Below are 116,624 nucleotides of genomic sequence, written 5' to 3' on the forward strand. Positions count from 1 at the left end.
AACGTGCTGATCGCGGCTGAAGGAGCTGTTCTCCCAGTGGGTGCTGATCCGTGCTGGACAGAGACATCTGACCAGGGCATGCTGATCCGACTGGATTCCAAGTTGATCCTACAGAGGTTGCGGATTGAACTTTCAGTTCAGTACTGAACTTTCAGGACACAGTACAGACTACGCAGGCTGGACAGAGGTACTGATGGGCATTGGGTGATAACCCTGAGGCTATGTTCATTCAATTGGAAAAACTGTTTCTTGAGCACCAACTATGTGATTGGCACTGTTCAGGAGACTGACATATTCTGACTTTCTGACTTGAAATGGAGCTGCGTGGGGAGAGCGATGGTTGAAATCCATCTGGAGGAGTTAGATTAGATCAGGGTCAGCAGGCACGGGGGTGGGAGAGGGCATATCAGTGTCGTGAGTACAGTTGATAAAGTCGGGTTGGAAGGGCAGATTAGGGGGGCATTGTGGAGAAGATTTGGCTAAAGAAGGAAGCTGGATTTTCAACAAGAGTGCAATGAAACTATCCTTAAACTACCCCCCGATGGAAATTATGTGCCCTGAAATTTCCTACTTCTGTGGAAAATTATATCTGTGCGAAAGATGAAGCTTGATTAATGCCTGGAAACCACATGGCAGAAGAAGCTCATGCATGTTGGGAAGGACAACATCATTCTTTTCTTTGCGATAGAAGGGCTATAGCCAAGGTCAGATTGTGCCCTATTTTGTGCCCTAACCACAGTTTACATTTGTCTCAATTACAGTATTTTTCTAAGAATGGTACTTAATAGTTTATGTTATCCTCGCTAATGAATGAGAGCTGCAAGATAGCAGATACACTGTCTTAACTCTCTTTGTACCTCCAAGCCAGTTGGATCCTAGAACACAGCAGGTACCCAGCAAATATGTGAATGAAGAAACAAATGAATGAGAGGACTTAATGACTTTACCAGGTCTGGAGCATTAAATCCTTGTCATGCTGTCTTTTCAATTTTAGGAGCACTAAGAACAGTCCCCATTTCTGAGTTTCAGGGACTCTGGGCATACTAAAAACTCCCTGACCCCCCCATACTAAAAACCCCCACAAAAATCCAGATCACTCTCTAGAATTCACAGAGAGTTTCTACCCCCACTTCCCAGATTTCCTTTCAATCCTGTCTTGTCGTCACACTGGCTAACTTGGACATCCACATAAATGACCCATCCAACACCCTGGTAAGTCAATTCCTTGACTTCTGACCAGCCAACAGTCTTTGACTGTTTCAATTCTAGTGACCTCTCCCACAAAAAGTGTCAGGATTTACCTCTGCCTGGAACTGCACCAACTTTGAATGAAGCCTTATATTTCTAAATCCCACCTCAAGTTATCATTCCCACAATCCTCTTCAAGACTCTTCCCTTCTTTTCCTCCCACTTACCAGATTATTTGCCTCCAGATTCCAGGAGTATAAATGTCATGAGGTCAGGGTTTCCATGCCCAGTTTTACCTCTGAAGTCTTCTGTCTGTCCCCAGAATACAAATGGAAGGTCATAAGCCTTAGGGTCTGAGAGATTGTGGTACCAATCTTTATCTTGTGATCGATTTTGTGAACACAGGCAATTTACTCAATCCTATGGATCCCAGTTTCTTCAACTGTACACTGATGCTATGAGGATCACATGAGATAATGCATGTAAAGCTCCAGGCATGGGCTTTAGCTCCTCATCATGGTCATTCAATGTTCCTCCTCCCCATGCTCCTCGCACTAGGACCCGTTTGCTCCCAAGCTCTCAGGACTCTGCTCTTCTCAACTCAGGGATACATTGATGAAATGGCACAATCTGTGGAAGGGGTTTATGATCCTTACATGTCCCACATTTCATCAAATTTACATGTGTTACCTCACGTGATTCTCATAGATCTCCAGGGACCTGACCAACCCTTCCTTGAAGTTCTCCCCTCCCTCAGCTTGTGGGCCCTTTGCACTATTATTGGTTTTCCTCTTGACTTCCTCATGACCTATTGTCACTGTCCTTCCAGACTTCTTTTCCTTCCCTTAAACAACTCCAGCACTTTAATAATTTGGTTTTCTCTAAAGTCCACTAATGGCATGGGCAGCTAGTACAAAACACAAAACTGACTGGACTTCTATGGGAAAACTGAAATAGCAACAGAGCTTCCGTTTCAGCAATCCCAGTCACAGATCAATTCTAAACAGTCAGAGGACATTTTCTGACAATCTTCTCATATATCAGAATATAAGTAAATGCGGGGTGTTGGGGGAGCTCAGTCAGTTGAACATCTGAGTCTTGGTTTCAGCTCAGGTCATGGACCTCGGGGTTATGGAACTGGAGCCCCATGTCAGGCTCCATGCTCAGCACAGAGTCTGCTTGAGTTTTTCTCTCTCTCTCCCTCTGCCTCTCACTCATGTGTGTGTGCTCTCTCTCTCAAACAAATAAATAAATCTTTTTTTAAAAAAGAAAGAAAATAAATAAATATATACTAATCTTTTATTCTATTCAGCGTAGAAGTCACACAAAAAAGTAAAATGCCAATGGCTAAAACTATATATAATGATGATGAAAAGCTTAAAAGCCATACTTATTAGGAATGGTGTCATAACCAATAACTTCACCACCTCCTCAATTTTGATTTTAAGCATCCAGTTCTCTAACACCACCTCCTGTTTTTCCTGCTTTATTACTGTGTCACCATGACACCCACAATTCCTTGACCTAATAGGAAACCTGTTCCAACTACTTTTGCTATGTAGAAGATTACCACAAAGTTTATTGGATTAAGACAATCATTTTACTCTGCTTACAGTTTCCTGATCATAAATTTGGGATTTAAAAGTCTTTGACTGGGGCTTCTTGCATGGTGTGGTTACAGTCAGAAATCGGCTAGCCTGGATGTTCAAGAGAGCTCACTCACAAAGCCGGCAGCAGATGGTGACTGTTGACGGAGAGCTCAGCTAGAGCTGTCAACCAGCATCTACACATGGTAGTCTCAGGGTGGTGGGACTCGTTACAAGATGGCTGGCTTCCTCCAGAGTGAGTATCCTAGGAGGGCCAGGCAGAAACTGCATGGCTTTTCTGATATAGCTTTGAAAGTCATATGGCATCCATTTTGCTATGCCTACTGGTCAAAGCAGTCCCAATCCTAAGTAGATCAGCTACTTGTACTTGAACCTTTGTCCCACCACTATTTTTAAAAGAATCTGAACTCGGGCACCATCCTACTTAGGACACCCCTGTTAAACTTAACAAAGCCTGAAGTGAATTGCTGTTTCTACCCTCTTCCTGAACAATATAAAGAACCTGGAACACTCTAACTGGATTGAGTCCTGTCCCAATTTAAATTCTATTATGCATTTTAATTTTCCTTTTAAGGACACATAAGGCATTGTTATTTTTTGCTTTAAACACTGTTTACTTAGATTCATCCAAATGTTAACCTCTTCCTATGTCTTCATTCTTCCTATTTCAGACCTTCCTGTGATACCACTTCGCTTTTGTCTGAAGTACATTCTTTTTTTAATGTTAAAGGGAGCTCTTTATTTTTTTTATTTTATTTTATTTTTTGGAGGGAGAGCAAGCACAAGCAGGAATAGTAGCAGGGAGAGGGAGAAGTTGGCTCCCTGCTGAGCAAGGAGACAGATGTGGGACTTGATCCAGGGACCCTGGATCCATGACCTGAGCTGAAGGCAGCCACTTAACATCCTGAACCCCCGCCCCCCACCAGTGACCCTGAAGTATATACTTTAGCATTTTCTTTTTGAGAGCTCTAGGAGATAAACTCTCTATTTGTCTAAGAATGTCTTTATTTTGCCCAACTCCTGAAAGATATTTTTACTGGATATAGAATTCTAGGTCAGATAATTAGTTGCCGTCATCAACGCAAAGGTGTCACTCTTCTGTCTTCTCCTGAATTGCCTTGTTGCCATGAGAAGTCACCTTCAGTCTGCCATTCCCTTGAAAGTCATTTATCTTTATTCTCCAGCTGCATTCAGGACTCTTTCCTTTGTCTTTGGTCTTCTTTATTTTTTTTTTTAAGATTTTATTTATTTATTTGACAGAGAGAAATCACAAGTAGATGGAGAGGCAGGCAGAGAGAGAGAGAGGAGGAAGCAGGCTCCCTGCTGAGCAGAGAGCCCGATGCGGGACTCGATCCCAGGACCCCGAGATCATGACCTGAGCCGAAGGCAGCGGCTTAGCCCACTGAGCCACCCAGGCGCCTTTTTTTTTTTTTAAAGATTTTATTTATTTATTTGACAGAGAGAAATCACAAGTAGATGGAGAGGCAGGCAGAGAGAGAGAGAGGGATGTCTTTGGTCTTCTGAAGTTTCAATACAGTGTATCTAGGTTCACGGGTTTTTCTTTTTCTTTTCTTTTCTGCCCGAGGTTTACTGAGTTTGTCAACTGTGCAGATTTCTCTGTATTGTTTCATCAGTTTGGAAATTTCAGTATCTCCTGGAACACTGCCTCCCCTGCTCCCTCTCTTCTCCCTCTGGGATGCCACTCAGACCCTCATGGACCTCCTCGTTCCAGCCTCCATAGCTCTTAGCATCTTTTTCATGCTCTCCATCTCTACATCTTTCCAGGCAATATTCAGGATAGTTTATTCACACTTTACTTCATAAATTCTCTCTTCAGCTGTTTATTATCTGCTGCTAAAGCTGAGCACAGAGTTTTAAATTTAGTTGAAATTAAAATTCAAGTGACACTCAATTAAATTAAAACTTTCATTTTAGAACTTCTGTCTGGAGCTTCTTTCCAAAATGTTTGATTATTCTTCATAGTTTCATAGTTTCTACACATATTTTCAACCTTGCCTTTTATTACTTAAATTATATTGAACATAAGCCTTTTATAATGCATTTGATAATTCTATTACCTGAAATGTCCTGTCTATGACTACTGTTGGTTTGGCTCGTGATTCCTCATTATCTTGCTGCTTAATTCTTGTGTGTGTTTGTTTTTTTTTTGTTTTTTTTTTTTTACCTTAGAATGCTCATTAGCTCTGGGATTGTATTTATGGGAAACTCTGTGGTCTAGGAAAAAGGTAGGTATCAGAGACAATTTGTGTTTTCTTCTACCAGGCTCCTATGAGAATTACCAAGACCATTCTACATTCAGTGTCCCATTGAAGGTTTCTTGGACCACCCTGACCATATGAATTGGAACTGCCAACTTATATGAGGCCAGCTTCTTATTTTAAATTTTCAGCCTCTGGCTCTGTTTCTATCTCTATCTCTGATTCTCTTTCTCTCTCTCTCTCTCTCTCTCTCACACACACACACACACACACACCCATACACACACACACTCCATTTTGCCCCAAATTTAAAACAACTTTCTTTGCTGTCCCCAAAGGACAGAGTATATCTTTCATTCACACTTATAGTTTAACTCTTTGAAGTACAAGCTTTGTAGAGGTTTGGTTTCTTATTAAGTTCTCCTCCTTGAGCAGGCTCTTTGACTTGTCTCTGTCTTCTACATCTCAAAGGGTACATATTTGTTTCCTAGGGCTACCATTAAGAAGTAGCACAAAATTAGTGCCTTCTCTCACATTTCTGAAGGCTAAAAGCCCCAAATTACCATGTTAGCAGGACCACGCTCTCTCCAAAGGCTCTAGGAGAAGACTCCCCCTTGCCTCTTCCTAGCTTCTGGTGGTTGCCTCCTCCTGGTTCATAGATGCATCACTCCAGTCTCTGCTTATATGGTCACATGATCTTCTCCCCTAGGTTTTGGTGTCTTATTTCCCTCTTATTATTATAAAGGTACCAGTCATCAAATTAGGACCCAGTCTAATCCAGTGTGATTTTATCTTAACTGGTTTTATCTGCGAAGACCCTATTTCTAAATAAGTTAACTTTTTTTTAAAGGTAGGCTACATGCCCAACATAGGGCTTGAACTCACAATCCCAAGATCAAGAGATGCATGCTCGGGTGCCTGGGTGGCTCAGTGGGCTGAAGCCTCTGCCTTCGGCTCAGGTCATGGTCCCCGGGTCCTGGGATCGAGCCCCGAATCGGGCTCTCTACTCAGCGGGGAACCTGCTTCCTCCTCTCTCTCTCTGCCTGCCTCTCTGCCTACTTGTGATCTCTGTCTGTCAAATAAATAAATAAAATCTTTAAAAAAAAAGAAAGTTACATGCTCTGTGGACTGAGCCAGCCAGACGCCCCAATAAGGTCACATGCTGAGGTTCTGGGTGGATATGAATTAGGGAGGGGGAGACGCTATTTAACTATTTATTTACAGCATAGACTATTAAACCCCAAATTCAAGTTCTGTCAGTTGACCAAATGCCTCTGATCAAAAGCACAGTGCTCCCCTTATCCCTCTGACCTCCTATCTTACCTAGTCCCTTATTGTCTTACTAGATTATCAATGATTTTAGAAAACACTTTTTAAGAAAATAGTTTGTCCAGGGATGCCTGGGTGGCTCAGTTGGTTAAGCATCTGCCTTCAGCTCAGGTCATGATCCCAGGGTCCTTGAGCCTGCTTCTCCCTCTGCCTGCTTCTCCCCCTTGCTTTCTCTCAACTCTCTTTCTCTCCCTCTGACAAATAAATAAAATCTTAAAAAAAAAAAGAAAAAGAAAATAGTTTGTCCTACATTTTTTTTAATCAAAGTGTCATTGATGCGCACCGTGTTGCGTTAGTTCCGGGTGTGCAGCCCAGGGATGGACGAGTCTGTATGCGGCACCCATCACTGTCCCCGCACAGCCCATCACAAGCGCAGCCGCCCCTGTCCCCGCACAGCACGACCGAGCGCCACCGACTGCACTCCCGGCGCTGTACCCCTCAGACCCGTGACTGACGTCTCCCACGACTGACACCGGCTTCTCCCTCTTCTCCTCACTCGCGCGGCCCTCCCCTCCCCACCCCTCCGGCAACCCGCAGACTGTTCTGTGGATTTATGATCTGGTTTTGCCTTTTGTTTTGTCAGTGAAATCATATGGTATTTGTCTGTCTCTGACTGACTGCACTTAGCATAACCCCTCTAGGTCCATCTATGTTGACTCAAATGGCAAGATCTCATTCTTTTTTATGGCTGAATCATAGTCCATTTTATATATATTTATATACATATAGTTTCTTCTTTATCTATTCATCTATCAATGGACCTTTAGGTTGCTTCCATATCTCAGCTATTCTAAATAATATCCTTTTGAATTAGTGTTTTTGTTTCCTTTGGGTAAATACCCAGTAATGGAATCACTGAATCATATGATATTTCTATTTTCAATTTTTTGAGGAAACTCCGTACTGTCTTCACAGTGGCTGTACCATTTCACATTCTCACCAACACCACCTGAGGGTTCCTTTTTCTCCACATTCTTGCCAACACTTTTTAATTCTTTGTTTACACTTGATTTTAAAACATTTTCATCAGGAAGTTCGCTTAGGAATCTAGTTTGCCATATTACATCTCCATTTATCTTATGAAACCCTCCAACATGTAAGAGTAGCTCAAGAAAATTCATGAATTGTGTGTCTATTTCACTTATAAGCATATATACAAAAGACTCAATAAAATACTAGATAATGAAATTCAACAGTTTATATTTGTAAATGCATTCTAATCACATAGGGTTTAATCCAAAAATCCAAGGATGGCTCAACATCCCACTTTCACTTCCAATAATAATCCAACACATTCATGGACTAAGAGAAAATTTGCATGATCATCTCAATATTAATGTTAATTTTAATACACTCAACAATTATTCATGATTTTTTTAAAGACTTTATTTATTTGACAGAGAGCGATCACAAGCAGGCAGAGAGGCAGGCGGGGGGGCGGGGAAGCAGGCACCCTGCTGAGCAGAGAGCCCGATGTGGGGTTCGATCGCAGGACCCCAAGATCATGACCTAAGCCGAAGGCAGAACCACCCAGGCGTCCCATTCATGATTTTTAAAATGGCTTCCAGTCATTACTGGAATAACAGCTAATGGACTTGCGTTCCTTCCAAAGGGAGTGGGGAGGAAACCCAAGAAAATTGAACAAAATACAAAATATAGGAAGCAACTATTTTCTTTTTTTTTAATAGTTGGCCAATTTATTTAGGGAGCAACTATTTTCAAACATTGGACAAAGGACAGCACAGGATTGTGGTCCCTAAAATAAAGGAAATCAATGACATAAAGTCTACAATTTCCCTGGTTTTCCATACAGAGGAAATTCTTGACTGCAAGGAAGAGGATCCAATCAGAATGTGACAGTCCTGATGAGTTTAGAAGACAGAGTCAGGGTTGGGAGAGCCAAGGCATTTAGAATTTTCAGATGGGGGGGGCAGTACTAGAAAGAAAAGATCTACTCAGAGTTCCAGAAATCTACAGTTATTCTACACAAGCAGTGCCCTCTGCATATGTGAACATGAAGCTTAACAAAGAACATCCCAGAGGACAGAGCCAGGGGCTATCAGAACAAGGAACTTCCTTTTCTTCCAAGGTAAGGGTCTTCATTATTCAAGCTTAAAGGATTTGGAATTTACCTTGGACCATAGGCTGTTACGTGTTTCCCATGTTGCCATTTATAAGTAGAGGTTTTGTTTTGTTTTGTTTTGTTTTTAAAGATTCTATTTATTTATTTATTTGTCAGAGAGAGAGAGAAGGCACAAGAAGGCAGAGTGGCAGTCAGAGGCAAAGAGAAAAACAGGCTCCCTTATGAGAAAGGAGCCCGATGTGGGACTCGATCCCAGGACCCTGGGATCATGACCTGAGCTGAAGGCAGTAGCTTAACCAACTGAGCCACCCAGGCATCCCTATAAGTAGAGGTTTTATTGTTTTATCCTAGTCTTACCCTCTCATTGTGTTTTTGGGACCCATAAAACATTTTTCAGTTTATAAATCACTGAATTTATAAACTGTCGTACATTGATTGTGTTGGGAGGACAAATAACAGATTTCATTTTTATTTTTTCATATAATTTCATTTATTTATTTATTTATTTGACAGACAGAGATCACAAGTAGGCAGAGAGGCAGGCAGAGAGTGAGGGGGGAGCAGGCTTCCCTGCTGAGCAGAGAGCCCGATGCAGGACTCGATCCCAGGACCCTGGGATCATGACCTGAGCCGAAGGCAAAGGCTTAACCACTGAGCCACCCAGGCGCCCCATATCATTTCATTTTTAAATCACGGGACCACAAGAATCTACATCAGACCTTTTGAAACAAACTACACGTAACTCAGAGAACCTAAACTGTGAGCTGAACTCTGCAGCTGGCTGGAAGTCTCACAGAGGCTCTCCCTTCGGGGTCCAGCGTGTTTGTTCCCGACACAGCAGAGTGCAGAGATATATGTGAACAGCCATGAGAGTGGACTACAGCAGAAACGGCCACTGTCCTCCAGTATCCGCTCTCCCAGTCCTCTGTGACTGTAGAATCCCTGACTTTTAGTCAGATGTTTAGCCCTCCAACATCATATGGTTTCTGGGCTTCCTTGCTGCTAGGGGCCTGTGGCAGCTTCCAGGTACTTCCCTGAAGAGACTTTTGGCCTGAGGCATCTGTGCCCATCCTTATCCCCGCCGGCCAAAAACTAGAAGCACTTGTTGGAGCAGCCACCTTGGATCATGAAAGAAGCTTGGGAATGGAGGACATAAAGGCAGAACAAGATAAAAGAAACTTGGATCCTTACAGGTTCATGGAAAAGAGCCACCATTCAAGCCCAGGGCTGGCTACCTCTACACCTTTGCATGAGATAAATGAAATTATCTTTTGTAAACTGCGCAAAACTGTCCAAGTCCTGTAACTGTAATTCCAGGGACCCCACTTAGTGTATTGTATGTGTTCAACCACACACAGCCGCACTAAAATTTCCCTGTTATTCTGGGTCTTTGTGATTCAGGGCCAAATAGTATCCTAATTGCTACAGAGCATAAATTGGAATAACCAGTTTGGGGAGAAGTTTAGCAATACTTCGTAACTGACATATGCATATCCTATCATCCCTATAATAAACTATTATAGTGGTTCTCAAAACATGTTCCTTGGACTCTGGAGTCTCTGAAGGTCAGCAAGGTCAGATTTATTTGTGTGACACTGTAACGTGACTTGCCTTTCCACTGTGTTGACATCTGCATTTATGGTGTAACAGCGATGGCTAGGCAGCACGCTCTACGCAGTCATACCAAACTGTAACAGTACTCAGCAAACTCTTCACTGCCACGTGCGGGGAGGTTGAGGGGAGGAAAAAGCAGTGTCACTTAAGAATTTCATTGCTTGGGGACACCTGGGTGGCTCAGTGGGTTAAAGCCTCTGCCTTTGGCTCAGGTCATGATCCCAGGGTCCCGGGATCAAGCCCCGCATCGGGCTCTCTGCTCAGCAGGGAGCCTGCTTCCTCCTCTCTCTCTGCCTGCCTCTCTGCCTACTTGTGATCTCTCTCTGTCAAATAAATAAATAAAATCTTTAAAAAAAAAAAAAGAATTTCATTGCTTGGACGCCTGAGTGGCTCAGCAGGTTAAGCCTCTGCCTTCGACTGGGGTCATGGTCTCAGGGTCCTGGGATCGAGCCCTGCATCGGGCTCTCTGCTCAGCGGGGAGCCTGCTTCTCCTTCTCTCTCTGCCTGCCTCTCTGCCTGCTTGTGACCTCTCTCTCTCTCTCTGTCAAATAAATAAATAAAATCTTTAAAAAAAAAGTTTCATTGATTGAGCAATAAAAGAACTATTTGTTGTATTGTCTTGACACTTAACAGTTCCTAATATTCAGGGTCACGGCATGAAGGACACGGCGGAAGTACAACATCCATCCGTAGCTACTTACACAACCATTCATCTGGGCAGCTGCACTTGCCACTTTTTCATGAAACACTTTTTTTACTTAAAAGAAAACTGACAAACTATGTTTATTCTGACTTGCATATCCTTGAGACACTTTCTTGAAAATGAATAAAGTCAACATGTGATTTCAAAAAAAAGAGCGATAGTATTTGCTGTCAACGATAAAATTTGAGCTTTTAAGCAAAACCTACAATTTTTGAAAACTTGTGTCTACCACCATGAGCTTAAAGCTTCCTGATGCTTAAATATTTTTGATATTATATAACAAAATGTGTCAAAATTTGGAAGATTTACTTAACTCAGTGAACCAGTATTTTTCAAATGACCAATGAAGGCATGATGTTTCAAAATTATACATAAGTAAAAGATCAATTCAGCGTGAACATACCGTACCTCTTCTAGTATGCAGACAAAGAAATGAAACCACGTCCAAAGGAGAAAAATTAGGCAAGGGCTCAACTTTCCAGCGGCAGCGCCCAGGACTGGAGCACCATGGAGGGAGGAGCTGGAAGCTCAAGGGGGGAAAGAACTGTGCCGAGTCTGGACTTCTCTTGTCCTCGGCTGGCATTTCACGGGTTACCCACCCTTTCGTTCCTTGGAGGTTCCGAGCCCTTGGTTGCCTTGCCCTTGACAGGCTGAGGCTGATGAGCATGGCTTCCCACGGAAGCGACTAGACCGGCCCAGGTAAACCCTCACAAACTCACCACAAAATCATCAAACTCTGGATGGCCCCTGAGAAGCAGCAAGCCTGAATCTCCTCACGGTCGTCCTCAACTGTCCCCTCCTGCTTTGTCTGCCGGTTCCCAGCACGAGGACTGAGTGACCTAATGGCACTTTCGGACTGTGTCCCATCATGGAAGCGTGCCCTTCCTGGGAACCAGGGGCCAGATCCAGCCGAGTTTAATGTTACAGAGACCGAATGTGCAAACCCTAGGGGTGGGTCGCTGAGAGTACTGGTGAGGGATACCCCAAGCCCTGGGTTCTTAGGGCGCTTAGTGTTGTTCCTGGAGCCACATGCTGGATCTACTGGGGCACAGCACAATATACTGAGCTTTCACTTGGTGTTTATAGCCCAACTCCTCAGGCTACTGTCCCATAGCTGGGACATTTGCTAAGTCTCTAAGAGGTCACTCCATCTTTGTATTAGATGGGCTGCTTATGGATAATTCAGGATGTTAGAGAACAGTGGCTTCCATGGCAATTCATACATTGTTGCATTTCTTGCATTGTAGAGTGAGTTCCTTGATCCAAAGTAATGTCATACATGATACCATGTTGGTAAATCAGGGTTTTCTAAGGCTCTGGATAGTGATATTACTGTGATGCATGGTGCATATGTGGATCTGAGAAAGCAAACCCGTATCCAGAGCAGGTGTCGATTCCAGTAAGGGTGAATCGATGCCCTCTCCCAGGTGGAAAGGATCTGCCGGAACTGACTTGTCACTGAGTCATCTAGGGATGGAGCCGTATCAGACCTCAGCACTGATCTTGGCTCTAAGAGGTCAGAAATTCAGCCACAGTAACAGACAAGTCTGATGAGAGAGAGCCCGTGTTAGTGGACACAACCAGCACTTCTGCACCATGGCAATTCCCTTCATGGGCCTGCCAGACGAGCACAAGGGTAGCCAAGGACAGAAGCTGGCTGACATCTGGCCATCCACTTTGCCATTCAGTGACCCCTGACATGAGGCACAAAGATGCGCACGTTTGTGAGGTCTTCTACAGGATCGTCTTCTTTTTCAGACTGCCCTGTCTCCAGTATTGCCCTCTAGCTCTTTCCAAGTCCTGGGCCAGCCCCAAGACATCTGTCACCACACAGAAATTCATGACCTACCTGTGAACCAGATCTGAATTTTTCTTCCTGTCTCCTGAGAGAGAGGCATCAGTGGAACAAGGGAGGAGACATGAGGGCCACAGCCACCTCCTCCTGTAAATGGCAGGAAGCTCTCTCTGGACAAGCTTGCATCCAATTCTTCTTCACTGTGCAGGGAGTTCCTACTGAGCCTGCCTAACCTACTGACGTCACGGGTCCGTCAGCATTGAGCTCGGGACAGGCCAACGTGGTTATGTGGTGGTGTGGTGCCCCACAAGCAGGAACTAAGCCTCTACCTGGATCCAGCAGTGTGCCAGAAGCCACATGGTTTTGCTTTAAAACCCACAGAGTGTGCACTGCAAAACCACGGAAGCATGTCGAAGGTGTCCTATAGAATCCCTACTTACCACAAATAAGTCCAACCTTACCCCTCATTCTGCTTAGTGGCACGGGAACCCATCCTCCAATCTGGGTCTACAGAGGCTTCCTTTCTTCTGGGCTCCACTCAAAACTGGTGGTCTCCCAAGTCATTCAACAAATGGGCCAGAACAGTGTTCCCAAGGATGCGGACTACAACATCCAGAGGTGCATCAAGAGTTATGCCTCCCTTCTACGTGATCCAGACGCAAGATGCAACAACTTATCATCATCTTGGAAGCAATGCCCTGTCTTGCCCTACAGCACACTCCGAGAACTTCACTGATGGCAGGCTCCACGACTACGGAGGGTCTCTCTCCCATCCTCAGATCTGCATTGTCTCATCAAGGACAGAGCCCTTGTCACTTCCTTTTTCACCACGTCCAATCAGCATGATGTTATCAGTGTTACGTGAAAGTCCAGGGTAGATTAAATTGAGGAAGAAAGCAGGAAAGTTAAAACCATCTCCCTTGAAGGGAGATAATATGTTTGGCTGTTCTTCCCATAAAATGTGAACTGCTGGGGCGCCTGGGTGGCTCAGTCAGTTAAGCATCTGCCTTCTGCTCAGGTCATGATCGGCAGGTCCTGGGATCAAGTCCCACATTGGGCTCCTTGCTTGGTGGGAAACCTGCTTCCCCTCTCCCTCTGGCTGTCACTCTGGTACTTATGACCTATCTCTCTCTCTGTCAAATAAAGAAAATCTCCAAAAAAAAATCTTTTTTTAATGTGAACTGCTTTTAGAAATTTACTCTCTGCTACTGGAAGTTGAAAACAATGTTCCCAAATCACTAACTGCATTATCTGGTGCCAGAGGCGCATTGATAGGTTCCAGCAAAAACAGCTCAACTGACACACTACTGTGACTGGGGATACCACTTGGCTACATTGGTGGTGGTTCACCACCCTTTACTGAGCCCATCTGGATTTTGCAGGAGCCATTCAGGCGAACTGAAGATGCCACGGGGAGCAGCACCTGTCTTTGAGAGCAACGCACTCTGCAGTCGGGTCGGACTGCACCGTTGCTTCTGACTTACTCCCCTTGCAGGGAGGGGGAGGTTTCAGGGGCTCCCACTGTGCTCTTTCTGCCACGAGTCTTATTCCACAGATCGGGGGTCAGGATCTGCTCACTGCTAGGTACCATCATCCCAAGTATGCACTGGGACCAAAAACAGAACCACAGGACTTGGGCCAGGACCCCATTCATCAGCTGGCTCGCAGACCCTCCGCTAACCAGGGCTCCTGATGGTTCAGGTGTCTCGGCACAAGTATCTCAGATCCTGTCTCCAAAAGCCTGAGCGAGGTCTGCATCGTCCCTCCGCCAAAGTCAGTTACTTGTTAAGCAGCTCTAGGTCCCTCGGGGGAAGGCCTGGAGGACCCTTGAAGGGCCGAGCCTCCCTTTCAAACCGTGGGCTCCGGGGCTCAGAACAGGCTCAGATTCTAAGAGTGAGGGATGGTGGGAGGTAACCACTGCAGCGACTGACTTGTGCCTTCTGTCCGCAAACTCTTCACTTCTTTCCGCTTGTTCGCATCAAACCCCACCCCAGTCCGCTGCCCCTCGATCGCACCCACGGTCGCCGCGGGGCAACAAGCAGGGCCACAGCTCCCTGCGGCTCCAGCCTCCCGGGCGGCCCCTCCGGCCTCCCGCGGAAGCAGACACGCGGTTGTGCGCCGCGGCTGGGGCTCCGTCGGGCGGGGGAGGGTCTGATGGGCGCCGAGGAGGCGTCCCCACCCCGCGCGTCTGCTCCAAGCCGAGCCTCCTCCTGGGTTTCGCCGCCGGGCTAGATCTGGGGGCTCGAGGGGGAGCGGCGCGGGCGCGGAGCCGCCAGCCGCGAGCAGGGCGCAAGGGCTTCCCCCCTAACGAGGGAGCCTCGGCGGTGACTACGGCCTCGGGGCACCTGGCGTCCTCGAACTGTCCCCCGGGCCCCACGCTCCCACTCACTCCTCAGCAAACGTGCACCGGGCGCCTGCGCCGCAGTCCCTGCTCCCGGGCGGCCAGTCGCACGCCGCCGCCGCCTCCGGGCGGGACCCCCGGCTCAGCGGCTCTTCCCGCGCCCGACCGCCCCCGGGACTGGGCGGGGTTTGCGCGCGTCTGTCCAGCGAGGGGCCGCCGCCTCCGCTGCGCCGTGCGCTCCCCGAGCCCCGCGACGGCCCTTCGGCCCTCCCTGGCACCGGCCCGAGGACACCCGCCCTCGAGCACCGCGGCTCGCGGACTGCCGGCGGGCGCGCCGCCCCGCCCACGTGACCGGCCCTCGAGACACGCCCCAGGGCCGTGCGCCCCGGGCGCCCCGCTCTCGACGCTTCTGGTTGGCCCCCGTGGGCCCCTCCCAGCTGCCTGTCTTTGGAGCGGCCCCGCCCAGAGAGACCCCTCATTGGTGTTCGCTCAGAGTAGGGGCGGGCACGGCGGAGACGCGCAGAGCTTGGCCTTCGGAAAGGGGACCCGACCGGGATGACGGAGAGAGGCGAGCGGCACCGCAAAAGGCCGAAAAGAGCCGGAGAGACCCGAGTATGACGAGAGCAGGGCAGGCTGGCCGGAAGCAGACCCGAGCGCAGCCGGAAGGAGCCGAGTTCGCCCGAAGGGGCCTGAGCGCGGCTGGACGTTGGGGCTTCGCCCAGCCGGCGCCATGGCTGCCGAGGGGACAGCTGTGGCCGGAGGCGGGGCTGTTGGCGACCGGCTGGCCAAGGACAGCTTGCCGCAGTCTCAGTGCCCGGACGCGGCCCCGAACCGGCGGCGCGGCTCGTCGCTGTCGCGTGACGCCGAGCGCCGAGCCTACCAGTGCTGCCGGGAGTACTTGGGCGGGGCCTGGCGCCGAGTGCGGCCGGAGGAGCTGAGGGTTGACCCTGTGAGGTGGGAGGCCAGGGGTCAGCTCTCCGGAGCCAGCGCCGGGGTCAGGGGTCGAGTCGGCCCCGGGAACCCCGCGTTGCTGCGGCTCGGGCGCGTGCGGGGCGGGGGGCGGACGCGGGGGGCGATCCGGGGCGCGCGGGGGCAGGTGCCGCCGGCCGCCGGCTGAGCGCGCGCCGCTGTGGGTCTGCAGCGGAGGCCTCAGTAACCTGCTCTTCCGCTGCTCGCTGCCGGACCGGCTGCCCAGCGTGGGCAGGGAGCCCCGGGAGGTGCTGCTGCGGCTGTACGGGGCCATCCTGCAGGTGAGGCTCCGGCGCGTGGCGGGTGGCCGTCGCCCCATCGCGCCGCCGAGGGCGCGGAGGCCCGGGGGCTCAGGAGCTTGTCGGTTCCGCGGGAGCCTGGCGCGGGCGTCTCCGGGCGGTGGAGCAAGCGGGGCGGTGCCGGGAGGTCAGAGCAGACGCCCCCGTGTTGGCCTCCGGCCCCTCGTGACTCGGCCCCCGTGGTTGTCCATCTTCCTTCAGGGCGTGGATTCCTTGGTCCTCGAAAGTGTGATGTTCGCCATCCTGGCCGAGCGGTCGCTCGGGCCCCAGCTCTATGGAGTCTTCCCAGAGGGCCGGCTGGAACAGTACATCCCAGTAGGAGCCCAGCCCGGCCCGGCCCTGACCTCCCCGAGGCTCCTCCTGCCCCCAGACCCTATCCCCCTTTCCAGTGTCGGCCCTCATGTCCCTTACCCCAGGTAGGGCGTTTTCCCCAAGACCCTGACATCCCCCCCACCTCCGTTCCCCACCCCTTCCCCCTCCTGCCCCAGCCCCCTCACCACCCTGATAGGTTCCTGGGTGCAGAGCCGGCCACTGAAAACCTGTGAGCTCCGGGAGCCAGTGCTGTCAGCAGAAATCGCCACGAAGATGGCCCGGTTCCATGGCATGGAGATGCCGTTCACGAAGGAGCCCCACTGGCTGTTTGGGACCATGGAACGGTGAGTCCGGAGCCGCCTCAGGGCCCTTGCACACCTGTTCTGAACCCCGATCCTGCCAGTTACTACACTGGGCTGCAGCTGAATGGGTCCGTGACTGTCCCGCTGAGTGGATCAGGCGTCCCAGTGTCTAGCGTGGGACTCTCACACAGAACAGGCGTCCGAGGAAGGCAGACAGGTCTGTCGGAACAGTGTTCCAGAGAAGCCCTCCAGTGATAGGAAAACGGGTAGGACAGCCCGGCCCGGCGAAATAGGAGAGGAGGTAGGAAGGGATAACAGAGGGAGCATGTCTTATTCTTTGGACTTCAGGTACCTAAAGCAGATCCAGGACCTGCCCCCGACTGGCCTCCCCCAGATGAACCTCCTGGAGACATACAGCCTGAAGGATGAGATGGGCAACCTCAGGTGAGGGGCGGCAGGGTGGGAGAACAGAACAGCACGGCTCAGGAACCAGTGCTAGGCACCTACTGGGGAACCTCCCCAGTATTCACTGAGGGCGGGCTCAGGGCCTGGCCCACGGGGTGCCTGACCTTCCTCTGGTCACTCCTGCTCAGGACCCATGCCCCCTGTTCTCCTACAGGAAATTGTTAGACTCCACCCCATCACCCGTGGTTTTCTGCCACAATGATGTCCAGGAAGGTAGGAGAAAGCACCGGCATCTCCTAAGGTGAGGGGGGCCAGAGGGCCCTGGAGTAACTGGAACCCGTCCCCGTTTTCCCAGGGAACATCTTGTTGCTCTCGGAGCCAGGAACCCCTGACAGACTCATGCTGGTCGACTTTGAGTACAGTAGTTACAACTACAGGTGAGGGCTAGAGGACGGCCTCCGTGGGTCTGTTCCCACAACAGCCTGGAAAACAGACTAGGCCTTCCTCTCTGCATCCCAGCTGCCCGGGGTGTCTGGGGACTGAGGGTCCACCTTCTTCCCCCAGGGGCTTTGACATTGGGAACCATTTCTGTGAGTGGGTTTATGATTATACTCACGAGGAGTGGCCTTTCTACAAAGCGCAGCCTGCAGACTACCCCAGCCGGGGGCAGCAGGTATGTGGACCGGAGGCTGGGGAGCAGGACCTGGCCTGTGAGGGAGGAGGAAGGTGAGGTCTGGAAAGAATGGTGGGAGGTGGGAAAGGGTGTTCCCTGGGAGATGTCCCGCAGTGTCCCCATTGTCTGACTCTGTCTGTCTACCTCAGCTCCATTTCATTCGCCATTACCTGGCAGAGGTCAAGAAAGGTGAGACCATCTCCCAAGAGGACCAGAGGAAACTGGAAGAAGATTTGCTGGTAGAGGCTAATCGGTGAGGAGAGACGGGGCAGAGCGGAGTGCCAGGGAAGAGGGGCTGAGGAGGAGGCTGGCAGGCCGGCTGCTGGGACCGCAGGTGGGGGCAGAGCGGAAGCGTCCGCACGGTGTCGGCGTTAAGGCAGTGGGCGAGAAGTTTGAGCTTTGGGGCTTGACCAGCCTGAGGGATGAGATCCAGGTGATGCCAAGTGTGCTCTGAACCCCTATTTGTCCTGCCCTCCTTAGATATGCTCTGGCATCCCATTTCTTTTGGGGCCTCTGGTCTATCCTCCAGGCATCTATGTCCACCATCGAATTCGGTTACTTGGTAAGTGACCCAGATGGGTGAGTCAGGTGGGAGGAGGGGAACAGCAGGGCCTCATGTTCCCGGGGAATCCGTGGACAGACTTGGGGGGAGGGGAGGCGGGTGCTGGTCTCAAGCCTTCTCACAGGTCTTCTGGGGGGTTTCCTTCCCTAGGAGTATGCCCAGTCTCGCTTCCAGTTCTACTTCCGGCAGAAAGGACAGCTGAGCGGCTTCCCCTCATCCTGACTCTCCAGCCCCCAACTCCGATTGCTCCGGGAGCCTCCAGGGCAGGACCTTGGAGGGAGGCTCTGGGGACTGGGCTGAGCCCTGGAGCGAGCCTGGGCCTGAGGATAGCTGGCCTGTCTCCACAGCAGGCAGGTGGTGGGACAGAGCCCCGGCTGTGTACCTGAGACAATAAACGAGCATCTTCCTTCACACCTAGTCCTAGCCCTGCTGCAGAAAGTACCAGCCAGGGGTGCACACAGACTGCCAGGAGGGATCGCTGCTGTGAGCCTCGTTTTCTCTGAGAAGGATGGCTCTTGGGTGCTCTGGGCTTGAGAGGCGTTAAGGGTCCACTGTGCCAGCGGGAGCCCCCTACCCTCCCCCTCGCTGGCCCCAGCTTAGAAGTGACACACACTAGAAACACTAGAACGATTTGGGTGGCGGGCTAGGAGGTAATGAGGGGACAAAGAGGGCACTGGGGTGGGGCTGCCCAACCCTGAGCACTGGAGACCAGGGGACAGGCAGCACAGCTGACACTCCGATGACCTTTTCCCTACATTCAGCTATTTTTAGCTCCAATGCTGCCATCCTCACGTGAGACCCTTTGGGCCCCCCCAGGTTCCCAGACCTCTGAGCAATCTCAGCTTGCAGACACCCGGCCCGCCCCCACTCCGGATTCCCACCACAGAGAGGAGGGGATTCTGGTTGCCGCCCCACATCTGTTTTCTCAACCCAAATTTGGGAGTGGGTGTCAGGTTCCCGGTGAGGGCGGGGCAGGGATGGCCAGGCCTGAAGGACGTGGGGACACGGGCCAGAGCGACTGGCCCCACACGCGGACAGGAGCGAACCCAAGCTGTGAGTGGAGTGGGGGGCAACACGGGGCCACCGGTGGGGCTCAGAAGCCTAGACCAGAGCAGGGGGCGAGAACGGCGCGGGGTCCCTTGCAGCTGGGCTGTCTGCCTCGCTCCCGATCAACTCTGCTTTCAGGGGCGCGTCTCGCCCCAACCCGGAGGCAGCCCTTCACTGTCCTCGGGGCTTCTGAAGATTTCCTGGCTCGGCCCTCTTCCCGACCGCTGCCCCACCGTGGCGGACGGAGCACGCCCGGAACGCGGGCGCGAGGGTTCCGCGGCCGTTGGTCGCGCTACGGAGCCGCGGCCGGGACCGAAGCCGGGGCCGGGGCCGGGGCCGGGGCGGGGCCCGAAGGGGGCGGCGGGTCTGGGGCGGCCGCTGGTGTATCGCGGCCGGGGGCGGGGGCGCGGCCGGGGCTCGGGGGCCCTCGAGGCAGAGGGCGGCTGGGGGCGGGGCCAGCCGAAGTCCGCCCGCGCACCCTCCTGCCCTGCCCCCTCCCAGGTGAAGGCCAACCTCCGGGATGGCGGAAGCGCACCAGGCCGTGGCCTTCCAGTTCACTGTGACCCCAGATGGGGTCGACTTCCGGCTCAGTCGGGAGGCCCTAAAACACATCTACCTGTCCGGGATCAACTCCTGGAAGAAACGCCTGATTCGCATCAAGGTGGGCGCGGGTGGTTCTGGCTTCTTCCAGCCGCTGCAGGACCGAGTTTTCCCGAAGGCAGAGGCCAGGTGTCAGCTGCTGCCCCATTGTCAAGACCTTCCACCCCCACCTTGGCTGGCAGTTTGGCTGGGTGGCAGGCTGTAGCAGTGCAGAAACCAGAGGGGTGCTCAAGGTGTGGAGGGGAGATGGGCGTGCAAGGGTTAGCAGTGGGACCCAGTGAGTGAGGGAGCGCTGCAGGTACAGGAGTGTGGAGGAGGGGAAGACCAGACATGAAGGAGGGACAGGAGCACAGCAGGTGAGGGAGGGAGGTGGCCTCCCAGGCAAAGACCAGGACCTCACAGGGGCCCGCCGTCATTTCTGCTGTAAGTGTGCCTGTTTCTGCCCCACAGAATGGCATCCTTAGGGGTGTGTACCCTGGCAGCCCCACCAGCTGGCTGGTTGTCGTCATGGCAACAGTGGGTTCTTCCTACTGCAAGGTGGACATCTCCATGGGGCTGGTCTGCTATATCCAGAGGTGCCTCCCTGAGGGGTAAGAAGAAGGGTGACAAGAGAGGGCTGGGCAGCCTCCAAGGCCAGGGTTCTTGAGCTGGGCACATTCAGGATACTAGCCACTGGAGGTCCTAGGGGCAGCCCTCCCTGGGGGCCACCATCATCTGTGTCCAACATTTTGGAAGTTGGTAATATAATGCATTCAGACAGGAGTGTGCTGGAGAATGGTCATCCATGCCTTCTCCAAGCTGGTTCACAACCATCAAAACTGAAGTCAGAATTTTCCTAAGGCTGACCTCAAGTGGATTCCCTGCAGCCCTATCCCTTCTCTGACAGATGTGGCCCCTACCAGACCCCACAGACCCGGGCACTTCTCAGCATGGTCGTCTTCTCCACGGGCGTCTGGATGACGGGCATCTTCTTCTTCCGCCAAACCCTGAAACTGCTTCTTTCTTACCATGGCTGGATGTTCGAGATGCATGGCCAGACCAGCTACTTCACCAAAGTCTGGGCTGTGAGCAGAAGCCAGTGGATGGGTTCAGGCAACTGGTTTGAGACTCTAGGGGCCTCATTTGGGGTTCTAAGCTGGAGGGAAGAGGCAGGCAGGGCACTGGTGCCTGGTGCATAGGTTTGTCCTGGTTCTGAGGGTCGGGGGCCCAGCTCCTCAAGGGTTTGTGATTTGTTTCCTTTACTTCCCCTGGTTTTCACCAGAAACATTCTCTGCTCCGTATGCCCAGATCTGTGTCCGTCTTCTGTCCAGCCGGCGGCCCATGCTCTACAGCTTCCAGACATCCCTGCCCAAGCTTCCCGTGCCCAGCGTGCCGGCCACAATTCAGCGGGTAAGGGCCTGAATCAAACATCCCCGTTGGGCAGGCCAGGCTGGACTCAGAGGACTTCTCCAAACTAAGGGACTATCCCTTGCAAAGAGCAGGGTTGAGAGAAATGGGGCTGGGTTGGCAGAGAGTCAGGACAGAAGTAGTCATTGCCGTTTGGCCCCCGCACTGACAATGACGTGGCTGGACAGTACCTGGAATCTGTGCGGCCCTTGTTGGATGATGCGGAATACTACCGAATGGAGACGCTGGCCAAGGACTTTCAGGAGAAGACTGCCCCCAGGCTGCAGAAGTACCTGGTCCTCAAGTCATGGTGGGCAACTAACTATGTGAGTCCCCTCCTTGGCTTGTCCTCCCCCCTTGTGTCAGGGGCATCTGTCCCCGCCCTCTGCCCCAGCACTAACTCTTCCCTTCCTCTTGCAGGTTAGTGACTGGTGGGAAGAGTACGTGTACCTGAGGAGCAGGGCGCCCCTCGTGGTGAACAGCAACTACTACGTCATGGTGCGGGTGGGCCTGGGGGCAGGGAGGATGGGGGAGATCCGGAACAGTCGGGAAGCAGTTTCAGGGCAGCAAGAGTCCTGAGGATCTGGGGAGTCCAATAGACCCACAGCCTGAACTATCACTGTCAGAGTCCCTCAGGCTCACTGCCCTGACCAGCCCAGGCTCTCTCCCTTCCTGCCTTGGTTTTCCCACCGGCCTCCCAGCCACAGGTTCCCAGCTGTCCTGACACCATCACTGGGAACTTCCTGCGTGGCGCCTCCCTGTTATGTTACTGTGTGGATCCCGAGCTGCTTCTCTTAGAGCTCACGAGGCCACAGTCTTCCCCTGACACACATGACCAGCCCTTCTGCTCCCAGCACAGGCCTCAGCACAGCCACCGGTCTGCACAGCGGGCCCCCTCCTCTCCCACTGCCCAAAACACATTCCGAGTCACGCGCCGAAGTCCCCTCCTGCACAGAGCTGTCGTCCCAACCACTTAGTACAGCTTGCCCGTGACCGAGGTTTAAACTGGTTTTCAGTGGTAGAAACTCTGTGCTCAATGCAAAATAAACAAAACACGACCAAAGAAAATAGGCTAGGAGAAAGCAGCTCCAAAGATTCAAGCTGGGCAGAGAGATGGCGTGACCAGCGATGCATCTCACCTCTGGAGTGCGCCCTGACCACGTGTGCAGGACGGACTGCGGAAAGGGGTCAGGGCCCCTCAGGTCCTTAGGCGGGGAGACCCAGTGACACCAGGACAGAGAGGTGCTGCTGCGCATCTCTGTCACACCCCGTGCAGGCTCTGCTCTCTCTCTGCAGGACTTCGTGTTCATCCAGAACACAAACATACAGGCAGCCCGCCTGGGCAACATCGTCCATGCTATGATCATGTATCGCCGTAAACTGGACCGGGAAGAGATCAAGCCTGTGAGTTATGTAGGGTTGAGGGCACAGCAGGGAGAGAGGCTTGAGTCTGAGCCGTGCCGGGCCTTCCTCCCAGGTGATGGCGCAGGGCATTGTACCCATGTGCTCCTCCCAGATGGAGAGGATGTTCAACACTACTCGGATCCCGGGCAAGGAGTCAGGTACTGGCCACTGCCAGGGGCCCGTGGTGGGGCTGTCGGGACAGAGGCCCCTCCCTCCCAGGTCTGCGCCTCACGTGGCTGACCCTTCTATCTGTGCGCCCATCACCAAGCGTCCCGGGCATCTCAGGGTCACGGAACTGGAAAAAATACTTGATTTGTGACCAGCAGGGCCCAGAACAGAGCCCCTGCTCCCCAGGACCTTCCAGGGCAGGGGTAGGTGGTCTGAAGAAGGGGTCGCGGGAGGAGCGGAGCTTCCCAGGAGCCCTTCACAGCCAGTGGAGTAGGAGAGGCTGCTTGCCGAGGGCCTGCTTCCTGACACGGGGACAGTGCGTGTACTTCCTGGAGCGTCGGCTTCCTCTTCTGTGAAGTGCTTTATGGGACTGTTGGCATTAAGCAAGAGAGAGGGGAGCGCCCAGCACAGGGCCGGGCTTGGTGCCAGCACTTCCACTGCTGGGAGAGGAAAGCCCAGACGGAGGCCTGCGGGGGGCCTGGGGGGCAGTGGGAGCCGGGAGGTGTGCCCTGCCTCAGCCTTCCTGCCGCTTCTGTCCCAGACCTGCTGCAGCACCTCTCGGACAGCAGGCACGTGGCTGTCTACCACAAGGGCCGCTTCTTCAAGGTGTGGCTCTACGAGGGCTCCCAGCTGCTCAAGCCGTGCGACCTAGAGATGCAGTTCCAGAGGGTCCTGGACGACCCCTCCCCACCTCAGCCTGGGGAGGAAAAGCTGGCAGCCCTCACTGCAGGGGGAAGGTACCAGAGCCCCTTGAGAAGAGGAGCTCGTTCCTGCATGCCACCCTGGCACTTGGGGCCGCGGGCATGACTGAGGGAGGCACGTGCTGGCAGGGTGCCCTCTGCCCAAGCCAGGCCCCTCCGTAGTGAGGAGGAGGGTGGGCAACGGCAGACGGCACCTCTAGCCACAGGCGCCCGGGCAGGGGCCTGGTGGGAGCGCGTGGAGGACAGGGACATCTGCCAGGACAGCCGGGAGCCCCAGTCCTGGGCCCCGCCGCGTCCTGAGAGGTGTCCTTCGCCGCCGCCCAGTGGCCCCACACTCACCCTACCCTTGTGCCCCCAGAGCGGAGTGGGCACAGGCACGCCAGGCCTTCTTCAGCTCTGGCAAGAACAAGGCCGCTCTGGATGCTATCGAGCGTGCTGCTTTCTTCGTGGCCCTGGACGAGGAGTCTCCCCGCTATGACCCCGAAGATGAGGCGAGCCTCAGCCTCTACGGCAAGGCCCTGCTACATGGCAACTGCTACAACAGGTGTGGCACCCCAGCCCCGCAGAAGGCCCCCGCCCCATCCCCCTGTCTTGGCGCTGCCCCCCACCGCCCCGCATCTCCGGCCTCCTTTCCTGCAGGTGGTTTGACAAGTCTTTCACTATCATCGCCTTCAAGAACGGCCAGCTGGGCCTCAACACGGAACACGCGTGGGCAGACGCACCTATCATTGGGCACCTCTGGGAGGTAATGGGCCCTCAGAGGGGTCCTGCAGGGCAGGCTGGGTGCTGGGTGTGAGGGTGGCTTCTCAGCCTGACCTTCTCCCTGCAGTTTGTCCTGGGCACTGACACCTTCCACCTGGGCTACACAGAGACTGGGCACTGCCTGGGCAAGCCGAACCCCATGCTTATGGCTCCCCAGCGGCTGCAGTGGGACATTCCTGAGCAGGTGTGCAGGCCAAGAGGGGACAGGGATGGGCATGTGAGAGTGGCAAGTACCTGGGACGCTCTCAGGGGGATGGGACAGGAGCTTCTCAGAGTGCAGACTGGCCACGCAGAGAACAGCGATCCTGGGACCATCGGGTAGTGAAAGACGTGAGGCGAGAGACTCGTCCATGGAGCACCCGTTTGTGCCTCCCTCTTCCCACAAAGCCCAGCGTGGCCTCTGGGGATGGAGGCCCCTCAGGTTGCCCTCTGTGTCTGAAGATGCTGAAGGCTCTCTGAAACCCGCCCAGCCTCGCTGCTTGGTGAGCTCTGCCCGCCGCTGACCCTTCCGTATCTTGGCAGTGCCGGGCCATCATCGAGAACTCCTACCAGGTGGCCAAGGCACTGGCAGACGACGTGGAGCTGTACTGCTTCCAGTTCCTGCCGTTTGGCAAAGGCCTCATCAAGAAGTGTCGCACCAGCCCGGACGCCTTCGTGCAGATTGCCTTGCAGCTGGCCCACTTCCGGGTAGGAGCCCCGCCGGGCTGCTGAGGGGCCGGGCGGCACCAGCCTCACCTGCCAGATTCACGCCTCTGTGCTCCTCAGGACAGGGGCAAGTTCTGCCTAACCTATGAAGCCTCCATGACCAGGATGTTCCGGGAGGGACGGACGGAGACCGTGCGTTCCTGTACCAGCGAGTCCACGGCCTTTGTTCAGGCCATGGTGGAGGGGTCCCACATGGTGAGCCCCCCGAAACCCTCCACCCCCTGCCCACCTTGAGGGGCAGGGCTACTCTTCACTGTTCCGCTTCTGCTCCCCAGAAAGCAGACCTCCAAGATCTCTTCCGGAAGGCTTCAAAGAAACACCAGAACATGTACCGCCTGGCCATGACAGGGTGTGGGATAGACAGGCACCTCTTCTGCCTTTACCTGGTCTCCAAGTACCTGGGGGTCAGCTCCCCTTTCCTGGCTGAGGTCAGCATTGTTGACGGGTGTGTCCCCTCTCCCCATGGCCTCTGCTGAGGGGGCACGGCCTATCCTCTACCCGGATCCCCAGAAATTTCCCTTGAGGGCTGGAGCCAGCTTTCCTGCTCCACACCCCTTCCAGGCCTGTGGTCCTATTTCTCAGTAGGTGGCTCTCATGAGGGTGGACATACATCTATGGTGGCGCTCAGGTGGTGACAGCACTTTGGGAAAAGCAAAGAGGCTGCAGGATGAGGCTGGGCAGAGGGAACCTCCAGGGCCCAGATACTGCGGCAGGGGCATGGGTGGACAAAGAGCAGCAGCAGGAGGGGAGGGAGCAGAGCTGAGGGAGGGACAGGCCAGTAGGAGAGGAGGCCTGGGGGACAGTTAGGTCACGTGGGCCGCAAGGGTTTTGTGCAAATGCTGTCATGGTGAGAACAGACGAGGGAGGGAGTGGGAGGGGGGACCTGTAGAGGCAGACGGTGGTCAGGAAGTTTGGGCTCATGCGGGTGCTCAGGCATCACGGGTCAGCAGGTGGAGTGCTGAGTGCGCGGCATTTCGCGCATGGCGCCTCACTGCTGTGATCCCCCCGGTTACAGGTGCTCTCCGAACCCTGGCGCCTCTCCACCAGCCAGACCGCTCAATTCCAGATCCGTATGTTTGACCCGGACAAGTACCCCAAACACCTGGGTGCCGGTGGTGGCTTTGGCCCTGTAAGTGCCCTTGAAAGGAGGTAGATGAGCAGGACTGGGCCCCAGGGGTCTCAGTGGAGAGTACAGAGCCCTGAAGTCAGGCCACGGGCAGGAGCATAGCCCTGGGCTTGCCCTGAGTAGAAAGAGAATGGGTAGCTATGGACCCAGGAACTGAAGACACTCCCTGGAGAGAGGCAGTGAGCTTGACCCTCCTGAGAGAAACACAATATCCTGGACCCTGGCAGTGTCTGGACCTGCAGTAGGCGGAGCTGCTCGCTTTTCACACTGTTGCCCAGAAATGTTCCTGACCTCAGGGGAAATGCAGCATGTGGGGTGGGGCCCCTTCCTGGGCATCTTGTGGGGACAGCAAGCATGACCTCAGCTTTTGGATCTGCAAGGTTTGGTTTATTTCTTTACTCCGCGTGCTGCCCTCAGGTGGCAGATGATGGCTATGGGGTTTCCTACATGATTGCGGGCGAGAACACCATCTTCTTCCACGTCTCCAGCAAGTTCTCAAGCTCAGAGACAGTGAGTCTCTCCCGCTCCTGCTCAGGCCTGAGGAGGGGTACCACCTGGGGCCCTTTCTGGCTGGGGAAGAGTCCTTGGTTGTGGGGACAGAGGGACAGGGCCTCACCTGAAGGGTTGGTCTGAGCTCTTGGCTCCCACAGAATGCCCAGCGCTTTGGGAACCACATCCGCCAAGCTCTGCTGGACATCGCTGATCTTTTCCAAGTTCACAAGGCTGACAGCTGAGGGCTGGAGAAATGCCAGCTGCCCTTTCATCCCTACACTGTGGAAGAAGGGGCCTGTGGTGGGCTCGCAGGCCTAAGGGGTGGCCATGCACATGTCCAGAGTCCAAGGACAGCTCTGGCAGCAGGCCCTCCCGAAACAGACGCTGCTCCCTGAGGCCCAGGTGGTAGAAGTGGGGTTGGAGCAGGGAGGGAATTTTGACTTTTTTTTTTTTCTTGCTAGACACTAATAAAGATAAGCCTCTGTAATTCTCTCTTAGCTCTTAGGTACCTTTGTTTTACTTGGGAACTAGGAGGCCCTCCCCTGCCCAAGCTCAGGCCAGAGAGGTAGCAGGGGGAGGAGATGGGGCTGGGAGACTGAGAGGCTTGTGACCTACTTCGCAATGCAGGTTTCTCCTGAGGTCACCACCGTCCACACCCACTTGGACTAAACTCTTGTTTCACAACCTTCACCTGTTCCCTGGGGCCACTTCTGTTTGCCAGAGAGTGGGGCCCAGCTGCCATGAACGGTCATGCCCTCTGCACACCTCTGGGCTGGGGCACAGCCCTGTGGAGGCCCATGGCCACCTCCTGGCCATAGGGAAGGGCTAGAATCCCAGGCCCTCAGTCCACACACCAAGTGGTCGTGTCTGTGAGAAGGCACACAGTATAATCCGGAGCAACACATGCTCCTTCCCTCAGGTTGACTTTTTACATTAAAATAACATTAAAAGTAAACACAAATTTTTTCCTGGAAAGTATAAGAAGGCACTTAATTCCTACTGCCGCATGCGAGAGGGAATCCGGGTCTCAGCACTCTGCTTGTTGCCAAGAACCCGGGAACGAATTCATACAGTCCCGGGCCTTCTCTTCTGAACTACTATTGATTGTGCACCCACCCCCTACTCGGCGCTGTGCCGGGGATTCGGTGCTGAGCAAGGCACCTGCCGTGTGGAATTCACTATTAGGTCAAACAGGCATGGATTAGGGGATGGAGAGACTGGCATGGGAACCAGCACCCTTTTGGAATAATTCACTTAGTAGTTATTTAGTGCTATAATCGGCTAGGCACTGGCATACAGCAGTGAATAAAACTGGCCAAAACAGTCCCTCCCCCTGGGGCTTAGAGTCTAGTGGGAAGACAGGCATTAAGCAAGAAGAATGAGTAAATTATATGGTAAGGCAGATGGTAATAAGTGCTAAGGAGAAAAGTAACAGGCGGGAGCAATGGAGGGGGGGGTGGCAACCTCAGACGGGGTTGGGAAGGCAGACTTCCTGAGCGGGGCTATCTGACTGACCGGAAGGGAGGGAGGGTTCAGAGTGGACAGCCAGGGCCAGAGCTTCCAGGGGGGAGGTGCCGGCTGCAGCGCAGGAACAGAACCAGAGGGGCTGTGCCTGGTGTGGAGGTAGTGGAGGGAGAGCAGGAGGGGGCAGGAGGATCGGGGCCTCCAGCGCCTCAGATGCCAGGCTCTGGCTTATATGAATGATGGGAGAAGCCACTGAGGTGAGAACAGAGGGTGATCTAATCTGCCCTAAATCTTCATGGGATCATTCTGGCCAACCAGAATGACATTAGACCAACGTAGGGGGCAGAGAAGACCGACTGGGCAGGGTGGGTGGGGGCGGGGGGGGGGCAGGTTGGGATAAATGACGGGACTTGCACTCCCGAAAGGAGACTCAGGACACAAGATCGTCAGGGTAGGTCCGAAAACCCGACAGGCGTGGGAGATAATTCACGTTTTCTACTTTGGGTGCTTGAGTGATTAGATGAGATTCTTAAATGTTGAGTTTGGTGTGCCTGGTAGTCCTGAAACTGGCTCCAAGTCCTCAAAATGCAAAGTGAAAACCAAGAAGATGTGGCTCCTGAGAGGAGTCCCAGGGCAGAGGCTCCTAACGGCCGCTCAATCTCGGTGCGAAGCTTAGAGTCTCGGCTCACGGGATGCTCCGCTCCGCACCAGAACTTTCTCGGAATCCCAAGAATCTCGTCACAGACCGGGCCACAGAGGGTACACCTGTGTCACCTGCCCCGGGGCACTGTGTGGGTTTTGGTTCTGGGCACACCAGCCCACCCAGCCTTGGGAGAGCAGTGAGCAGCGTCTTCCAAAAAGCTGGCTTTCCATTAATGCTGGATTCAAGTTTTTCTTTCTTTTTTTTTTTTTTAATCGGATTTTTTCTTGGTTAAAAAAGGTAAGAAGGGAAACCATAATGCCAGCCCAAGGCAAAACCTCAGCGACAACCCACTGAGCCATACATAAGCTACTCGCAGCCCGGGGTGGCGGGTCGGCACTAGTCGGGGCTGCGGCGGTAACAGACACGGCGACACGGCGACACGGCGACACCCGCGCGGCTCAGCCCGGCAGAAGTCGCGCCCGCGCGCACTCGGCTGAGAGGGGAGACTCTGCTCCGCACCGACTCCGCGGCTGACGAAAGGCCTGCCCGCCTCAGGCTGGTCCCAGGCTGCCCCGCAGGTACGCGGGGAAGAGGGCAGGTGTCCGGCCCGGCGGGGACACAGAGCGTCCGCACCACAGCCGCCGGCCAGGGCTCCCAGCGCGGGGGAGGACACAGTCTGGCTCGGAAACGCCGGGGGAGTAACGGCTCACGGGGAGGCCGGGCTGACACCCCCGCGCGTCCCGGGGCCCGTCCCTCCCGGCCTGGGCTCTGCGGGCGCGTCGGCAGCTCACCCGCGAGGCCGCGCACCCGAGGCCGAGCCGCCGTGCGGGCCGCCTCCGCCCCCGGAAGAGCCCGTCCATCCCCGGAAGGAAGCTTGGCCGCGCGCTCGCCTTCGGCCTCACGGAACCTCCGCTCATCCCGGCGCACGAGTCTTTCCTGACGCCGCCCGCGTCGCCCGCGAGCGCGCCTCCCGGTGCGCGGTTCTCCGCGGGGCGGCAGGAAGCAGCTCCCGGCAGCCCACGCCGACGGACGCGCCCCGAACGCTCGGGCGCAACCGTGTCGGCTCCTCTGCAAGCGGGCGGCGACGGAGCGGACCCCGGAGAGGAAACGAGTCCTCCTCCGGGACGGCCTTCCCGCCCCGCGTCCCCCGCCCCGCGTCCCCCGCCCCGCGTCCCCCGCCCCGCGTCCCCCGCCCCGCGTCCCCCGCCCCGCGTCCCCCGCCCCGGCACCGCCCTCGGGCCCAACCCCGCCCCTTCCTCCCTCCCCTCCCCCAAAACCAAGCTCAAGTCCACCTTCCGGACCGCTCTGAGCTGGGGAACGTCCCTGCCCTGCGACCCCCGCACCTCGGCCGTCATTCGCCCGAGCAGCCTGCGCCCCTCTCGCTCCAGCAGCCGGCAGCCCGGGAGACCCCGTCCCCGAGCCGCTCCTCCGCTTCCGGCCCCTCCAGGCCGCCGGTGGCCCCAGACTGCGCCCCTCGCACCGGCCCGCGGAGGCCGTCTCTCCGGTCTCCTCCGGAGCGCCGCGGCGGGCGCAGCCGCTCTCGGCGCCGAGCGGCGGTCTGGCCCGCCCCGCCCCGGGGACCGCCAGGGCTCCCTCCTCCCGGCCGCAGGTCCCTGGGGGCGGACAGCTGCCACGACGTCCGCAGGCGCGGTCGTCGCCCAGACGGAGAACGTCTGGGCCTGAACGAACGCTTACTGGCACCTGCCGGGCCAAGTCCCCGGACACTGGGGACGCGGTGGTCAGGAGGACCGGGCCCTGCGTGCAAGGCCTTGCTCTGGCGCACCGCGAGAGCACAACCATCAGGTCCCCGAGAGGACCCTCCCTTCAGTTCCGCTCTCCCTCCGCCTCAGCCACCCCTAGTTCGGGCAAGAGCCCCCGGGGCGACCCCGCCCCTTCCGCTCTGGAGACCAGCCAATGAGACCTCGAGGCCGAGACTTGGGACCAGCCAGAGAGGGGCACACTCACGTGTTTGCGGCCCAGCCCCTTCCGCATCGGGACACTGGCCAATGAGGGCGAGAAATCATCTCCAGAGGGCGGGTCTGCTAACGGAAAGGGGCGGGGTTCCATGGCCAGCTCGGGCCGCGTGCTCCCCACCACACAAGTGGGTCGCGGACCACCACGCGAGGAGCGCAGGCGGTGCTTGAGGTGAGCGAGGCCCGCCCAGCCACGGGTCCCTGGCCCTCCCTGCGCCTCCTGCCCCCCGAGCTGTGCCCGCCGCCTCACCCGGTATCCCGCTCTCACCCGTCCCTCGCCACGGGCCACTCGCCGCCCCCCACACCCCTGTCACCCCAGCCCCTGCCCCCCACACCCCGTTCTTACCCCGTCTCCTCGCCCCCCAAAACCCCTCAGCCCAGTGTCCTCCTCCTCTACCCGTCACCCCAGTATTCTTGCCCCCTCACCCCAGTCTCTTCGCTCCCCCCCACATCCCCTCACCCATCTCCTCTCCCCTCACACCCCTCCTCACGCCAGGCCCCAGCCAAAACACCCCACCCTCACCCACCACACCGACCCTTGCCCCAGTCTCTACACCCCCTCCCCCAGCCCCCTCCCCCACCCCCACCCCCGTCTCCTCGCCTCCCACACCCCTCCTCACTCTAGTCTCCTTGCCCCCCATACCCACCCCCACACACCCTCACCCCCCCTCAGGCCTCCTCACCCCATCTCCTCACCTCCCAAACCCCGCTTCGCCCCAGTTCCCTCACCCCACATCTCCAGACGTCTTCCACTGCAAGTTCCGGACTGAACTCTCCCATGCGACCTGGCCCTCCCACACCTGGAACACGGGCACCCCGCACACCCCACACCCCACACACCACACACCACACACTGCGTCTCCTCCGACCGCAGGACTCCCACCAGCCATGCACATGCCATTCCTGTGCTGCTCACACGCACGGGCCCCTCGCAAAGAATCTCTGACCCGAGAGCCCCCCTTGTCCTTTCCCAGTTCTCATTTCCAGGGGGATCCCAGCCTCTGCCAAACGCTTCAGACCAGGTAAGACCCTGAGACTACAACCAGGACTCCAGGCCGTGAGCTCTGCACACCTCTGGAGTCTCCACTCCCCAGGACCCCTGTGACCTCCAGCCCTTCACACCCCAAGTGATTCTTAAGCCTGTCCTCTCCTGCTCCCACACTCCCTCTGCTCTCCTAACCCCGCTCGTTTGCTGTTCCTCTCATTCCCTGGGCTCTGGCACGGACTAACCCTCCTTTCCATCCTGGTCTTGCTCACCGGCAGCGGCCTTGTCAGGAAGGAAATCCGTGGACTCCTCGCCCATGGTCTTCCTCCGACAGCCTTCCTCCACCCCAGCTCATCCCCTCCCCCTGGATCTGCTCATCCCACCTCTGAAATCCAACATCTCTCTGGTCACAACCTCCATCCCCAGTCCACCTGCCCCCCAACTCCATGGCCTCCGTGCTTCTGCTTTGTCCCCACCCATCATCTTCACTCCTCTGAATCCACTCTCTTCCCCGTGCCCTCGCTTTGCCCATCCACCACACTCATTTCAAAATCCCAAGCCAGCTACACTCCGTCCCTTTTCTCTGTGCTACCCTAGAGTCCTGAGGGTCCTGTGCAGCCATGTGTCCCCAGCCACACAACCACTGCTTCTCTGCTGCATATCCAAGTGCCTCTCGTGAGGTGCTCAGCTTTGCCAAACCCGTATCATTCTCCTGAAACAAGAATGTCTGGGAGGAGAAGAACCTTTTCATTGCCATTTGTGGGTGAGCTAGAGACCTCAGGTCTGAACCTGGACCACCTGGACCCTTACCTACCCTTTAAGGGTAAAGTGACCTTTTTCCTGTCTGAAACCAGCCCATGCACCATCACCATGTACCCTTTCTTCTGTGTTCAGCCTTCTCTGTTCAACTAAGTTCTTTCACATAAACCTAAAGACAGGCAAGTCTCTGCCTTTGTAGATTAAAAAAGAGAAATCCTTCCCTCTGTCATCCTGTCATTTATCTCCCGTTTCTCCTACCTGTCTCAACTGAAGCTGCATGCCTTATCTGTTTTGCCTAATGCTCTGTTAATTCTTTATTCTTGGAATTCTTGTTATCATTGTTACTGTTATTCAGTTACTCACTGAGACCTGACACCCAAATAAAAGGTCTTAAATTCACTGGGCCTCTTGTAATATTTGACACGGGTGTAACTTCTTTTTTTGTTAAAAACAAAAGATACCTGTAACTCCACATTACATTCCAGCTACTGGCCCTTTCTTTGCTTCTCTTTGAACCAGAACACACAAGTTTTACTTACTTCTCTTCCCTTCTCTGTAGCCATATTGCGGTCAGGCTTTTGCCCCTGCTGCCCCATGAATACAGCTTCTGTCAAGTTTGCCAGTGACCTTCAGATTGTCGAATCCACGGTCACTTTTTTCCTTATGCTACTTTATGTAAGACATAATTGATCACTCTTTGTTTACTTTCTTCACTTGACTTCCAAGACCTGCTGCTGCTTTTCAGTCTCCTTTGCTGGTTCCTCTTCTTCCCAAATTCCCAAATTGGAGAGCTCCAATCTCCTTTCCATCCACCCTCACTGTCCAGGAGACCTCAGCTAGTCCCATGGCCTTAAGTGTCATCTGGACCCCAGTGACTCAATTCAGATATTCAGCCAGGCTTTTCACAACACTACAGATACATATTTCTACTTGGATGTCAGCACATACTGTTGGCTCCATGTTTCCAGCACATTCAGAATCCGGTCACTTCCCACTACTGCCACTTCTAACACTCTAGTCCAAGCCCTGTCATCCCTTACCTGGAGTTCTGCCACAGCCTCCTCTGCTTCACCGTCCCCCTCCCGATCTGCTCTCAGCATTGCAGCCAGAGTGATCGTTTGACATATTTGTTTGTTTTAGAGAGAGACGGTGAGCACGTGTGCATAAGCAGGGCTGGTGGGCACAGGAAGAGAGAATCATAAGTAGGCCCACACCCAGCGTGGACCCAGGGCTTGACCCCACACACGACCCTGAGATCATGACCTGAGCTGAAACCAAGAGTCAGACGCTCCCAGAGAAATCCTTTTAGTTCATAATTCAAATCGTGTCACTCCCTCAAATTTCTCTAATATCTCCTCTGCTCACTCAGAATTAAAGTCAAAGTCTTGTATAAACTGCAGTATCCTCCCCAGCTTCTCATCCTCATCTCCTAACATCCTGCCCTCCTTCGTTCCTTTCCAGCACTTCTAGCCTTCTTGTTCTTCTCAAGCACAGTTAGCCTGAAGGCTTTTTCATCCGTTGCCTCTGCATAGAATTCTTCCCTGAGATACCCGCAGGGCTCACATGCTCACTTTCTTGAGTCTATTTGAAGACTCGCTTTCTCAAAGGGGATTTCCATAGTTCACCATAGATGGAGTAGTTCTTGCCACTCCATTATTTTGTAACCTGCCTTGTTTTATTTTCTATCACCACCTCATATTTTCTATATTTATGTGTTCATTGCCTATCTCCCTTGACTAGAATGTGAACTCTACACGGGCAAATAGTATCTTTTGTTCGCTAGTACACTCCTAGCACCCAAAACAGTGCCTGATGTTCAATAAATATTTGTTGACTAAATGAATTAACTGGCCCCTCCCTCCTTTCTTCTGTTGGTCTCAACTACATGCTCCCCAATTCTCTACTTTCTTTTTATCAGTGTCTTTTATGGGCTCATTTTCTTCTGCTTTTAATGGCTGATATTTAAGAGCTTCTTCCAAGTCCATTTTCTCTTCTTTTACACAGTCACTGTGAATGATTTCATCTTTTCCCGTAATTTAAACACCGTCAAATCTCTATTTTCAGTTTACCCTCTCTCTAGGGCTCTAATCCTGTATTTCAGCTGTTGGATAGCTTTGCCTGGACGGGCACCACATACTCAAGCTGCCCCAAACTGAGCTCTGTTAGCCTCTTCATTCCATTCCTCTACCCCCATTCTTTGTCCTTTGTTCCATCCCTCCGGACAGTCAAGCTCAAAGCCAACCACTGTATTGTCTGAGGCAGCCGTGAGAAAATGGCGTGCTAACGAGCTCTGCCTCTACAATCAGGACTGTGCTCCAGCCTGGCTCTGCGCCTGCTTGGCTGTGTGACTTCGCTTAGATCCTTCCACAATCCTCAGTTTCCCTATCTGCACAACAGGGAGAGTAATAGCACTTACTTTGTTCCATGGTGTGAAATCAGCCGGTGCTCATTGAGAATTTACACGCTTCCTGACACATACTAAGCATGAAATACATGTTAGCTTTTATATTATTCACGTCACATCTCTTTCTCACCTCCTTAACATAAAATATTTTCTGAGCAACTACTCTACCTGGTGTTACACATGGAGTCATGCCAACTGTTTCATTTGGTGAATGTGGGTGTCTGCTATCCCCACAGCTGTGTGTGTCTTCACAGTCACCTGCAAAGGAGCTGTTATTTCCATTTTACAGAAGAGGAAGCTGAGACTTAAGGAGATAGGGGACCTTGCCAGCCTTTCACAGCCTTCTAGATGTGAGGCTTGAGCTGAGTCTTTAAAAACAAGAGAGCGTGAGGGAGGGGTATTTCAGGCAGTAGAATAATATGTGTACACACATGGAGGTAAGAGAGAACATGGTGTTTGCAGAGTTCTCAATGACTTGGCTATAGGGGCCATTTTATATTTGAAGGCTTTGATTTGGAACCGAGCAAGGACATCTGGACAAATGGCTATTGCTCTTCAGAGAACCCTGCTTTCCAACAGGTTTCTTTTTGCCAGACTTATTTCTTTGTTTACAGCACTGAGTACCTGTTTATTTTTTAATCCCTTTTTTCTGTAGTCCTTAGTTGGCATATGGTAGATACCCCAATTTACCAAATACTGGTTATGACTGAAGCTTAGAGTAAATATGAGGACATGGCTAGATATTGATAAATATGAGCTCCGGTAACTTTAAAGGCATTATTTAGACAGAGGAAAGAGTATTTGATTGTTTACTTTGGTTTTAAAAAGTAATGTTATTTTAGTAACATAAGTAATATTAAAAATCCAGTTTTTCTTGAGCATTTAAGTTTATGCTCTAAATTACTAGATTTAGGTTATTAGATTATTATTAGTTTATTAGATTATTGGATTATTTATTCTAAATAATTATCTCATTCCAAACTTTTTTTTTTCAAGATTTTTTTGATTTATTTGACAGGGAGATCACAAGTAGGCTGAGAGGCAGATAGAGAGAGTGGGGGAAGCAGGCTCCCCGCCAAGCAGAGAGCCCGATGCGGGGCTCGATCCCAGGACCCTGAGATCATGACCTGAGCTGAAGGCAGAGGCTTAACCCACTGAGCCACACAGGCACCCTCATTCTAAACTCAATCTTATTCTAGGTCTAGCAAATTTAAATAGTAATAACGTTATGTTTTTGTTCCATTTACAAACTTAAACTCCTGTGTGTGTGTGTGTGTTTGGTTTAACAAAAGTTTAATTCCCATTCTCATAAGGTCCATCACAGGTCTGAGAGACTCCAGAAAAGGAGCTCTCCATGTAGGGGCTTAGAATTGCAGACTACTTTGACCTTGTGGCCCTGATTTCTGTGTGGACAATCCATCATTGAGGCAGGAAGAGCCCTACAGAGTCTTGCAAGTACCCTCAGCTGTCTTAACAACAAACCTTCCCACTTAAATAATTCTTATAAGTATCATAAGTGAAACTTATAAATATGGTGAACTTCAGGTTCTCCTAAATGTTCTAAACCTCTTTGTAAAGTTAAACAGATTTTGACTTAAAATTGTAACCCATAATCAGGGGCACCTTGGTAGTCCAGTCAGTTGAGCACCTGTCTTCAGCTTGGGTCATGATCTCAGGGTCCTGGAATTGTGCCCATGTTGGGCTCCCTGCTCAGCGGGGAGTATCCTTCTCCCTCTGCTCTAACCCCCCACCCCCCAAGTTGTGTGCTCTCTCTTTCTCAAATAAATAAAAGCTTTAAAAATATATAAAATTATAACCCATAATCAATTTCACATTTTAAACCAGAACAACAGAACTGACCTATTGACTCTAACAAGCCAAATTCTTTTAAACATAGAAATGCATAAACTACCAAATATTCACAGGAATTTTACTTTTTAAAGATCTTTATTTACCTGAGAGAGAGGACAAGTAGAGAGGAGGAGGAGAAGCAGACTCCCTGCTGAGCAGGGAGCCTGATGCGGGCTCAATCCCCAGACCCTGGGATCATGACCTGAGCTGAAGGCAGACATTTAACTGACTGAGCCACCAGGCACCCTAGAAATTCTTTTTTTTTTTTTTAAGACTTTATTTATTTATTTGACAGAGAGAGATCACAAGTAGGCAGAGAGGCAGGCAGAGAAAGAGGAAGGGAAGCAGGCCCCCCGCTGAGCAGAGAGCCCGATGCGGGACTCGATTCCAGGACCCTGAGATCATGACCTGAGCTGAAGGCAGAGGCTTAACCCACTGAGCCACCCAGGCGCCACAGAAATTCTTTTTTATGCTCTTCAACATGTCCTATCTTAATTCCTTACCTTCTCAGCATTATAAGCTATTCACCCACTAACGAAACACCTATTTTATCCCATACAGTTTTTGGGGTTCCTTTCTTTTGTACTCTCTAGAGTTGTCTTCTCAGCTTGTTGAGATGTTATGTCATCAGAGGACATTAGGTAGGGTCCAGTGACTCTCTGAGAGTCTGGACTTGACTTAGGAGTCCAGACTTGCTTCCCTTCTACCTCTCTGGCCCCTCTTCCTTAGTCTCCTTGGCTGGTTCCTTCGCATCTCCCCAAACTTGATGGACCCCTCTCCGTTTGTATTATCTCCCTTGATCTCACCCAGCCTCATGTCAGATAGCATCTGTATGCTGATGACTCCTAAATTTCTGTCTTTAGCTTACTCTGTCCTGAATTCATTTATCCAGTTGCCTACTCAGCATCCCCACTTGGATGCCTCATAGATATCTTTTTCTTTTTATTATATTCGGTTAGCCACTGTATAATACTTAACTAGTTTTTGATATACTGTTTCAGTATTCATTAATTAAGTATAACACCCAGTGCTCATCACAGCACATGCCCTCCTCAATACCCATCACCCATCTTAACATGTTCAAAACTGAATTCTTTCTTTCCCACACAACGCAGTGTCTTCTCGTTTTCCCTCATTTCAGTTAACGGTATCTCCATTTCTGGTTGTCCAGCCAAAAACCTTCGTGTCGTCTCTAACTCCACTTTGACTAAGCAAATCTTGTTGGCCCTGCCCTCAAAACGTACCCTGAATTATCCTCTTTCATACTGCTTACATCATTTCTGTGCGAATCCACGCGGTTATTATCTCTCACCTGCATTATTCTAGTGGGCTTCTAGTCTCCCTGCTTCCACCCGGGTCCAGAGAAGCTACTCTCGACCTAGTGATTTATTAAAATGTAAATCAGATCATCACCCCCCCCCCCAGACTCCCATCTCACCCAAAGAAAAAGAGTCTCTTTGGTGGCCTCAGGGTCCACCATACTTCTACTCCCCCACATTTTTACTTCATTTTCTGCTACTCTCCCCTTCCCTCTCTCTGAACCAACTACAGCTTTCGCTGCTCTTCCTCCAGCTCATCCAGCTAACTCCAAGCTCAGGGGCTTTGTTCTTACTCTTTCCTCTGCGTGGGATACACTTTTCCCAGGTATCTATATGGCCCATTCTCTCACTTCCTGCAAGTCTCTGGTCAAAATCACTTCAGTGCACACTTACTTATTTATTTCTAAGTTTTTCTTTAAATTCCATTTAGTTAACATACAGTATAATGTTAGTTTCAGATGTGCAATATAGTGATTCAACACTTTTTAATCAAGACTCAGCGCTCATAACAAGTGCACTCCTTGATATCACCCATTCAACCCCTCCCCTCACCCACCTCCCTCTGGCAACTGTCAGTTTGTTCTCTAAGAGTCTGTTTCTTGGTTTGCCTCTCTCTTTCTTTTTTCTCCAACTCTTTGCTCCTTTCTTTTTTTTTTTAAGTTTTTATTTAAATTCTAGTAGTTGACATATAGCATAATGTTAGTTTCAGGTGTATAATATAGTGATTCAACACTTCCATTCAACACCCTGTGCTCATCGTAACAAGGCCGTACACTTATTTAAATTACAGCCACCCCCTTCACACACACTGTTCCACCCTCCATCTCTGGTTGACTTTTTTCCTTGGTACCTGTCCCCTCCTTATATTTATTTCACTTATTAATCTTGTTCATATTCTTCTCTCACCACTAGCATATAAATTCCATGAAATCAGGAATTTTAACCTGTTTTGTTCACTGCTGTATTCTCAGAGTCTAAAATAGTGCTCAATAAATACGTGTTGAATGTGTGGGTAAAAGAATGTAACAGGTAGCATATAAATTAATGAATGGAGCAAGTGGCCACACAACTTAGATATGAAGTGTGTCATTATCTACTTTGCTTTTGCACAGATTTTGTAACCATCTACATGATAGAATGATTTTAATCCATTTTGAATTTCTTTAGCTCTTTTATAAGAAAACTGTAAATTTTTTTAACTTTACAGAGTTTTATGTTTTTTCATGGATCTTTTCTAATCATGTCTCATGGAAATACACAACTCTTACAGATTTTAATTTGAGATCTCTTAAGGCTTTCTTCAGTTACTTGGTCACAACCCAGAACTGGATGAGATGGGAAGAGTCAGGAGCTAGGTTATTAAGGATCTTATATATGTAGTAAGAGATTATGGTTTATCCTGAAAGAAAATGCAAGCTATTGAAGGGTTGTTAACAGAGTGACATGGTTGGATTTGCATGTTATGTAAGGTCATTCAGGAGGTGAACTGGAAAACGGATTTGACAAGATGAAGCCAGAAGCAGGAAGTTAGGAGTTTATGAAAATTGTCCAAGTGAAAGGTGAAGAGAACATGCACCATTAGTTCCAAACTTTGTATTTTTAGCTCCAACCTTTCTCCTGAATTGCAGACCTATATATTCATCTGGCTATTTGAATCTCTACTCACAGGTCTAAAAGGCATCTCTCATTAACATACTTAAAATAGAGAATTTTGGGGGGCACCTGGCTGGCTCAGTCGGTGGAGCTTGTGACTCTTACTCTCAGGGTTGTGAGTTCAAGCCCCATATTGCGTAGAGACTACTTATATAAATAAAACTTTTTAAAAAAATAGAGCATTTCGTTTCCCTTCTAATCTGTTCTCTTAGTCTTCCCCACTTCAGTTAATAACACCACCATGTAGTAAGTTGTTCTCATCAAAATTAGGAGTCATTTTGATTTTTCTCTTCCCACCACTTACCCTTGCAAACATAGACATATCAGATCTTTCCAAATTCTTTTGGCTCATCTTCTAAAATACAGCCTGAACCCTTCCACTTTTCACCATTGATATCATTACTTACCAGCCTAACCCAAAGCTACTTCCACCTCTAGACCGTTCTAGTGCCCTCTTAACTAACTGGTTCTCCCACTCTTACCTCCTCTCAGCCTTCTATAGGACTCCCATCTTCCAAATGGCAGCTGAAGTCATTCTCTTAAAGCATGGTATCCTGCTCCCAATTTCCAGTAGCTTTTCCTCATACTCAAAACCAAAATTCTTGCCTACTGAACTGATCTCACCTTATACCACTTTGCTCCTTAACTCCATGCTGTACTTTCTTTCCATGCTTTGAAACCATGAAGACCAGTCCCAGCTGTTCTCCACCCATTCTTTCTGTCTTCCCTTAGCTCTTTTTATGATTCAAGTGTCAGGGGCACTGGGTGGCTCAGTTAGTTGAGCATCTGCCTTCAGTTCAAATGATGATCTCAGGGTCCTGAATTGAGCCCCACATTAAGCCCCCTGCTCAGTGGGGAGTCTGCTTGTCCCTCTGCCTCTGCCCCTTTCTCTGCTCATGCTCTCTCTCAAATAAGTAAAATGAAATAAAATCTTTAAAATGCTTACCACTGAAGTGTCAGTTCAAATACTGCTTCATTAGAAAGGACTAGGCTGACTTGACAAGCTAAAGCACCCCTCCCCGTGAAAGGTCCTCTTTATTAAACCACGCTGTTTTGTTTTCTTTGTGCAGTGACCACAAACTGAAGGTATCTTTCCCATTCTGTTGTTTATTATTTTTGTCTCCCCCTGGAATGGAAGTTCAGTGAGAGCATGGGTCTTATCTGTCTGGACCCACAAATATACCACAGTATCTACACAGCTGTAGTAGATGTCTGGCACATAGTCGATGCTCAGTCAATCTATTCAATGGTGGATAAAAGAATGAACCTCAAGTAAAGTTGCAGCCTTGGAGAGAGGGAAGATAAAGTCTTTAAAGAGCTGGGCAAGACTATGAGTTCCACAAAGGTAGCGTTCACTGACTACTCCCAAGCATTGGGCCTTCTTGACCCATAGATGAGTAAATATTCCATGAACAAATAAAATGGGTGAGTTTCAGTGACCCCTTATGTCAGGAAAATAAGACAAGGAGAAACTAAAGATGACCTCAGATTTCTGGTTTGGCCTATCCAGGTGTGAGAAATAGAGCTGGAACCGAAACCCTGACCTCTCTCTCACTGCGTCGTCTTTCTGTGCACCGCCCAGATGGCTGATTCTGACCCTGGAGAAAGAAACTATGACAACATGCTGAAAATGCTGTCAGACCTGAATAAAGACTTGGAAAAGCTACTGGAAGAGATGGAGAAAATCTCAGGTAGGTTGTTTCCCCCTTATTTCCAGTAGGTCAAATTCTTCCTACACTTCTGAGCTCAAATCAGCTGCCTTAACGCGGTCTTCCCCGACCAGCGCTCAGCTTCTACGCCACGTGACCCCTCTCCCGCGGTCGGGCCTACCACCAAAGATCGCCTCGCTGTGTCTTCTCATTGCTTTGTGTGTCTGTACCCTGCCTCTGCGACTGGACTCTCCTGAGGGCAGAAACGGTGATTTCTTTTTTGTAACTGGGCACAGTACTAGACCCAAGCTCAAATACTTAGCAAATGACAAACAATATAACACCTGTGCACAGAATTAGAACTTACTTTCTATGAGTTGTTTAAACACAGAACTCAGAGTAATAGTGCTAAGACAGATGAGGTGCGGAAATGGGAGGTTCACTTCGTTCCGTGGAATAAAGCAGCAGTGGAGTTGAACAAATTTCTCCGTTTTGGGAAAAGAATGTTAGTCTGTTATTCAACATGTTTCCGTTAAGTGATAAACAGCCATGGTAGTGATACCATTATAATTACTTTTTCAAAGATTATTTTTAAGTAATCTTACAACCAATGTGAGGCTTCAACTCGTAACCCCGAGATCAAGTCATATGTTCCACAAACTGAGCCAGCCACCCCCATTATAGTCTCTTTATTTCGTTCTAATCCAGAATATGTATAATTCTCTAATTTGTAAGCCTAAGTTATATTAAAGAAAATACTAATATAAAACAAATTTTAGAAAGTATGCATACTCTACTCAAATGAGAAACAACCTGTTTTTAAGGACATTATTAGTTTGCAAATAATCTCCATTTATTACAATGGGCCTTAGAAAGTTTCTACTTAAAAATGTTTGCATTTTTCGGGCTATGTACTTGAAAGCTTTTTATATTTTTAAAATACCTTTTTAGAAAGTTCTATAATCCAGAGCACCTGGGGGGCTCGGTTGGTTAAGTGGCTATCTTTGGTTTGGGTCGTGATCCCGGGGGTCCTGGGATCAAGCCCTGCATCAGACTCCCTGCAATGGGGAGTCTGCTTCTCCTGCTCCCTCCGCCCCTCCCCTGCTTATGCTCTCTCTCTCAAATAAATAAATAAAATCATAAATAAATAAGTAAATAAAGTTGAATAGAGATGCTCCTTCATTAGAATAAGTAGCTAGGGGGCTGGAAACAGACATCAAGATGATTAATTATAATTTAAATATGTAAATTAAAACACATTTCAATTTTATATTAAAACTATAATCTGGAAGATGCTGATAATGGTATATACCAAGCGCTACAGAGGGAACAAAAAAAGAGAGGCTGACTGGGGAGGCAAGTGAGGCTTTGAACAGAGCATTAGGGAAGGACTTGAGATTGGACAGATGAGTCAGGGGTGTTGGAGGCAGACAGGAGAAGGAAGCCTATAGAAGAGATAGCCTAGGCTGTGCGCCAGTGCAGGAAAGCCAGGTGTAGTCAAGGAATGAGATTGGTGCATGGGACTCTCAAGATCGCAGACCAAAGAAGGAAGAGGCCGTAAAGGTAAGAAGGGTCTCCGTGCCAAGCTAAAGAGTTTGGCCTTTCTTATTTAGGTAATAGGAAGCCATTTGGGATCTCAAGGAAGAAACTTGTGTTTTGGAAAGACATCCCTGGGGGTGCCTGGGTGGTGCAGCTAAAGCTTCTGCCTCTCGGTGTCAGCTCAGGTCTGATCTCGGGGTTGTGAGGTTGAGCCCCATGTTGGTGTCCTCGCTCAGTGAGGGGTCTGCTTGAGTGTCCCGCTCTCCTTCTGCCCCTCCCCTTGCTCACTCTCTCTCCTCTCTCTCAGATAAGTAAATAAATCTTAAAAAAAAAAAAGAAAGAAAGAAAAGAAAAGAAAGAAAGATACCTCTGGTAACCCAAGAAGAATGGTTTGGAGAAGGAAGACTAGAGGAAAGATCATTCAGGAAGTTTGCAAAACTAAAAGCTAAAATGGGGGCCACCTGGGTGGTTCAGTCAGTCAAGCAACCGACTCTTGATTTTGGCTCAGGTCATGATCCCAGGGTCATGTGAGATAAATCCCCACATCACATGGAACCTGCTTAAGATTCTCTCTCTCTCTCAAAAATAAATAAAAGCTGAAACAATAGAAAAAATCAACAAAACTCAGTCACCCAGAATTAACTATTAATGTTGGTGAACCTTATGGCAAGTCTCTGTCTGTGCAAAAATAGAATGATGGATCAATGGATTGATGCATGGCGGAATCTTTTTTTTTAAAAGATATGCTTTCATTAAAATAGAATCATACTATATAAACTACTTTTAAAATAGGGTATTCACCTTAATTTTACTTAAGAATTTAAATTGAAGTGAAACTGAAGAAATTCTTCACTTTTTTAAAAAGTATTTATTTATTGGAGAGAGAGTACAAGCAGGTAGGAGGGGCAGAGGGAGAAGCAGGGAGCCCTACACGGAGCTCGATCTCAGGACCCTGGGACTGTGACCTGAGCCGAAGGCGGAGGGGCTTTAACCCACTGAGCCATCCAAGCGCCCCGAAATTCTTCATTCTAAACAAATAATTTTTTTTCAATGTAAGCAAATATCTTTATGTCAGAGAAAGATTTCTTAAAAAGTACACAAAACACACTAATAATATAAGGAAAAGATTAGTAATTTAATGACATTAAAAATAAGAACTTTTAGGGGCACCTGGGTGGCTCAGTGGTTTAAGCCTCTGCCTTCAGCTCAGGTCATGATCTCAGGGTCCTGGGATGGAGCCCCACATCGGGCTCTCTGCTCAGCGGGGAGCCTGCTCCCCCCCCCACCGCCTGCCTTCTGCCTACTTGTGATCTCTCTCTGTCTATCAAATAAATAGATAAAAATCTTTAAAAAAAAAAGAACTTTTAAAAACATGTCCCAATTTGTAAGTACATCAAGTCATCACATTGAACACCTTAAATATATACATATTTTTTAGCTTTTTAGTATTTTTATTTTCTTTTTTAATTAACATATAATGTACTATTTGCCCCAGGGGTACAGGCCTGTGAATCATCAGGCTTATACATTTCACAGCGCTCACCATAGCCCACACCCTCCCCAATGACCACATCCCCACCACCCTCTCCACACACTCCCTCCCCCCAGCAACCCCAGTTTGTTTCTCTTAGGCTTTGTCACCCTCCTGATCCCATCTTTAAACACCATAAAAAATACATTCGCTTCTGTAAGATTGTTCCAAAATTAAGAAGGTTTGTGGGAAAACATTAAGGAAACTCATGTTATTTCTTCAGGTATTTCATTTATCCTTGTTCAGGATCTAATAATACTAATAAGCAACATTTATTCAGTATTTATTAAATGCTAGATGCTGTTCTAAGCACTTTACGTGAAATAGTTCATTTAATCCTCACAACAGTTTTATGAGCTATAGGGACTCTTACTATCCCTATTTTATGGGTGAAGAAACTGAGGCAAAACTGTCATTCATTATACTGTATTTGTTCATTAACAACTACAAATAACATATTAGTAATAATATTTACAACATTTACATTCTGTTCACATAAACCCTACAGTTGTTGAGATTTGCACATCCTGTATTCCATAGTTCAAATATTTAACCTAGAAACTATAGCTATGGATATGTTCCTTGAATTTATAAAAGTGGGGGCATCTGACTGGCTCAGTTGAGAGAGTGTGTGATTCTTGATCTTGGGGTTGTAGGTTCAAGCCCCATGTTGGGTGTGAGATTACTTAAAAATAAAATTCAAGGGGCACCTGAGTAGCTCAAATGGTTGGGCACCTGCTGTTGGCTCAGGTCATGATTTACAGGTCCTAGGATGGAGCCCCATGTCGGGCTCCCAGCTCACCGGGGAGTCTGCTTCTCCCTCTCCCTCTGCCTCTCCGCCTTCATGTGCCCTCTCTGTTTCTCTCTCTCTCTCTCTCCCTCTCTCTCTCCAATGAATGAATAAAATCTTTTAAAAAATTAAAAAATATGTCTACATTTATAACTGGATGGTAATTTGGCTAGGTGATTATTTTCTTTACAACTTAAAAGATGTTTTTATCATTTAGTGGCTCTGTGTGAGCCCTGCCCATGTGTCTCCTCTTGAAAGTGACTTACTTTTTCTGCCTCTAAGATTCTTTATTCTGGAAGTTCTATACTTCACTAACATGAGATTGGTGTTAATATTCTCTAACACTTTTTGTGGGATACATTAGACCTCGAGAGCAGTAGACTTCTGCTATTATTTTTTTTTAAGAGAGAGAGAGAACATGCACACACAAGTGGGGATAGGGGGCAGAGGGAGAGGGAGAGAGAGAACCATAAGCTTGCTCCATGCCCAGTGCAGAACCGGATGCCGGGCTAGATTTCACCACCCTGAGAACATGACCTGAGCTGAAATCAAGAGCTGGACACTTACCTGACTGAGCCACTCAGGTGCCCCTTTAGTATTTTTTTAAAGAAACATGACAAAGTATACTTTGTATACTATTTCTTTGGTTTACTTCTTCAGAAATTCCAATTATCCATTGTACATCTCGTTTTGTGTTAATCTTCTTTATCATCTCTATAATCTCTCGTATTACTTTGTTATTTTCCATTTTGTTTTCTGTTGGTTCCTTGAGTCTGTTCCTCTAGTCCCTGATGGTGCTGTTGTAGAAAAATTGTTCATTTTCGATCTCAGATGTAGAAAATTGATTTTATCATACCCTCAGTTCATGATACATTGTGATAATTGGCCCATGAAGGACGCTCTAGTTTATTTTTTTTTAAAGATTTTATTTATTTATTTGTCATAGAGACAGAAGCGAGAGCAAGCACAGGCAGACAGAGTGGCAGGCAAAGGCAGAGGGAGAAGCAGGCTCCCTGCCAAACAAGGAGCCCGATGTGGGACTCGATCCCAGGACGCTGGGATCATGACCTGAGCCGAAGGCAGCCGCTTAACCAACTGAGCCACCCAGGTGTCCCTCTAGTTTATTTTTTATTGCCTTATTCCCACTGCCATTCTCTTGCCTCTCTCCCATAGACATATATTTTGTGTGTGTGTGTTCTTATGAAATATATGTTGCTATTTTATAAATTTATTTTAAATTTCTGTAAATAGTATTGTGTTATATGTCTCGTGCTGTTTGTTTTGTTTTGTTTTTTCATTCAGAACTATGTATGTCAGCTCTTTCCAAGATGCTATGTATACATCCAATCTATCGCTATTAAATGCTGGAAAGTTTGCATATGCAGTAGTGTACATCGTTCATAGCCAGGGTTGCCTAAGCCACATGGGTGGATAGCATGGAAGGTAAAGCTCATCCCTGTGGATGAAGACAAATTCTCAGAAAAGGGCATTTGGGCCAGGAAAGCATCTCAATATGTATTTATTTCTCCATATGTGAGCCTAATTGGGTTTCTGGGCTCTTTCCTTCTGTCTTCCCTAATATTCTGATTATTGTTTTATTAAACCTTTACATGGAATGCTTTGTTCATTCACTTTTATTCCTTTTTAAGTCATGAAAACATCTGGGGCTGTGGATTTATCTTTAGATATTTTTATACAACCCATAAGGATTGATAAATTGTGTTCTTGTTATTTTTAAGTCACCTTTATTTAGGTATAACTTACAAACAATAAAATAAGCATATTTTAAGTATGCAGTTTGCTGAGTTTTGCCAAATGTATACACCAGTGTAACCAACACAACTATCAAAATACAAAATATTTCTATCACTCTAGAAGTTTTTCTTCTGCCCTTCCCCAGTCAATTCCCACTCCTCCTTCCCCAGCACCAGGCAATCACTGATAAAATCGCCTAGAGTTTCATATAAATGGACTCACGCAGTATATATTCTCGTGTTTGGCCTCTTTTGCTCAGTGGGTCCAGTCAGCTTAATAGTATCAGTGTAATGGACCAGCCTGATGTCCTGGGGAAAGAACAGCATTGAAAGTCCCTGCCCACTCCATTATGGCATCAAGCTGGAGAGTTAGTACACCTGAGTTAGGGTAGTGAAGATGTGTTGTTGACCTTGTCCGCAGAAAACCAACGCTTCTGGCAGTCTTTACTGATAAGTACAGAGAAGAAGCATTCGTCAGATCAAGAGCTGTGTATCAGATTTCAGGGGATGCATTAGTTTGCTCAGGCAACAAAACCTCATCTAGAAAGCAGCTGAAGTAGACCCACCATCTGACCGAGTGTACAGTAATCCACTGTTGTTCTCTAAGGTCTGTCTTCTATACAGGCCAAATCAGCAAATCAAATGGGAATGTGGAAAGATTGACCCCCTGCGATTTTCAAATCCTTACTGGTGGCACCAATCCGGCCAGGAATGCAGTGTTGCTTTTGCTTTCCGGCTTTCATAGGTAGAGGCAGTTCTAGTGGTTTCCACTTGGTCTTCCTACCATAATAGGCCTCACTCCATGGATCAGGGAATAAACATAGGGATTCTCCCAGTTGCCGAGTGATCTATTTCAATTAGGCGTATTGGAAATGGGAAAATTTCACAAAGTGTGTTCAGAGACCCTTTGAGCCCACTGTAAGACAGACCCAGGCTAGAACTCCGTTGACAACATGACCTCCTTAAGCCGCTATTCTGAGTGGTAGATCACTGTACTGACTGTAGTGAGATGTTCTGGGTCTCCAGGAATTAGTATCAATTCAGAGCCAGCGTCTAGTAATCCCCAAAAGGTCCGATTATTTCCCTCTTCCCATTGTACAGCCCTGCAGCAGTATTGTTATGAGGTCCCTGTTCCTAAAGTTGATGGTCACGGAAGGAAGAAAAATAACTAAAAAGTAATTACTTTGGAGGCACCTGGGTGGCTCAGTGGGTTAAGCCTCTGCCTTCGGCTCAGGTCATGATCTCAGGGTCCTGGGATCGAGCCCTGCATGGGGCTCTCTGCTCAGCAGGGAGCCCACTTCCCCCCTCTCTCTGCCTGCCTCTCTGCCTACTTGTGATCTCTGCCTGATAAATAAATAAAATCTTTGAAAAAAATAAATTTCAACTACTGAAGAATAAACTACAAGTGAAAGTGGTAGAGAATAAATCTCAGTCAGTCATTTGGGGTCAGATCATGAAAGACTTTGTGTACCACACTAAGCAGTCATTCTTTAGTCGACGGGGGAATACTGGAGAAAGCTAAGCAGGGGAGTGACATGAAGAGATACATGTTTTGAGAGACCATATAGCAGTGTGCAGGAGACTGGGAGCTACTTCAGCAATGACCACACAGATAAATATTACCAAATACAGTGTTGGTAGTATAGCCATGAGCATAGCTGCCTTCCAAATATGTGAAATGATGAGCCGCTGTGAGTGAACGTCCACAGAAACAAGAGCCAGCATATTTAGATCTGCACGGTCTGTAGACGGTGTCAGATGCAGAGTAAAATAGCTACGTATAAAAGGGCTGAAGAGGTAACAGATGCCAAGTACTAAGGTGATCATGAAAGAAATTCAAGAATAGACAGATTGAGGGGTGCCTGGGTGGCTCAGTGGGTTAAAGCCTCTGCCTTCAGCTCAGGTCATGATCTCAGGGTCCTGGGATCGAGCCCCGCGTCGGGCTCTCTGCTCAGCGGGGAGCCTGCTTCCTCCTCGCTCTCTGCCTGCCTCTCTGCCTACTTGTGATCTCTGTCTGTCAAATAAATAAATAAAATCTTAAAAAAAAAAAGAATAGACAGATTGAAAAAACAAACGGAGCCTCTCAAAAGGAAAAGTAAAGTTGTAAGATAAAAAAGAAATCAACAAGAGTTGAAGAGATAATCAATTGGAGAATAATGCATCAAAAAGGGATAAAGAAAGTAAAAGTATGAAGAGATGAAGAGACTTATGATATAGCTGAAGAAGGTCTAACATGTATCTACTTGAAATCTTGGGGAAAAAAGACATTAGAGACAATGGAACAATAACAATAGTTAATAATATAAGGTCTTTGAATTTTCCAGAAAGGATGAATAATGAAATCACAGATCCAAAAAAAAACCACATCAGAAACAAAATAGAATGACATCTATATCTAGACACGTAATTGCAAAACTTCAAAACACCAAAAACAGAGAAAAACTACAAGAAAGCAGAGAGAAAGAAAACGAAAAGGAATGACAACTGGAGTGGACTTTTCATCAATAATTATGAAAACCACAAGTTAGTGGAATAATATCTAAATGTCATAAAAACACTATTGATCCAGAATTATGCATCTAGCAATATTCTCTTTCAATAATGAGGGGGAAATAGGGTTACTACTGTAGTCAAGTTGGAGGCTGGCAACCACATTTACGGAGAGCATCTGAAGCATACATTATTGGAAATAATAAAGCTTAGCAAGGTAGCTGCAGATAAATCAGTATACAAAAGTTAATTGCATTTTCACATACCAAAAACAAAGAATGAGAGCACATTTTTTAAAAGATTTTATTTCTTTATTTGACAGAGAGAGATCACAAGTAGGCAGAGAGAGAGGAGGAAGCAGGCTCCCCCTGAGCAGGAGCCCAACTTGAAGCTCAATCCCAGGACCCTGAGATCATGACCGGAGCCAAAGGCAGATGCTCAACCCACTGAACCATCCAGGCACCCCACATTTTTTTAAAGGAATTTATAACAGTAACACACACACACACACAGGCATGTGCACACACACATCTATGAATTCCCCTGGAAGAAATTTAAGAAGAAATGTACAAGGCCTTTATGCAGAAAATGATCAAACTTGACTAACAGATACTAAAGATCAAATAAATGGAGCTTTAGCAACATTCGTGAGCAGAACGATTTAAAGCAATCAATGTGACTGTTCTCCCCCGATTTCACCCTAGACTTTAAAGTAGTTTTAGTGAAAATCCTTCTAGAGTTTTTCATGGAACTTGACAAGTTTATTCTAAAACATTTATGAGAGACTTACAAGCCAAAAAAAGCTAAGATATTTCTGAGGAAGAGAAGGATGGGATTTATCCTACCATTAGCAAGATTTATTATAAAAGTATATAGTTAAGGGACCCCTGGGTGGTTCAGTCGGTTAGCCATCTGCCTTTGGCTCAGATCATCATGATCTCAGAGTCATGGGATCAAACCCCGAGTCGGGCTCCCCACTCAGCGGGAAGTCTGCTTCTTCCTTGCCCCTTCTTTGTGGTCGCTCTCTCTCTCTGTCAGTCTCAAATAAAAAAATAAAATCTTTAAAAATTTATATTATATCATATATATTTTTATATATATATACACACACACACATACGTATGTATTAAAACTGTATAGTTAAGACAGTGTCATTTTGACTTAGGAATAGACAAGTTGAGTAACAGAATACAACAGAGAGCCCAGAAACAGACACACACACACACAGAGTCACACATACACACAGACGTACACACACATAACACACATACATACACAAATTCACACACACACAAGAATTTCATTTATTTTATTTTATTTGTTTGACAGAGTGCAAGCAGCAGAGGGAGAGGGAGAAGCAGACCCCCTGCTGAGCAAAGAGCCCGATGGCAGGACTCGATCTCATGACCTGAGCCGAAGGCAGACGCTTAACCAACTGAGCCACCCAGGTGCCCAAGAATTTTCATATATAACAGAGGTGAAATGGCAGATCAGTGGAGGAAAAGAAGGAACTATTTAATAATTAAGCTGGGGAAATTGGTTATCCATAAAGAATAAAAATTTTAAAAGGATCCCTACCCACATATACACATAATAACTTCAGCATGATGAGAACTTAAGTGTCAAAAATAAGTATAAAACTTGGGAAGAAAATAGGGGAGAGTATCTTGTGACTTGGGAGTGGGGTAGAATTTCCTAAACAAGAGGCAAAATGCTAAACACAGAATAAAAGATTGATAAATTGAGCTATATTAACATCAAGAACTTCATCCAAAGGTAATTTAATTGTCACTTTCTCAATGAAGTGTTTCCTGAGTGCCTTTCTTAAAATTACAAATCATTTTTTCCTACCACTCTCAACCCTCCTTCACTGATTCATGTTTCTTCTTAGTATTTATTTCCTTTTTAACATACTATATAAGTTTACTTAGTGTTGTTTATTAGGTAATGATCATGAGGACAAGACCTTTGACAGGTCTTCTCATTGGTCTGTCCCCAAAACTTAAACAGGTGCTGACCCATGCCAGGGGCTTAATAGATACTTTTCTAATTTTTCTTAGCTCCTTAACTTTTTAATGCGTTTTTTTAAAGATTTTATTTATTTATTTCTCAGAGAGGGAGCCAGAGCACAGGCAGGTAACGACAGGCAGAGGGAAAAGCAAAACCATTGAGCAAGGAGCCCAGTGGGGACTCAGTCCCAGGATCCTGGGATCATGACCTGAGCCAAAAGCAGATGCTTAACTGACTAAGCCACCCAGGCACCCCGACTTTTTATGCATTTTAAGAAAGCTTGTATCTTAAGCTTCTTGACATCTTCCTTGCTAACAGTGAAGTAGGTATTGGAATGTGATTGTTTCCCTTGGTACCTCCTTGCATGGCACAGGGAGGAAAAAATTTTTTCAGTTCGTGATTGATAGTCATCCCCTCTCTATCATAGTGGATCCTTCATTTGTTGTTTTTTAATGATTCTGGTTTTGTTGATTTGTTTTTCTTAATGGTTCTCTGGCAGGGAGTTTGGCTCACTTCGAAGTTCACAATGTGTCATCATCACTGCTCCATAGAACAATCTTCACTTATTTCTTTTTACATTCTTTTATTTCCATTTCTTTTTGTTTTTTTGCTTATTCCCTTTCTGTGTATTTTTGTAAATTTTGTAATTTTGTTTTTATGCATGTATTTTAAGTTGTGTAAACTATATTGCATTATATCTCCAACCTGTACCTTCTTTTTTAAACTCAACTGTATTATGAAGATCTATTTGAGTAGAGTTCCAGACTTTCTTCATATGGTCGTTAGTCTTTTGGATTTCTTCTTATGGACCATAAGAAGCAGTATACTGTAGGTAGTTAAACATATGGACACTGGAGGGGTTCCTGGCTGGCTCAGTTAGTAGAGCAAATGACTCTTGATTGGGGAGTCATGAGTTCAAGCCCCATATTGTGCATAGAGCTTACTTAAAAATAAGGGCTTAGGGCGCCTGGGTGGCTCAGTGGGTTAAGCCGCTGCCTTCGGCTCAGGTCATGATCTCAGGGTCCTGGGATCGAGCCCCGCATCGGGCTCTCTGCTCAGCGGGGAGCCTGCTTCCTCCTCTCTCTGCCTGCCTCTCTGCCTACTTGTGATCTCTCTCTGTCAAATAAATAAATAAAATCTTTTAAAAAAAAAATAAGGGCTTACTTAAAAATCAGGGACGGCTGAGGCGCTCAGTCAGCTAAGCATCTGCCTTCAACTCAGGTCTTGATCTCAGGGTCCTGGGATTAAGCCCCAAGTCGGGCTCCTGCTCAGTGGGGTGCCTGCTTCCCCCTCTCTCTCTGCCTGCCTCTCTGCCTACTTGTGATCTCTGTCTGTCAAATAAATAAATAAAATCTTTAAATAAATAAATAACCAACTAGGGCTCCCAGGTGGCTCAGTCAGTTAAGTGTCCAGCTCTTGGCTCAGGTCATGGTCTCACAGTCATGGGACTGAGCCCCACGTCGCACTCAGCAGGGAGTCTGCTTCAAATTCTTTCTCCCTCTTCCTCCCACTCTCTCTCTCAAATAAATAAATAAACTCTTAAATAAATAAATAAACAAAGAACTAACTAACCTGAATGTGCAAAGTTATTGGAATAAAATGTAAAAGAATAATTCTAAAAAAAGAGAAATCACGGACACTGGCGCTTGGTTACTTGGGTAAAATCCTGCCTGTGCCACTTTTTACCTGTGTGACTTTAGCAGCTACTTAACCTCTCTGCCTCTCTGTTTCTACTTCTGAAAAATAAAGATAATCACAGTACCTACATCTTAATAAATTTAAAAATTTAGGTGAAATTCATACACCATGTAATTTACCATTTTTAAGTATATCTTTAGGGGCATTTAACACATTCACAATGTCCTATAGCCACCAACTCTATCTAGTTCAAAATATGTGCATCATTCAGAAAAGACACTCTGTACCCCTAGGCAGTCATCCCCAGAGTCAACCCCTCGCAACCAGCAATCTGTTTCCGGTCTCTCTGGATTTATCCATTCTGGATATTTTATATAAATAAATCATATAATATGTAAATACAATTTGTGTCTGGCTTCTTTAACTTAGCATAGTATTTTCAAGGTTCATCCATACTATAGAATATATTAGTATTTTATTCCTTCCTATGGCTGAATAATAATCTCACTGTACAGATATATCATATTTTATTTATTCATTCATCATTTGATTGATATTTGTTGTGTCCACCTTTTAGCTATTGTGAATAGTGCTACTATTAACATGTGCATACAGGTTATTTGTTTGAGAACCTGCTCTCCATTGTCTGGAATATTACCTAGAAGTGGAATTGCTAGGTCATATGGTAATTCTTTGCCTGGCTTCCTAAGGGGGACATCAGACTGTTTTACACATGACACGCCACCTTACACGCCACCAGCAGCTCACAAGGGCCCCAGTTTCTCCACATCCTCACCAACACTTGCTGTTTTCCAGGGTTTTTTTTTAAGTATTGGATTTTCTGTCTTATTAATTAGAAATGTTTCTTGTGTATTATAGATATTAACCCATTATCATCCTTAAGGATTATAAATTTCTTCTATCATTTTTTGAAAACTTTTCCATGTTGTCCTTAGTTGAAAAAATTTTTGACAGAAAGACTCACCAATATTTTGCCTTATGGTTTGGAGGTTTTAAGAAGTCCCAAGATCACAGAAGTTCTGCTAAATTTTGATTCATGGATGTTATTTTAATTTTTATATTTATATCTTTTTTTAAAGATTTTATTTACTCATTCGACAGAGAAAGAGATCACAAGTAGGCAGAGAGGCAGGCAGAGAGAGAGAAGCAGGCTCCCCACTGAGCAGAGAGCCCGATGTGGGGCTCCATTTCAGGACCCTGAGATCACGACCTGAGCTGAAGGCAGAGGCTTAACCCACTGAGCCACCCAGGGGCCCCTGTATGTGTATCTTTAATTCACCTGTAATAACTGTCTCTCCTTCATTGATTTTTGGTTTTACTTTTATCATTCTACTAAATTTGCGTATATACTTAGATCTATCTCTGAACTTACTATTTTTCTTCCTTTGGTCTCTTTGCACTATTTTTTTTTAAGATTTTATTTATTTATTTGACAGAGAGCACAAACAGGCAGTGGGCAGCAGGCAGTGCGAGAGGGAGAAGCAGGCCCCCCACTGAGCAGAAAGCCTGATGTGAGCCTCAATCCCAGGATCATGACCTGAGCCAAAGGTAGATACTTAATGATGAGCTACCCAGGTGCCCCTATACCCCACTATTTTAAAAACATAACCTTAAAGTCATGGGTGGCTCTTGGGTGGCTCAGTGAGTTAAGCATCTGCCTTCAGCTCAGGCCACGATCTCAGGGTCCTGGGATCGAGTTCTGCTTTGGGAATCCCTGCTCAGTGTTGAGTCTGCTTCTCCCTCTCTCTCTGCCCCCTCCCTGCTTGTGTAGGCTCTTTCTCTCTCAAATAAATAAAATTGTGTGTGTGATACACACACACACATATATGACTTTATAGGATATCTTGATATCTGATAAGGCATATTCCCTTCTTTCATTTTTTAAGATTGACTTAGCTATTGGATCTTTTATTTGCTCACATACATTTTTATAATTCACAAATACTGATAGTTTGGTTTTTGTTTGTTTTGAGAGTGCACAAGTGGGGGGGCAGAGGGAGCGAGAATCTCAAACTGACTCCCCACTGAGAGTTGATCCCTTTGTCTTCATCATGGGGCCCCATCTCACAACCCTGAAATCATGAGCTGAAATCAAGAGTCAGTTGCTTAACTGACTAAGCCTCCCAGGCGCCCCCAGATAACTGATACTTTTATCTCTTACCATCCAATTCTTACACCTCTTGATTCTTTCCAAATTCTTTATTCCATTTGCCAGCATCTCCTATACCAGTAACATTGTCAGAGGTATCCTTGTTTGATCCCAATTTTAAAGGGAGTATATACAGAGTTTCTGCATTAAGTATATCGTTCATTGTAGGTTTTGGTATATCACTTTTAGTAAATTAAGGTTGTCTCATTCTATTTCCAATTTGTTAGGATTTGGGTTTTTTTAAATCATAAATAGGTATTAAACTTTGTTAAGTGCTTTTTTTGGCTTTAATTGAGATATTCCCTTGATTCCCCCTTTTTATTAAAGTGCTTAATTACACTGATTGGTTTTCTGATACTCAGTCATCCTTGAATTTCTTTTACAAACTCTACTTGATCATAAATACTATTTTAACTCACTGTTAGATTTGATTAGCCTATATTTAGAGTTTTATATCTATATTGATGTGAAATAGACCTATAATTTTTTCATATGATCTTTGATTTTAGAACAAACCACCTTAGGGAAATTGTGTTTTTATTTTTGCCTATCTCTTTTCTCAAATTTCCTGTAAGTAGGAAGCTTCTATACCCATACAATGAGATTATCAGTCTTCTTTTCCTAATTTCTGGACTCACTTGTATTATGTAAGAATTAACTCTTCTGGGATTCCTGGGTGGCTCAGTCAGTTAAGCATCTGCCCTCTGCTCAGGTTGTGATCCCAAGGTCCGGGATTGAGTCCCGCATTGGGCTCCCTGCTCAGTGGGGAGCCTGCTTCCTCCTCTGCCTGCTGTGTGCACGCTCTCTCATACACAAGTAAATAAATACAATCTTAAAAAAAAAAAAAGAATTAACTCTTCTTTCAAAGTTTGGTAGAATTCATCCATAAGACCATCTGGGGCCTGAGACTGGGAAGCAGAATGTCACCATTTACATTTAAAATGTTGATTGGTCTGGCTGTAAAATCCAGGCCCATCTCCGTCCCTTCATCACAGGGCTTCGCTGGCCCTCTTGTCATCTTTCCTTTACTCCCTGTCCTCCATTTCTACCTTCCGGGCCCACACAGCAGATTCACCTACGAGAGCCCTAAGTGATGTCCGCCCCTCCCCTACAGCAGGTGTTTGGGGCGCTCCGTCTACATCCTTTACTGAACCCTGCATCTACGTGTACATCTTCACCATTTCTCCTTAATATCCCTGCGAGGGCTTTAACCCTACCCAGAAGGTTATCCGTGTTTGGGGTGAGCCCCATTGGGCTTCTTAGAGTACCTGTTGTTCAGGCTTTTCCAGAGATGATGACCTTAGTTTTACTACTGCGCAGACCTTACCAAAATCTCAGAGAGAGCACCTGCCCTTATCACCTGCTCTAAAGTCAGATTCCTCCTGCCCCGTTTCTCTGCCACAACACATGCAGCTTGCTGCCTTCACAGCCTGTAGTTTGTCTTGTGTGTTTTTTCTGTCCCCTCCCACAGTGGCTGGGGTATTTAAAGTAGGGATGCCATCAGGGCACCTGGGTGACTCAGGCGGTCAGGCAGCCGAGTCTGATTTTGGATCTCAGGGTCCTGGGAGCCTGAGCTCCCAAATTGGGCTCTGAACTCAGTATAGAGTCTGCTTGAGATTCTCTCTCTCTCTCTTCCTCTGCCCCTCCCCCCTCTCTAAAAATAAATAATCTCTTAAAAAATAAAATATATTACAATAAAATAAATAAAATCTTTTAAAAAATAAAATATATTACATACTTCTCAAAAAATAACCTATCAGAAAATTTTTCATAGGATAAAAGTGTCTTAATGGGTTTGTTTTTATTTTTGGCCAGAGTCTTAAACCTGAATATGTTTCCTCTACTTTGGTCTTAGGAAACTGAGAGCTAGAATTCCAACTGCCATGTGGAACTACATGAGACTTGTTTCTGCAAGCTCTTTTTTTCTCCTGAAGTTTTATTTCTTTTTTTTTTTAAATATTTTATTTATTCATTTGACAGAGAGAGACCACAAGTAGGCAGAGCAACAGACAGAGAGAGGGGGAAGCAGGCTCCCCGCCGAGCAGAGAGCCCGATGTGGGGCTCGATCCCAGGACCCTGGGATCATGACCCGAGCCGAAGGCAGAGCCCCAACCCACTGAGCCACGCAGGCGCCCCATGAAGTTTTATTTCTTACCACATTAACTTTGCCCTGAATATATCAATTATTTATTTTATAGTAAGAGTTTCTCCTGTCTTGAACACCCTAATATGTTCTAGGCAAATTGCCTATGTCATCCATTTAATCTTCGGAGGACATCGTCTGTCCTTTACAGATGAGGTTAGTACATTTAAGTCAGTTGTTCCTGGTCACACAGGTAGCAAGTGGCGAGCCCAGAAGCTGACGGCTCTGACACCCAGGAACATGCTCCACCTGCTACTCAGGTGGTCTGCAGGGGTGGTCCGCTTATTAAGATACAGGTTCTGGGCACCATTCCCAACCTGCTAAATAAGAACCTCTTTGAGGGGCGCCTGGGTGACTCAGTGGTTAGGTGTCTGCCTTCCACTCAGGTCATGATCTCGGCATCCTGGGATCGAGCTCCGAATCAGGCTCCTTGTTCTGTGGGGAGTCTGTTTCTCCCTCTCCCTCTGCCCCTGCTTGTGTTCCTTCTCTGTCTCAGTCTCTCTCACGGTCAAATAAATAAAATCTTAAAAAAGAAAAAAAAGAGCCTTTGAGTTATGGGAGGGACCAGTGACCTACATTTCAACAGGTGTCCCAAGTGACCCTCATGTACCCAAAAGTTCAAGAATTCCTGTGCGAACTATATATAGCTATATCCCCCTATCTGTTGAGATGCTGCACATAACTTTTCTGACAGTTTTTCCCTAACCAAACAGATACTACTTTCTGTAAAACATCAAGCCTGTTGTGCTGCTGACCTTGGTCACGTGTAGATACTCAAGCGCGATTATTGCTATTCATTCTGCCTGTCTCTTCTGTGGACCGGCCCTAATGAAAGCCCAGAGGTACCGAGGTAGAGGTGAGCCAGCATCCCAGGCCACTATGCATAAGGTAACATGAGGCTCAGAACCTTGCTGGAGGGAGAGCTGTCTCCCCTCCTGAGCTTCGATAGGCCTTCAGACTCCTCAGGGCTCACCCTGCAACCCCGAGTTATGAGCCACAGATGGGGAAGGACTTCTGTTTGCTCTAATTTTTCCTAATATTTTACATCAGACTGGCCTCTAGCCTTAATGCCATGGGCTGGTGCATCCAGAAGTTAAGACCCGTGTGAGGTCAGGGAGGTTTTAGCACTGTCCTGTGTAGGGAGAAGTTGTGATAGGGGTTTTTATGAACCCTATAACACACAGCCTACCAGTTTCCTCTCCTTCAAGACATTGGGTAACAGCAGGATCGAGGCCCTGGGATGCTTAAGAGTGGTCGGAGGCACAGGGCCCTCCCCGGGGCCCTCCAGAGCCCAGCCCCACTCTGTGGCCTGATCAGGGCCCGTCTCGTTGTTGCAGTGCAAGCCACATGGATGGCCTACGACATGGTGGTGATGCGCACCAACCCCTCGCTGGCAGAGTCCATGCGCCGGCTGGAGGACGCCTTCCTCAACTGCAAGGAGGAGATGGAGAAGAACTGGCAAGAGCTGCTCACTGAGACCAAGCATAAACAGTAGGCCCCTTGCCCACCGCGGCCCCACGCTGCCCTCGCCGCCGTGGAGAAGCTCCTGAGGCGTGGAGCCTTCTCTGCTGGCTGAGGAACAGCGACCAGAATAGACAGCTGTGTGAACCGTACTTGTTTCTCAATAAACTTATTTTTAAGAACACCCTGAGGACCCCTTTCTGTCCTACCCAGCATCATATCAAACCTTGTGAACAAAAAATGAGAATTCTGAGATGCAGATGCTTTCTATGAATTAAACATACTTAGTGCCAGAAGCACCAAGCGTAGAATAAAAAGCCAAAATGGGGCCAGACAGGGACAAACCAGGTCAGAGGCTGGGACAGGCAGCAGTATTCAGGCAGATTTATTTACCTTCCTCTGGTGGATTCCAAAATAGGCAAAGGGGAACATAATATGTTCATTATCCCTATTTCATAGATGAGAAGAATGAAGTTAGATGTCTCTTCGAAGTCCCTGCTAACAAGAGAAGGAGCTCAGGGGAAACTTGGGTCTCACGCGAGAATGGGGGTTGGTGGGAAGCGAGGCTGGCTTCCGGTGGGGCAGGGCAGGTGAGAAAGGCCCCACAGAGGGGCACGAGCCCAAGTGGTCCTGGCCGGGCCTGGGCTGGGCTTACAGGAGGGGGCTGCAGTCAGCAGGACCATTTCCTAGACAAGGGTTCTAGGCCTCTGCGGACCAGTCAGACGAAGGAAGGCTATAGAGCTGTTCCCAGGAAGAGCCAAGCCAGGCTCCCAGGGCTTGGCGCAAGGACATTTTCCTGAGGACTTTTCTGTTTCTTGTTTCCCCTTCCCGCTCCCTTATAGACTCCTTGTCCAGCTTGGGGCCCTAGGGACAAAATACAGGAAGTGTGACCGTGCTTCTAGCCACCTCCTTGCTCTGCTCAGTGGCCGCTCAGCTCCTCCACAAGCCACATCTTGGTCCTTAAGTACGACGCCTCATCAGTCCCTGACTCTCAGAGTCCCAGGAGACCCACAGATGCTTTTCCAGACAGTGCAGCGCTGCAAGAGGGAGCCCAGAGGAGGAGAACCATCCTGGAGGAGGGGCCATGGGAGCCCACTGAGGTGTGAGGGCAAGAGCCGAGTCATAAAGGCAGGAGACAACATGCTGTGGGGGGAGGTGGGAAAAGGCTTGGGACGCCCCCCAACCAGCTCAGGGGTACAAGGAGCCTCAGCTCCCAGGGTGAGAAATCTCTTTTATGGGGTGGGGGATATGGAAGGGGGAAATCATGAGTCTTATAATAGAAAAGGAAAGTCCCGGAAACAATGGCAGAAAGTTCTGGATCCCAGCTGTGCAGTCTATGCCCCAGGGGCTGGTGGACTCCCAGTCCCAGGGTCCCGTGGAGAGCGGCAGCTCAGAGGGCCGTCTGCAGCGGGTCCGTGGCAGGCAGAGTCAGGATGAATGGACAGAGCACCCCCTTGCTCCCCAGAGGAAAGGGCTGCAGCTCTCTGGCCTGGAACTGGGCAGTGCCCTCAGAGACCGTAAAGGTGGCCGTGACCTGATGGTTGAGGCAGTAAATGGTGTTGCCCAGCGTGGTGCAGTGGAGTGGGGCAGGGTCGGGCAGCGGCAAGGAGGCCGCCCGGCTCCAGGAGCCCGTCACCGTGTTGTAGCGCATCACGGCCGCGCCCACGCCGCGCAGCAGGTCGAAGCGGTAGAGGAAGCCTCCCAGCGCCACCATGTCGCTGGAGCGCCGGTGGCTGGCACTGTAGGGGCACTCATCCCACGCGTCCCTCCCAGGGCTGTACCTCAGCAAGCGGTAGAAGAGGTGGCCCCCGGTGACGTAGATGTCCCCACGACAGGCCACAGCCTCATGGGCCACAGGGAAGGTGCCTGCGGGCAGGGGCGCCCGCAGGGTCCAGGTGTCCGTGCGCGGGTCATAGCGCTCCATGCTGTACAAGCACTCGCCACCGATGGCGTAAAGCAGCCCGTCCAGGGCCACCAGCTTGAGCTGGGCGCGGGCCTGCTGCATGGGCCGCACCTGGCTCCAGATGTTGGTCAGAGGGTTGTAGCAGAAGACCTCGTTGGAGCAGACGGCCTTGGCGCCGGAGCCGCGAATGCCGCCCGCCAGGAACAGGTAGTTGTGCATGGTGCAGAGGCCGCAGCCCCGCAGCGGGGCCTCCTCCGGCACCTGGGTCAGGGGCCGCCAGGAGTTTTCCCGAGGGCTGAACACGTGCAGGTGCGGGCGGGGGGGCGGGGCCGCGGACTCCGCAGGAGCCTCCTCCGCGCAAGGGCCCCTGGCGAGCCCGGAGCGGCTCACCTGGTATAGGCTGGGCAGCACGAGGACCCCCAGCACCGCCCGGCCCCGGCCGGTCCGGAGGCTCAGGATGCGCTCGCGGTCCGCCCCGCTCAGCTGCCGGTAGAGGCTCGGGTCCCCCAGCACGCGCAGCAGGTTGTCGCTCATCAGCTCATAGGTCTCGCGCGCCAGGCCGGGCTCCCCGTGCTGCTGGGCGAAGGCCAGGACGTCCAGGCAGTTGCCCAGGTCCGGCCGCGGTGGCCGAGGCTCCCGGGCCAGGCCCCGGCTCCCCGACCTGTGCAGGAGCCCCGGGAGCTTCCCGGCTTCTTCCCGCGCCTCCGCGCACGGCCGCCCGCTGCCCGCCGCGCCGGGCTGCTCCCCGCGAGCCTCTCCGGGGCGTCTCCGCGGCGCGGCCGGGCCGACCCCGCGCTCGGCGCTCTCGGCTCTTCCGCACGCGCTGCGCCGCCGCGGTTGCGGGCCCCGCTGCGAGGCGCCCCTCCCAGGCTGCGTGGGCTCGGGGCCAGGCTGCGTGGGCTCGGGGGCCGGGGCGGGGGCCCGGGGCCCGGCAGCGCCGGGCGGCACAGGGTCTTCTCGCTTCTCCTCGACGGCATCCCCCCTCCGACCTGAGGGAGGGTCTGGAGCGGGAGCCTCCTCGGTCTCCACGCGGCTCTGCGGCTGCTCCCGTCCCGCCTCGGCCAGGCCCCCCGCGTCTGCCCCTGTGACCGGCCCGTCTGAGGAGCCTTCCCTGAGCTCCAGGCTGGGGGCGGCCCCTTCAGGCGGGGAACCAGACTCTCTGTTCTCAGAGGGCGCACCAGTGCTGGGATCTCTGGGGCTCTCGAGAGCTGCCTTTGGGGCTCTCCCTTGGGGTCTGTCTTGCCTGGGGAAAGGGTGACTCCTAAGAACCATGGAAATAAGGTTTTCCCAGCTGGTTGGGATTTGTCCCTCCTGCTTGTCCTTGAGGGCCACGCTGTGCTCCTGTGTCATAAGCCTTGACCCACTACTGGGGGCTAGGGCGGGGGCTGGGGCTGGGGCGGGGGCGGGGGCGGGGGCGGGGGCTGGGACCGGGGTTGGGGTGGGGGCTGGGGCGGGGGCGGGGGCTGGGACCGGGGTTGGGGTGGGGGTTGGGGTGGGGGCGGGGGCGGGGGCGGGGGCTGGGGCTCGCACTGCACTGAGAGCTTCATCCTCTGCAGGACAATGGCTAACTCTGAGGGACAAAGAGTCTGAAGGAGAGGAGGTCAAAAGAGTAGGGCCTACAGGTAAGAGCCCTCCGTGCTGACGGGCTGTCAGAGGGGAAGCCAAGGGTGGAAGGGGCTTAGGGCTGTGTGGGGAGGGCGTGGCTGAGGGACTCAGGGAGGGGGCGCCTCCAGTGGCCTTGGTGGAGGACTTTCCTCTGTCCCCACCGCCTCCTCTCCGCTCACTGCTCTGCTCCCCCTGGCCTCGCTGGGATTCTCCCCCTTCTCTGCCATGGTGGCCTGCTTGCTCCAGTGTCCCACCCAGTCCTGAGCTGAAGAAAGAGCCATCTTCAGAGCCATTAGCCCCCGCCTTTACCACGTCATTGGCGTCTGTGGCCCCCTGCCCTTGAGACAAGAGTGAATGTCCACACTGAGACCCCTCTGGCCATGGGCCCGTGGAGCCTGGGGCCTGGCTGGTGCTCCTGGTGACAAGAACACCCTTCCTCTCCCAAGGCCAGCCTTCCGCGGGGGCTGGGGGTCCCCCTCCCTGGAGGCTCTGGAGAGCCTCCCTGCTCTCCAGAGCCAGGACAGGAGCTGTTTGGAGGATGCTCTCCCTGTACCCCTTCTCTATGCCCTCAGCCCGGGGTCCAGGCTGTGTGGGGTGTGATGGAGGCAGCTCCCGGGGAGCAGAGGGCCTCTGAGAGCCTGTGGCGAGGCTGCTGGCCGCATCCACAGAGTCCCACACACTCACCACAGCGCCCAGGCGCAGGGAGGCCAGCTGTGGGACGTGGCGGTTCCTATCTCCTGAGCTGGGGTCCACCTGCCACCGCCGGCAGCCGGGGCCTCTCTCTAGTGAGCCAGGTCGCCCTGCACCTTGTTGCCAGGGACTGGTGTCCTGTTCTGTGATGGGGAGCAGGCTCTGGTGAGTTGGCACCTTGACTTGGACGCCTCCTGCCTTCACTCGTCCTTCCAGCTCTCTGCCAGGACTCCGAGGGGTGAAGCGTATCAGGATGGGGCCAGGTACCCCCCCTACTTTGCTCTGACCCAGGGGGGCAGTACCTGGCCTGAGAGGCTCCCTTCCTTGACTTTGGGGGGCTCCTGCACTGGCATGACCTTGCTGCTGCCTCAAGGTCCCTCCAAGGGTCACCTCGCCAGGTGTCTTGAGTGGAGGTAGAGCTGTGGCAGCCAGACCTCCAGCTCCCCAGAGCTTCTGACCCTGGGTCCCTGGTGCAGCCAGACTCCTCTGGCCACGTCCCGGAGGGTCTAACTTCCCCTGCCCTGAGCTGTGTCCCTCGACACCACCACTGACCTTGGACTTCAGGGGCAGGGCTGGCCTGGCTCCTCCCGCCTGAGAAGGCTGGGCCCCGGGGGTTGTGGGTGCGGGTCCTGCTGCCTCCTGGTCCTGCCCAGAGCCAAACCAGTGCAAGGCCAGTGCTGTGGCGCCCACCACAGCCAGCGCCAGCAGGGTCAGGACCGCGCCGTCCCAGTCATCCTCCCCGTCCCAGCCCCAGCCGAGGCCATCAGGCTCCAGGGTGCCCTGGACCATGGTGCTGGGCCGCAGGTCAGCGAGCTGGAGGCCGTGTGTGCTGCCTGCAGGGCGGTCCGCTGTCCGGCCTGGGCTGCTGTCTGCACAGATGGCATCAGCGACGCGCTCCGCCCACAGAGCTGCCCAGTTAAGGTAGCCTGGGCTGGGGGACTAGTCGCTCCGCCCGGCCTAGGAGGGGTGGGTCTCTGTGCCTGCCCCGGATCGGGGTTTGTTGGTGGAGCTATCGGGAGACAACATCATATCTGAGAGCTCCAGGAGCTCGGGGACCTTTCCGGGCCCACCTGGCCCCTTCTCCTTTCCCATGGGGTCCAGTGGCAAATGGCATTGTTCCTTAACACTGTTCCGGATCCCAGCCAACCTGCTTCTGCCTACAGACCCTCCAACCCCCCGGACTTCCAGCTCCGACCCTGGGTCTAGCCTCAGGGGCTCTGGCAGGGAAGAGTTACCCCCAGGGAGATGTTATCTGTAGCTTGAGCAACATGATGCAGCCCTGATGAAATTACCAGAAACCCAAGAAGTCGGCTCCACTGTGGGCCAGCGGAGGAGGGGTGGAGAGGCGTACAGCCCGTGGTGCCAACCCTGCAGGAGGGTCTCAGACTGGGGAACACCATGGAGGGCATTCGTCCTGACGCGAAGCACTTCTTAGAAAGTGCCACCTCCTGTCACCTCGGCCGTGAACTGGACACTCGCAGTCTCCTCTCCCCGGACGCGGAAGGGTGCTTGAGAGGCCCCCACCTCCCCTCTCCCAGCGGCCGCTGGGCTTCCCTTACCCTGAGCTCAGCAGAGATGGGCTAGAGTTTGCTAAAGGAATTTGCTAGGCTGTCAAGAGGGGAAAAAATGAACAAAATAAAGAAAATCCAGAAGTTGTATTTCTCTCTTTACTGGCCTGGCTTATTACAACACCTGCCCTGTCTAGAGCCTCCTGGGCCTTCCCTGCACCCTGCGGACCATCTTGACTACTCAAATGCCTCTCATGGTGCCCCTAGGAAGCCCTGACCCCAGCCTGCTCTCACCTCTGTTACCTCATCAGCCAGCCCCAGGATCCCTCAGGGACGCTCCTCTGACCCCAGCTTATCTATCAGCCTGACTTCCAGGTACCCCATCCCATTCCTTGGCCTTCCCTCATCTTAGCCAAATCAGGCCCAGCGTCCTCGCTGGAACTCAGCCCCTTGCAGGTCAGCACTGCTGCTGGGTGTGCATCTGGCCTCCCTCAGCGTGGTTTCTCGGGGGAGGAGCTACGGCTCTTCCATCTGCTTCTCTCTTAACCTGATCTCAGGAATAAGTCTTGGGACAAGTGGGGCCCAGATGTGAAAAGGAGCCAAGAGTCTCTGGGACAAAGACAGGCCCCCCACAACATGTATTCATTACTTTTTTCTAGGACACAGGGCCTCTCCCTGACTCAGGCAGTGAGGAGATGGCCAAGGAGCATCCCTGGCACCCAGCCTGGGCTCTGCTGGACCTCAGGTTCCTCACCCATCTGGTGGCCTCGCAGCTCCCCTGAGCATATTAGATGACAGTAGGAGGTAGAAGGCGGGCCCGTCCCTTAAGGTGGATCTCGAGTTGGTGGCAGGCTTTATGGACCTTGTACTTATTCCTGTCCCAGTCCCAGGGCCTGCCTCTTGGTTATTTGGGGTCCAAAGACCTTGAAAAGTTGGAGATGACCTGTATCCCCTCATAGGCCACACGCTAGCAGGCATTTCTACCCAACTTCTTCAAACACCTGTTGTTAGCAGAGCCGCGGGCTGCTGTCAGAGAACGGGAGAAGTGTCCAGCAAGTGGTACCTTAGGGTGCCCTGGTGGGGAAGAACCAAGCACGAGAGATCACCCCAAACAATTTCACAAGGTATCAAGGACTGTGATCGGTCTTGGTGGCACAAGGAAGGGTCTAGACCCATCCTCTATGGAAAGAAAACATCTCCCTCTGTCAAAATCCAGGGGGAGGGCAAAACTCTGCCACATGGAAAAACTCCCTATTGGGAAGGTGACTGGGGACATGTTACCTCCCTAAATTGTGGGAGATTTGCCCTCCTAACTTTCCAGAGGAAGTAAAAATGTAGTTCTGCTGGAAAGGTGACAGAACATGAAGTCATCTAGACAAACTGTGAAACAAAAACTGTTCCAGTTGTGCCATGAGACAGTGAAATATCCAAGTTACCATCAAGGTGAGAAACAACCAACCCAGAAAGTAGATGTGACCACGAGCGGCACCCTGCTGGGCCAGCGAGGGAGAGGGACTCCTGCCTGGCACCTGAGGCTTCTGTTTCCTCGGACAGCCCAGAACAGGAATGGGCGCGTCTCCTGCCTATTGGCAGCCCATCGTCCACACACCCTGGGCGCCTGGGATGAGAAGACGCGTCCGCATAGGAGCCGGTCCCCCCGCAGCCACTCACGGAAGACCCCAGGCGCTGCCTGGTCACGGAGCCTGAACAAAGCTGGACGGTGCCCTTGCCACCGCTGTGCCCTCTCTGAAACACTCAGTGGAAGGGAAGCACAGCGATGTAAGGACATAATTCCCAGTGGAGAGCAGCAAACCCCACCAAAGGCAGGGCTTTCTCTGTGACTGTCATTTGTAAAATCAGGAAATATTATATAATCAGAAATGATTTAAAAATATATTTTTAAAGAATTAATAAATATATATAAATATATTTAATTTTAATAATATATAAAAATATAATTAAAAAGAATATAATAAATAATCCTATACTGAAAAGTATACATGTATTTTTATATATGTATAAATAAATAAATAGAATAATGTTTAAGGCTTAGAAAATATAAATCCCAGATTTAATAATCACATCCCACAGGAACGACCTCTTAAGGAATTCATCTGACATGGGAAAAACTCATGCAAAAAAGGAAAATGTTATTTAAAAAAAAACAAACAATACAACATGATTTAAAATGGAAAAAGCTAAAATGCAAGCATTCAACAATATGGGAATGATGAAAACATGCACATGACTTTAAGATGTGGCATTGGAGGGGCGCCTGGGTGGCTCAGTGGGTTAAAGCCTCTGCCTTCGGCTCAGGTCGTGATCCCAGCATCCTGGGATTGAGCCCTGCATCGGGCTCTCTGCTCGGCGGGGAGCCTGCTTCCTCCCTCTCTCTCTGCTGCCTCTCTGCCTCCTTGTGATCTCTGTCAAATAAATTAATTAATTAAATCTTAAAAAAAAAAAGATGTGGTATTGGAAAACTTACCTCAATAATTATTAATAATGTGGCTATGAAGTTTAATACCAGTATTATGGAGAGCCGTAATAGAAGAGGCATAATATTTTTAAAAAGATTTTATCTATTTGACAGAGAGAACGTGTGCTTGAGAGCACGCACGCATAAGCAGGGGAGCAGCAGATGGAGGGGAGAAGCAGGCTCCCCAAGGAGCTGGGAGCCCAAGAGGGGCTCGAGCCCAGGACCCTGGAATTATGACCTGAGCGTCTGCTTCACCCTCTGACCTTCTCCTCTCATGCTCTCCCTCACTTTGTCTCTCTCTCTCTCTCTCTAAATAAATAAACAAAAATCTTTAAAAAACAAAAAAACCTCCCCGGGACGCCTGGGTGGCTCAGTCATTAGCATCTGCCTCCAGCTCAGGTCATGATCTAGGATCCTGGGATCAAGCCCCACATCGGGCTCCCTGCTTGGTGGGGAGTCTGCTTCTCCCTCTCCCGCTCCCCCTGCTTCTGTTCCCTCTCTCAAGGTCTCTCTCTCTCTGTGTCAAATAAATAAATAGAATCTTTTAAAAAAAAAAAAAACAAAGAAAAAACCCTCCCAACTGGGGCGCCTGGGCAGCTCCGTCGTTGAGGGGCTGCCTTTGCTCAGGTCATGATCCCAAAGCCCTGGAATGAGCCCCGCATCAGGCTCTCTGCTTGGTGGGAAGCCTCCTTCTCCGCCCGCCCCCTCCACCCCCGCTTGTGCACTTCCTTTCCAATTTTTACAGTGTTTTTCCTCCCCTCCCCTTCCCCAGGGGGTGGGGGATGGGGTTTCTAGTTTGTTTTTGATATTCTTTCCATTTTCCGGCTTTTTCATGTGAAACTCTCCAATACGCCTCTACGCCACTGCTGCACATTCTCCTTCCCTGCTCTCTTCACTCAGACACGATTCCACCTCTGGTTAGAAACGAGATGTCTACTCCGTTCTCCCAACAAGATCCCTCCACAAGGGACGCCTGGGTGGCGCAGTTGGTTGGACGACTGCCTTCGGCCAGGGCGTGATCCTGGAGTCCCGGGATCGAGTCCCACATCGGGCTCCCAGCTCCATGGGGAGTCTGCTTCGCTCTCTGACCTTCTCCTCGCTCGTGCTCTCTCTCACTGTCTCTCTCTCTCAAATAAATAAATAAAAAATAAAAAATAAAAAAAAAATCCCTCCACAAGACAAAACCTCTAGAATAATTTCTCTGTCCCTTTCCTCTCCCCGTCTCCCGACCCCCGTGAGAATTCGGAGGGATTTTACGTCTCCCAAGCATCTGTTCTGCTAGAACAGTTTAAACTTCATTAGATCCTCTCTCCCTCCCACCCCCTCCCTCTCTGCCTCTCTGTCTCTGTCTCTCCGTGTGTCTCTCTATCTCTGTGTCTCTCTGTCTCTCTCCACCATGTGCGTACAGACGGAGAGCTTCCTCGCTCAACGGTGTTTCTTTTTGCTCCCGTGCTGAGGTCTGGTTCTGTTTGCCGTCGGCTGGCAATCTTCCCAGATCTCCCTCACCCAGATGCTCTGCCCCTGACTCCTGGCGGCCCACCCCTCACACCAGGCCATGCTGGGACAGGTGGGGGCTGTTCCCACGGAGCCACGGGTTCCTGGCTGTGTCTCCTCCTGCAGCGACCCTTGGCTATCCCCCTGTCCTCTGGCTCCCAGCGTCGAAGACAACACACCTGGTGGCAGTCTGATTCTGCCTTTTGTGGGTCAGCTTGGGTTTTCTTCCTAGAAGCTTGTAGGATATCTTTTTAAGCAATCTCTACTCGCAATGTGGGACGTGAACTGAGACCCTGAGATCGAGCGCCCATGACCCAGGCCAGCCGGGCGCCCCAGGACATCTTTATCTTAGACTCGAAATGGGCAGAGGACCTGCGCGACATTTAGAAGAAAGAAGGAGAAATGGATCGTTGTCTTCTCCCGGCGAGCCGGCCTGGGGTTCAGGGAGCGCCTCGCTGGCGGGACTCAAGCCTCCAGCTGAGCAGACGCGACCCCAGTTTCAGTCCAGGATCTTCGGGCACCGACCCCCGCGGCGCCTCTGCTCCAAGTTGCTCACCTTCCTTCCTCACGATTCTCATCTCTTGGTTTTCCGGGCGCTTTGAGAGGCTCCTCCTAGGTGGTGTCCCCGGCCTCCCGCTCACGTTGCGGCTGCGCCCGCTCTCCACTGAGGTCCAGACGCTGAGGGCTGGAACCCGGCGCGGGGCTGGCCTGTGCGCCACCACCCAGGACCGTCCGAGCCGCCGGGCGCCGCGTCCAAGGCGCGGGCTCTCCGCCCTCTTGCTGCTCCTCGATTCGGGAGTTCAGCCCTTTTCCTCGACGTTCCACTTCCTCCGTTTCGAGAAATGGCCTTCCTCCACGTCTCCCAACCTTAAACAGCTGGCCACGGCGGCCCCCTCACAGGTGGCTGGTCCCTCCTCTTCTTCGCAGCCAAACGTGGGCCGCAAGGCTGTTGTGGGCCTGGCCAGGCCTTGCACCAGGTCCCCCCAAGCCTTGCAGACGACAAGGACCATCGTGGGGTCCCTGCTCCACAGGAATGATGCCCCACGGGGGCAGCACAGCTCCATGGCCCTGGGGACATAGAAAGAGACTGTGCCCGTGGCCGAGGTGCAGATCTAAGCGATGCCCTTCGTGAACGGCCCTTTTGACAACCACGGAAGGTGCTCACGTGGGAGCGGGCACGGGCCTGACTGTGTGGGGTCGTCTTCCTGTGACCTGACAGGCTCTCACCCTGGAGGGCACAGCACCGTTCTGCCGGCATGCCCGTCACCCAGGAGGACTCTTGAACCTTGGGAAGTGTCCTCACCAAAGGTCCCACCCATTTCACACGTTCACTCGGTGTGGGACTGGGAGCCTCGATGCTCAGATGTAGACTCTCGATTTTCCACGGCATCTGGGCACGGCCAACTGCATTCAGCCTCCCTTCTCATCAGCTGCTTCTACTCATTTTCCTGTATTTTAGAACTAAAAAACTAAACACTACATTTTTCAGACTCCCTTACAGTGGGACTTCTGAGTGTGATGTGGGAAACAAAGGCAGAAGAGAAACTATTAAATGTCCTTACTGCCTACAGCCCATTGACAAGTCCTTGAAACAGGCAGAGTGACCTTCTTCAAGGGACTCAGCTGCCTCCATGATAATACTTTGCTAAGGGCAAGAGGCAATCGTAGCCCGACCCTCCCTCCCCAGGATCTTGTAAGCCTACTTTAACATATAAAAATATCTTTGGAGGGTCGCCTGGGTGGCTCAGTGGGTTAAAGCCTCTGCCTTCGGCTCAGGTCATGATCCCAGGGTTCTGGGATGGAGCCCCGCATCTGGCTCTCTGCTCAGCAGGGAGCCTGCTTCCTGCTCTCTCTCTCTGCCTGCCTCTCTGCCTACTTGTGATCTGTCAAATAAATAAATAAAAATCTTTAAAAAAAAATGTCTTTGGAAACTTCCTTTATCTCTAAACCCCAAGATATGTGTTCGCAATCATCCCCCAAGCGTATGACCTACCAATAGACAGCTGAAGGGCCTCATGACTCGGGTTTTACCAGAGGGTAATAAATGACCTTTTCCCAGCACCAGCTAGCCCCCTCAAGAGCCCAGAAACTTTGATTCCAAAATTCCTTAGAGACTTAGGCTTTCCCTAACCTCCTCCCAACTTGAAAGTATATAATGGGCCACAAGTCATGACCCCACTCCTCCTGGCCTCGGGTCCTGTCCCCATGCTTTAAGAAAACCACCTTCTCGCAGCAAAGATGTTTCAAGAATTCTTTCTTGGTCATTGGCTTTGAACCCTAACGTCTTTCCTACATCAAGTAGAGTCGCTGAAACCTCCCCATAGGTGGTCTGTGGGAGCCACAGACAGGGCTGCCAAAATGGGGCATCAGGGGGCTGGAGGGGACAAATATCAAGGTCGCAGGTTCCTGGTCCCTCAGACTCAAGGGGCCACCTCGAAGTCCCTACAGCACCAGCCCGCCTGACGGCCTTGCAGTGCTCCCGTAATAAACCCACGTCGGCCTTCAGTGCTTCACAATGCCTTCTGTTCTCCGTACTGAACCCTGACGGGGACGTCACCCTGCCCTGCTCGGCGCCGTCTTCAGCTCAGTAGACGACAGCTGCATGCACACCTGTGAATCCGGGTCCCATCACACCAGAACTGTGAACCAGGAAAACACACACACGGATATTTACGATTGTCGGGACAACTGGGGGGCTCAGTCATTAAGCAGCTGCCTTCGGCTCCGGTCATGATTCCAGGGTCCTGGGATCAAGTCCCGAATGCGAATGCGCCTTCCTGCTCAGCGGGGAGCCTGCTTCTCCCTCTGCCTCTGCCCCTCCCCCTACTTGTGCTCCTTCTCTCTCTCTCTGATAAATATTTTTTTAAATTTTTTTAATTTAAAAAAAATTTTTTTAAAAACGTTAACTAGGAAAAGGAGGCAGAAGAGCGCTCCAGGGGCCGCGAGGGGAGAGAGCACGGGGGTCACTGCCACGGCTGACCCCTGAGCACGGAGGGGTTGGGGAGCCGAGCCCTCCTCACGCCGCCAAAAACCCACAAGTAACTGTTGACTCCCCCACACTGAACTAGTAATAGCCTCCTGCTGACCAGGAGGGAGGCCTTACTGACGACATAAGCAGGTGATGACACCTATCTTGTGTGTCACCTGCATTAGGTACTGTGTTTGCACGACCCAGCTAGAGACGTCATTAAGAAAATCGTAAGGGCGGCACCTGGGCGGCTCAGTCAGCTGAGTGTCTGCCTTCGGCTCATGATCCCCGGGTCCTGGGACCCCCACTTTCAGCTCTGCACTCAGTGGGAAGTCTGCTTCTCTCCCTCTCCCTCGGCCCCTCCCTCTCTCTCTCTATAAAATGAATAAATAAATCTTTTTTAAAAAAGAAAATACATTTACAACACTGTACTGTATTTATCAAGAAAAAACATCAGCGTACAAGTGGACGAGCACCCGTGCTGGTCCGCCCCGCGTCGCATCTGCGGGGCTGAAGGACAGAAGCGCCGGACCCAGAAGAGCCTGGCGCCCGGCCACCAGCCTGTGCTCCCACAAGTGGCCAGGCCTGAGGGGCGAGTCTGAACTGGGGCATATAGCGGCAGCTGCCACACCGTGGAGAAACTTGAGAGGAGGCAAGCAGGAAGCAGCTGCCTGGGAGGGCCGCTCAGGTGACAGCCCCCCACGTCCTGCCCTCGGACCCCGGCCACTGCACCAACCCGCCGCACCCCAGCACGAGGAATGAAGGCCCTTCTCTAGGCCAGTCCTGGTTGTGTCCGTCCAGCACCCTCTATGGACAAAACCCAGCACCACACCTGCTAGCCAAAGGGAGGCCATGCGTGGGGCCCCTCCAGGGTCAGGGTAGAGCAGACCAGTGGGGTTCAGGGCGGGAAGGAGGCAGAGTGACGGCTGGCACGTGGCTCCGGCCATCGAGCCGAAAAGCAACGCGCGACCCTCACTTTGCCTTCATGTCTTACTTAGAGCGGCATATTCCCAACACAGGTCAGCTTCGCCTCCAACCTCCCTCTCCCTCCATCACACCGACCCAGCCTGGACCTACAGAAATACAACCTGTTCCTAAACTGGAAGCTCAAAACCATAGCCCAGCCTTAAGTTCATGATCAATGCAATTCCCATCAATTTCAACGGATTGAGAAATTCACCCAGAAAAAAAAGTGCCTAAAATTATCCATGTAATTTTGGAAAGGAGCCTAAAGGGAAGGGACTTGCCCTATCAGAAATCAAAAGGCACCAGAAAGCCATAATAAAGCATTACAGCATTGGTGCGGGACTTGGCAGGAAGACAGAGCCCAGAAACAATCTGGGAATTTTTTTTGTTTTCGTTTTTGTTTTTTTGATAAATGGTACTGGAGGAGGGGAGAATCAAGTATATTCCTCCTTCATTCTACACACAGAATAAATTCCAAATGATAAATTTAAAATCATAGGGCTGTGCGCGTGTGGGAGTGTGCGCACTCAAGGTTAACACGACAGTGCTCTCTTTGCGCCACAAAGCTAGAAGCCGGGAGAGAAACGGCTGACGTAAGGAACTGTAGAAATATGTCATTCTCCTGTGCAACAAAAATTACCAACAACAGGGGCGCCTGGGTGGCTCAGCTCAGGTCGTGATCTCAGGGTCCTGGGATCGAGCTCCCAGCATCGGGCTCTCTGCTCGGCGGGGAGCCTGCTTCCTCCTCTCTCCCTGCTTGTGATCTCTCTCTGTCAAATAAATAAATAAAATCTTTAAAAAAAAATTTTTTTTTAATTACCAACAAAAACCTGAAATAAAAATAACAAATCTGGAAAACATATGGCCCCCCAAAACTTAACATATGTAACATAGTCATTCTGGACCCCTGGCTGGCTCAGTCAGTAGAACATGTGACTCTTGATCTCAGGACCGTGAGTCTGAGCCCCACCCTGGGTGTACAGATTACTTAAATTTTTTTTAATGATTTATTTATTTTAGAGGAGGGAGGAGGAGAGGGAATCTCCAGCAGACTCCCTTCTGACCACAGAGCCCCACGCAGGGCTCCATCTCATGAGCCTGAGATCATGAACTCAGACAAAATCGGAAGTTGGACATTTAACTGAGCCCCGCCCCCAGGTGACCCCCAAATAAAATCTTTTTTTTTTTAAACTGTCTTAAAAGTCAATAAGAGGGGCGCCTGGGTGGCTCAGTGGGTTAAGCCGCTGCCTTCGGCTCAGGTCATGATCTCAGGGTCCTGGGATCGAGTCCCGCATGGGGCTCTCTGCTCAGCGGGGAGCCTGCTTCCTCCTCTCTCTCTGCCTGCCTCTCTGCCTACTTGTGATCTCTGTCAAATAAATAAATAAAATCTTTAAAAAAAAAAGTCAATAAGAAATATATTTAGACACAAACAGAAACATTGACAAAAACGCATGAACAGGCAGTTTGCCAATAAACATATGAATTATGTTCATTCTTCCTGAGAACCAATGTAATGCAAATCTCAACAAAATAAGGCCTTATTTTCATGTGCGACTGGCCAAGATTTAGAGGCACTGGGATTCATGAAGGGTCTAGAGTGAGAGCCAGATCGTCTGGATTTGAATCTCCCCTTCTACGCATGTAGCCCTCAGGTCTGTTTCCTTATGCGTGAAACTGGAATAAATAATAATCCAAGCTTCACAGTGAGGATTAAATAAATGCCAGCAAATCCGTTCTCAGAATAGTGCCTGCCGTACAACACACGCAGGATATATAAAATATATCTCTATATTATATAAGAGATATTATCTCTTAAAAGTCTCTTCTTGACTTTCACTGGTTAGGGTATACAGAAATAGAAACACTCAGGATACACTGAAGAAAGTGTAAACTCATTTATTTATTCACCAAATATTTATGACCCACTAGGGACAAAACAGTGACCAAAAGAGACTCAGGCTCTCTCCTCACTGACCAGCGTCCTCGGCGTCTGAGCGTCGGAGGAAGGCAATGAGGCAACACAGACTGAATCACGATCGGCTACCCCCTTGACCCTGCAATTCCACCCAGGAAGTTCCCCCTAAAGCAGCATTTGGGGAAATGTGGGAAGATTTATTTAGTGGCGTTCACAGTCCCTGGGCACATAGGTCTGAGAGCCGCAGGACAGGCCCACGTGTGAGTGAGCCCCGCGGGACTTCACGCCGTCCTTGCACAGGAAGCCCTGTCCCCGCTGGCCTGCGGCAGGCCCGGTACCGTGAACCAAAGACGAGCCATTCTGGAACAGGACGAGCACCAGGGGCGTCTGCTCCTGGTCATGTGTCTTTCTGCATAGGCTGGCTTTTTCCTCCGGGAAGGACGCACCGTGCTTGCATCCTGGGTAGAAATCAAGCTCCTTCCATGGGGGGAGTGAAATAAAACGTTCACCGGCTGGAGAACCGAGTCCTCTCACGGCCCCTGGCCCTGGCATGCAGTCCTGCCTTTCTGCCCACATCCGTCCTGCTCTGTCGCAGCTGCTCCACCTGGTGACTGAGTCCGGGCAGAGTCCTGGGGCACAGGGACGGGCACTGGGGCTCGGGGACCACCCGCCCCGGCGCCAACTCCCACGAAAATGCTGACCCTCGACGGCCACGCTGCCAGGAGCCCCTAGGAGCCCACAGCACGGCGCACCCCATGGATCCCCCATCCAGGCGGACAGACCCGGTGCATCTGCTCCCAGCGTGGAGCTCGGCTCAACACCCCCGCTACTCTGCAACCTGCTTTTCAGTAAGGGTCCCCTAACGATCAGCAATAATTACCGACTCATTCTTTACTTTGATAAGCAATTAAGATTAGCCATCTCTAGTAAGATATTTTACATATGAAATAAAGTTTGCAGCAACCAAAATTATTACAGCTTTTAAATCTTAAACACAAATAAAAACTCCAAACGGTCACAGAATTACAGAAGTGAGAAACCTGAAGCTGTTTCTCCCTTGTTCCAGTCACTGGCGCCATCGTTCACCTCACACCTGAGGCGCTACCCCTGGGGGACACTAAGGACCCCCCGAGCTCTAAAAGCCATTCGCGGCGCCCAACCGTGAGGCACTGCGGCTCCTAAGAAGACCTTACAGTGAGTCTGAATTACTATCCACACAGAATACGATGCTTCCTGAAGGGTGGTCATAAAAATGCTGATTTGAAACATAAACCCTGCTAAAACGCAACCCTAACCACAGTATTACTTAAAATTGGACGAACAAAAGACTGTGGAGGAGCGTTTTCCGTCTGACCCTTTAGAACTGCTGGTCTCACGGGCATGACAGGAAGCTGACCAACCCTGCCTCACTGTAGTATTTTTAAATTCTCTGCACACGACGCGCCCTCTACCGCCCTCAGGTCCCCTTGCGGGGCCCGGACGTGTGCTCCCAGCAATGCCCATTCTTGGTTCTCATTCCCTGCTGCACTGGACCCAGAGCTCCCTTGGCCAAGACCAGAATTTCCACAAACCCCTGGGCACTCCTCATCCATTCCCCTTCCAGGAGCAGGTGGCGAGCGGCACAGCTTGAGAGAATGCACGTTCTTTTTTACTCGATTGTTCTTTTTCCTGGTTCTAAGATAAATAGTAAGTTTCTTTATACTTAAATTTTTTTTCATCGCTAATGTATTAAAGGGTATGTTTTCTTCTGAACACAGCTTTAGCTGTGTCCTGTAGAGGTGGATATGAGGGATCTATCCTTGGGAGTTTGACATATAATGTGCAACTTCACATTTGAGTTTCTCTTTGATCCAATTTTTCCTTTACTTTTTTAAAAGATTTTATTTATTTATTTGACAGAGACACAAGCAGGCAGAGAGGCAGAGAGAGGGTGAAGCAGGCTCCCCGCTGAGCAGAGAGCCGGATGCGGGGCTCGATCCCTGGAACCTGAGATCATGACCGGAGTAGAAGGCAGAGAGGCTTAACCTACTGAGCCACCCAGGCGCCCCGATCCAGTTGTTTTTTAAGAAAACTTGTTAATATCTTGGTATTTATGTTTTTATCTTTTTAAAAAAATTTTTTTACTGTTTCTTAGATTTATTTTGGACCTTAAGGGCACCTGGGAGGCTCAGTGGTTCAGCATGGGACTCTTGGTTTGGATCAGGCCATGATCCTGGGGTTAGGGTTGGGGGGGATGGAGCCCCACCGGAGCCCCAGGCTCAGGTCAAAGCCAGCCTAAGATTCTGTCCCTCCCTCTCCCTCTGCCCCTCCCCCTGCTCACAGATCTGCGAGCTCGCAAGTCCCCCCACCTCAAATAAATAAACATATAAATAAAATCTTTTTTAAAAAGAATTACTTTGGAGTTTGATCAAATATGTGTCCTACGTGTCTTTATACAATTTGTATGTTTATCTTCAGTTTTGTTTTATGGCCCAGATTATTTTTGCAAATATTCCGCGGGCTTAAATGCAAAGTTCTGTCTCTACACGGAACAGTTCGCTTGAACTTGCTGTTTGTACTACTTTTTTTCTTAATTCTCATATATATTTTTTTCTCACATATATGAAAAATATTCATACATTTCACTGCACTTCACAATTCATATACATGAAAAAACTATATACGTATCTACACATTTTCCCCCTTGCAGATCCGTCCGTTTCTGGAATGGGTGTACTGAAGCCTGGGGAAGGGCGGCAGAGCACTCCGGCCCAAGGCCCCGCCTGCAGGGCTCCAGGGAGTGCGAAGGACTCAGAGCAGCCTGGTCCACAGCGGGTACGGGCGGGGGGGGGGGGGGGAGGGCGGAGCCAGGTTGGGGTAAGGGCAGGACAGTCCCCGTTGCCAGGAGGCGAGATCTGGACACAATGGGGTCTGGCAGTCGGGCAGGGCAGGGGCGGGAATCCAGGCACCCCACCTTGCCTTCCCGGCCGGGAGCCACAAAAACAGGTTAGTGCATCAACTTTGGGGCCCCCTCCCGGCACCGGACTCCGACCCCGCCCCCTCACCTTGGTGTCCTCGACCCCATGCCCCTAAAACATCCCGGCCCCCCAAAACCCCAGGGAACTCCTTTCCGGCAGGATTGAGACCAAACTTTGCGCGCTCCCACACCCCTACTGGACTCGGTCTGGGGGACGGGGCGAGAGCTAGGCCTCCCCCGCCCGCCCCCAGCAGGGCCGGGAAAGCTCGGGTGTGTTTCCCCGGCTCCTGGGATACAGGATGGGCCCCGCCCCCGGATCGCGAGGAGCCGCAGCGGTGGGTGGAGGGGCCGGGGCCGCCACCTTCTGTCCACAGGTACCGCAGGCCGTGAGCGCACCCCACCCCTGCGCGCTATGGGCTCGGACGTCTGGGTCGGCCCTTGGCGGCCCCACCGGCCCCGCGGCCCCATCGCAGCGCTCTACAGAGGCCCGGGGCCCAAATACATGCTGCCACCGAACACCGGTACCGGCGTCGGGCGGGTGTAGACAGACGGGGCCCGCGAGGTCTGTGCCGGGAGGCGGGCGCCGCGCCTGGGCTGCAGGGCGGCGAGGAGCGGGCTGTGTTCTCGGGGGACGGCGGGCTGTGCCCGGGGCGGGGAGCGGCGGGGGCCCCACAGTGATGCTGGGTCGCTCCCGCAGGCTACGTCCTGCACGACCCGTCGCGGCCCCGCGCCCCGGCCTTCTCCTTCGGCGCGCGCCTGCCCACGCAGCAGACTTCCTGCGGCCCGGGGCCCGGCCACCTGGTTCCTGCACACATAACCGTGCGCGGCCGCGACGGCACCCCCGCCTACTCCATCCACGGCCGCCCCCGCCACGCGGCGCCCCTCCTCACTCCCGGACCGGGTCAGGACCCCTGGGACCCCGGCCTCCCCAACGCCGCGCCGCCTCCAGAAAGGCCCACCCGGGAATCCCCCGCCTGAGCCCCGAGCCGCCCTCGCGTGCCCTACTACTCCAAACTCGCTCCCCCCGTACCCGCATCTCGGAAGAACGCCAAGCCCCACCAGGCTTTGACAAATCGTGGCTCGGAGTCACCCTAACCTCAGGCCCCCAACCCGGGACCCCACCACGCCCGCAACCCGGTTCCGGCCCACACCCCCGGTCCGCCCCGCAGGCAGGTACTTTCCCGAGCGAGCCGGGAACGCGACGTACCCCAGTGCGCCTCGGCACACCATCGCTCCCCGAAACTGGGGCACCCACGCGAAGCAGCAGACACCAGGTGAGACGAAAGGCCCATCCCAGCCCCGCGGACCTTCCCCTCCCCGACCCGCAACCGCTCTGCCGGCTGCGGGGGCGAGGGGGGCAGAGAGCCCGGCCTGTCCGCGAAGACTGACCCCTAGACCCACCCCTCGCTGGCTCCTCCCCAGGGCCTGCGACCTACACTGTGCCCTCGCTCCTGGGTCCGCGCGTCATCGGTAAAGTCTCGGCCCCAACTTACTCCCTCTACGGCCGCAGCGCAGTGGGCAGTTTCTTCGAGGACCTCAGCAAGGTGGGGCGGGGCTGCCAGGCGGGCCACAGGGGGCACGAAGCAGGAGGTGAGGGCCAGTGGCCAGCGGGGAGTGGAGGCCGGACCCAGCGCCCCTGCCGCCCTCCCACAGACCCCGGGCCCCTGCGCCTACCACGCGGTGAACACTGGGATCTACAAGTCTCGGGCCCCCCAGTTCTCCATGCTGGCGCGGACTTCGCTCCCCCAAGACAACACCCTGAATCCCGGGCCCGCAGCCTACAACGTGGACCAGGTGGTCTGGAAGACCGGGCCCAGGGTCAGAGGCGGGGGAGGAGGGTCAGGGTCCTGGGGGCCCCCGCGCGGCTGCCGGACGGCTGGCCCCCGCGGGGTCACCCTGAATCCTGGTCCCACAGCCCCGGAAACCCCGCGGCTGGAGCTTCGGGATCCGGCACTCGGACTACGTGGCTCGGGTCCCGACCAAGGCGGACGACTGACCGGCCGGGAGGGCGCGGCCGGCCGGACGATTGCTTAAAGCTTCCCGAACCAGCAGCGTGTCCGCCCCTCTGTGTTCGCGGCGGGCGCGCGGGGCGGGGGAGCGTGCGCGTCGGGACGCTCGCGCCCACGGGCCCCCAGACCGCCGCGCGCCCGCCGGCCCGGGAAGTCCCGGAAGTCTCGCGGCCGCGGGCCCTCGCGATTGGCCGGGGCAGACGACAGCCATTGGCCCAGAGTCCCGCCTGTCTAGGCGGCACCGCCCACCCGCCGTCTGCCTGTGGCCCCGCGCCGGGCGGGGCGAATCGAAAGCAGGGCGGGTGACGGCCACTGTCTGGGACAGGTCCAGGCCGGGGTCAAGTTGGGAGGCCGAGAAGTGGGGGCCAGACACGGGGACAGGCACTTGGGCAACACAGACACGGGACAGGGGCTCGGACGCGAAAGGGAGAAACCGGATCCCGTCGGGAAAAGTGCACCTGCCGCAGAGACACAGACGCAGGACGGTGGCACGTGCCGGCTGTCTCGCACCCCGCAGGCGGGAGCGATGGGGCCACAGGGAGTCGGGACCCTCCAGGCCCCCCGCCAGACCCCGGGCAACTCCCGGAGCTGATCCGCCTGAACGAGACAGGCCGCCTCAACCAGGGGGCCATCTGCGGCTTGGTGGGCGCTGTGGACTGGAGCGCGCAGGGCGCGCAAATTGGTGCGCGAGAAATTCTGGACGCCTCTGACCCCAAGATCAGCCCCAGAGACCGCCTGCCCCTGGGGCCCCACCACTGTCAGTGACCCCAGGATAACCCACCGCTTTGGGTTGATTACACCACAGTATCCTATGCCTCGGGGCGATGCTAATCAAGGCATGGGTCTGGAGAAGACCGTGGCACTGACCCAGGCCCTGGCCAAATCTGGGCAGCTGCTCACATAGAACTATTCCATAGGGCAAGTGGGCGACAAGGTCGGCCCGGTCTTCTTACCGGCCCTAGCAGCCTGTGGACTGCAAGGTTACAAGATGCCTCCTCTCCAGATCAGAACGTCTGACCTCAAAGAGGTCAGCAACCCACACGCAGTTTCTAACTTCAAGCCTGGCCTAGACAGAGTCCCCAAAGGCAGACCATCCCCCAGGCTTCTCAACCCCAGAACAGAACTTAGGTTCCCCCTTCCCATCAGCCCCCATAACAGGACCAAGTTATCCAGCTCCTTGGGTACCCCAGTTAGGATTCCCAAGGCAAGAGCTGGGTACTCCTCTACCTTGGTTCCCCAGACTTGAGCCCTCAGGATAGTCCTCCTCATCACTCCCCATACCAAATCAGGACAATTTCTTTTCCATTCCCTCTCCACCAGCTGCACATCCACCACAGCTGCTAACTCCAGCTGAAGTCCTAACCATGGAAAGTAAGGGGAGTAGCTGTGCAGGTGTCTTCAACACCCCTACCCAGCAGGTACCAATGACCAACAGATGTGGTCTGGAGTTAAGAGGGGGGCATAACCTGGATAAACTGGAGTCATTTCTGGATTCACTGCTCTCCAGAGCACAGAGCAGGCACAGATGGGCTGACTGCTCACTGATCTAGGTTACTGATAGTAATACGGGCCAAAACTCTGAAGGATCACTGATAGGTCTTTCATCAGCGTTGGATATTGGTCAAAGTTATTTATGGGTCATTGATGGTCACTGAACTTTGGTTTTCAAAGAAACTCCAATTGGAGTCATTAATAGGGACTTCATCAAAATCACTGTTGGGTCTCTGATCAATCATTAATGGGCCATAGGATATGGGTCAATATCCCTGATGGGTCAAACCAGTCATTAATGAGGACTTATCAAAGTTGTTCATAAGTCTCTGGTCATGGTCTTGGACACTTTTCATGGTTGCTGATGACAGCATCAGTGCAGAGATCACTGAAGGTCACTGGGATTTTTGATGCAGGGGAATTTGGCCCAATATAAGGGCTGCTGGAGGGAGTGGGCTGCTGTCCTGTGGGTCCCAACAGGAGGCTGGTTCCTGTGGATGGACTCCTGTATGAAGCCAGAGGTGTCAGCCACTATTAACAGCCCGCTAGTCATTACAGGTAGCCTGCCCCCAGGCTCTGGGTCTACCTCCTGCGTATTAAAGACGCCTGACCTCTGACCGCACAAAGTCCAGATCCCCAACAGGGGACCATGGGGCCTCCCCCGAAACAGGTGATTTGCACCAACCCCAGGGTCAGTGTCCGGTCATCACAAGAAGCTGGACCACCGGGGCCCCTGGCTGGCTCAGCTGACAGTATGCAACTCTTGCTATCCGGGTGGTGATTTCAAGCCCCACATTGAGTGTAGAGATTATTTTAAAAAACAAAACAAGATGCCTGACCACCAAATCAAGAAAGTGACCTGACTGATGGTCCCCATCCATAGGGAACTTGGTCCTCAATGTTTAGGGTCCTTAACCCTTCATAACTGACCCAAGTCAGCATTCCCCACATCTCCCAGGAAGCTCCAGGCTCCCTACCACCTCCAGCCCCCTCTGCCTTCCCCGACAGCCTACATCCTCCCATCAGAAGATGGAGAAGGGAGCCTGGGTGGCTCAGGTCCCTGGGTCCTGAGATCAAGTCCCAAGTCCAGCTGGCTCCCTGCTGGGGGGTGGGGACAGCGCCTGCATCTCCCTCTCCCACTCACCCTGCTTCTGTTTCCTCTCTCTCCCTGTCAAATGGAGACAACTTAAAAAAATAAAAACAAAAATGGTGGAGACCCCATCCGCTCTGGTGGTGGACCTGAAGTTTGGAGGGGCAAGTATTCCCTAGCCACGCCCAAGAGCGGGCAAGAGCACTGGTGAGCATCTGCGCCTCCTGGACACTGTGTGGCCTGTCTGGGTGGGTGTCCTGATGCGAGCTCAAGCTCTCCTTCATAACTCCGGCAGTTAGGTCCCATTGCCTTTCGGGGCCTGGACGACCGCTCAGCCCCAAGACAGCTTCAAGTGGAAGCTCGGGCGCAGAGCCTGGACCTGAGCCTGGCCCAGACCTATACTCCGGTACCCACGCGCCCGGGAGCAAGAGGAGTTCCAAGCGCCCGCGGACGGAGGGCCCCGGGAGACCTCCGTCCCTCCCCACCAAACCCGGCCCCTTCCCTTCTCTGAGTTCCCGTGCCCTTTCCTTCCCGAGCCCTGGCCCTGGCCACTCTCCTTGCTGAGTCCCGGATTCTCCCCCCCACCCACCCCCCGCCGGCCCGAGGTCCTCCCGCCCTCCCCGGTCCCCCGCCGCCGTGCCTGAAGAGGCCCCACGGAGCTTGTCCGGGGGCAGCCGCGCTGGGGATCCGCTCCGGCGGCGGTAGGCGCCGATCCCCGCCCCTCCTGGCGCCCGGTGGCCTGCAGGGGATGTCGTGCCCTCGGACCGCGCGCCCTGCGCCGACCGACACACAGCAGTAAGGCGGGAGAGCGCGAAACCCGGTCCGTGCCCGGCGCGCGGACGGCAGGAGAGGGGCGGGCAGGGCGCGAGCCCCGAGGCTCCCGAGAGAAGCGCGGCCTCTGCCGCTGGGAGCCGGGAGGGGCGGGGCCGAGGAGGAAGCCCCGCCTCCTCCTGCACTTGGCCTCGGGCGGCACTCGCCACCTTTTGCGCACGCGCGCAGGACGGCGGGGTTGGTGGGGGAGGAGAGGGGCACCTCGCGCCCGCCTGCGCCTGCGCCAGGCCCTTGACGCATGCGCGTCGGTGGCGAGCGTGCTGGTAGCGCAGGAGCCTGGGGACCCCGACCGTCCTTCGTGGTAGAGCCGGCGGCGGCGGCTACCTCGCAGAGGGCGGGACGGTCCCCTGACTCGCGATACAGACGCCTGGCCCCAGAGAGCCTGGGTAGTGCCCGGTGCGTGGCCCCTGCCGGTGTCCGCTTTCTGACCTTACCGCTCGACAGACAGCTGCGCGTCCCGGAGGGCGCCGTGGAAGAGGGGCCCAGGAAGTATCCAGAGGCTGCCTTCGCTTGCCGGACACATCCCGGGCACAGCTTAGAGTGCGTCCGTAGAGGAGGCTGGCGGGCAGCGCCCGTGGGACGTGCGGAAGGTCGTCCAGCCCCGAGCGCAGGCCTCCGGCCGTGGCCGAGACCAGACGCACTGGAATCCCCCGGAGGGTCTTTTCAGCAGCTGAACAGGTGAGGGGGAGTCCTAGGACGTCCACCTAGCAGACTTTCCGGGGTTCCTGCGAGAAAGGCACGGAGCACACCGAATTCGGTGTCGGATCGCAGATGCGAAGAGGGTAGGCTTGTGCCAAGTCGAGACCTCGCCCCCCCCCCCCGCCCCCGTGAGAGCACCAGGAAAGCTGCACGTGGAAGGGGCGCCCTATGGGCGGACTGGTGTGGGCGCGCAGGGTCGCTGCTGAGTGCGGGCTGGGCAGGCCGCAGAAGGGCTGGAGGAGTCCGTCCTTGAGGCTGAAACCAGACTGACCCGCCTCCTTTCAAGAAATGGGGATTTATTGCAAACAGGCGCACATGCTCAGGAACTCGGGCAAGGCATGCACTTGGAACGCTTTCAGTCACCTGAGACGGCGAGATGCAGGAGGGCCTCCCAGGCCACACGGAGCCGCGGGCTCAGAACCGGGGGTCAGAGAGGCACGACAGGCGTCAGAGGCATGGGCACTGGGGGAACACCTAAGCAGGGGCTGTACTTTACCTGAAGCACTTCTGTGCTCTGTGGAGCACTATGGAGCAGGGGCAGTGCACTTGACTGTGGGCTTGGTCCATCAGAGGGTGGCAAGTCTCCCCAGAGCCATGGGGGTTGACTCAGGGCTGAGGCCACTACAGGCTCCTGACCCCTGTGCTCTCTTCCAGGATCATCAGGCCCATGCTGCTGCTGGTTTGGGCACCCAAGGCTTGGCACAGGCTCTTTCCGCTCAAGCCCCGAGCCCTTCTCTGGTTCCGGGGAGATAAGGTCTTACACGTGGGATACCGGCGCCTGTCAGGGCAGGCCCCCGGAGAGCAGAGCAGACAGCGCCAGCCCCAGGGCCCTAGGTTCCGGACCAGGCTGCTGATCACTGCTCTGTTTGGGGCTGGGTTGGGCGGGGCCTGGCTGGCTGCGAGGGCTGAGAAGGAGCAGCGACAGCAGCAACGGCGGACAGAGGCCCTGCGCCAGGCGGCTGTGGGCCAGGGCGACTTCAACCTGCTGGACCACCGGGGACAGGCTCGCTGCAAGGCCGACTTCCGGGGTCAGTGGGTACTGCTGTACTTTGGGTTCACTCACTGCCCCGACATCTGCCCAGACGAGCTCGAGAAGCTGGTGCGTGTGGTTGAGCAGCTGGAGGCTGAGCCTGGCCTGCCCCCCGTGCAGCCTGTCTTCATCACCGTGGACCCTGAACGGGACACTGCCGCAGCCATGGCCCGCTACGTGCAGGACTTCCACCCGCGGCTGCTGGGCCTGACTGGTTCCGCGGAGCAGGTAGCCCAGGTGACCCGCAGCTACCGCGTGTACTACAGCGCTGGCCCTAAGGACGAGGACCAGGATTACATCGTGGATCACTCCATCGCCATCTACCTGCTCAGCCCCGATGGCCTCTTCACAGACTACTATGGCCGGGCCAAATCCGCACAGCAGATCGCGGACAGTGTCCGGCACCACATGGCTGCCTTCCGCAGCGTCCTGCACTAAGCCAGATCATTAAAGAGGGTGTGATGTAGCTGTGTGCCTGTCATCTGTCCCAGGAGGCCAAGGCAGAAAGGGCTCAGGACCTGGTCACTTGCCAAGGAGTTAGGGCACGGGCAGCCCTTTCCCTGCACAGAGCAGGAGTTTAAGTTCCTTTAAGGGTTAGGTGGGATGGCAACACCATTTTATTCGGCTGGGCCAGCCAGGAAACAAGGGTAGAGTGAGCCAATTGCGTGCCCAGCACCCAGGAGGGATGGACCTCCAGAGCCCACCCGTCAGGCTCAAAGCTCCGCACTCAGGGCTGGGCCATGGAGGGGGCAGCGTAGGTCTGGAAGCGCTTGTGGGCCCGTTGGTGTGTGAGCAGTCTCAGGGACATGGTGTCCACGGCCGCCTCCAGCCCCGGCTGCTGGGTGATCTCCACCGTGTGGTCGTTGGCCTGTAGGGATGAGGCGTCAGCGGCGTCGGGGCCCACTTCCCTCCCAGGCTCCCCAGGCCACTCACCAGCTGCAGGGACGCCAGCATTGAGCGACACACCTCGAAGGCAGGCTGGCCAGCTACGAGCTCCGCAAAGGGACACCACTGGTTGAGCTGGCTGAACCTGGACACTACCTGGTCCCCGTAAGTATGGATGTCAAAGGGCACGTGCTGTTCCTGAAAGGAGAAGGGACACGGTCCTGGGGCAAAACCAAGGCAGGCCGCAGGGGAGTCCCCACTTCTCAGCCCAGAGAACTTGGCCCAGCCCCTCACCTGCTCTTGGAGCAGGGGCTGGAGAGTATCCTCCCAGTCCCTGATGCGCTGGCTCAGCTCTGTCTCCTGGACAAACTTCTGAGAGGTGGCGATGAAGAGCTCCTAGGGGGGACCAGGGAGCTGCCTCCTTCTGTGCAGGGGCCCCTCACCCAGCAACCCGCCAGCTCTCACTCAGACTTACCACATTCCTTCGGACCAGCTCCTCATAGCTCAGGGATGCTGGCATGGCCTCTGCCTCTGGAAAAGAGGCAACTATGAGCTGATGGGGCCATGGGCCACACCCTTCCTCCCTCTCGTGGCCCCCCGGCCAGCAGGCCCCTCTCAGACCTACCCAGGTCAGCAGCTTCCCCAGGCTTTGCCTCCTGAGGCTCTGCATACTCCTCAGGCTCGAGAAAGTCATCTGCTGGCAGACAGAGAAGCCCCAGCAGGAGGCAGGTTTGCTGGCAGTGGACGCTGAACCCCCCCAACCCGGGCCCATCCCAGCAGGCCCCCACCTGCCGTCCCGAGATCCTCCAGAGAATCCTCCAGCTGGTCCTCCACAGGCCACAGCCCTTCCTCCGGCCTCGGCAGCCACCGCTCAGTCATCTGTGCAGAGAGCACCTATGAGGGGCACTGCTGTCCCCACTAGGGGCCTCGTGGGGTCCAGACAAAGGCCCGCACTGACCTCCCTCCTCTGCAGCTTCCGGAGAGTCTCCAACTGCTCCTTCACATGCTTCCAGTACAGGACCTCCATGTCTGCACACAAAGACCTCGTGAGGGGGCTCCCAGGTCCTGCCCAGGCACTCCCAGTCCACCTAGAGCCTTGGGCAGCCCCCAGGCCAAGGGCAGGCAGGCAAAATACGGCACAGAACCACTGCTCCTCAGAAGGGCACGCTCACAACTCTGACCTCACCTGCAAAGGACGGGCCCTTTCGCCGGGGCCTCCTGCTGTCGGCGTGGTCAGCATCTTCAAGAGAATTTGGTCAGCGGGAACCAAGCCAAGTCCCTGCAGGCTATACCTGGACCCTCCCGCCCTGGCCCAGCCCCCCTACCCCCCCCCACTCACAGGCAGCCAGGTACCACTGGTGGAAGTCCTGCAGCTTGGCGGCACCCTTCCTCTTGCGCTTCTGTCCTGGAACCTCCTCCACGCAGGGGGGCACGGAGAAAGGCCTACCTGGGGGCACGAGCACAGCTTGGGGCCCTGGGGCAGGCTACAGCACCCACACGCTCCAGGAGCAACTGCACCAGGGAGCACAGTCCCCACCAGGCTCCTAACGGGTACAGAGCCCACCCTCACCAACTACGGGTGCTCCAGAGAGCCCGTCCACAGACGCCCAAGGGAGGTGTCCCTCTACCCAATTACCTTTCTTGAAAGGCTTAGAGTCCAGGGAGTCAAAGGGGTCCAGGCTCTGCCAGGGGTCTGGAGTCTCCTGAGCACAGAGCACAAGCAGACACTGCAGGGGGCGGGGGGCACTGGGGATGCCCACCCTCCCTCAAAAGCCCACTGAGTGCAGTGACAGCCAGAGAAGGGCTAGCCACTTTCAATCCAGAACCCAAGGGGGACACACCAGAGAGGGAGGTGCCCCAGAGCGGCGGAAGAGGTGACTTTAATTTCTGGAGGAAGGAAGATTTCTCACAAGAGACCCAGCAGGGGTGAAGGCAGGGGAGCCTCAGCACCACCTCCCTGGCGTGGGGTCTGAGCCCCACTACCCCTCACCTTCACCAGGGACGCTGGCTGCTGTCGCTCCTGTAGCACACACCGACCAGGCTGGGCAGCGCTCTGCAAAGAAACAGCCCATGGATCCGTCTCTCCCTCCTCCACCCAAGACTCCGGCAACCCAGCAGCTGTGCTCCGGGGCCAGACGTCAAGAGCCCTGTAGGGACCCTCTGAGGGCAAACAAAACTCTAGGAAAAATTGTAGAACATATAAACTAGTAAACTAGTGGTCATGGGGTACTTCTATTTTTCTTTAAGAAAAAAATAAGATAGGGCGCCTGGGTAGCTCAGTGGGTTAAGCCTCTGCCTTCGGCTCGGGTCATGATCTCAGGGTCCGGGGATCGAGCCCCGCATCGGGCTCTCTGCTCAGCGGGGAGCCTGCTTCCCCCTCTCTCTCTGCCCGATGCTCTGCCTACTTGTGATCTCTGTCAAATAAGTAAATAAAATCTAAAAAAAAAAAAAGAAAAGAAAAAAGAAGATAAACATGATACATCTACCAATCAAAATCAACAAATATTAACATTTTCTCCTCTGTGCATCGGTTTCTCAGCTCGAAGCTGAAACACAAAGCTGACCTTGGATGGTGGAAGGAAGCTGCCAAAACCTTGGAGCCCATTCCCTCCTGCAAGCCTGACCTCGAAGAGTCAGCTTTGGAAACCAGCAGCCGTCCTTGGTGGGAGCTACGGACACCACGGGGCTTGGACCCTGAAGCCCAGCTCCTTCCCGAGGAGCCGCAGCTGTTCTGCTCAGGAAGAGGGATCAGCGCTGCCCTAAAGGGCTGGGTGCAAAGGCAGGTCGAAGGCTGTCTGGAGGGTGCACCCACAGCCGCAGTGTGCAAGGACCAGACGGAAGGAACAGAGCGCGAAGCCCACAGTGCTGCCTGTCCCATCTAAGTGTGGGCAAGCTTGCCCAGCTGATGGCTCGAGCTTTGCAGGCCTCTGTCAGGGTCCTACCTGCTGCGGGCTCCTGGCTTCCGGGGGCTCCTGAGGGGCCTCGGGGGCTGTGGCCTCAGGGAGCTCTGCTGCCTCCTCTGCGCCCTCATCCTCACCACCACCTTCAGGCATTGGGCCTTCTGGAGAGGCACCTGAGCAGGGGAGGAAGACACCAGACAGGAGGTGGGGGGCCACCCCTGGCCAACACCCAGGAGAACCTGCGAGGCCCTTCCCTCACCCAGCCTCATTCATCAGACCCAGAGAAAGTAGCTGGGCATTTCCCACTCTTCTCGTCATGCCCCTCTGTTCTGTTTGGCTCCTTTTACTTTTAGCAATTTTCCTCCTGAAATGCTGCCATCTGTGCTTGCCCAGAGAGGAAGGGTAGATCCAAACCTCACAGGCTCAAGAATGGTCAGAGGGCAGTCATGAAACCAAATGGGCCACGGTGGGGAGGGAGGCCGAGGCCTGGGCACAAAGAAGCCAGGCTTCCTTGCTCCCCACACCTCACCCCTGGGGCAGCTGAGCAGAGCCCCGTGCAGAGCCCCATGCCCCCCACCTCCCACCCCCACTGCAAGTCCACACGTCCTCTCTCCTCACTGGACTCCGGGGAGACACCGAGCACAGGGACAGGACCGCACGCAGCAACTTCCATTGGCTGCTCTTCAGCCCTCTCAGCCTCTGGGGAAGATGGGGGATGGGACAGGGTCAGCCCTCGCCCTCCCCCAGGAGGTCCCTCCCAAGGGCTGGGCAGGAAGAGCAGAGACCTGGCACAGGACTCAGGCACCCCGGGGCTGAGCCAGCTATGGCCAAAGCCGGGACAGAGGGGAACTGCACCAACAGACCCATCTTCAGTGCAGGTGCCTGGGGAGAGAGGTGGGACCAAGGCTGGCAGGCACAGGCACAGGGGACCCTTCCTTCCCAAGCCCCCACATCCAAGCCCTCACCCTTCCGGTTCCTCGGCAGCAGGGTCTCCACTGGGGAGATGCCGACTGGCTCCAACATGAAGGCTCCCCTGGGGTGGGGGGTGCATGTATTCATCCTGAAATCCTTCCGGCTGGCTAGGACCTCCCCCTGACAGCTGTGCAGGCAGAAACAGCCAATGCAGAGACCCTCTCGCGGGGCCTCTTCCCTTCTCTGCCCTCCGCCAGGCTCAGGCCCGTACCTGTACAGCGGGCTGACGTTCTTCTCCATCTCATGAGGGGCCACGAGGGCCATGGGCAGGAGAGGGACAATGAGGACCTCCTGCGTGGAGGCCAAGAGTGGGTGAGCCACAGGTCCCGGGGGCTCCAGGTGGGGAACCCACGTGGGAGGACGCCTTCCCACAGCCCCTGCAGCTCAGTGCAGCCCCTACAGGAGGAGGGGCACTCACACGGAGGGGCAGGTCAGTCCTCAGATCCACATTAGCACGCGAGTCAGGGAGGTCATCCAGCGACAGGAACTGCGGGGAGACAGAGCTCAGGAGCAGCGCTGGGCAAGTGTGCAGGGGGTAGTGGTCAGGCAGCCAAGAACTCTCACCTGGTCCTCCACCTCCTGGGCAGCCATGGAGCTGGTGTCTCCCCTGGCCCCATTTTCCCGCACCGAGGAGAGCTGCTTGTCCCGCCTGAGAGAGAACCAATGCACGGACGTCTGGGAGGCTGCACGGGCCTCCCCTGAGCTACATGCGGGGCAGACACACAGGCCTCCACCTCCGGGCTCAGACCAGTACTCACTTCTTGCCAGAGATGAAGTCGAGAGCCTGGTAGACCAGCGAGTAGAGGTACTCCACCTGGGGACCAGAAGCAGCCAGTGAGGAGTGGAAAGAAAAGCCCGGCCCAGATGTTCCAGGGCCCTCCCCAGAGCACACAGACAAGCCTGTACACAGAAAAGCCAAAACTTCCAGCCCAAGTCCTGCCGATGTGGCTGCCGGAAAGACTTCTCCAGTCCAACCAGAGTGTCTCATCAGTCGGGGCCCTCTCCTCTTCCTCTGTCCCCACACTCCCAGCAGCCCTGCTGGCCTTCACGCCCCACACACCGGCCTGCGTGCGGCCCACAAGCCCATCCCCGTGCTGACCCCGCCCAGCACCCAGAGCTGGCTCCTTTCCCTCCCGCAGGTGTGGGCCACCGGTGCCCCACCTCCAGGAGCCCCAGCCACAACCTGTGGGACCCCACCACGATGGGGAGGCTCAGCATTTCTGAGATGCTGGCCAGCAGGGTGTGCGCGTGGGCCGCCTCTGGACCATTCCTTCTGCAGTAACAGCGCCCAAGAGCACACACTCTCTCTTCTTGGTCCTGCCTTTTTTTTTTTTTTTCCTGTTTTCCCACCAACAGATGTTCACTGCACATCTTTTATGTATGGGGCCTGGCACCAGGCACTGGACACAGTGCTGAGCACAACGGATGGCAGCCACAACACACGCGCCCCGCTTATCGGGGTTAATAAACGTGAAATTTTTGAAGTGTTTGCCACATATATCTGTGTTCATGCTTCATGCCATCTGGCCTGTCCGAAGCAGGTATCAGAGCTGTTCCCATTTCAAAGGAGAACGAACCAGGAGGGAGAAAGTCGCCGGGATCAGGGGTAGGTCCCGGATGTGCGGCCAGGGGTGTGAGTCTCAGGCTGTGTGACCTAATCTGCACCCACTAGCTACATGTGGCTTTACCAATTTAAACTTAAGATTAATGAAGTTAATGAAACTCAACATTCCTCCGTCACACTGACCACATTTCAAGGGCCTGGCGCCACAGGTCACTAGTACTCACCAGCGGCCCAGATCACAGAACGGCTCCATCGTTCCGAAAAGTCCTACTGGACGCTCCTGACCCCCCACACCTTCCAGACTTCACTGCCGACACGTCCCTGCACCTGCCCTACCGCACACCCACGCATCTGTCTGTCACCTCCCATCTTGTGCAAAGCTGGCTGCGGACACTCCTTCTCAGCACAAATGCAGGACGTAGGATTCTGATTTAATGGGATTATCTAGGACCAAAACTAGCGAGATATTAAACTGTTTTGATAACTTCTGCTGCCCAGAGGTAAATCTACTGGGTCCTATGCAAGTTAAGCGCAAATGCAGATCGATCGCTCGCCCGTCCCTAGCTGGGACCCCGGTATACACGTCCCAACGCTTACCTCCTGTGCTCCTTTTCTCCTCCCACCCACCCACTGAACCGCCAATTCTGGATCCAGGCTGTCACCCACTTCTTGCTCCTCCGCCAGGGCTGGCTAAGCGCCGCTGGAGGAAACGCACACGACCAGCAGGACGCACGGAGCCCCACGGACGGCCGCGTTCAGTCTTGTCTGCGTTCCCCTCAGGAGGCTTTCACCGAATTTCACTCTCCAAATTTCCTACCCAGGAGCTGATTCTCAGTAACTGACTTTTATTCTGTTATGAAAACTGGGGCCTTAGGCAGGAACTCTCCAAATGCCTGTGTCCAACTTCTCTACATCAATACTGACTTCTCCCTCTGGACTCCCGAGACGGAGCCTAACAGCCCACGGCCCTGACCCACTCCTGAACGGTCTCTACCAGGATCGTATGTCATCTGCCACCCCTCCCGCCCTCTCACCCTTCAGCTCTGTGTGTTCAATCCTGGCTGTCACTAAGAACACTTTGAGAAATCCTGGTAGCTACCCACTGCCCGGTGCTGTATCACCAGGCCAGGCAGGGGCAGCTGGGAACGAGGTGCATTACGGCGGGGTGGAGGGCCGCTGCTTTGCTGACTGCCCATCCTTGACCCCCTCCCTGTAACCTCTCCCACAAGGGGTCATGTGGTGCCTTCTCACCTCTCCCACCCCACAGTCTCCCCTCCTCTCACTAAAACCCCTGGTGACCTTCCAATTACAGACCCACTACACACATGAAAACCTTTCCTGTGAGGGTCAATTCACTACATTCAACAATTTTGGTCTTTTTTTTCTTCCCCTTTAAAATTCTCTACATCTCTGACTCCCAGACGTTTTTTAAATTTGCCTTGCTCTGACTTCCTTCTGGTGGACACGTCCTAAATACTGGTTTTTCTCAAGGTGTTCCCTTCATTCAGCTCTTCCTCTTATTCTACAACACAGTTTCTGGGCTTCGGGACTGACATTCTAGACGGGCTAACTCTTTGCTGCGGGGGGCTCTTGTGCACACCGCCAGCGGGCCAGCGTTAGCAGCAGCCCTGCAGTATCAATCCAAGCTTGGTCCTCAATTACAACCGTTCTGATTATGAGCCTAAGCCGAGCTCTAAGGCAGTGCGGAACTGGGGAGACAGCAGGCGCTGGCGAAGCAGGGAACAGACAGGGACGAGCCTGCCACCTGCCCCAGCAGGACAGTGAACCTCAGTCCATGAGACCCGCAGCCAGGCGGTGCCCACCTTCTTACTGTAGACACAGGCAGACCCCTGGATCAACAGCGCTGCCTCAATGAAGTTCATTGTGGTTTTCCCTTCGTCAAAAGAGATGCAGATTTGGTCCAGCTGCAAGACACAAGACCAGGCATTGGGAAGCTGACATCTGTGTATGCTGCCCCCCCAGAGCCCACCCAGCACCCAGCCTGCAGGGCCTGATCACCCTCAGAGCACTGGCTCCGCTTGGGGCTCTCTGGTTGTCTTTTTTTTTTTTTTCATTTTGGGAGGGGAGGGGCAGCGTTTTGGAAAAGGAGGCCCCTGGAGTCTGTCAGCCACCAACAGCTAGAGGGGCACAGCAGTTCCCTTCTGGAGGGCCGGCAGCGCACCGCACCGAACCCACCCAAGTCCAGGCTGGCTCGGACAGAATCAGGCAGGAAGACCCCTCACCCAGAGGGGAGACAGACACAAATCACTGGGGTCTAAATCCTCTGAGCAGAAACTAAGGAACCAATTCCAAGCGAATCCTCGTCCTTCTTCTGCAACCCGACCGCCCACCCCCACCAGACTCCCCTGAGCCCCAGCTCCTACCACCTCTTAAATGTCCGTGGTCCACAGACCATAGGCCGACAATTCCCAAACCATCTACAGCAGCGCGTTCTCCTTTGCCACAGCGCGGTGCTTAGGGCCACCCCAAGACAGCTAAATGTCCGCAAGCTTTTTATCTCCACACGCAACCCAGGGGCTCTCCACAACAGAGCCCCTCTCCGGCACGCCGCTCAGCAAACAGCACTCTGAAGCCCCAATACGTTTTTCCAAGCTCTTCGCCTCTGCTTTCCATCTGCCTGGAATACGGCTCCCAGCTGTGCCAGTGTGAACAGTCCCGCAGGGTAGCTCTCCCGCCCCGGGCTTCGCCCCACCCTGTGAGGGCCAATTCCAGCCTCCACCTCAGGGCCAGAAGCTAGTGTCCAATAAATGTCTGATGAACTGAGAAGTGCTGCCATTGGAGCTGAGCCTGGAAGACACTCCCTAGGCAGATGAAGGCCGTGGCCTTCTAGGAAGAGCAACCGCTCCCACAAAGGCCGTCAGCAGACCTGGGATCCAACTAGCAAGGAAAACGAGCATTAGTCCAAAACGCAGGGTGTGCTGGAGAGCAAGGTCAGACTTTAGGCACTATGGGGGCCCAAAGAAGGAGGAGTCTGGCGGGACACTTCCACGAGGCCACTTCTACTAATTCTTGAAGGACAGAGCAAGTTTTTCAGGTCACTGGAGGAACACGCCAGTCTGAAAGAGTGCAGAGCATTCTGGAAAAGTGAACGGGTTTTCCTGAAAGGACAGATCTGAAAGAGAGGGCAGCTGAGTCACCCAGGCCCTGAACTGCAGAAGTGGCCCTTTTCTTCTCAGGCTGGGCTCACCCACTTGTAGGACCTCACACTCCACTGGCATCTGAACAACTCCTAAATGCATGCTCCAGTCTGGGCCTCCCGTCTAAGCCTAAACCTGTATGTCCAACTACCTTCTTCAAACACCGTTTGGATGTCTTAACCAAAATTCACACTGGACAGGTCCACACTGACCCCCAGATATCCCCGCAAGCACCGTCCACGGATCTGCAAATCTTAGCTCCTCCCTGTCTTCTCTCGCTTCCCCCGTTCAGGCCATGCTGCATCCCCTGCATTTCCATGCTCCAGCCTAACCCGTCTGCTCCTCTTCACACTGACCACCAGTCAGCTCCACCTCTTGCCTGGACCCCGGCACGGACTGGATTCTTTCCGCCCTTTACTCCCCTCCACCCTCCTCTTCACAAGCAGGTGCATGTCGGGAGACACAAGGCAGATTACATCCCTCCACTCAGAACCTTAATGGCTTTCTGCCCCTCTTAGGGAAAAAACCCAAATTCTACAGAGAACCTCGCATGCTAACCAGCTTCCTCTCCAGTTGCCCCCCCTCCCCTACTCACTACAGAGCGGTCACACTGTCCCTCTCCATGGTCGCCCTTGGAGCCAAGCACTCTCCCACCTCAGAACCTTGGGACATGCTTCAGCTCTCCGTGACTGGCCAACTCCCTTCACCCAGACTCCTCCTGGAGCCCTCAACGTTCCTTCTGAATCTCTCGTCGGTCTGTTTCACACAAAGACACAGTGAGGAGGGGGCCCCCACTCTGCCACCCACTAGCTAGGACTTCGAGTCCCTCTCTCTCTTTTTTTTTTTTTTTTTGAGAGAGAGAGAGAGAGATAGATCACAAGCAGGCAGAGAGGCAGGCAGAAGGGGAAGCAGGCTCCCTGCTGAGCAGAGAGCCCGATGTGGGGCTCGATCCCAGGACCCTGAGATCATGACCTGAGCTGAAGGCAGAGGCTTAACCCACTGAGCCCCCCAGGCGCCCCTCGAGCCCCTCTCTTAACCTCTCTGTAGAACTAACACCTGTTCCAACTCTGCGTGCTTACTTCCTTAGGATCCATCCTCCCAGAAGGGGGAAGCAGGGACTACTGTTTCCTTGCCACTATTTCTGAGTTTGACACGATTCTTGGCTACAACAGACACTCAACAACAATGAACAAATAAACGGATGGAAAAGAAGAGCAACATAGTAAGATTTGTTAAAATTTTTTTAGAAAAGAACTTCCTAGTAGCTGCATGGAAAATGAAAAGAAGGGTAAGGACAAAAGTAGAAGCAGGGAAATCAGGACTTCGGAGGGCAGAGAAGGTCCGCAAGAGCAAACACAGAAGCACGGAGCGGGGCGTGGCCGGCTGGCTGTTAGCAGAGCGGGCGACTCTCCATCTCAGGGTTGTAACTTCAAGCCCCACTCCGGGTATAGAGATTACTTAAAAATGATTAAAAAACAAAATCTTTCGGTGGCCAGGACGGCTCAGTGTCAGACTGAGTGCTGAGAGTCCAATTCTTGGCTTCAGCTCAAGTCATGAACTTGGGGTTCTAAGACTGAACCACGCATCGGGCCCCACACGGAGTATGGGGTCTGCTGGAGATTCTCGCTCTCTCCCTCTGCCCCTCCTCCCTACGTGTTCTCTCTCTGAAAAAAAAGTTTAAAACTTAAATATTAAAAAATAAAAAATTTTAAAAATCTTTAGAAGGAAGGAAGGAGCAGACCAAGCCGGGAAGCAGATTTACCAGGCATCACCAAGCAGCCTGCTCACTGTGGATACCTGAACCCGTAACAGCCCCACCCAGCACAATTCTCTGAATTTTTTTTTAGATTTTTTTTTTTTTTTATCAGAGAGAGAGGGAGGGGGAGACTCAGACAGAATGGCAGACAGAGGCAGAGGGAGAAGCAGGCTCCCTGCCGAGCAAAGAGCCCGATGTGAGACTCGATCCCAGGACGCTGGGATCATGACCTGAGCCGAAGGCAGCTGCCCAACCAACTGAGCCACCTTTTTAGCAACCTATGTGTCCAAGCAGAGGAGGCAGATCAATAGATCAAGGATTCATTCAACAAACACACACTCTGTGTATACCATGTGCCAGGCATTCTATTATGCAAAGGGAACAGAATGCACACACGGTTCCTGCCCTAGCAGAACTGACATTCTAGAGTGGAAAGACCACAAACAAGTGAACAAGTTAAGGAATAACTGAGACACAGGACGATGTCCTGACGTACTGACGTAAAGGATGAAGGGATTAGTTGCAAAAAGAACTAAAGAAAGAATATTCCAGGGGCACCTCGGTGGCTCAGTCGTTAAGTGTCTGCTTCGGCTCAGATCATGATGCCAGGGTTCTGGGATCAAGCCCCGCATCAGGCTCCCTGCTCAATGGGAAGCCTGCTTCTCCCTCTCCTGCTCCCCCTGCTTGTGTTGCCTCTCTTGCTGTGTCTCTCTCTGTCAAATAAATAAATAAAATCTTAAGAAAAAAAAAAAAAGAAGAAGAAGAAAGAGTATTCCCCAGTGGAGGCAGAAATTATAAAGACCCTGGGTCAAGAATGAGCTTCGGGGCGCCTTAGAGCATGCGACTCTTGATCTCAGGGTTGTGAATTCAAGCCCCAGGCTGGGTACAGAGATTCCTTAAAAATAACAATAACATTGGGGCGCCTGGGTGGCTCAGTGGTTTAAGCCTCTGCCTTCAGCTCGGGTCATGATCTCAGGGTCCTGGGATCGAGCCCCACATCGGGCTCTCTGCTCGGCAGGGAGCCTGCTTCCCCCTCTCTCTCTGCCTACTTGTGATCTCTCTCGGTCTATCAAATAAATAAATAAAAATCTTTAAAAAATAAAAAAATTTTAAAAAATAACAATAACAACAATAATAATACTACATAAATTTCCTTATTAAAAAAAAAAAAAAAAAAAAAAAAAAAGAATAAGTTCCAGAGTTGTGGGTTGATTGGCTTGAAAGAACAAGTGGAGAGAAGCCCAAGATGAGGCCAAAACAGTCAGCAAGGCCAGATTCAAAAAAGGTGGTTTGTACTCTCTGCTGAGTGCAGCAGAAAGCCCCCGAGGGGTGACAGGACACCACAGCAGCTGAGTGTCACACTTTCTACTGGATGGACCATGAACCGGATGGGGCCAAAACAGCTGTAAGGAGCCTGGGAAGGAAGGTTTTACATGAATCTGAGGTAAAGAACAGATGAATTCAAGTAAAATTCTGGGGGTGTAACAGACAGAATCCATGGGTGAACGGGGTGTGAAACACAGGGTTTCAGCAGAGCAGCTCTTAGCTCTCACCTTCCGTTGGTCAGCAGTGCTATTTACCGGGACTAGAAGACTGATTTAGGCAGGATATCCACTTTATTTTTTTTCCTAACATTTTATTTATTTGAGAAAGGGCATGAGTTGGGGGTGAGGGGGATGCAGAGGGAGAGGGAGCAGACTCCCCACTCAGCAGGGAGCCTGATGCGGGGCTCATCCCAGGACCCTGAAATCCTCATTAATGGATTGAGCCACGCAGGCGCCCCAGGAGCTCTAAGTTAACGTATTAAATCTGAGACGCTTGCATGGAACATCGAAGTAGAATGTCAAGAGTAACTGGACAGAAAATAAGTTCAAAGAAAAGGTCTGGGGTGGAGATATGAACTGAGAGTTATCCTCATACACCTAAAACTTAAAATCATGGAAGTAAGTTTAGGGGAGATATGTAAGAAGCTGCTGGCCCAGGGCTTGCCCAGAGGAGCTCAACATACAGAGTGGACAAGCAAATAACTTGGGGAAAAAATCAGAGCAGGTAAACCTGTTCCAAAAAGAGAGGGTGGAGCCCGACAAAAGCTGCTGGGCCGAGCAAGGCCACATTTCTAGCGCCCCTTGGATCTGGCAGGACGGACGTCACCGCTGATACGGATGAGCGCGGCCCAGACGGGCTGCGGAGGGACAGCGATGTGCTCAAATGGAGCCCGCTGCTCGTTCCGAGGCCTGCACTCGGCTGCGCGGTCCGAAGACAGACCACGTGCTGACGGCAGCTTGAAGCCGGCTGGAAACCCCACGGAGAAAAACCCCTCTTCACCCGCGATCCAGCTCTCTCAAACACGCGAGCACGCGCCAAGCTCTGCTCCGCCCGGAGACGAGCACTGGTCGCCACCCGCTAACCCCATTTCTCGGCTCGCGCACGGGCAGCGACCTGGGCCGACGACCCCGGACTGATTTCCAGACGCCGAGGCGGAGCTGCGAAAAAGGAAAGCCACCAGCCCGAGCGCGAGCGCGCCCAGAGCGCGGGCACCACAGCCCAGGAGGCGGGGCGCGGCCGGCCCGCAGCCCCCGGCCCGCCGCCCCGCCTCGCGGCCCCGCCCGCCCGCCCGTCCCGCGCCACTCCCCCGGGGCCGCGCTCACCTCCTCCAGATACTCGCCCAGCTGGGCCGCCACGTCCACCTCCCAGTTCTTAGTGAGGTCGCGGATGGGCTGCAGCAGGTGGGCGAAGCGCGCCTCCACGTCCTCCATGTCCGGGAGGGGCCGCGGCGGCCCGGGGACCGCAGGAGCGTCTTCCAGGGGAGCCAGCGTCCTCAGCCCGCCACTAGCTCTGGCGCCATTTTCCTGTTCCCGCCCAGGGAAAAAACGTCGCCCGCGCCGCCGCGCGCACATCTATGACGCACGCGGCCCGAGCCGGGGAGGACGCCCCGGGCGCCGCGCGCCGCGCTGGAGGCGGGGCCGGGCGGGGGCGGGGCTTGTCGGCGCGGGCGGGCGGGGGCGGGGCTTGTCGGCGCGGCCGGCGGGGCGGGGCGGGGCGGGGCGGGGCCCGGCGCCGACTGCCGCTGGCCGCGTAGCGGACATGGCGGGCTCCCGGCTCCCGAGGCAGCTCTTCCTTCAGGGCGTGGCCGTCGTCTTCGTGTTCGCCTTCGCGTCCCTCTACTTGCAGATCCCGGGTGAGGGCGCGCCGCGGGGAAGGCCCCTCGCCCGCGCCCTCTGTGCGCTCCCGTCCCCGCCGACCCGACGCCCAGAGGGCGGGCGCGGATGGAGTGAGGACCAGGCCTCGGAGCCCCCGGGGCGGCTTCCGTTCGCGTCCTGCGGGCGGCGGGAGCTTGGCGGGGAACGGGGGCGCGTTTCCCGTCGGCTCCGGGCTCAGACCCGGGGGCCGGGGCAGAATCCTGAGCGGGGCGGGCCCAGACCAGGCAGGGCGGGCGGGGGAAAAGACAGGGAGCGGGACGAGGGGGGACGTCGGCCCCGCCGGGTGGGCGGACCTGGCCTGCGGAGTCTGGTTCGGAAGGGGCTGGGGATCCGCGGGTTCGCGCCCGGTTGGCCAGAGTCTGCAGGTCCCGCGGTCTAGACCTCAGGAGGGGGGTCTGCAGGCCCTGCCTGGAGGGCGCGGGAGTCTGGCCTGGGAGGGCAGTGTCCCGGGCCCTGACGTGCCCTCCCACAGGCCTGTATGGTGCCGAGGGCATCCTGCCTGCGCGGAGGACGCTGAGACCACAGGGCAAGGGGCGCTGGCAGCAGCTGTGGGAGACGCCGACGCTGCTGTGGGAGGCTCCGCAGCTGGGGCTGGACACCTCGCAGGGTCTGGAGCTGCTGACCCTGCTGGGCACCTTGCTGGCCCTGGGCGCCCTGCTGCTGCGCCGGCTGCGAAACGTCTTCGTCTACCTGCTGCTCTGGGCGGCCTACCTGTCTGCCTGCCAGGCAAGTGGGGGCTGCCTGCCGCCCCCATCCACCGCTGGGACCCTGGTCACCAATTCAGTCCAGTCCTGTCCACCCTGCGCCTCCCCCATGCCTCTGCCTTGCCTGCCTCCGCAGACACACTCCCCTGCTCCCTGACAACACTTCTCCCTGCAGGTGGGCCAGGTGTTTCTTTACTTCCAATGGTGAGTGACTTCTGGGTGACGGGCTGCAGGAGGTGGGGGCAGCGGGCGGAATATGTTTGCCTCTCCAGGGAGGACCCTCCAAGGGGAAGGGCCTTGATGGGGAGGGGCCCTTTGTGCTCTTCCTTCTCCCCACAGGGATTCCCTGCTGCTGGAGACTGGCTTCCTGGCGGTGCTGGTGGCCCCCCTGAGGCAGCCCCCCCACCATAAGCAGGCCCCCCAGGGGGGGCTGGCAGGGACCTCACCCCACGAAGGCCTCCCCTTCTGGCTCGTGCGCTGGCTGCTGTTTCGCCTCATGTTTGCCTCGGGTGTGGTCAAGCTGACCAGCCGTTGCCCCGCGTGGTGGGGGCTAACTGGTGAGGGTTCCATCCTGAGTGTGGGGTAGCGTGGGGGGCTGCCTCACCCTGACCACCCACTTACACCCGCAGCCCTCACCTACCACTACGAAACACAGTGCCTGCCCACCCCTGCCTCCTGGTTCGCCCACCACCTGCCCGTCTGGCTGCACAGACTCTCCGTGGTGGCCACGTTCCTCATCGAGATCGCAGTGCCCCCTCTCTTCTTCGCCCCTGTGCGCCGCCTGCGCTTGGCCGCTTTCTACTCCCAGGTTGGTGGGGCCTCAGCCATCAGGAAGCTAGGACGTGGCATTTCGCAGCACTGCCAGTGGGTCGTCGTCCCGTTGGAACTAGGTGGTCCAGAAGGCCTCATGAGCAGAAGCACGAGTTAGCAGAGGCAGGTGGGGAAGGGCTGCACGAGGCGCGCTGAGCTTGGGTTTTCTCCAGGTGATGGGGAGCCGTGGAAGGTATGAGCAGGGGGCAGAGGCTAGTTGGAGTGGGAGCGTAAGAGGCCGGGGGTGATGAGCAGGGGAGGGGACGCCTGCTGGAGAGACCCAGGCATGGGTTGCGGAGGACCTTGAAAGAGGGCTCGGAAGGGCCAGGGAGGGGTAGGCCCTGGAGCCCTCAGTGCAGACCTTCTCCCAGGTTTTGTTGCAAGTCCTGATTATCATCACTGGCAACTACAACTTCTTCAACCTGCTCACCCTGGTGCTCACCACCGCTCTTCTGGATGACGGGCATCTGACTGCCGAGTCTGGCGATAGCCACTGCCGAAAGAGACCCACTTGTGAGTGTGAGCTTGTCCCAGGTCGCCAGGCGTTGTCAGCCCGACGGCCCAGCAGCAAGTTTGCTTCCCTCCAACACCCCCCAAGTGAGCCCTGCTCTGGTCCCGCCCCAGCCGACCCATGACTCTCTCGCTTGGCAGCCTGGCCCAGGGCGCTGCTGGCTGGGCTATCTCTGCTGTTGGAATTGACCGTCTACGGGCTGCTGGCCTACGGCACCGTACACTACTTTGGCCTGGAAGTTGACTGGGAGCAGCGTGTTGTCCGCTCCAGAACCAGTGAGTGCCAGCCGGGGGGCCAGAGGACAAAGGCTGGACGGTGCCTCCTCACGTCCCGTCCTTTTTTCGCAGCCTTTACCTTCCACCAGTTTTCCCAGTGGCTGAAGATGGTGACCCTGCCCACCATGTGGCTGGGGGCGGCCTCCCTCGCCTGGGAACTGCTGACGGCCCTCTGGAGGTACGTGGTCCGGCGGGGTGGGGTAGAGCTGTGCAGGGCAGGCCTGACGGCACTTGGGTCCCCTGCCCCCCAGGTGGACCCAGGTGCGAGGGTGGCTGAGGAAGTCCTGCACTGCGGCCCAGCTGCTCGTCTTTGGCTCTGCCACGGTGGCCTTGTTTGTGATCAGCCTGGTGGGTAGTCCTTGGGGAGGAGGGTGGGGGCTGGAGGGGCAGCACTGAGCTTCTGCCCCCTGCTGCAGGTGCCGTACTCCTACATCGAGCCCTCGAGCCATGGGCATCTCTGGAGCGGGGCGCACCGGCTCTTTGGGGCCGTGGAGCACCTGCAGCTGGCAAACTCCTACGGCCTCTTCCGCCGGATGACCGGTCTCGGCGGGCGGCCCGAAGTGGTACTGGAGGGCAGCTATGACGGGCACCACTGGACGGTAAGCCTCCCCACGGGCAGGGGTGGGGTAGGGGGGGCCTCCGGTCCAGCGGGAGTGCTCACATGCTCTGCCGGGCAGGAGATCGAGTTCATGTACAAGCCCGGGAATGTGAGTCGGCCGCCCCCCGTCGTGGTGCCCCACCAGCCCCGCCTCGATTGGCAGATGTGGTTCGCAGCCCTGGGCCCACACACTCACAGCCCCTGGTTCACGAGCCTGGTCCTGCGCCTGCTGCAGGGCAAGGACCCTGGTGAGGCCTGGTGGGGAGTTGCGGGGTGGGGGGCTCATGGGAAAGTGGGAGGGTCTAGGAGGCGCAGGGTGTGTGGGAAAGGGAGGCTGGGGCTGTGGCCCTCTGGCCGTGCTGAGCCCTGCTCCCTTGCAGTGGTCCGTCTCATCCAGAATGACGTGGCTAAGTACCCCTTCCACAAGCAGCCGCCCACCTACGTGCGGGCCCAGCGCTACAAGTACTGGTTCTCACAAGCCGGGGAGCAGAGGTGAGGCCGGGGTGCCGCGTGGGGTGCGGGGTCTGGGCTCAGGGACCCCCTGAGCACACGTCCCTGTTGCAGCCAGTGGTGGCGACGCCAGTGGGTGGAAGAATTCTTCCCGCCAGTGTCGTTGGGGGACCCGGCGCTGGACATGCTGCTCCGACAGTTTGGCCTCCAGGTGGGAAGGCACGAGGGAGGGGGTGGTGTGTGACCCTCCGCCACAGGCGTGGTCCCCGCAGACGTTCCTCAATCCTGCGCCCACAGGACAAGAGCCCACCCCGAGCCCGCGGCTCCGGTAACACGCTGGCCCAGGCCCTCCGCTGGATACGGAAACAGCTCTCTCCGCTGGAGGCTTCCACCCTGCTCTGGGGGCTCCTCGCCGCGGTGGGGGCCATTAGGGTCATGCAGGCCCTGCTGGGGCCCCATTCCCCCCGCTCCTCCCCTCTGGCCAAGGAGGAGAAGCACAGGCCAGCCGCCAGGAAGGCGTCCAGAGCTGCCGGCAGACAGGCCGTCCCAGCCCCCGAGAACTGCAGCAGCAGCAGCAGCTCCCAGAGTCCCAGGAGGAAAAAGTAGCTGCGTTCTGCAGCCCCGTGTCCAGAGAGGGTCAGGGTGCCCACACACCTCTGGACTTCTGTGGCAGGACACAATCCAGCCAGTGTGCCTTAGCTGACCGCCGTGACAGGCGCAGGATGGGATGCTGTCTTCTCAGGCAGGTTTTGGCCGCCCTGCGGCTTGGAGGGCCCACTCACCCCAAGACACACGCCAACCCCAGCCTACCCCCTGGCCTTGACCCACAAGGCAGGCATATGACCCGGCTCAGGGTCTTCCCCAGGACGTTGTAACCAGGGCTGTGGGAAGCCCTTTCCCCTCCTTAAGGAGCCAAGTCTGGTGCCCCTGACTCCCACCCCTGCACAAGAGTGGGTGAGGCAGACCCGCTGAGGAAGCGAGGCAGGAGGAGGGAAGATCCTGAGATCCGGGATCCAATAAACATGCCTCTGTGCCCGACCTCGTGTGTGACGTCTCCTTTCCGCTTCACAGACGTGAGAACCGCGGCCCTTCCTGCCTCTGGCAGGGGAGAGGCACAGGTACGGTCCTGCTGACAGCTGACCTGGCTTCTAGGATGCCTTTGTTCTCTCCTTTCCACGTTCCCCCTATAAGATAGACGCAGGGGCATGGTCAGGCACAGCCTGACCGACCTGTCAGCACCACACACCAAGTCAGTGAGGCGGCCGGTGGTGGCATGTGGGGCCTAGAACCCTCCCAGCACCTGAGAACCCACCAGAAACTGGCTTCTTCTTCTTTCCTCTCCCTGCTTCCTTGTCTCGAAATGGCTGACGGGTCAGGCCCTAGACTTCTTGGGCAGGGCGGGCACCCTGTTCGGGCCACTGGCCGAGTGTGCTCTAGGGTGCGGGTGGGGAGGCGGCAAGGAGGAGGGAGAACCTGTCTGACCATCCAGGAAGAGGACCTGTGGCAGCAGGCATTGAGGGCACTGCCTCGGATTCTGTGGGGTTCAGGGGTCACTCGGGAGGTCCCTGCCCTCTGGGAACTTGTACGCCCACCTCCCCTGCCCTGACTGTCCTCAGCACTCACCTCTCATGCTCTGACCCCACGGACCCCCAGTCGACCCCCCATGCACTCGGCTCCGCCCCCCGCCTTGACCAACTGAAACAGCTCTGAGCCCAGTCTCTGCACACGCGGCTCACACAGACCAGAGCTTCCGGGCGCCTTCCTGGGGCTCCTACATGCGCACTCGGCCAGCTGTGAGTTGCCTTCTAGTTTAAGAACGTGGTGGGTCGGGGCGCCGGGGTGGCTCAGTTGGTTAAGCAGCTGCCTTCAGCTCGGGTCATGATTCCGGGGTCGTGGGGTCGAGCCCCGCATCGGGCTCCCTGCTTAGCCGAGAGCCTGCTTCTCTCTCGCCCTCTGCCTGCCGCTCTGCTTACTTGCTCTCTCCCCATCAAATAAATAAATAAAATCTTAAAATAAAAAAAAAGTTGTGTGTTTAAAATTCAAAATTGTATTCTTTTCCTTTAGGCTTTCATTTCACATATCAAAACATATACTTTTGTGAATGTCGAAGATTAGTTCACTGCAGAGAATATTTTTTGAAAAGCACAGCAAAATAAGAACAAGGCAAAACAAGTTCTCGTTCGACTTTAAACACACACACGCTCTCAAGCAAACCAATGTTGGTCTTGTTCTGTGGGACTGAATTTATACTGTATTGGAAGTTTCTGAATCTTGTAATTTTATTATTTTTATGCTATATGCAAGTGAATGGCTATTTCATCTATAATTTTCTCTAGATTCTTAAGGTTCTCTTGTTTACATTTTCCTTTTTAATCTAGCTGAAATGGGTGGGTCATAATGTAGAACCCAAGAACAGGTTTTTCCCATGCAGCCAAAATTTTCAGTACTGTTTGTTGAATAATGAACCTGTTTCTCATTGATTTTTGAATTTTCTATTGTAGAATGACATCCTGTGTATTATTTCAAGGCTAGCTCTTTGGTTCTTTCTTTAGGCTTTTAAATTCAGGTTGCGAATTTCTTGGGGTTTTTTCTTGTTTCCTGCAACTTATTTTTTAAGATTTTATTTATTTGAGAGAGAGAGAGCACACGTGTAAGTGCAGGGGGAGGGGCAGAGGGACAAGCAGACTCCCTGTTGAGCACAAAGCCCGACATGGGGCTCAATCCCAGGACCCTGAGATCATGATCTGAACTGAAATCAAGAGTCAAAAAGTATTAACCAACTGAGCCACCTAGGCACCCTGAGCATCCGAGTTAATTTTGGCTCAGGTCATGGTTTCAGGGTCCTGGGATCGAGCCCACCATTAGACTCTGGGCTTAGTGGAGCCTGTCCCTTCCTCTCCCCCTCACTCTGTGCCCCCCACACTGTCATGCCCTCTCTTTCTCAAGAAAATAAATAAAATATTTTTTAAAATGTGTAATTCAGAGGTGCCTGGGTGGCTCAGTCTGTTAAGCTTCTGCCTTCAGCTCAGGTCATGGTCTCTGGGTCCTGGGATCGAGCCCCGCATCGGGCTCTACTCAGCGGGAGGCCTGCTTCTCCCTCTCCCACTCCTGCCTCCTGCTTCTCTCTGCTTGTGCGCTCGCTCTCTCTCTCTCTGTCAAATAAATAAACAGCATCTTAAAAAAAAAAACATTACAGATGCATAATTCAGAGGCTGTCAGTGGATTCAGAGTTGTGCATTCATCACTCTAGTCAATCTTAAAACCTCCTTCCTCCCCTCCAGGATCCTTGTTCCCCACAGCTGGCATACTGCAGCCCTCCCTCTACTTTCCATCTTGGGACACTTGGATGGCAGCCCTCTGGGTCCGGCTCCTGTCACTCAGCATCACATTTTCAAGATCCACTCAGAGCCTCGGTTCATTTTTACGGCTGAACGTCATTCCATAGCATGTTTCTACCATATTTTGATTATACTTTTATCCATCGATGCGTATTTGGGTTGTTTCCACCTTTTTGTGGCTATTGTGAACCACATAAATGGACACTGATGTACAGGTATCTGCCTGAGTTACCGCTTTCAGTTAGCTGGGGCCCACACGTGGGAGTGGCCGGGCAGCGTCTGCGGCGGTGCTGACTTCTCCGAGGAGGTGCAAACCGTCTGCCAGAGCAGCAGGGCCGTTCACACCCCTCCCGGTGTGTGCCAGGTTCAGATTTTATCCACATCCTTGCTAGCGCTGGTTCCTTCCCTGTTTGCTAATTTATCAATGTATTTATTTCTTGGGTAGCCATCGTCTCAGGGGACATGAAATGACGTCTTGCAGTGGCTTTGATTTCGCGTTTGCCTGACGACGAATGAATGATATAGAGCCTCTCCCTGTGCTTTCTGGCCATTGTATCTCCTTGAAGAAATGTCTCCTCAGGTCCTTTGCTATTTTTTAATCATTTACCTGTTTTTTATTGTTGTGTTGTAATTTTTTTAACTATCCTGAGTACTAATCTCTCATCAAATAATATGGTTTGCGAATATTTCCCCATCTCCAGATTGCCTGTCCACTCTCTCTGGAGTGTCCTTTCATCCCCAAAGTCGTCTTTAATTTTTGTGAAATCCGGTTTACCTATTTTTTCTTTAATTCTCTTACTTTTGGCATCATATCCAAGAAATCGTTGCCAAATCCAAGGTCATGAAGACTCCCCCTACATTTCTTCTAAGAATTTTATAGTTTCAGCTCTTACATTTCGGTCTTTGATCCACTTTAAGTTAGTTTTTGCACATGGTGTGAGGTAGGGTCCAACTTCATTCTTCCGCATGGGAACATCGAGTTTTCTCAGCATCATTGGTTGAAAAGACAGTGCTTCCCCCAGTGAGTGGTCTTAGCAAACTTTTTTTATAAACGATGTTGGGTTTGTCTGTTTTTTTTTTAAGATTTTATTTATTTGACAGAGAGAGAGGAAACACAAGCAGGGGGAGTGGGAGAGGGAGAAGCAGGCTGACACTGATCAGGGAGTCCGATGTGAGACTCGATCCCAGGACCCTGGGATCATGACCTGAGCCAAAGGCAGACGCTTAACAACTGAGCCACCCAGGTGCCCCTGGTCTTAGCAACCTTGTCAAAAATCAGCTGACCATATAGGCGAGGGCTTATTTCTGGGACCTCTGATCTATTCCGTTGGTCTATGTATGTCTTTTTTTTTTTAAGATTTTATTTATTTATTTGACAGAGATCACAAGCAGGCAGAGAGGCAGGCAGAGAGAGGGGGGAAGCAGGCTCCCTGCAGAGCAGAGAACCCAATTCGGGGCTCGATCCCAGGACCCTGGGATCATGACCTGAGCCGAAGGCAGAGGCTTTAACCCCCTGAGCCCCGCAGGCGCCCCATAGATCTGTCTTTATGCCGGGACTACAACCGTAGCTTTGTAGTAAGTTTTGAAATTGGGACATGCAAGTCCTCCAGCTTGATTCTTCTGCCTCAAGACTGCTTTGGCTATTCAGGGTCCTTTGAGATTCCACATTAATTTTAGAATGAACTTTTCTATTTATGAAAAAAATACCATTGGGATTTGAATGGGATTGCGTTGGTTCTCTAGATTGCTTTGGTGGTATTCTCATCTTAACAAGATTCCGTCTCCCAGTCTGTACGTTTTAACTCTCTGTCTTCTCTTCTGAGCCAGCCGGTGTGCTGGTGTTTGGGGTTAGCGGTTTGTGGCAACAACTCTGGAAGGCTCCATTTATAAATTTTAAGTGACTAAAATATTTTAACTGCTTTACAAATTTAAGTTATTTATTAACCATTCGGTTGTCTGACCTAACACAGCCTTGCAAAAATACCACAGTGCGTGATAGGGCTCTCTGCTCGGCAGGGAGCCTGCTTCCTCCTCTCTCTGCCTGCCTCTCTGCCTGCTTGTGATCTGTCCAATAAATAAATAAAATCTTAAAAAAAAAAAAAAAAAACAGTGCGTGAACATACAAACACAGTGAGCCAACAATTCTCTTCAATGTCCCTATACCACGAATAAACTAAAACTGACCATGGCCGAAACCTTGGCATGGCCCGGCCTGGTGAGGGCACACGGTGCCTGGACTCAGTTCTGTTTGAGGGCTACTCCCAGCTTCACGTTTGGAGTCCAGGGCGTTCAGGTCAGAACACAGGCCCAACAGCTGCCAACATCTCAGCGCGTTCCTGCCCTTTCTGGCCTCTGCAGGGAGAGGTGAAGGAGGGGCCGCCCGCCTCCCGCGGGGACTCATGAGAGGGCAGATCCCCCACCCGTGGGAAAACTGGCAGGACACCTAACCCCCTGGGGTCCTCAGGACCCCGATGAACCCGTCCTGATTTAGACTCCACACAAACTTCACACAAAAACCCTAGTTCACGCCAAGGTGCAGAGGACCCCAAATCTGGTCTGGTCCTGGCCCCACATCACCTCCGGGTTCCAGCTTGACACCTAACCTTCCCTGGAACTGAGTACAATTCCGTCTCGAAATTCTGCAGTTCACGTGCTAAACTATGAAGTCAGCCACCAGGAAAGAAAGTTTGAGGGGGAGAGAGGAGAAAAATCCGAGTTGGGTTCATGTGAGCCACTCTGCATCTGTCGAGAGAGGGCGCTGACGGCTTCCACGGGCACTGGCCACTCGCCGGCCGTTCAGCCGCCCGGTCACCTGGAGCATTCCGTGGGCCTGTCAGTCCCGCACCGGCAGCCCCCCCGACCCCATCCCGTCCCGCCCCCGGCCGGTGCACCTTGCTGGCCTCTTCAGCCAGCAGCGTAGCCTTGTGCTTAGCCGCGTCCCGTCCCAGGAAGAGTCGCTGTGTCTCTGGGGAAAAGTGTTGTTTCCTTAAGAGCCACATTCCACGATGCAGCCTCCCCCAGAGTCACCAGAACAGGCCCCAGCAGTTTCACCGAGGGGCCCCGGCTGGCTCAGTCGTTAACCATCTGCCTTGGGCTCTGGTACTGATCCCAGGGTCAGGGGCATGGCATCGAGCTCTGCATTGAGGTCCCTGCTTGGCAGGAAGGCTGTTTCTCCATCTCCCACTCTCCCTGCTTGTGTTCTCTCTCGCGCGCTGTGTCTCTCTGTGTCAAATAAATAGATAAAATCTTTTTTAAAAAATTAAGAAGAAAAAAAAATTAAGAAGGAAGGAAAGAAAGAAAAAAAGAAAGGAAAGAGGATGGATTGGAAGGTGCTGGAAGGCTGAGCCCCACACCTCGGGAATAGGCACACCCAGGCTACAAGGACAGGAGGAGGGCCTCCTGCAGGAGGCAGAGGGTTCTGGGGCAGGAATGCCAGCAGGCTGGAGGAGAGCCAAGCACTATCCTGCCTGTAGGCTCCAGAGCCGCCCCAATGCCCTGGAGCCCAGTGAGGCCTGACAGTCCTCTGCGTAGACAGAAATATGGGGCCTAGGCCCCCACTGCCCTACCCCCCACCCTGGGGCTTCCAGAGGTGGCCTGGTTAGGGTCTGCAAGGAGCAGAAAGAGGATCTGGAGACCCTGGGACAGGAGCAAAGATGGCCTCTCCCGCTCTGCTCAGTGGGGAGGCTCCCCAGGGATGGGATCGGGATAGTAGCTTCAGACCCAGAGAAGTAGCCCTCTGAGCACCGCCCTTGCCCAGCCCAGCCTCCCTGGAGAAGGCCAAAAGGCCTCAGCACACCCTCAATGGCCCATCACCCAGGACTCTTCCTCCTGGCCCCTCTCATGGTCCCCAGCCCCCTGAGGCACCTCCAGGGGGGACCCCGCAGCACTCTGCACCCACCCTCCCTGAGCTCACAGGCTGGGAGGGAGTGCGGAGGAGGCCGCCCACAGGTGGGGATGCTGCCCGGGGCAGGCTGTGTCTTCCAGAGGGAAGTACGCGTGAGCCAGTAGCCTGGGGCAGGCTGCTGACACATTTGCGCCCCTCCTGTCCTCATGCCCACCCTCGGCAGGAGTAGAGCAGAGAGGGCAGCCGGCAATGCCTCCTCCAGCGGACACGCCAGGGGCTGGAGTGGAGGTGAGCCTTCCGGATTGCGTCTTTAGCCCCCAACACACGGATAGGAAATACGGAGAGGCCAGGACTCCTTGGAGAAACAGCAGATTGCAGGTCTGGGGAAGCCTCCAGGGTTAGCCAGAAAATAGCCCTCGTCAGGGGAGGCCACAGAGAACACGCCTCCACTAGTGGACCCGTGAGCTCACCCCTCCCCCTTCTCTGCACCACACTTGCCTTCCCAGCAGCCGGACACTGCTCCAGGAGCACGGCTCGGGTTGGTGATGAGCCCCCTGCGTGGTGTGGGACTGAACCCCATTAAGGCCTCTGTCCACAATTTTAAGACTCTATCCTTGTTTGTTTTCTTGGTTTTTTTAGATTGATTGATTGATTGATTGATTTGCCAGAGAGAGAGAGAGAGAGACAGCGCGAGGGAACACAAGCAGAGGGGCTGGGAGAGGGAGAAGACAGGGACCCGCTGAGCCACCCAGGAGCTCCTTGTTTAAATAGGCTCTACACCCCATGTGGGGCCCAAACTCACAGCCCTAAGATCAAGGGTCACGTGTTCTACTGGCTGAGCCATCCAGGTGCCCCTAAACTTTTAAGATTCTGGCAGGCAAATGCAAAGATCTACTTGTCCTACTGCCACCCAGACAGGCCTCGTATGTAAGTTCTCTTGCTTGTGAAACCTGCCACTTACCCCTCTGGGGTGGCCTCTCTTCCATGGCTCCCTGCCCTCTGAGTGTGGAGACTAGCTTCAGGTCTCCCTGAAGAAGGCAGAAAGGCCTCAGCACACCCTCAGCACATCAATGGTGGGGCAGGATCCCAAGGGGCTTGGGAACAAACCCCTGCATTTGTGGACATGCCCTTATTTAGCAAAAGCATCTTGCAGATGTGGCTATAAAGATCTAGAGATGAGGAGAGCATCCTGGCTTACCTGGATGGGCCCATCACGAGGGTCCTTATAGGAGAGAGGCAGGGGGGGCATGGGCAGGCGGAGAAGCCGTATGAAGACAGAGTGGGGACATGCAGTCACAAGCCAGGGGACACAGGAGCCTCCTGAAGCTGAAGATGCAAGGGGGGGGGGTCCTCCCTGGAGCCTGTGGAAGGGTCACAGCCCCGCCCAGCACCACACCCTGATCTGACTTCGGCTTCCAAAACTCAGGAGAACCCATTTTTTAAGCCACCAAAGGTGTGGAAATTTATTACAAAAACACAAAGAATTAACAGTCTGGGTGTCTTGTCACACCAGAGAGCAGGATGTCCACCAGAGACCGTTGTCACGTCACGAGGACCTTGGAGCCATCTGCAAGTCCCACTCCAACCCTGGCCGAGGAAAGTTTCAGCACCAGGGAGGGCAGTCCTCCAAGGCACCGAGACACAGATATGCTGACATCCACACATCCTTCCCTTTTCTTAAAGATTTTACTTATTTATTTGACAGAGAAAGGGCGAGAGGGAGCGCACAAGCAGGGACAGCGGCAGGCGGAGGGGAGAGCAGGCTCCCCGCTGAGCAAGGAGCAGGACTCAAACCCAGGACCCCGGATCATGACCCGAGCCAAAGGCAGACGCTTAACCCACTGAGCCCCCCAGGTGTCCCTGAAATCTACCCATTCTTAACCCAAAAGAGGCAAACGGATCACCTTCCTCGTGGCACTAGGAGCCAACGCTTGCAAGCCGGTAAGTTAAGACTAAGAGCGAGGACTTCACTCGCCTTCCCTGGAGGAACCAACCAAACAGCACTTCTCTCTCCTGCCAGGTCTCTCAGATGAGTGAGGAGGGTGGCCGGGGTCGGGGGGAACGTCACTGCTCTGCTTTCTCGGGTTCTAGTGTGAACGATGTGGGTTCCAACAACACAGCCTCTACGGCCCGGTACAGACTACGCGACGGGCTCTGGAGCACTCGCCCCTGACAAGCCAGCTCTGTATCTGATGAGGCCTCCCTATGCGCTCACGTTGGCGGGGGAATACCCAGGAAACAGGAGTGCCACGGGGGGCGACTCCCCGAAACTAATGCGCCACTTTCTTCAGAGAAATAAGCTGCTGGAAGGTACGAAGCCAGCACCCACCTGTAGCACTGGGGGACCTGCCCTGGGCAGGGGGGTGGGGGGTGTGTGACACTCATAGGAAGTTCGTTGACCAACTCCGGATGCAGGTGGCACCTCGGGGCTCACGGGGATGGCCCTTCGGCTCCGCACCGAACCCGCACACTTGTTACACGAGGTTTTCTGTAATCTGTTCTGCCGGCTATCGAGTGTTTCGCGTCGTTTTGCTTTTTTAGGGACACGGAGCCCAGAGCATTGGGTGACTATTTTGAGAATGTAAGGACGGACAGGGCGGCCCCAGCTTCTGAGGCCGGAGCTGGAATGGCAAGCAACAGGCCTGTGGTGGCAGGCGAGACGGGAGACCCACGTCCAAGGGCCCATGACCTGCATCCCCACACACAGCGCGCTCTTGCCACGACAGGCGCCCATGTCAGTGAAGCTCGGACCCCAGGCAGCTTCAGGGTCTTTATTGGCCCTGGGCAGAGTGTCAGGGCAGGGGCATTGACCTGGGTGAGCAGCAGAGCCCCCCACAGTGGCCGCCCTCCCAGGCCCCCGGCCAGGCTGGTCACCAGCTCAGCACCCCAGGGCAGTACTTGTCAATGAGGCCCTGGTAGTAAGGCCGCAGCGCGTTCACACCCGGCAGTTCTGGGCTCTTGGTGTAGAGGTCAAATTTGCTGCAAGCAGGGAAAGGAGAGTGCCTCATGAGGAAGCCCCCAGCCCCTCCAGTCCCCTCATGCCCCCCTTCGGCCCCCCACAGGGATGGCCGTACTTAAACTCCTGCACCCAGGGAAGCATGGCCAGGTCCCGCTCACTGCACAGCTGCCGGTAGTCGCCGCCCGTATGCCAGGGGTAGAAGGAGTGGAACCGGATGATGTAAAAGGCCTATGGCAGAAAGAAGCCACGCCCAGCGAGCTCCAGGCGAGGGGCAGGGCGGGGTAGTAGAGGGGGGGCGGGGAGGGCGGGCCGGCCAGACAGGCCCCTCCCCTCCACCTACCTCTTGGGGAAGAGAGAATTTGTTGAACTTCATCATCTGGTACATGTACTCTGCCGGAGACAGGGTGTCACGCCTGGGCTCCCAGAGCTGTGCTTCCCCGCCCTCCGGGGCCCCACCGTCCTCACTGCCCACCCCCTGGGGCCTCACCGTCATGGCCCCAGGACATGAGGACGTTCTCCAGGCCGCAGTGGGGCTGGTACATGCCGAGCTCCGTGCTGCAGGGACAGACAGAGGGTGAGGGCTGTGGGAGCAAGGTGGGGAGAGGGGCCGGCGGCCGGGGAGGAGCACCTGTATCGGGGATCCTGGAGGTCCGGGTTGTCCTGGAAGGTGGAATCGCAGAAAACCACAGAGGCCTGGGGACGGCAGCCGACTGGGAAGGTGTCTCCAACGACCGCCCACTGTGGACAGGCAGCCACATGTATGTGTCTGGCCGGCCCACCTGGCGGGTTTCCCGAGCCCTGAGCCCCAGCTGTCCCAGCGGCACCCCTCCAGCCCTGCCCTTACCTGGGGCTCCCCTGCCAGAACCAGGACCTTCCCCAAGTCATGCAGCAGCCCCACGAGGTGGAACCAGTCTGGGAGGGAGAGGGGCAAAGCAGGCTAGTGGAGATGGTGTGACTAGGTCAGAGGAGGAGGAGGCGGCTTGGGGCGCAGGGGCGAGGCCAGGAAACGCCAAAACCCATCTGCAGCCCACCACAGGAGGGAGGCGCACCCTTGTCGGGGTGGGCTTTCCGGATGCCTTCAGCGGTCTGGAAGGCATGGAAGGAGTTGGGGAAGTCCACGTCTGGGTCCGACTCGTCCACCAGCCCGTCCAGCATGTCCACAGCTTCCAAGACAGTCATTTTCTTGTAGGAGAAGGCCCCAAACTGGGCGTGCTGGGCCAGGAAGGGGAGGTCAGCACAGCCACGAGATTGGTTGGGTCAGGGCGCGGCCCTCTCCATCCATCCACTTGGCCTGGGGAGGAGGGACTGGCAGGCGAGGAAGCTGCCAAGTACCTTCTTCCTGACGAAGTCCACGGTCTGCTGAGCGTGCATGAGCTTATACGTGGCAAAGACACGGTCCAGGAGCGGGCCAGACTGCAAGCCAGAGGTCAGCCCGCAGACTCGCCAGTCAGTCCCTGCCCTTCACACCTTTGGGGGCCACTGCTCCTGTCTCCCAAACTTGGCCCCAAAGATGTGAATGAGAGCATCCAAGAGAGGACCCTGAGCGGTGCGCAGTGGCAGGTGCTGCCCACCCCCCAGAAAGATGGGCCTGGGGTGGGGTGGGGCCGGGGCCAGGGTGGGGCCCTTACCCTGTAGTTCCGGAAGCTGCCCTTGTCTTTGGACACCTCTGGGTCCACATCAGGCCGGTAGACCAGGGAAGGGTCTGGGCCCTGCTTGGGTGGGGGATTACGCCCATTTCACCATCATGCCGGCTCCATGAGGAAGTGAGGCCGTCCCCATGGGGACACCAGAGCCTAAGAGCTGGACCAGCAGGGACACCGGTGGCCAGCAGGGCACTGCCCCTCCGGAGCACACCCGCCATTGGAGGCGACCTTGCCATGGGTGTCCTTCTCTGCAAAATGGGCATCAGCCAGAGGCCTGCGTCTAGGGTGAGGAGGAACGCCCGGGATGCCCTGCGCGGGCGCACAGCACAGCGGCCGGCATCTCCTTCTCGGGACCTGGGTCTGCAGGGAGCCCAGGGGTGGGGCTGCTGACCCTTGCCCCAGCTAAGCCTAAACAGCAGGAGGAAGACAGGAAAGAGGGAGCCCTTTGACCGGGACCAGCAGACTGGTGGGAACCAGCTGAGAGAGGGTGGGAGGCTGCGCTCCTTCCCAGGAGGGACGACCAGCCCGGGTGAGCAGGCCGTGAGGCCACACCGTGCTGGGTCTGGAGTACTCACCACAGCCGCCTTCATCTCGAGGGAGCAGAGCTGGCAGGTGGGTGAGAGTCCCCCGGGTCGTGTGCCCCTATATATGCCCACAGCTTACATAAGTGACCGGACACCACCCAGCCCCTTGGCCTTGGCCCTCGGTAATGAGTGACCATCCACCGTCCTCCTGGCCTCAGAAGTTAATGTGTCAGCACGGGAGCAGCTGCCGGCGCCCCAACCCCGGCCCCAGCCCCCTCTCCCCGACTCCGGCCTCCCTGAACCACTAACCTGCTCTGGACGGGTAGCCCAGCGTGGCGGCCAGCTCCAGCACTCCCCACAGGGGTTTTAAGCCCCACCCTGGCCACCGTCAGCCCCTCCCAACTGGTCCTGCAGACCCTGGACCCCACCCATCAGCCTCAGGCCCTGGGGCTTCTGGGAAGTGCCTTCTGACAGTTGCTGAACAGGAGCGAAGGAGTTTATTCACCACCGTTGCAGTCAGGGAGAGAGAATCCCGCAAAGATAGTGGGGGGCTTGGCTGCCGGCAATCAGAGCGGGGTCAGTGGATGGAAAGTTGCTAAGGGCAGATCTGGAGGCTGGGGGGGATTCTCGCTAAGCTGTCTCACGGGAATCCGGCTAAAAGACCAGCCCGGTGATGGGATCTCGAGGGTGGGTGGTGGAGCCTCAGGGCGGGTTTGTCGAGGGTGGGCTCTTTGGCATTGGAGGTGGGCAGCTTGGTCTGGAGTCGGGGCAGAGGTGAATCCAGCCGGCGTTTACCGTGCATGAACCGGGGCTGGGTACTGCAGACACAGTGGGAACCTAACTGAGGACACATGCCTGCCTGGGAGCTGACTGTGTCCAGGGAGGAGGCAGACACGCAGCAAAACAAGTCCTTGTCGCCAATTGGCAAGGCCGGTGCTCTCAAAAAAGATGGGGGGGGGTGTCCAAGGATGGTCAGCGGGGGCCACTCAAAGTGTCAGCCTCCACCAGCAGGGGTGTGGGTCAGAGCCCCTACTCAGCATCACTGAGGCAAGAAGGCTGTGGGAGTGGAGGCTGCTCCTGCCTGTGCGGAGAAGAAACTGGGGGCAGTGCTGGGCCCCCCGTGAAGATGGCGACCTGCAGCCTGTCCAGTGCTCCCCGGCGCGTGACCGGTCTGTGTCGTTGGCTTAGTTTTCCTTTGAGGTTCTTTCCCTCTGCCCCCTCCCACTGTGACGTCCAGTGGGAGGGGGGTAGTCTGTTGTTTCTTCGTGCTGGGCAAACAATGCTGACGGCTGGGGGGGCTCCAGGGAGGTGAACGGAGCCCTCACCCACAGAGAAAGGAGCGAACAGCGTTTGTCTGAGGACGACGTGGCTGGTGGGGGCTCTGGGGGAGCTTGGGTGCTGCCATTGAAAGCCCGAGTGAGGCATCAGGAAGGAGGCCCCAGTGTGGCCTGGAGCTCGGGGGCCACTGGGAGGCCACATGTCACGGCGCAGGGATGCCTGGAGGTCCGCCGTCCATCCTGCTTTGAGGACAATCCACTCCACACTGTGGAGTGCCAGGGCACATGGCATGGGACCTTGGTCTGGTCACTCTGACCAGTGTGGGGGTGGCCCTGGCAGAAAGAGCAGCGTACGTGGAGGACAAGACGATACACAGGCCCAGGACTGGCCGCCTTGGCGGGTGGGGGAGGGCGTCTTGGCCATGTGGCACCCTGACCTGTTCGACCCTCCTAGACCCCTCCTCTTCGTTTCTCCCCAATCCCCCTGGCCAGGCTCTTACTGCTGACACCCTTCAGTGGCTCTGAGGCCCGGCCCGCTGGCCTCTCCTGCCCTCACTCACTCACGCTGGTTCCAGCCTCTCTCAGCGGCTTTTTGGGGGGGTCCCCG

The 116,624-nt window shown here is 53.4% G+C and overlaps 10 protein-coding genes across 17 annotated transcripts; 7 read left to right on the plus strand and 3 right to left on the minus strand.

The window, feature by feature from the left end:
• Positions 1-15,556: 15,556 nt before the first annotated feature.
• CHKB (choline kinase beta) lies at positions 15,557-18,812 on the plus strand. The gene is made up of 11 exons (XM_044226962.1): positions 15,557-15,833; positions 16,021-16,129; positions 16,349-16,462; positions 16,670-16,803; positions 17,110-17,205; positions 17,381-17,439; positions 17,522-17,603; positions 17,731-17,839; positions 17,989-18,092; positions 18,320-18,401; positions 18,552-18,812. Exons 1-11 carry the CDS (start codon positions 15,610-15,612, stop codon positions 18,621-18,623), a joined length of 1,185 nt encoding a protein of 394 aa, XP_044082897.1. The 5' UTR covers positions 15,557-15,609; the 3' UTR covers positions 18,624-18,812.
• Positions 18,813-18,894: 82 nt separating this feature from the next.
• On the plus strand, positions 18,895-27,249 carry CPT1B (carnitine palmitoyltransferase 1B). Its single transcript, XM_044226961.1, has 19 exons — positions 18,895-19,454; positions 19,950-20,109; positions 20,499-20,638; positions 20,935-21,112; positions 21,336-21,437; positions 21,623-21,760; positions 21,855-21,932; positions 22,731-22,838; positions 22,912-22,996; positions 23,548-23,743; positions 24,066-24,251; positions 24,347-24,452; positions 24,537-24,653; positions 24,992-25,156; positions 25,235-25,369; positions 25,450-25,602; positions 26,190-26,303; positions 26,718-26,810; positions 26,951-27,249. The coding sequence occupies exons 2-19, from the start codon at positions 19,969-19,971 to the stop codon at positions 27,032-27,034; spliced, it is 2,319 nt and encodes a 772-aa protein (XP_044082896.1). The 5' UTR covers positions 18,895-19,454; positions 19,950-19,968; the 3' UTR covers positions 27,035-27,249.
• A 3,660-nt stretch (positions 27,250-30,909) lies between these two features.
• Positions 30,910-59,202, plus strand: SYCE3 (synaptonemal complex central element protein 3). 4 transcript variants are annotated; one of them, XM_044226757.1, is made up of 5 exons: positions 30,910-31,044; positions 31,847-31,894; positions 32,455-32,680; positions 41,354-41,534; positions 58,895-59,202. In XM_044226757.1, exons 4-5 carry the CDS (start codon positions 41,426-41,428, stop codon positions 59,050-59,052), a joined length of 267 nt encoding a protein of 88 aa, XP_044082692.1. In that variant the 5' UTR covers positions 30,910-31,044; positions 31,847-31,894; positions 32,455-32,680; positions 41,354-41,425; the 3' UTR covers positions 59,053-59,202. The 4 variants fall into 4 exon arrangements, with proteins under 4 accessions (XP_044082692.1, XP_044082689.1, XP_044082691.1 ...); XM_044226754.1 differs by lacking the exon at positions 32,455-32,680; XM_044226756.1 differs by lacking the exons at positions 31,847-31,894; positions 32,455-32,680.
• A 1,206-nt stretch (positions 59,203-60,408) lies between these two features.
• On the minus strand, positions 60,409-64,005 carry KLHDC7B (kelch domain containing 7B). Its single transcript, XM_044228554.1, has 2 exons — positions 63,211-64,005; positions 60,409-62,403 (listed from the first exon to the last, which is right to left on the minus strand). The coding sequence occupies exons 1-2, from the start codon at positions 64,003-64,005 to the stop codon at positions 60,409-60,411; spliced, it is 2,790 nt and encodes a 929-aa protein (XP_044084489.1).
• A 13,862-nt stretch (positions 64,006-77,867) lies between these two features.
• On the plus strand, positions 77,868-79,547 carry ODF3B (outer dense fiber of sperm tails 3B). Of its 2 annotated transcripts, none has more exons than XM_044228214.1 (6): positions 77,868-78,020; positions 78,197-78,400; positions 78,669-78,773; positions 78,922-79,043; positions 79,153-79,317; positions 79,415-79,547. In XM_044228214.1, exons 1-6 carry the CDS (start codon positions 77,912-77,914, stop codon positions 79,493-79,495), a joined length of 786 nt encoding a protein of 261 aa, XP_044084149.1. In that variant the 5' UTR covers positions 77,868-77,911; the 3' UTR covers positions 79,496-79,547. The 2 variants fall into 2 exon arrangements, with proteins under 2 accessions (XP_044084149.1, XP_044084148.1); XM_044228213.1 differs by having other exon boundaries at positions 79,153-79,293.
• A 480-nt stretch (positions 79,548-80,027) lies between these two features.
• On the plus strand, positions 80,028-81,616 carry LOC122892290 (thymidine phosphorylase; the record flags this gene model as incomplete). Its single annotated transcript, XM_044228555.1, is given in 4 exon segments — positions 80,028-80,270; positions 80,413-80,739; positions 81,448-81,515; positions 81,517-81,616. Coding segments are annotated over 4 exon segments (738 nt in total), but the record flags the coding sequence as incomplete, so codon positions are not given.
• A 1,553-nt stretch (positions 81,617-83,169) lies between these two features.
• On the plus strand, positions 83,170-85,115 carry LOC122892674 (protein SCO2 homolog, mitochondrial). The gene is made up of 2 exons (XM_044229449.1): positions 83,170-83,598; positions 84,274-85,115. The coding sequence occupies exon 2, from the start codon at positions 84,287-84,289 to the stop codon at positions 85,085-85,087; it is 801 nt and encodes a 266-aa protein (XP_044085384.1). The 5' UTR covers positions 83,170-83,598; positions 84,274-84,286; the 3' UTR covers positions 85,088-85,115.
• A 128-nt stretch (positions 85,116-85,243) lies between these two features.
• Positions 85,244-98,753, minus strand: NCAPH2 (non-SMC condensin II complex subunit H2). Of its 2 annotated transcripts, none has more exons than XM_044229448.1 (20): positions 98,533-98,753; positions 92,794-92,895; positions 90,165-90,220; positions 89,971-90,055; positions 89,825-89,893; positions 89,618-89,697; positions 89,400-89,533; positions 89,053-89,133; positions 88,477-88,607; positions 87,525-87,587; positions 87,171-87,237; positions 86,874-86,981; positions 86,721-86,774; positions 86,493-86,563; positions 86,323-86,413; positions 86,160-86,228; positions 86,010-86,065; positions 85,829-85,930; positions 85,583-85,732; positions 85,244-85,517 (listed from the first exon to the last, which is right to left on the minus strand). In XM_044229448.1, exons 1-20 carry the CDS (start codon positions 98,638-98,640, stop codon positions 85,377-85,379), a joined length of 1,818 nt encoding a protein of 605 aa, XP_044085383.1. In that variant the 5' UTR covers positions 98,641-98,753; the 3' UTR covers positions 85,244-85,376. The 2 variants fall into 2 exon arrangements, with proteins under 2 accessions (XP_044085383.1, XP_044085382.1); XM_044229447.1 differs by having other exon boundaries at positions 86,160-86,231.
• Positions 98,754-98,945: 192 nt separating this feature from the next.
• LMF2 (lipase maturation factor 2) lies at positions 98,946-103,470 on the plus strand. 2 transcript variants are annotated; one of them, XM_044227700.1, is made up of 14 exons: positions 98,946-99,062; positions 99,557-99,810; positions 99,964-99,992; positions 100,128-100,345; positions 100,418-100,596; positions 100,970-101,111; positions 101,250-101,384; positions 101,457-101,562; positions 101,636-101,732; positions 101,801-101,983; positions 102,062-102,230; positions 102,363-102,474; positions 102,551-102,643; positions 102,730-103,470. In XM_044227700.1, the coding sequence occupies exons 1-14, from the start codon at positions 98,969-98,971 to the stop codon at positions 103,133-103,135; spliced, it is 2,217 nt and encodes a 738-aa protein (XP_044083635.1). In that variant the 5' UTR covers positions 98,946-98,968; the 3' UTR covers positions 103,136-103,470. The 2 variants fall into 2 exon arrangements, with proteins under 2 accessions (XP_044083635.1, XP_044083636.1); XM_044227701.1 differs by having other exon boundaries at positions 102,547-102,643; positions 102,730-103,130.
• An 8,900-nt stretch (positions 103,471-112,370) lies between these two features.
• Positions 112,371-115,097, minus strand: MIOX (myo-inositol oxygenase). Of its 2 annotated transcripts, none has more exons than XM_044228089.1 (11): positions 115,050-115,097; positions 114,792-114,858; positions 114,202-114,282; positions 113,906-113,986; positions 113,623-113,785; positions 113,418-113,485; positions 113,202-113,311; positions 113,061-113,128; positions 112,914-112,963; positions 112,689-112,801; positions 112,371-112,593 (listed from the first exon to the last, which is right to left on the minus strand). In XM_044228089.1, the coding sequence occupies exons 2-11, from the start codon at positions 114,804-114,806 to the stop codon at positions 112,485-112,487; spliced, it is 858 nt and encodes a 285-aa protein (XP_044084024.1). In that variant the 5' UTR covers positions 114,807-114,858; positions 115,050-115,097; the 3' UTR covers positions 112,371-112,484. The 2 variants fall into 2 exon arrangements, with proteins under 2 accessions (XP_044084024.1, XP_044084023.1); XM_044228088.1 differs by having other exon boundaries at positions 114,202-114,285.
• Between the last annotated feature and the right edge of the window lie 1,527 nt (positions 115,098-116,624).

This window comes from Neovison vison, chromosome 12, assembly GCF_020171115.1.
Source record: "Neovison vison isolate M4711 chromosome 12, ASM_NN_V1, whole genome shotgun sequence".
NCBI classification, from domain to species: Eukaryota; Metazoa; Chordata; class Mammalia; order Carnivora; family Mustelidae; genus Neogale; species Neogale vison.

What these genes read in the sequence shown, in the direction of transcription:
- CHKB (XM_044226962.1), top strand. Translation starts at nt 15,610, where the DNA reads ATGGCTGCCGAGGGGACAGCTGTGGCCGGAGGCGGGGCTGTTGGCGAC. An exon ending in TGTACGGGGCCATCCTGCAG is followed by an intron (nt 16,130 to 16,348) that starts GTGAGGCTCCGG and finishes ATCTTCCTTCAG; the next exon opens with GGCGTGGATTCCTTGGTCCT. An exon ending in TTGCTGGTAGAGGCTAATCG is followed by an intron (nt 18,093 to 18,319) that starts GTGAGGAGAGAC and finishes TGCCCTCCTTAG; the next exon opens with ATATGCTCTGGCATCCCATT.
- CPT1B (XM_044226961.1), top strand. Translation starts at nt 19,969, where the DNA reads ATGGCGGAAGCGCACCAGGCCGTGGCCTTCCAGTTCACTGTGACCCCA. An exon ending in AACGCCTGATTCGCATCAAG is followed by an intron (nt 20,110 to 20,498) that starts GTGGGCGCGGGT and finishes TCTGCCCCACAG; the next exon opens with AATGGCATCCTTAGGGGTGT. An exon ending in ACTTCACCAAAGTCTGGGCT is followed by an intron (nt 21,113 to 21,335) that starts GTGAGCAGAAGC and finishes CCGTATGCCCAG; the next exon opens with ATCTGTGTCCGTCTTCTGTC.
- SYCE3 (XM_044226757.1), top strand. Translation starts at nt 41,426, where the DNA reads ATGGCTGATTCTGACCCTGGAGAAAGAAACTATGACAACATGCTGAAA. An exon ending in AGAGATGGAGAAAATCTCAG is followed by an intron (nt 41,535 to 58,894) that starts GTAGGTTGTTTC and finishes TCGTTGTTGCAG; the next exon opens with TGCAAGCCACATGGATGGCC.
- KLHDC7B (XM_044228554.1), bottom strand. Translation starts at nt 64,005, where the DNA reads ATGGTCCAGGGCACCCTGGAGCCTGATGGCCTCGGCTGGGGCTGGGAC. An exon ending in CCCTGCGCCTGGGCGCTGTG is followed by an intron (nt 62,404 to 63,210) that starts GTGAGTGTGTGG and finishes ACCCCAACCCCC; the next exon opens with ACCCCAACCCCGGTCCCAGC.
- ODF3B (XM_044228214.1), top strand. Translation starts at nt 77,912, where the DNA reads ATGGGCTCGGACGTCTGGGTCGGCCCTTGGCGGCCCCACCGGCCCCGC. An exon ending in CATGCTGCCACCGAACACCG is followed by an intron (nt 78,021 to 78,196) that starts GTACCGGCGTCG and finishes TCGCTCCCGCAG; the next exon opens with GCTACGTCCTGCACGACCCG. An exon ending in TCTTCGAGGACCTCAGCAAG is followed by an intron (nt 79,044 to 79,152) that starts GTGGGGCGGGGC and finishes GCCCTCCCACAG; the next exon opens with ACCCCGGGCCCCTGCGCCTA.
- LOC122892674 (XM_044229449.1), top strand. Translation starts at nt 84,287, where the DNA reads ATGCTGCTGCTGGTTTGGGCACCCAAGGCTTGGCACAGGCTCTTTCCG.
- NCAPH2 (XM_044229447.1), bottom strand. Translation starts at nt 98,640, where the DNA reads ATGGAGGACGTGGAGGCGCGCTTCGCCCACCTGCTGCAGCCCATCCGC. An exon ending in CCTGTGTCTACAGTAAGAAG is followed by an intron (nt 90,221 to 92,793) that starts GTGGGCACCGCC and finishes TCTGGTCCCCAG; the next exon opens with GTGGAGTACCTCTACTCGCT. An exon ending in CTCTAAGCCTTTCAAGAAAG is followed by an intron (nt 86,982 to 87,170) that starts GTAATTGGGTAG and finishes TCGTGCCCCCAG; the next exon opens with GTAGGCCTTTCTCCGTGCCC.
- LMF2 (XM_044227700.1), top strand. Translation starts at nt 98,969, where the DNA reads ATGGCGGGCTCCCGGCTCCCGAGGCAGCTCTTCCTTCAGGGCGTGGCC. An exon ending in CCTACCTGTCTGCCTGCCAG is followed by an intron (nt 99,811 to 99,963) that starts GCAAGTGGGGGC and finishes TTCTCCCTGCAG; the next exon opens with GTGGGCCAGGTGTTTCTTTA. An exon ending in TGGCCGCTTTCTACTCCCAG is followed by an intron (nt 100,597 to 100,969) that starts GTTGGTGGGGCC and finishes ACCTTCTCCCAG; the next exon opens with GTTTTGTTGCAAGTCCTGAT.
- MIOX (XM_044228088.1), bottom strand. An exon ending in TGGACTTCGTCAGGAAGAAG is followed by an intron (nt 113,786 to 113,905) that starts GTACTTGGCAGC and finishes TTCCTGGCCCAG; the next exon opens with CACGCCCAGTTTGGGGCCTT. An exon ending in CATGTCCTGGGGCCATGACG is followed by an intron (nt 112,964 to 113,060) that starts GTGAGGCCCCAG and finishes TGTCTCCGGCAG; the next exon opens with AGTACATGTACCAGATGATG.